Here is a 144,179-nt window from a genome sequence, read left to right as displayed (position 1 = left end):
TACTTGAAAAGGAAAAAAACCAAAAAACCAAACTTTCCTTGAAAGTTGTTCTGCATTTGAATGTAGAACAATTAACAATGCATGACTATGATTTATCAGCCTTTCACATGCACAGATTCCTTGGGCAATTCTGAGGAAAAATTAGATGACCTTTGAAATAAGAGGCAAGTACAATATTTTGGATGGAACTTAGAGCTCACAAGTTTCACCAGTCCCGATATATACACAGTAAGTGTGATTAAACAGACAGCTTACCTTGAACTAGATTTCAGTTCTTCTTCTTCTTGATGTTCCACAATGCCATGCAGTTCTGGTGACACAAAGACTTCTTTATTAACGTTGCTCACCCAGCTGTTCTTTGCTTTGTTTGGTTTGTTCTGACTCACTTCAGCTAAAACATGAAACAAGAATATTGTTGTCTCCCATGTGTTCATACAGGATTTCTTAAGCAGCAATTCAGTCCTACAGCTATTTCAAAAGTCCACTATACTTGAATTGTGTATAGAAGCTGATCTGGTGACTTCTGAAGAATATTTTTTTTTTAATGCTGCTAGAATGTCACATACTGCTCAGAATACTTCACTCTCTTACTCCGGGTACATCTGCTTTAGATCTTAAAGTGATCCTAAATGGAGAAGTTTTCTACAACCCTGGTAAAGGCTGATCCTGTAGTTCTTGCAGCTAGATAAACATTGAAAATTCAACCTTGGTGTCCTGAGGAAACAAAAATAATTAAACCATAGGAAACAGAAAATATGTTGAAGTTCAGTTACTCAAGTCAATTATTCCCTTCCTACAGCAGTAAACTGGAAGTTGGTCATAGCTCTCACTTAAGCAGGTGGCTAATCCCTCATGCATAGAATTGCCACATGAAGTTAAGAAGGTAAGTATAAAAAAACCCCAAACAAACAAGAAGCCCCACCTAATTTAGCAAATGCAAATACATTTGCATTTCTTTCTGGGGTGGGACAGAATCCTATTGTGATAATCCCTTTCAGAGTCAAAACATTATTTTACATTATTTCCTCTACTGCTTTTATGCACTTCTCCAACAGGTTAGAAACGAAGAATTTCTTAGCATGCAAAAATAAGCAAGATTTTTATTCTCATTTTTGCTATCCATAACTGCAAGCAAAAATACCTTAACATCTCATGAGCCACTGAACCCAAGCAATTGCACGTAGTTCCGAATGTGTCAGTATGCCCCTTTGTTCAAGTAATAAGATTGGGAGTTGTTAACCTCCCTTTAAGATAACACGGCTCTAAGTACTTTCCTTTAAGCTATAAGTTACTGAAAAATTTAGGTAGAATTTTACAGCTGATTTTCATAACCTTCAAGTCTAAAACCAGCCAAAACCACAAATGCTCCCCACTAACCACCTATGAATTTCTGCATTCTGTTCTGTTTCAGGCCTTTTCTTGTTAACTTAAAAACCCCAAACCCATCACGCGCAGTAACCTCCAACTGACTAAAATGCCGTTACCCAAACTCATCTCTGGGAATATAGGAATTGAGAAGATGCAACATTGCAGGATTAGACACAGGAAAACAAGGTAAAGTTGTAGTTACAAAACCTATAGAAAGTAGCCAGCTGTAATCCATACACAGTATCGAGAGAAATACCATACTTGCTTCACTAGCACACAGCAAAATCCCTTAACAGAATTTAAAAAAAAAAAGTTACAAATACCAGTACAATCCGGTGAGAATAATAAGAGTCTTGCCCTTTTAAGTCAAAAGGGTTTAGTAGAACTAGAGGAGGTTAAGAGGGGATAGGGGTCAATTTCTCTAAGAAAAAATTCACTTTCTGTACAAAGAATGACAAAATAGATCAGGACTCCTCAGATTAGAAAGTCAGATGCTGAGACATTTATAACAGAAGTCTATAAAATCCTGTATACTATATTATATATGTTTTTGTGAATATACGTCAACTGTTTACTTTCTCTCTCGGCGATAACGTTAATGGTGATCAGTTCAAAACCAGAAAAGGAAATGGTCACTTCTTCTGTGGAAAACCTTCATTTTAAAATGCTGAGAGAGAGGACATGGTGAATATTAAAGAGGCATGGCTTTAAAGAACTCCTTAAACAAATTAATGGGGGAAAAACTAATCCAGAAACACCTCCTCTATTTCAAAAAAAGTCTGAGGTGCAATTGGCTGCAGGCTGGTCCTGGCCTTTAGAGCCTAAACATGCTTTAGGCCTTTAGAGCCTAAACATGCTGCCAGGCTCTCCCAGAGGCAGGGTGACAGCTTTTGGTCTGGTCCAGTAGAGCAGCTCTTATGTTCTATTCTTCTGTTTTGTTTCTCTCCAAACAAAAAAACGTTTTTACTTCTGATGTTAAACACAGTGCATTATCTTCCCACATTCTATTTTTTTTAAATAGGAGTTTCAGCATATAACATCTATTATCAAGTGAGCACCAAGCTTGTCAACGTTACTTAGTGTACACACAATATACTACGACCCTACCTGTACTGCTAAATTAATGTCTGCAACTGTTATCTGGCACATGAACACAGCTGGCTTTAACAAACATTTCTAACAGATCATTTGAGGGCACCCACCATGATGTGGGCAATGGTGGGTGCATTCGAAGGTAATGCGGACACAGGATGCCAGTTCTAGCTGCCAGAGCTCCCGGCACCTATATTTCAGAAGTTACAACCACTAGCTCTAGCTCACGGTGCCTACCATTTCAAATCAATTTGAAGCACCTTTCGTGTCCTTAAAAATAAAAACATAAATTAAGCCTCAGAGGTCTCAAACTAAGCACCCAAAATCTTGGAAATCCATACTGAAGAGCAATTTCCTCAATCTCTTGATTCTTTGCACATGCCAGGGTAGCTCACAGGGCCTCAAAAACGGGCATGAGAATGCAGTCCAGGAGTGCAAAGGGCTTTTATTCCTACACATAAACACAAGCCAGTCCCTCCTGTTAGTCATCCCACAGAATTCTCTCTTTAATACACAGCACTGGAAAGCTTACACTCTAAACTACATGGAAATCTCCCTTTTGCATCATTTTCTGCTTGCAGAGATAGCAGTATTTCTTCTTGTATTTCACAGACAATACTGTCTGATGTTAGCTAAGTAAGAGCCGGCCTTTCCAAAATAAAATATAAACCAAATGCTTACCAAGAGTGGCAGGCTTCCGGCGCATGGAAGCTCTAATAATATCTGCTCCATGTATCTTATCTCTGTGCCTCTTTGACTTTGCTTCATAAAACCATTGCCCACTCATATTCTTTAGCTGAACATCATCTTTGACTTTTTCTGGTAAATGCCTGGGGAGAGAAAAAAAAAATAAATTGAGCAGATGAGATACATACAATCTACTTACCTGTTTGAACAGAATAAAAGACAGATTTTTGGGTTCTTTTGGGGGGGAATTGCATTGTTTGTTTTTTTTTAACCCTGTCTCACCATGTTATTTCCATCTTCCAACCTGTTACTCTCCTTATTTAATTATGAAGGACAACAATGCGCTGGAGAGTGAAGATCCTCAGCCCTGTTACCCTCAGAGCATCAGTTGAAATAACTCTTAAAATAAAAATACTTTGCTATGATAAACTCTTAAACTCTCAAGCAGAGACAGCCCTGGAGAAGTCCCCAGTAACAGCAGATCTTGACTTCTTGCCTCCAAAGGTCAGTTTTCCGAGGTTAAAATTGAGATAAGGTAGCAGGGCAGTATAAGGAATCTGTGCCAGAATTAAGTTTCTGTCTATTTTGGAGCTCAAAAGATGCCTTTTCAGGCTGTTCCTACGGCACACTACATTCACATGTATCTATTACACACACACTCCAAAAGTGCACTGGAAAGATGGTGATGTTTTTTCCATAGGTTACACAAAAATCCTTACACGAATAAAAGTTACAAAGGAAGGCAGCATCAAACGGAAGAAACAACAAAATAAGTTTGTGCAGTTTTTTAATCTACACGTATGCATCACAGGATCTGCAGCCATTTTAAATACTATGAAGCAATTTTTTAATAATTTCATTTCAGGCTTCAGGGTCACCCTGCTTTTATGAAGCATACTTTAACAGAATAAGGAGTTGCTGTGTGCAATTTGAAAGGTTGCTTTCTTTCCTCGTTAGGCATATAACACATTAGGCATATGCTTATACATAGCCTGGAGACTAACCTGCAGACCAGGAAAGTTACTACATAGATTTAGAGAGTACTTAATCAAAAAGCTCAAGTCAGGTTTCATCTGCCTCCTCTGTTTATGTCCTTTCCTTCAGCAAACAAGGTAATAACAGAGCCCAAGGGAGGAATCAAAACAAATCAAGTTACTCAGACACTTTAAGGCTAAATGCAATCCACGTTGCTGGGGGATGGAGCTATCTTCCACAGACAGATCCTTCCAATCATAGAATGGCTTGGGGTGGAAGGAACCTTTAAAGGTCATCTGCTTCAACCCCAAGGCGGTTCATGCCAGTTTTATATTGCCCATGAGTTTAGCAGAAGGAACTTCTAGTGCAATCAAGTAGCTATGATGACAGACCTTTTACTATAGGTTGCAGATTTGACTGTCAAGTACAGACAATTGTTTGCAGAGGAGAAAGGACACTGAGCCAGTCCCAACCACCACACTAAGATAGGCCATTCTCACCTATCACTCACCTTCTCCTTCATCCTTGTACGACCAGAAATGAAAAGGCTTATTTGAAGGCATCAGCTATATTAGAACTTGAATACTGAAACTCTTTTTTGAAAGTACTGTCAACAGTCAGTCCCTCCTAGGTGTGTAAACAGCTCCTCTGTCCCGAATCAGCCACACACTGAGCCTGCCGGGAGTCGAGGTCACCATTAGCATTTGTAATGCCAAGATTCAACAGTCCATAGCATTACTGGGCCATTTAAAATTTGGCTATCCCTCTTCCTTATAACTGTGCTCTTAGAGAAAAGAGCCAAAATACACCTTCTCATGTGCTGCAAGTCTTCCAAGTTGGAGCATGAACACAGCAGTAGCTTCCCTCTGTCCTCAAGCAAATATATTACTCAGGTATGAGCCAATTCCTCATTGCTCAGCCAGTTTATGAACACAGACAGCAAGAATAGTGGAAACATGGCACGCAAGAACTTTTTACACAGATGATTGCCTCTCCCTTTCACCTTCTTTCCCATGTATTATTTGCCTTCTCAGAACAGATGCTCCTTAGGGCTAGGGACTGGCTTTTAATCTGTTTGTACAGCCTGCAGGGCAGAAGAGCTCCGACCCCAGCTAGTGCTTCAGGGCAGCGTGACAACACATGGCAAGGGAGGTTCTCTAGCGGGAAGGTACTGAGTCACAGCACAAGTATTCAGCGCTCTCACCCTGTTTGATTCAACCCTTTTACCCCAGACACTGCTCACTCCATTCGCCTTTGTATTCAACCACTGAAACTATGGCGTGGTAGACCTTTACCTCTCAGCTGTGTCAGCCTACTTACCTGCTTGTTAGACTCAGATCTGCGACCGAGCAACAAAACATGAGCAGGACAGAGACAGAAGCATGGATTTTTCATAGCTCTAGACTCTTATTAAATGTCACCCGTGGCCAACACATCCATCATTTTGGCTGAAAGTGAACGTCAGGTACCTGCTTGCTGCCTATGGAAGTTATTATACCTTAACTCCACCAGCTTAACAGGCCTTCTAGATTTTGGGAGATAACTATGCTCGCTAAACTAAGGTATAAACACACCCTCAACTTCCCCAGTACTTCCTTCACAAGTGACCCATGTGGCTGACAGGGCTTGTATGGTAAGAAGCGACAGAAGCTCACAGCAGCTGACTTACAAACTAATTCTTTTGCCTTCTCTTCTCACCTTGATAGCACTTGACCTTCGTTAGCTTGGCTTACTCTCTTCAAGAGAAGTATTTAGCCTCTCAGTCCCATTTTTTGAGGAACTAAAAGCCTATTCCCAGGGACTCCCCAGCCACAAATAAAGCAGCAGATTTCCATTATCAGAGCAACAATTGGTTCTATGCCTTGGTAGGGAAAAAGGCTGTTAAGAAGTCTACGTTCACCAACACATCATAGACTGGTTGCAAAAACAGCTGCTGAGGTTGCAAATGGGAATTTTTACAACGCTACTTGAATTGTCAAGGCCTTAGCAGTAACATCAAACTGCTTGCACCGTGTGGGCCTGTTTGACTGCTAGGCATTAGACTTAGATTGCGCCTTACCTTAAAAGGTACTGTGGGGAAATCAGACTACAGCCATGGTTTTCCAGCGCTACGTACATCTCCCAGCACACCACAACAGGATCAGAGGCCAAGAGTTGATTCTACAGCAGCTCCCCAGTCAACAAAAAGCCTAAGTTGTCATTACGTTATTTTCCTCTTGCTGACCAAAGAACTAGTAGGCATCCAGAATAAGATTCAGATTGCAGGCTCAGTTGCCAAGTTTGCAATTAGGAGAGAATGCAATAACAGCTTTACATACGATGTGAGCACGTATTCTGCAGTCCCTCAGTGGTCTGTTAAAATGCCAGTTAGCCTAAGTTGCAGTTTTCAGAGTGAAACAGCCTGAAGTTATAATAAAGATGGTGCCTGTTTCTTCTATAAAAGCATTACACTCACGAAAATGAAGGTACGTCGTTAAAAGGAATTCACTTTAAAGTCCTATTTTAACAAGCCAACTTTACTTAAACTGATTTTTCCTCCATGCCTAGGTGAAACATTTTTGATGGCAAGATGACAAATTTCTCATCCCACTAGGGCATTAAGTAAAACCAGAATTACATGAACTGGGCATACAAAACAACTGTCTAGCACTCTGCAGGCAAACAGAAAATCTACACATGTATTAATTGGGTTGTTTCTCCCCACCTCCGGAACATCTGATAGTGGGCTAAATCACATGTAAGGCAGGAAATCTGCTCTGATATAATCAGTCCCTGTCAACCTTCCTATCAGCAAATCCAGAATGGTTTATCTTAAGCTTTGTAGGCTACTGTAATAGCTCATTGCATGTTAGGGTGAAGTGATAATGACTTCTGTTTCTTTTTTTGCAACAACAGTGTCTACATCCCTGTATCTAAAACTGTTGAGCTACACTTCCTCAGTGTCCCTTAATTCCCTCCCCTGTACCCCCCTTATCTAGACTTCAAATTACAAACCACCACAGGATTTGCAAGATGCGACAACTGACATCTTAATAACTTCTTTTATTGCCTTATTCCTCAATCGACAGCTTAAACTGAGCTCTTCAGACAGGAGAGTGCGTGTGGTGCCAGCACATTCTGGGCCTTCTTGTGACAAACTAAGAAGCATTTAAATCAGGGTCTATTTTGGCTCAAAGAGAATGATTCATTAGTGTCTCACACCCCTTATTTCTGAACATATGAAAAAAAGCATCCCAGGGACTGGTGGCAAAATAAAGGTTTTTTAAAGCCTGATACCACTACCTTACCTAGAAATTTGCAGATGCAAATGAAATACCAAATGAGTGGAGAAGGTGGAAGGAGAGAGAGACTTTTGTGGAATTTATCCTCAATTCTATTTGCTGCAAGCAGAACAACAAACTGCAAGCCAACAAAAAGAAGACAAAAGGATTTAGGTTCCATGTCACCTACCAAACACAGACAAGAAACTTTTTGTAGTATCACTCATAAAAGAACAGGAGTAAAAGGATACCAGACCAGGCATTATAAGTGTCAGACTTGCCAATTAGATTATTTTTTTTTTCTTCTTTGAGAGTGGGAAACAGCCATAAAAGGTTTACAAGGCAAAAAGAGTAACTGTTTAAACATTCCATGTTGCATGAGCATGTCTCGTTAGTCTGCACATATCTAGATAAGGTGTAGGAAAAAAAAATTCTGTTCTGGCATTTGTTAGAGAACTATACCCGAAACATTTATAATGGGCAGTCCTGAGTTGGGAATATGGATTATTCCTTTTGCATGGTAGCTGTACATATATGGTTTAAGCAATAAAGCGATATAATTTTAAACGAGTTGAGGGCTATACTAGGAAGATTAAACCAAACCAAAGGGTTTATGCAACCTTTCCCCATCCTTGTCATCATGATACCTCATCAGCAACACCTCTTTAATTCTTGCCTTTGGGGTCTCTTTGGATAGCAAGGTCTTCAGTAGGTAGAAGTAGATGGAGACATGAGAAAAAGGCAGTCTAGTTCCGTTTGTGGTCCTGCACGTTCTTGCATTTTATGCCTATTCAGAAGTCTGGGCATGTTAGGTCTATTAACAATATCCTGATGAATTAATCTTGGCTAGCATCTTGCCTTCGGATCCTTGGAGAACTAACTAGGCTGTAGTCAGCACAAGTCTTGATGACTAACAAGACAAACTGACATTTATTCTGAAGTCAGAAGGGAAGACTGACACATCCAGGCCTGGAGCGTTGGAATGAGAGACTTACATGCTTGTAGGTGGGAGACAAGTCAATTGATTTTAGAGAGGAAGAAGCAAAAGCAGGCAGCTCTGTTGCCCATTGAAGTATGGTCTCCACCAGAATCTGGAACCAAAACTATGATCCCAACTTCTGTGCTGAGCAAGCGTCTGTGAAACACACTGACCAGATTAACCCTGCTATACATCATTTCTTTCCTAGAAGATGGACACTTGTGGGGCATCAGACTGGCATGTTGTCCCCGTATTTCATTTAAATCATATATTACATTCTGAACTGAAAACACAGTCCTTTGTTTTTACATGCTTTTCAACTACGTCGCCCGCAGTTAGCACTCAGACTTATTCTCCTATTAGTAGTTGCACTGTCAAGTTTGAAGTAAGCTTCATTTCATAAGTAAAATGTTATAAATCGTGTAATTAGATACTCCCTAGGCAGACACACAGAATATGTAAATTTGTTTAGGCATTTCTTACTATATGGAAGCTTAACTTTATTCCATTTAGAAAATCCGTAGCAATACTGTTGCGGTTACACGGTACAGGCAGTAGGAGTCTTTCGAGGTCTGTCAGCTTCCACTTGTCTCATTTCTACAACAGCTTTCCACAGCCTAGTTTGTCTGCTTGTTTTAAAGGATTTGCATAGAGGCTTCCCAACAGCCTCACCTCCCTCTTTATACACAACCCATGTAAGCCTGCCATGGAAAAAAACAAGCAACCAACCCACCCTTCATAAGGAAGGAAGAGCTATCCTGTGACAATACACCTTTGGTATTAGAGCCAGCCTGGAGAGCAAGAGGAGAGGCTGCTAGAAAGTATGTGAATTTGCTCACAGGTTTTGCTCAACACAGTGTTCCCAGTACTTTATAGGCTTTAAAAGTAGGCGTATAAAGCATAAAGACAGCCCTGATCAAGTGACAACTTACAGGACACATGCAAGCAACTAAGTGAGCAGAAGAGCCTGCCTCATAGCTTTCTTCACACTACCAGCAAGGGCATCTCCAAGAAATTGACGCTGTGCTAAAGAATAGGTTGGACTTCAGGATTTCAGGAGAGCTACACATCAAGACTAATCTACTCTGACGACAAAGGCTTCAGTTTGGCACTCAATACAGCACAGTCTAGGCACAAACATGTAATAGAGACATCTTACCAAGATAGTTTTTGTACTGTAGGGAAAACGATACTTATTGAGCACTCAATTTAGAGATTAAAAAGCCTTACTATTATCTCCTTTTTCCCTTAAGCACACTCTTCTACAATACAAAATAAGCTCTATCCACCCTGCTTCACTAGCTGTTCCAAACAAGCATCATCCAGTCAAATAATCCATCTGCTAGAACAAGTTAGCCATTGACACTGGGAAGAAAAGGTATCAGCCCAGTATAGTCCAATGCCATGTTTGTTACCAAGACCAGTAAGTAGGGTCTCTTCCTTAAACCCATTTGTCTCACCCAATTAAGATGAAAACAGTCCTACTTTTCTTACCAGCTCTTCACAAGGTAGTTCACTGTTACTTTGGTCTGACGAACCTGGCAGAAAAGCCCTCTGGAGGATATATCCCCCCTTATTTTTCTCCTCTTTGCAGTGACAAATGGAGACTCAGGCGAAAAAGGAGTTTGCTCAGAACAGGTTTTTAGGTTTGGGTTTTTTTTTGTTTGTTTGTTTGTTTTGGTTTTTTTTTTTTGAGATCTTTGTGTTTTTTAAAATATATCTCTGGAGAACAACAACCAACCACGTCATGAAACCCACAGCCTTTCTTATGTCAGTTGGCTTTGTTAAAAAGGATAAATAATGGCATGCACAGTTTGCTAGAGAATAAAATTTCTCTATTTCCTGAACAGTCACTGTATTTGGAAAGTCACATTTGGTGCTAAGCAATGTCCACAATGGGGAGTTAATCCAGAAGACATGAGCTTATCCTTTTCCACCCAGACAGATGCATCTCACAGCCCAAAGATGAATGTTCTCATCTGCATGTATTTAGGTACTTACACACCTGAGAAATCAGCAACTGAGAGTGACACTTGATAATTTGATTTTTGACAAATGTCTGAGAAATCCTGCCCTATTAACACATTAAACCAAGCAAAAAAAAATAAAAATTTAAACTGCTAAAGCTAGAAAAGAAAAAAAATATAGACCAAGTTTCATTTATTTGAAAAAAGGTTGTTGCTGAATTGACATGCTGGGTCCCCTCTGTCTTTGGCAATGGAAAATGCCTCTCAACTGCTTTCATTTCATGCAACTACTACACGAAGCCAAGCAAAGGAAGGAAGGAAAGTAGGGGCAGCAGGCAAGTCTAATCTTATCCTCAAGCTCCTTTGGGGAAGTACTCCAGGTCATTCAGTGTGATGGAGCTCCTTCTCCTTCAGCTGAGCTGCCCAGCTAGAAAGCAATCAGTCAACAAAGGGCACAAGCAAAGAGCTTACAGGACATCCCTGATTTGGCTGAAGGCAATCTCCAAGCACACGCTGTCACAAATACACTTTGACCATCCGCACATTATACTTATTAACAAGTAAGCCCATTAAAAGTTAATTAGAAGTCCCTGGTATGACCAGGTATATGATTTCAGAACTAGTTATAGAAATAGCATGAGTTTCAATTAATAACAATTAATTCCTTTTTCTCCTATATGTCTGAACAGCGTGTGAAAGCAGATTCTCTGTTTGACAAGAGCAGATACTAGGATCTCTCCGTTTGAATTTTCAACAAAGGAGTTCAAGCCACCCAATTCTTAGTGTCTTACAACAAATCAACGTACTGAGATTTTTTTGTCACTAAGGGTAGAGTTATTTTGAGTTTAAAAAGCTTTGCTCACATTGTAAGCAAGCTCCTTGTTGACACAAATGTATGACCTAAAAATTCAAGAATAAAATAGGCCACAAAGCAAGTTTGAGTTTTTTTTAACGTGTTTTTAAAATCAGCACAAAGAGAACTGTGAGCTTTATTTTCTTATTAGTAATGCTTGCTTATTACTAGACTAATTTCAATCTACCAAGGCTTAAGGATAACATCATTACCCTGAGAAGAACCTGAGAATTTTGTTACTAGAGGGGATGCTCTGCAAGATCTTAACACATCCTTAGCTCTATACTTAGGGAAAGTTATTGTTATTTGTGGCACCCCTGACCCAGAGCCCAAGCAAGCTTTTAAAAAACTTCAGCGTGGTTCAGAAGGGATGATGACCAGCCTAAGAGACCTCAACTAGATACACAAAGTGCCATTCCATTTACTGGTCAGGACAGAATTTAGAGCACATACAAACATACTGTGCTCTTGCCTTTCCTGTAAGCCACACCTCTTCCACAGGTTATTTTTCCATTCTTTTACAGATGCCCAAACTTTTATTATGAAATAGTGGAAATGATAATATATTAAGGCGTTTATAAGAAAAAGGGGTGGAGACCAAGTAAAACGAATATTTTTATGGAGACTTAGCTTTAGGAAGAGTCCCTAGGTATTGTATGGCAATGAGAAAGGGTGATACTTCAAAATTATGAAGTTATAATTGGTGCCTAGTTACCAAACTATGCAGACACTACCAAGCTGCCACAATCATCTGAGTGGATACTGAGGACACATTTTGAAAATTTCTAGAACATTTGGAAGAAATACCCTGGAGGCAGAGTAGGAAAAATTAGTAATTCTTTTCAGAAATGAGAAGGTTAGCTTTAACAGCAACTCTAAGACAGCATCTCTGAACTCTTCTATCTTCAATCAGCCCTTTAAATTTGAACTGGCACCCACATTCAAAACCACCTCCACCAAGAACCTTGCCTCTGTTAAGTGCACCCTCAAAACTGTTACATCTAACAGAAAAGTATTTTATGAAGATTTTAAGAATGTATTCTGGTGACGGTCATTGAATGTCATTTTTACACTACAGTGGTAAGTCCGGTTCCCCCAATGCCAATATTCAACTCGCCCCAATCCCTGAAACATATCTCATCCTAAGAAACAGAAAACAACACAAAAAGCACCTTCCTTCTGAGAGTTTACAACATAAGGAAAACTGCCTTGAAAAGTGACCAAAGAGATATGCGTTAAAGCTGACCAGAATAAAAAAAGCCATTTACACTAGGGTTTCAGCAGCCACATACTCCCACTGAACACGATGAGAAAGGTGAAGTGTATGTAGCACCCAGCAGCGTCAGACCCCTGCAGCTTTCTCTTTTTTTGCAATGCCGCACCAATGTATGTATTAAAGGGGTTTGGCACACAGCAGTCACCACCCACCACACAAACAACTCCGCATCAGAACTTCCCTATCACTAACCTCCTTCAGTTTACCCAACGAGCAAACAGTCCCCAGCACAGCCCACAAGAGCATTGCCAGGAGGTTCTGCTGGGAAGGGCCGAGAGCCACAGCAGGGAACCTCGGCACAAAGGCGACCACAACAGCTTTCTGCCTCAGACACGCTGGTGCCGGGGGCCAGCCACTGCACCACACAAGAGTCCCCCAACCACAATGCAGAACTGCAGATACATTTCTGTTCCATGTTACTGTCTCCAGAAAGGGCCCGAAACTGTGTTAATTCTGAACTACACAACTGTAAAAAGGGTTAAGGGCTATGCTGAAGCTACTGCCAGTAAATTCTATTATGTGCTTAGCCCACTCATTTGTTCAATACCTGAAACCCAGTCGGAGCAGGGTATATCAGAGATTCCTGGACAGGAATAAAGCCAACAACAACAACATAAGTCAGCAATATGATGAAAAACGGCTTCTAGTCTTGACAAGCTGTCACTCGGCTCTTCCGTTTTATACCATTTTTTTCCCCTCCTCAGCAACACTGCCATTCAAGGGCTGGCAGCAGCTTCTGGGGTAACGAAGCAGAGAAAGGCATCTTCTTGCCCTAGGAATAAAAAAGGATGCAATGTCTTTTGATTTCCTTGCATTACACCCTCTTGTCATCTGATATTTATTCATCGCCTTTTTGCCCATGAGAAGAAAATGTCAATATCCCCTTTCCTTTGGGACAGGCCTCAGCAGAGGTCAAAGAAGAAGCAGGCGTGCTGTTCCCAAAACCATGCCATTCCTAAAATTATCAGCCTGATTGAGACCAACACAAGAGGAGCTACAGGACAAGGCAAAAACTTATTACAGCACTCAAGCCAAGAAATAAAGCATACTGCCTGCTTTAGCCAGTCTAATCCGCACAGTTTTACTACAAATAAGCAATATTCGAAGCTGTTAGCAGAGAAGGGACTCCATCAGGTGATCTGTAAAATTCCACTAGGAAGTTGCTCAAAGAGGATTTTGTCATGTTACCAGTTTGTCCACGCTCCAGGAACACGGCCCTGGTTATTAGAACACCCTTCAAACCTCAGAATTTCTACTAGAGGAAAAAATATCACATTAAGAGACTTCCATTATATACACATACAAACAACACTGTCATGCTCTGATGTTTGTACGATGACATTTGATCCCAGCTCTTGGAATCTTCCAGATGTGGAAGGCTGTAGAATTCAAACTAAAATATTGCATCTCCTTGGCTGGAGATATAATTCAGATTGTGTTTTAATATATAAAAAGCAAGCTCCATGTGCCACATGGATGCAGAAAAATCAGTTTCAGATGTAAGCGTCCAGCTTCTGAGAAGTTATAATATTCCGAAACCAGAAGAGACATTATATTGTAGAAACAAACATGCTGATTACAGGCTGCTACAACCTGCAGTCCCTTGCATTTTCCACCACACCCTCTTGAACTTGAATTACAAATGGCAAAAGTGAGGTTATACAGACAAAAATACTTGTTGACAGCCCTTTCAGACCACAACTGAGAATGGCTTTTTTGATTTTCTGTTCCAGGAAGGGTTCCTTTCCCCAGATACTGTATTCAAACTCACATCTACGATTACTTTCTCTGAGCACTTTCAGACCTGGTAGGGTATGCCTACACAGAGGGCATTTGTCAAAAACATATTTCTCAGCAGAAGAGAAGCATCACAAGTGCATCACGATTGGAATAATTTTAAAATGTTTAAACAGGAAATACATGTCTTCATGAGGAACATCAAAATAAGAAAGAATCCTAAAGAAGATTACTGAACCAATGAGAGAAAATCCTGCCTCAGAGACTCGTACACATTTATTTGTGTTACAGCACTTTGACCTTTCAGCATTTGAGGATCTTTTTTTCATTATTCAGACACTTGTCATTTTGTGTACCTGTAATGGATACTTTCCTTCACACTGAAAAAAAAAAAAAAAAAGCCTGAGTATTAAAATCCTCGTTCTTGAGCAGGTAGCTATCTGCATTAGCTGAAACCGCTATTCATCTTCTATTTGTACCTGTGTAGATGGCTTTCTCAAAGCCAAGTCATCTGGGCAATGCTGCTTTCCATGCATACATCTCTATTCATGGCAGTTACCCTAATAGTAGCTCTAGGAAAGCCTCACAGCACATAAAACACTCCAGAGAAACAACACACTGCTCTGTCTGCGATACCACAAGGAAAACAGGGAGCAATTTTCTGTTTTAGTCAGAGATTGCAAGGACTTCTTTTGGCAATGAAGCATAGTGTCGGCACCTCCTCTGGACTGCAGCTCCAGCGCTCTACATATTTGAGGTATAACTTCATCACTCGGGGATATTGCTGGCTGCATCCATACTAACTTTTCTGTGTGCTCGGGGAAGTAGTGACTTTTTTGAAACAAATCCCCCCCCTTATTATGCATTAGTTCAGTTTGCAGAGGTTTTGATACTTGCAAATTAAATCCTTTTCTGAGGAAACCAAGCCAGATGCATGTCAAGTCAGACATGTACCAAGCGTGCTTGGCCCTCAGGGAATTGTAAGGTCCACATCAACAGTTAGTCTTTTGGCCAGTAATGAATCATTTGTGTGGTAGAGGCATTTTATCCACAGACTATACTAAATTTAGTCCAGAGTAAAAATCTCCAAACTACATATATCATGGAATATGGGGCCCCCAGCAACAACTGTTTTTATCTATTCCTATGCTCTGAATAACTCAGAATATGAACTGTGTAGGTCTTCCCAAGACAAGCCGGGGTGATAGATTCGTTACCTGACTCTCTCTTCTTCAGCTCTTTTAAGCTCTGCATCCCGTTGCAGCACCTTCATTATTGCCTCTTGTTCCTCCTCTGTTAGGAAGCTTAGGTCAATCATCTTGTTGTGTGTGTAGGGGCTGGTAAAGTGTCCAGGAAGATCTTAAATCCTGCTGAGGATAGTCTTGTAGTCTGCTTTAAAGGTATGGAAGAAAAGTCTTTTTCAGCAGGCACTGAGAAAGGTGGACCAGGCCACAGTCAATGGTTTAAAGAGCCCCAAATGTTGCTTTCTTGCAGTAGAGTATACGCATGCTTCTCTAGATGAGAGATTTTTGGGAAAGTGTTGCATTCCTGCTTGCCATCGTAATGATGTCTTCTCAGCTTGTCCTCTCAGCTCTGCTTCCTGAAGTAACAGTTCATTGACCTAGCATATCCAGTGTTTAAGAACAAACAAAACATCCCCTAAAAAAGAGACAAGGAAGAACAAGCTGTAATATTGGGGATCAGGGAAGTAGATTATGTATGCATTTTTAATTAAGAGAAACAAGTTTTTCAGTGTGATTAAACTACTTTGTGAAGTTCAAATGGTCACTTCAAGTCAAACCTGTTTTACAGGTCTCTTGAACAAGGTGGCCATGAAAATATATTCCTTTCCTATATGACAACTCACACCCTGAAACACAGAATCAAGTGTCACTCAAACGATACATTTTAAAATAAGTGCATTTTAAGTTGTCCTATAAGTCAACAGAACAATTTGGCGGGGGGCAGGGGGGGGAGAGTGGGACACAGACAGGACCAAGAAGACTTACCACATTCCTTTAAAGTAAAAAAAAAAAAAAAAAAAAACCACAACGAAAAACTCACAAACAAAAAAAATCCCAAGAAACAAAGTACATAATCACAAGTATGGACATTATATTCAAGAGAACACAAGAAGTCTGCATCAATGGCTGTCACATACAGATAGACAAGATTCAGGGATCTCTGAAGAAAAATTCGCTGCTGCTTGCAGCCCTGATTCACAGCAGAGCAGTGGACAGAGTGAGGCAGCCCATCACACACCCATGGTGTTCACCGTCTGCCAGTGCAGACTTGCATTACATCCACAAACTCAGTTCACAAAGGCTAGAAGTTGGGTTTTATTTATTTAAAGAAAGATTGCCTGAACTCCAGGGACAGAAGACTTAAAGGAAAATAAAATGAAAAAACAAAACAAAACCAACTTGGGCTAAACTCACAAGCTCACCACGCTGATTTACTTATCATTAGTGCATTTCTAGGACACCATCTTTGGCAAGTCACCAACCAACCAGAGCAAAAGAATCATCCCATGAGGCCAAGCCATTGAACTTTTGGACCCTATTCCACTCCTACCAAACAGTGTGCCTTGCTCTCCATGCCTGTCTTCCCACTACAAGTCTTCAAAGGCTCCTTTCCCCTTCCAGGAGATCAGAAAGGCAGCAGTCATCACAAGCCCTGGAGGAAAACCCTTGAGGAAGTTCTCAGAAAGCTGCAAAATGCAACATGTTGCAGCAGTGAGATGGGAGGAGGCTGGGAATGTGTCAGAGGAATTTGTGTGCTCTAGTTCAAGACTTGGGGATCGTGTTCTCAAATTGGTACAACGCCTCTTTCTGTAGGATTTTGTCTTCTATTGGTAACAAAAATGGGTATCACTCATAAAAGCTTCTCATTTGCTACTCAGAGCTAAAAGCAATAGGCTTAAGAGTTTATGTCCTCAGAATCCCCCCAAACGGGAATCCTATAACAAACTTCTGACCAGGATACTCTTTCCCTGCAAAACACACAACACTCCTCACTGAAGGGTCAGGTACTACGTTTTCGAAGTCTAGTTCCTTTACGGTGCTGGATGGATTCAGAACTGCTATTTCGTTCTGACTCGTTACCTTGAGATCAAGAGGCAGCGAACCGTTACAGTCATTTCCCTTTCCTCTGTACCAACCCCTGCTTTGGGAAGGAAAGTCAGGGTATCTACGGTCACCATAGGCTGTAATGAAGTTTAGCTTACAAGATATAAACGTAACTTTTACTCACAACATTTTACCATTAAGAGTGTATGATTATGCCAGGAATATGATCCCATGGAGGCCCAGAACATAAGGCATTAGTGCAAAATCATTCCTACATAACCATCTTGCATATGTGGAACTAGAAGTCATGCAGTAACATGAACCTCACTGCTTTATCCAAACCAAACTGCATCTATAATTTCAAATACTGTTTTGCCTCTTTTATAGGCCATGGTTCCAGATCTCTAAATAAGCAGAGGACTACTAACTCAGAAAGCAATCCCAACTGTCCGAGGCAAAAATCTCTTCAAAAAAAACTCAGAGCAATAAAAGAGGAGGCAGGGGCAGAAGTCAGATGCATCTAGAGTCGAGTCTCTTAGTGCCTCAGGGTAGCAGCACCATGGATTTAATGAAGCCAAAGAAATAAAGAGCTTGAATTTAACGTAAGCCCCAGAAGCATCCCTAGTGACAAACCTGCCGAGAGACGGAAGAGAAGCAGATGTAGTTTTTGACTGTGTCTCTGTATTCGGCAGCTACCATCACAATCCTTTAGGTACGTGTGTGTCTGCCTTCGGGCCTTGCAGTCTGACACTACCTGACATCAGCAGACAGGATGCTGATATCGTATTGATCTAATGAGCACTACAATCATGCAGCGAGTCATTGCACTTGCTCCCCTGGCCACAGAGTTTAACCAGGAGATTAAAACAAGATATTGACATCGGCACTACTCAAAGGGAAACTTCATCTCTAAAGATAACAACATTTCTTACAGATGTGGAAGGCAGCTGCAGGCAGGTTAATGATTATCCCCCCCAACAACCCCAATGCCAAACAACCTTCTGCATATGGTTATGTTTGGCTGCCGGATTTATCTTCTCCATGATTCTCATTGTGCTTTTATTCCATAAGGTTGATATAACGGCATCTCAAACAACCTGCCATCTGTAACTTTATTTATATTTAGCAAATGACAGTTTTATAATTAGGCAGAAGTAAGAAGTACTTACTATGGGGCTACCAACAAACATAACAATCCTAAAATTGTTGAGGACCTATAACAGTACTCCTTCAGCTTATGAACAGGTGTGGGTATCTGTTTTGACTACCATGTGGAACTTCTCGTGCCATTTGATAGAGCAGTCAGCATCCGCAGCGCTAATCAAACGCCCTGGGTGCTGACCGAACGGCACGTGCACAGAAGCTGATCTTGCAACCACAAAACCTGAACAGTTGTGAACTGAAATTGTCAAGGATTTTTCTTGCAAATTGAGCAAGTTTCTTGCCTCAGATCAATCAAGTCTGTAAGAAAGCTGTTGCGGGAATTATATCTTACCATGTCCTTGTCTTTACATTTAAGGAAAGCTGAGGGAAGAAGTATTATATTGTTATTAGATTAATTTAAAAATCTAAAAGAAATAATTGGACAGCATTTACAAAACAAGCTGCAGGGTTCATTGGTATCTCACAGTATTCAAATTAACAAAGGCAGTGGAAGCAGAACTTCAGTCCTCCCCAACTGAACAACCCTTTGCAAGGGCTGAACATCCACACAGACTGTGGGAGCCCACAGCAAGCTGGAACTGCTACTAAACTTCCCAGACACCATCATCCTGTAGAGCTGTTTCTCCAACTAAGTTTGCACTCTCACTTTTTTTTCCAATCAGGTGCAAGATACCAGCTACCCTGGCAGGCTCTTAACCATTCTTTTTTCCTGAAAGATATCATGGTTCCACAGTTCACAAAGCTGTGTTTTGCTAAGTTTAACATAGTTACTATTTCTGGCTTAACTGGAGCACGTTCTCCTCCCAGCTCTTCCTATAGGAATTATGATCCACTTGCACTCACCCTGTATTCAGATTTACATGGCATCATATTAGCTGGTTTTCCTCCCACCCTAGGTTATGATAAAAAGCATCCCCAGTCCCGAGCAGCGCAGCTGAGACCCAGTAGGTTCCTCTGCAAAGCCAAAACCGTAACGCTTCAGCTAAGGCATATCTGAGTACCTGAAAAACTGGCCCCTGATCTCTCCAGATAAGTAGTTGAAAAAACTAGCAATAATCAGCTGGACTTCCTCCCCCTGCCCCTCCCTTTAATGTGTATCATCCATACAGCTCAAATTGTATCGCATTTCACTATGATAACAAATCTTTAGTCACTGGAACCATGCCAATCACAAACTGAGACCAGAGCAGTTTTTAGTCTCTGCATAAACAAGAAGAAAACCTCCTTCTGTGCGTGGTGTCCTTGTCCAACCTCACAAGGCCCGCTCACACAAGTTACTGCAAGGCTGGCTTTCTGCAAGAGATTGTTAGCACTGATTACAAACACAGAAGTTACAAGCTGCTGGCTTAGAGTAGAAAACACCTGTTATAAAACCTAAGGCTAATTAAAAAATAAAGAAGTGTGAAAAAAAAATTTTAAAAATAATCAAACCCTTTCTCGAAGTCATCCACTACCACCACCCCAAGTTCAATTCTTCTGATTTATTTTTTGACTATTCTTTTTTTCTTAAAATGCCCTGTATGTGCCAAAAAAGAACCGAGAGGTCTCAACAGTTTGGTGCCACTGCAAGTTCAATCCAAAGATCCATGTCAGACTGATTAAATCATGGAAATTGATAGAAATACCACGTTGACTGATTTTTGGAGAAAGGTTGTCATATGCTGTAGACTACCATTTGCGAGTCTTGGGATATTTAGCATTATTTTTGTTTCTTAAACTTTAAATTCAAGTGAAATCACACAAAGATCTCCCCTTTCATAAGAAATTTCTAATCCCTGTAATAAACACGAATCTGAAATGATGTTTTATCTAACTCATGCATGAAAGCTTCTATGTTTTGGCAATAAAAGAAACAGAAAGAAGACACAAGATGTAGTTTCTCCTCTCCACTCCTAAGCTACTTACAGCTGCCAAGTGCTTTAGGCCAGGCACCCATCCAATAATTTTATCTTATAAAATTTCTCAATACCTTCTCAGGCAGTTATACACCTCAATTCCTTTAAGTAAAGCTGTACATTTTTCTAGAACACAAGACAACCTTGTCCACAAACTTGTTTGCCCTACAGAGAGTTGTTCCCCCCACACACTGCTGCTTTCTCGGGAGTACAGAAGTCTTAATTCAAATACTGCATTCCAAACATTATGAGATATCACATTAAGAGGTACCACAATCATAGCTTAGATTTTAAAGTTTTTACTCAGTGTATATATATGGGATGTAATGAGAGAGAGGTAGGGAAGAGGTTGGAGCACTTTACCATGACTGACAGTAAGTTCATCATCAGGATCAGAAAACAAACAGCAGAGCCCTGGAGTCAGCTGTTCCATCCAATCAACAAGATTTCCTTCTGCACGCAGAAACCTTATAATATCCTAAATTTACATTGCAAAATTACTTTTCAAGTGCTTCTTGTACAGTAGACCTAAGCTGCTAGACCTTTCCTCCAGAGAATCTGTCTTCCAGCCAATGCCTGCTAACAAGAGGAAGAAGGTGACAGCCAATCCTACGTTTTTGGCTGCTTTCACACCCCAACTCGTGCCAGCTCCTGCAATTGAACCATTACCTGCAGGCCCGGCTGATCAGCAACTCTCATCTGTATACATCTTCATCCCATCAAGCATTCAGTTACAAGTAACCTATTGGCTCTTAAAAACTAGAGGGTTTGGGTTTATGCATTTGAAAGCTACACATTTTCCTAACTTCATTTCTTCACTGCTACAACCTCTCAGCGCTAGCAACAGGGATGAGTTGGAAGTACAGACATAAGGCAACAGGAAGCTGAGGAAGACAGATAAATAAAATTGTGTAATGTAACAATTTGGATCTGCAGAGAAACTCATTCTCAGAAAAGATGTAACTAAGTTTGTCCTACACCCATGCTTAGGAAATAAACCTTTATTTTGAAGCAAGGAAGCCAAGAAGAACATTAGGAGCACCAAGAGCTTTGCAGAATTGTCCCCTGTGACCCTGGAAGGTCACATTAGGCAGTAACGGTACCTCTGACTATGCTACAGCTTTGGAGAAAAAAAATAAAAAAATAAGAAAATCACATTGTCCTGAGCAAATTTGATTCTCCGCTGACATTTATGTGTTACAGTCACACATAACCCAACACTGTCCTAGGCTTAGAGAATTTATTTTTTTCCTGTAAATATATGAGGCAAATCTCATGAACGGAGAACAGCCAATTAACCTAAATACCAGCGTTGGAACAAGCACAAGTAGTTTAAGATAGTCATGAACATATTTGTGCAGAAGATCAGAGGATTACAGATTTCACTCTGAGTAGTGAAGAAAGAAAAGCTATTAACTTTCAAGAGGGACTTAAGTCATCATTCAAGAGAGTTTTAAACATGGTTGCCTGCAATGGTAAGGACCTGAACGTAAAACAAACACCAGAAGGCCTGTTGTCATTCTAATTCTTGAAGGGACAGGAGGGAAGAGATCATCCAGTAAGATATGTGTATCTGTAGCCAATCCAGCTGCTCTTTCAAGAGGTGTTATCAGAGCATTTTCAAAATGATAACAGCTAAATCTACCCAGCATATCATATTTCCAACAGTGCCAGAGATTAACTTGGAGAACAGCATTTGCCAACATGTATGTTTAATCAGTGGGAGGTAGCAAAGTTCTTATCCAGCTAGTTGTGGAGGGTTTTGGTGGAACAAGGCTCTTTGCAGAAGTGGGGAATATGTATATAAGGCAACACTGAAGCTGCTCTTACGAACACAGCAATGCTTTATTTCATTCCAGTAATAAACCCACGTCTTCCCCTGTGCAATATTCATTACAATATAGTTAAGGGAAAGACATCTTCTTATCTGCAATTATAGGACCAGACAACTGCTCAAAACAGCCACAATGGGGAAAAAATTAAAAATATGATACACAACAAGCCTTGCTCACACCTTAGCCTTCCTCAATAGTACCAAAATGATCGCTGTTGTTTTTAACCTGCAAAATGGCTGCAATCTTAAAATACTCTCACTGAATGATCTTCAGCCAACTGGAAAAGGAAGAAATGCAGCTGGAGTAACGCAAGCACTTGAGAAAAATTCCACTTTTCTCCAGTAACATCTGCTTTGCTGGTCCACATGGCTCTGCCTGTGATATAATTTTACTCATTTGGTAAGAATCAAGACCCTCATCACTTTGAAGATTATACAGGCAATTGTTTTGTTTTACACAAAACTTACTCTGGACGAGAGAGCAAAATGTTAAAACAGAAAGAAGAAGATAAAAGTTAACAACTAAAAATTGGAAGAGAAAAGAATAATTTGCTTTGGTTGTGGCCTAATCCCTCTAATCACATATGGCAGCTTGCCATCTGTTTCATGGGCTTGGCTGTTGGCAGCAGTGCCTAAGAGTGTCAATCTCTATACCTATTATGGCATACAATCATTTGGCCGGTGGTTTCAGGAGGATGTGGTCTCTGGAATAAGAGGTTCATAAATTAAAGAGAAGCCTCAGAGAAACACACCTAAATTTTTCTTTTCCCTGTGACCACTGCATGTCAGACTAACTATAGATTCCACGCCATTTATTTTACACTACTCAAACTGAATTTTGAAGTAGCTTCAAAATTACAGAGATTCCAGCAAGTTAACATCAATAACATCATTAATAATAATATCATCATTATAAATTCTGAGGTTCTTCAAATCTAGTTGTATTTTCTTGCACATCATTCCATTGGCACTTTGTTGTGGTTTAATCCCAGTAGGCACATTGTTTGAATTAATAATAGTCCACTTGCAAGGAATTCATTCTTCCAGTTCTTTTCATCAAGAGTTACACCACAAAGAATATTTTCTCAGGATCAGGGACTTGAAATATAATAATGAAGGCGGCTCAATCCTCTAGACCCCTGAAGGCAGAGCACTGTCTATTGTGTAACAATTATTCTCATCTCCCTTTACAGAGGGACTAGGCTCCCTCCAAAAGCAGAAGTGTGGAGGGCTCACAAGACCCAATCTCTCATCGTCACTTTCTCATTCTTCATGTCAGCATTCGCATTAGACGCGCACAGGGTCAAGCTTAAGAGAGTGGTTTTAGGTCTTGTTTTAAAAGAGATTTAAGTAAAACCCTAAAATGTTTAAGAGAGACTTGCAGCAAACCAATTACTTGATGGGAATTTATCTCCTGACTACACATACGCTTGTCTGGCACAGCTCTGCATTTAGTGGCTAGCTCTTTCTGAATGTTTTCCCAACTCACAAGATAGATTCAAATCCTAGGAAGGAATTTCCACAAGAAACAGCTAAAAGATTGTCCGTCCCCCCCAACCTAAAACTCAGAATGCAAGTAATTGATTAATTCCTTAAAAAGCCAGTTAAGATGCCAATGTCTTCCTTTCATTTTACAGGAAAGGTGTGCTCATCCTCTTCCATCCCACCCACTTGCCATCTTAAATGTACAGATTCAGTACTGAAGATAAAAGTAAGAAGGGGCCAAAAGCACCTGCATTCCCTTCTCACAAACTTTTATTGTAGAATGGAAAACACACCTGCTCTTCCTTTCGCCCCCAGTGTCCCACAGAGAGCATTTGCATATAGCCAGGAGCTGCTGAATCCCCATGAATTACTCTCCTTTTCTTTTCTTCCCTTGCCCCATTCTTCCAAAAAATATACCTATTCTAGCCTGAGACTTGGCATTCACTGCATTAGGCCAACAAGCATTGTTTCTTGATGGAAGTCAAACTAAAATACTCGTTGTGTACTAGGAAGTCCTTGGGAAAAAATAAATAAGTAAACAAACAAACCAGAAAGGCAAAACAAAGCAAGAAAAAAAGAAAAACATGAAGACGAAAAGGCTGAAGTAGCAGAATTCCCCCATACAGACTGTGCTTGGAATATACTTCTCCCTGATTCATCTTAGGCTTTTATTCACTTAGATGCTTGTAGATATGAGAAATCTGAAAGGAACTTTCACAAATATATCAGAAAAAGGAATCTCTGTCCAGTTTCTAATTTTTCCTGTGCTACTCCAAAAAGGCAACTAACCCTATATTCCCCTCCTCTTTCATTAAAAAAAAAATCCCAGATTCCATGAGCAGTTATAGCTCTCAGTAAATTGTAACTAGTGATTTACTTTACTTTTTCTTCCTAGGCAGGTATTCACAAAGTCTTCACTGGACTTTTAGGATGTTTTCTACATTAATTCCCTTGACATGGATGGTCAAAGAGTAGTGCTGTGGAATTGATTAAAAAAAAAACAACAAACCTGTTGTTAAACATACTGGGTTTGGTTTAAGCAAATTTTATCCTTAAGCAAATCAAAGTTACAATGTTCCCAATGTAGAGGTGTTGACAAGTTTATATATTGCAGACTTCAGGGGAACTATCCTACCTCTACCCTGCTTCCTTGCTCTCCCACTATTTAGCAAGTACTTGGGTACTTTTTAGTTAGGACTGTGTCCTGGAAATTGTACCACTCAAGAATGGAAGTGTGCAAAACAGCGCGACTCATTAACAAGTATTTCCTATCAGTGGCTACTGGGAAGTGACACACTTCCTGCACCTTGGTTAGATAATCTTTTCTGTACGAAAGCAAAGCACACTAAGCCGCCGTTTACACAGCGGAGTGCTGACTCTTTGCTAGTGCAAGCTTTCTAACAAGAGGACTTTACTAAAGGCCTAGCAGTGTTGATGCAAAGAAATTCATGTTACAAACAGCAATATTGGTATATATACAAATAACAAATGGATTTGCATTCAAATACTTACTTAGACTACTGCTCACTCTGTTAAGCTATCATTAAGACATTTTGTAGAGCGGTTTCAGTCTTGGACACCAGTTGGAAGACTCTCACTTGACAGTTTCTGAAGAAACTTTGGAAAAGGTTCGTTTCAAAGCCTGTCCACACGACTTCTCTTGTAATTTTTATCCCATCATTATGGGAATCCGTTAGTCAGTATCTGTTGCATCGCTGTGAGTTTAAGAGACCCCACTCTCACTCCTCATTTGAGTCAAGATGATGAGCTAATTGAGCAAGGACAGCCACCATCACTGACAGACTGATTTTCCTCCACTACATTTGTAAAACTAGGAACCCATGGATTAACAGGCTGCCCTCTTTTATGCATCATTTTGGTCTGCTCTAAAGCATTGTCACAGCCAACTGCTCACTACACTGGTGGTGGCACTTTTACTCTACAGGAGGGTGCACAATACAGCTTTGTGGTACAGGTTGAGCCAAATCGGGAGGGCAACATTTTACGTCATCTTTGCCCCACTGATCTCAGCTTCACCAGAGCCACTTTGCCTGTAGCCCAACGTAAAACCGAGGTCACGCAGAACATTGCAAAAGGCACTCCATCATTCTCAGACATGATTAACTGTGTAAGCAAGTAGCTGTGGGAAACAAAATCATTCCTTACTCACCTAAATCACTCTCATTTGTCACTGCAGTCCCCCTGCTTTTCAGCCACCAACCTTGTTACTGTAACTACAGCTCTGTTTCACTGGTTACTTAGGTGCACAAAGACCAGTGAACAAAACAAGCCCTTTGCCTGTCCTTTCTCACAAGATGACTGACTAACCACTGACCTCAGACATTCACTAGTGCAAGTTTTTAAGGTTAAAATTACCCACCTAATAATTGATGTAATCTGAAGGCTACTAAGAAAGCTTGTGTCAATTAATCCAGTCCTTGGTACGATAACTGAGGCACACACCTATCTGAAAACAGGGCCTTAACATAGAATCCAATTACCAACAAAAATTAGGTGCCAGAGAAAAAAGAATGTTCTTTATGCAGTCATAGAAACAATAAGCAAGATAAGGAGGGAGGTGGGAAAAAAAGCACTTTGGAGAAGTTTCCAGGTAAATTAAAAATCAAAATGGTTTAAAAAAAGCTAGCCTGCAGACTGAACAGTCAGAACCAGGTTTCATCTCAGCCACCAAAATTAATTTAATCTTTGCAATGAAGTTTTTATTTTGGAGTTATTGTTGTTTTTTAATAGATAAATTTAAAAAAAGAGCTTACTATAGCTCCCTATTAAGGAGAAAATCACTCATTTTCCTATGCATAATGATGTTTTAATGGATAGCCCCCTAATATGAATATTCCATCTGACAACAGGTTCATTCTGGCTAAGTTGAAACCAGCCAGCAGCAACGTCAGCCCTCCTCAATGGCGATATTAAAATGCAAGAATAACAGGAAGTCTATCAGCCATGAAAACTTCACTCACAAGATTGTTTGCACTGCTGGGCTGGGCTATATCACGCAAAACACAGTCTTTCCCCCGACCGGTACCAGTTTCACTGAATACTTATGGCCAAATCCAAACAGAGCACCCGGGGACCAAAAAGCAAGGTGCGCTGTGATGCAAGGAGCCTGAAAGGGCACGGTGAGAGCTAAACCCAGTTACTGCACTTGAGAAGTGAGGAGCAGGCAACAGTTTCTGTAGCAGCCTCCCGTTGCACTGGATGAGGTGTGGTGTGTGAAATCACACTGCATGGATGGGATTTGCCCTGTAAATGCTGCCAAATAGCAGAGGGATAGGAAAGAGGGAGAAGATTGCAATTGAAATTGTTTCTCAGACACAGGTAGCAAAATCAGGAGTTTAGCGTTTGCGAGGCTGGAGTTTGGAGTGTAATGCCTGTCCCTGAACAGGTATTTGGTTTTGCAGGAGTGGCTCATTCTTTAAGGGCATAGCTATGCAAGGTGTTAGCTCTCTCTTGCCCAATGGCACATACCCAGGAGGTGGCCAAAACCAGAGCCCCCAAAACCACTTAACCCAAAAGGATTCAGACTCACATCCCCTTGTTTACCAAAAATATATGACAGTCTCTTAAGGTTTCACTTAGGTCGCTTTTAACCATTCCTAGGGCTGCACTACCAAGGATTACACCACCCATCTCAGGGAACGACTATTAGTTTGCAGTGATGTCACAGCCTTGCAGGCAGAAACAACACCACAGGTCTACTTTCTCTCAGTCAGGCCACCACATTGCAAATCAAACTCTCTCTCCTGACTTTCCTCCTCACCCAGCCAGCCCTGCATTCCTGGCTACACAGCAGCCCAGTTCTACTAGGGCAGAGGGAACAGGAGAGTAACCTGAGGGTATTAATTTTTAATCCAAGTCTCTTAATCTCCAGACAAGTATTCTAATCACTATGAAACAAGACAAATTTAATGACATTTCCACTAATACAAATTATCCCAGGCTTGAGAAACAGAACAAACAAAACCAACCCACAACTGAGAGTTACATACTTGTGTCAATACCCAGGTGGAAAACAGGCAACCTGCAAATTAAGCACGGTCAGAAAAAAAGATCGTAACTGTTTTGGGTAGGCAGGACCAGAACAGAAGGTCAAGGGCTCACTACTTCTGGTTTTTGTTAGATTTCTGCCTGGGACTTAAACACATACCTTTTGCTTACGGTGCCTGAAGTGCAATTACACAGGATTTTTGGACCTCACCCTTAATTTTTCACAACTGATGATCTATTTTTAATGCTATTTTTTAATCACATAAGCCATTTAAATTCAGTAGAGAAGAAAAGCACATGGGTAGGTTTTAACATCTTTAGAGCTGATGGTCTAAAAGCATTTCTAACCCAGGAGTTCTTGAATACGCTGATCTGCTTCTGAAGCTCTAGTTACATGGCTGAGATTACACAGTCCATCCAGAAGTAAATCACTGTCAATTTATCAGTCAGTCAGAAACAGACTAATAGTAACACTGGGCAGGCAATTTCATGTGGAATTTACCAATGTTCAGCTTGATCCTTCTGTAGAACAAAAGCATCTGGCAATGAGTCTAGAATATTGCTGTGACAGTTACTCTGCAAATAAGCATCTCCTTTGTTCTTACTTTGATTTTTATTTATACACACACACCCCTATTCTATACATAGAAACAGAGACAGAAATGCAGGATCTCGACTAGGAGAGAGAAAGAAAAGAAAAATTTACTTTTAAAAGATTTATACTTCTGAGGAAAAGTATAGCAAGATGGAAGAAGAAAAATTGTTGTTTGTTAATTTGGTGTATTCGCACAGGATACTGAGCGGGATTCAGGTCAAAAATGTCTTACATTATCATCTAGATAAGGAGCTATAAAATAAGAAGAGGGGAGAAGTATTCTTTTCCTCTTCACACATTATCTCTCTTCCCATTGCCACTCTCAATGCAATAAACAGAGTCAAGTTACACATAGCGAGGAAACCTTATACCATGAAGTAAAAATCTAGCACAGCCAGTTGCTGTACCCAGGTGAATTGGAATGACTTCCTACCACAAGAACAAAGCATGAATAAGTCTGCTAAAATCAGATGTCACTTGCGTTATGCCCATATAAGCTACAGAACTGGAGACTGCTAATACAGCAAAGGCAACATCACTGGTTTGACATACCATAAAGCATGAGCGTTCTGGCACTAGAATCACAGAATCATTTAGGTTGGAAAAGACCTTTAAGATCATCAAGTCCAATTGTTAACCTAACACTGCCAAGTCCACCACTAAACCATGTTCCTAACCACCACATCTAGAACAAACTAAGGAGCCTCCTTAAATAAGCTGACTTTAAATGCATCAGGTGATAGACTTTGAGCACCAGGAGGCTACCTATTGCTTTCAGCAGTTACCTGTTAGTCACCCATCCCGGATGAAGAGCACTCGCTGTGCAGAAAAACAAATTGTTTACAATGGTGCAAAAGAAGTCACTATTGAATGAAGACTGACTTCCATAGGCCAGAACCATCACTTTTAATGAAAGAAAAATAAAGTCAAACATTTTTCCTACTGAGAGACTATGAATTACTTTTAAGTTTCCCTGCAAATAATGTTTTCTTAGAAGGTTTTTGTTTGAAGTCTGCACTATTCACCACTGGGAAAGCCAATTCCTCTCTGTCATAAGCACAAGAAACACAGTGTAAAAAAAAGTGATTCCTTCAACTTCACCCCACCGTTTAGCTTCCTGGTTAAGCTTTTTTTTCTAGATACAACAGTTAAAATCTCACCTTCTGCACAAGCATCAAAGGTTTTCTCCAATTACTAAATTGGAGCATTACTTCCACCTGGCAATCTGGCAAGTGTCTCCTGCAGAACAATGCGAGTTTACTCCAGAGAATCTATCTGTCCATGGTCTCTACCCAGTGTTTCAGAGAAAAGACAAATTCACCTTTCTGGCATTAATTTTTGGGGTCAATGAAGTGTTGTTTACTCTGGCCTTTGTCAGCATTGGTAAAACAAGAATATGGATATCTATTTCACTGAATTTTAAAAGCCTGACAGTGAAACTGATAATAAATTATTCTGGGGTGCAAGAGATGCTGTGGAAGGAAATGTCTTTAACAAGGGACAGGTCCAATGACAGCTTCAGAAAATTCAAGAATGCGCTTTGCAGCCAAAGCAGAGGCCTGCTGCACCCACAAGGTAGATGCTAAGTAAGCAAAATGCTTATTATTTCCTTGCCTTACACCCAGACACAAGCATACTAAAATATGGTAATTGGTAAGAGTGAATAAGCATTTTCTAACATAATATTACTAGTAGTATTTTATTTACATACTTACACACAGCTATGTTGTTAGACATAAGTGCAAATGGACAGAGACTTGCAGTATACTTGCCCAAACAGTGCACAGGAAAACATGTGCAAATCATAACAAACTGCAAATAATAAAAAATTGTAAGGTAAGTGCAAAGAATGTGTAGTGGGCAGGAAAGATGTCAGACGAAACCACAATAAACCCACAGAACAAAGAGAAGATATTTAGTTTGAAGGATTATTCTGGTTCCATCAGGCATAAGAAAGATGCCTACCAAAACTAGGGTAGAGTCTTACTCCCCAAAATAATGTGAACTATGTCAAAGGCGGATGAAGTTACCCTGTTTTCTTCCAGGGAGGCAACAAGGTGCATAAAACACTACCAATAAGCAAAGAAAGATGGTAATTTATGAAAATCACAAAGTGCTTACTTTGATTGCAACTTGTCTTGCTAAAGAGCTCTCAAGCACTTCTACCTTGACGACTGAGACCATCAAGAACTATAGCCATGAGCACTAAATACAGGGCACCAACTCCATGGCATTGTAGAGTTCCAGGTTCACTACCAGTTATGGATGTGATCATTAAGAACTGTAAGGAAAATGTAGTAATAATGACTGATGGCAACTGAGAACGAATGACTGGAAATCTGTATTGTTGATGTATATTAGTTTAGTGAAGTGGTTCGATTCGTCAGTCTTTTAAATACTCCATCACAGAAATCTCCAATTGTCTGATATATGTAAACACACAAATGTTTTGTTGCAACACTTTGATTGCTTCTTCTATCCAGGAAAATTAAGTTTCTTGTCAGATCATCATGTCAAGCATGTTTTAAGTCCCCTCCCCTTACACTTTTGGGAAAGTTCAGAAATACTTGTCTTGCCACTTGACAATCTGTCCCCAGATTCAAGTGACCTTTATCCTGCAATGGAAATCTTATAAGCACCTAGAAAAGACAAAACCAGGCACGTTAGACTCCACTTCTGCAAGTCACTCCAGAGACAGCGTGGAAGATGCAATTATTTTAGTGTTTTGAAATGAAAACGTTTGCTATTTACATAAAGGTCATTAACATCTCTCAACTGAGAACTAAGCGCCCTCTTTAAATAAAGAGAGCCCTTTTATTAAAGCAGGCTTCTGCAGGAGTTCGGTGCAGGTAGGTTTGTACAGTTACTCAGCTCTCACCACCAGACAGGAGCTCCCTTGAGCAGAAGGGGGGTGTCTCAGGGCCCGGCCCCCCTCGCAGGGGGGAGGCCGCAGTTCTCCACACCGGCTCCAGAGAGGGGTTCTGAGGGAAAAATCGCCGAGAAGCGGCTCTTCCCTCCGCCTTAATAACAGGGGCTGGGCAGGGGAGACACCTGTGAGATCTCCCTCGTCCTGAGGCGAGCGGGCCCCGCGGGCTGACGGCAGCCGGAGCACTCGGGTACGGAGCAGCTGCGTGGAGCCAGGGCTCCTCAGCTGCCAATAGGCTCATCCTCGCGCTGCTCCAGCACTGCGGGCTGGTTCATACCCTTGTTTTTAAAATCTTTTTTTAATCACTCCTTTAGCAAGACAACCCCACGCCCCTCCCCCGCGAAGCTCCTCAGGGCAGACTCACCCTCCCCGCCGGACCCCGCCGCCCTTTCCACGGCTCCCCCAGCCCCTCTCTCCGGACAGAAACCGCCCCACTTACCTCGTCCCGGACGGCAGCCGCTGCTCCCCGCTTGTCTGAGGGGAAGGGAGGTGGCGAGGAGAGGCAGCCCCGGCCCGCCGCCGCCGGAGCCAATGGCGGCGCAGCCTCCCTCAGACCTGGGCGGCTCCCGGGCCCGCCCGCCGCCGCCGCCGCCGCCGCCGCCCCCGCTCCGGCCCCGCTGCCGTTTGTGTCACCTGTGGCACCGAGAGGGCGTCCCGGGGGGGCGGGGGGACCGGCGGGAGCCTTCGGGGGCGAGTTTGAGCGGGCACTCCTGAGGCAGAAGCTCCCGGAGGCGGGCTGGCTCCACAGCGGAAAGTGGGTCTTTCACGTAAAGTCCAGGCAGGGGATATCAGCCTGACTTGACTGTCTTGAGGTAAAATGATCAGTATTTCACTTCAGCTGGTGATAGGCAGCCGCCTTGAGGTAAAATGATCAGTATTTCCCTTTATCTGCTGACAGGTAACCTAAGAGGCGTGACCACACGCCCCTGTTTGCAGTAAAGATACAGGCAGTGATAACAGAGGTTTTAGTCATCTATTTGTCCAGGAAGCCGCTGTAAGTGCTTTTTTTGTTTAATTAGTGCCACAAAACACACATGCCACCATTTCATAAGGATGTTTTAGCAGGCGGCAGCCAAGGCACCAAGGTGATTTCTGAAGCCTGAGTCAGCGAGGTGACAGCACCGACCCCCTGTCATGGAGAGCTGGGGCGGTGGTATTTTCCCATTTCACATGTTCTTCCCACAGTGCTTTCTTGATATTTTAATTCTGTTTTGGGGCAGATGGAGGATTTCAGTCTCCGGAGTGCCCAGGAGTGGGGCCTGCCCATGAGGCGATCGCTCCACTCCCATTTGCAGGAGCCCGGTTTTAAATGACTTCCCCATTGTCTTCCCAGCCTGAGTCCATTCGTTCCCCAAATCCTCCATCATCAGCACTGGCTTCCTGCGAACCGTAAATCCTTGTGCTTCATCTTCTACTCTATCTTGGATATGGTGAAACAATTTAATACTTTCTAGAAAAAATGTTGTATACATGGCATTGGTATAAAGGTTTAGTAAACTACGTGTCTTTTCAATTTCATGTATTTTATACGTGTCTCTTCTTTCCCGATGGCAAAATGAGGGACTAGAGCATGCTTTATGCAGTATCCAGTAAAATTCTGGCTTAAGGAGCCTTTAATGAGTCTTCCATTCAGTTCACAAGGATCAAAGTGAATTAGAGACCTTGTGAAAGCTTAAAACTTGGTTTCTGCCTGCAATAATTTTCATTCAAGCATCTCTCATCCACATATGCTGTTTATTCATCCTAATACGGCATACTAAACTGTACTTGTTCAAACCCACACTGACCTCCAGTGCAGACAAGAAACATGGCTTGGTATGTTAATTAGCGGTGGGGGCCGTTTTTACACGCTTGGTACATGGAACATATTTTTCTATTGTGTTAAATATCTCTTTTTTTCCCCTCTCACAGCAATCCCAAAGAGAAGGAAGGGTAAAACTGAACTTTTTTAGCCTAGACAGGCTGTATCTGCTGGCAGTTGTAGGTACGTCTGGCCTCTGCTGGATGGAGCCGGAACTGATGGGTCTGGTGCACCCATTGCCCAAACCGCTTACCCTTTTCATCAAGGATTTTGGACCCAGGTTTAGGGAAGAGCAGCTCCTTGCTGCTAGGAAGCTCCAGGGGGCAGAGACCTCCAGCATCGTGCCAAGTGACAGCTGCAAAACTGTGTGTGGGGTGTGTGCTGTGTCTGTTAATATATATATATACGTGTTCTCTCCTACTCACATTTAGTTTAGTGATTTGTTCTTGAAATGGATTCAGATGAAATCTGTGGGATTATGTATGCAGGGGCTGTCCCAGCTCAATCCAGTTGCCAGTTCATAGCCTGAGTATTTACAATACTGAAAATACCTGAACGGCATGCGTGGCAAGGACCCTCAGACTGATTCCTCAGGAACTCCAGATGGGAAGAGTCTGCAACCAGTATACAGCCTGTGCCCAGAGTTGCACAGTGGTATTCCTTTCAGATTCAGAAGGCGGATCACCTTTTGAACTTCACCCCCTCATTCAGCATGCCTTTCTCTCTAGCCGTTATCCAAAGCAGAAAGCCAGCCATCTCATCATCTCCCTGCCTGGCTACTCCCAAGCCCAGCACAGGAGCTATCAACCCGTCAAAGGTCCCTCTTCACACACAGGAAAGAGCACAAGAGCAGGTGAGGGAGCCCCAGTAACCCCTTCAGAGACATGGTCCTTCCCAGGGGAGCCTCAGTACCTTACAGGCTGCGGGATCACTGCCTGTGGGGGTGAGACACACTGTGGGATGCAAGGGAAGAGGGCTGTCAATTGCACAAGGCCTACTATGAGATATTCAGGGGACAAGCCAAAGGCTGGGAAAAAGGAAGGATAAAGGTATTTTGGAAAGGAACAAGCATGGGAAAACAGAGGGATGGGGGATAAAAGGGGCCAGTTATATGTAATCAGGGCTGGTCAGTGTGCTTGTGTGCCCGTGCCCTGCACCTGCTGAGCATCATCTGTCCTGTCTTCTATTAAACCTCATTTCTACTTTTTTTTTGGGGGGGGCGGGGAAGGGAGGTGAGTGGTGATTCATTCTGCATGAATGTGTGTGTATGGCGGCACTACTTCTGAACTTTTGATGGGTCGTGTCATGGGACGGGCAAACCCTCTGCAATCTTACCGAAAGAAGGCATTTCTTGATGTCTTTAAAAAGTAAGTCTTCAAAAATCTTTTAAAAATAATTTAAAAATTCTTTTAAAATGTAACAAGAAAATGTATACCAAAGGTGTAAACTGCGAAAGGAAACTGTGGGTAATTTAGCTGTGTATGGTGCTCTCTGTGGGAAGAAAGAGAATGGCTTGATAATAATGATCATGAAATAAAGAACAAACGTGCACGAATAGGGCCTGATCCTTTTCTTGCTCTTTTGCTCTGAGACAAAACAAACCTAAGTTCTGTTGCCACTGAGCAGGGCATCTTTAAATTCGAGCTATTATGCAGCATTGCTTGAGGTTGCTCTCAAATGCCCAGTTGAGGAAAAGACATGAAGCTCTAATTTGCTGTTTGATGATTTCTAGGAGGGGAGAAGGAGTCTATGAATAACTGCAGTTTTCCCCAAGGACTGATCAAGACAGTTTCTGCTTTGCAATTGAAGAGAGATGCTGTCTTACGTTTAATTAGATCGTCTTTTGTCGTTAAACTAGCTGCTCTCTGATCCTTTCCACATCCACTTTTAGTCTCTAACAGTTGTCCTGTACATGCACATATTTGTAAAAAGGTGAATTTGCCATTTTAAACCTGATCAGAACACGGAGCCAAAACAAGTTCCATGTACTAGCGACATATAAAAAGTGGTTCTGGCACTTCTCATGGAAATTTCTAATCTCGCCGTGGCTTTACCCTCTCTTATCAGATTTCCAAAGTTAAAAAAAAAAGAAGAAAAAAGAAGTTTAAAGAAACATGAGAACTTCTCTTCCAGTTGTCAAGTCAGTGGGACGGTTAAGTGGGAAAGTCAGCATTAGCGATGGAGTCAGAATAGGAACCAGGTCTCTGGAGTGGACTTTGCTATAAGACTTTTCTTTCAGCAGCACCTTCCGCAGCCCATCTTAGAAGGTCACTGGGAAGGAAACCACATTCTCTGCCTTGCCTCTTTTTGGCACAATGTGTGTTTCCTGGCTTTCTTTCTGGCAGCGTGCAAGGCTGAGAATTCTGGAAATACCCCAAAACAGTGAAGGCTTCTTCTCCAGTCTTAGAAGGTGTTCATAAAAGGTTTCATTTAATTTCTCTAGTTACCTAAATAAGCAACCACTCAAATGTCCCATACTGCCCCTGCCCTTCCATCAATATTGATATTTATTGAATACAGCAGGACTTGCCAGTTCAAAACCACAGAATCACAGAATGGCCAGGGTTGGAAGGGCCCTCTGGAGATCATCTAGTCCCACCCCCTGCCAGAGCAGGGTCACCCAGAGCAGGTTGCACAGGAACGCGTCCCAGTGGGTTTGGAATGTCTCCAGAGACGGAGACTCCACCACCTCTCTGGGCAGCCTGTTCCAGTGCTCTGCCACCCTCAAAGTAAAGAAGTTCCTCCTCATGTTTAGGTGGAACTTCCTATGCTCAAGTTTGTGCCCGTTATCTCTTGTCCTGTCCCCGGGCACCACTGAAAAGAGCCTGGCCCCATCCTCCTGACACCCACCCTTGAAGTATTTATAAGTGTTGATAAGATCCTCCCTCAGTCGTCTTTTTTCCAGACTGAAGAGACCCAAATCCTTCAGCCTTTCTTCATAAGAGAGATGTTCCAATCCCCTAATCATCTTTGTAGCCCTTTGCTGCACCCTTTCCAGCAGTTCCCTGTCCCTCTTGAACCGGGGAGCCCAGAACTGGACACATACTCCAGATGCGGCCTCACCAGGGCAGAGTAGAGGGGGAAGATGACCTCCCTCGACCTGCTGGCCGAGCAGGTCCAGCAAAACCAGCCCTAGCAATACTCTGCTGCCTTACATCCTTTCTTGTGATGGGCATTTTGTCGGTGGAATACAGGACTTGTAGAGTTATGTCCTCTGTTTCTGCCTTGCTCCCAGGTCCCATATCTTTCAGAGCCTTTCCCAGGTCCTACATCTGCCTCCTCAGACTCTCGCTGGGCTTTCTGCATGGCTCAGGAGAAGGTCTTCCTGGTCCATCCTTCCTTCAGTATAGCCAGAGCTGTTTGTTTCTTCACCAGGAGCAGTCCTTCACCTCCACCCCATCTCACGCTTCACAGAGGAGCAGGACTCCCAATGCTTATGCAGTATTCAAACATCTCTTGGGGATTTTGCAATAGAAGGAACAGGGATTCCCCTTCCCTCCTCAGATCTTCCCCGGCCTTTTTCTGGGCAAACGCCCACTGAGGGTTAGGCAAAATAAAAACCAGAGTTAGAACTCCCAGAAGCGGCCCAAGGCTGCACCTCCAGACAAGGTCTTGCCAAGACACCCTGGGTCCCAAAGAAGCACCCCGGGGTTCTGTTCAATCGGCAATACTTCTTCTGTGCTGATTGCACTGGCTCTGGGATAACACAGCCATCCAACTTTTTGTGGCCTGGCTGCCATTTCCTTGCCTGTGTGGTCTTCCTATTCCTCACTTTCCTGTGGGAGCTGCTCTTTGATGACTTCTTCCTTGCTCTGAAGGTTTTGCAGATCTGCCCAGTTGTCCCTCGGGACCTGAGCTGATGCCTGCTGCACAGCAGGATGCTTGTCTTCCCGCAGTCAGTGGAGGGCTGAAAGGACACAGGAAGACGCATCAATGACTGTGAAATCCCAGGTCAGAACAGTCATGCCTTCCCTGGCTTCCCGAGCAGAGCAACACCTGAGAAAGCTTGAAAACCTTCCCTGGGATCAGCCTTATACCCAGGCTGAGGTTTGGGACAGGGCATCAGAGAAAAGAGGCAGCGCAGGACAGCAGAAGGTGGTAACATCTTTCCCCGGCCAAGGAGACAACGTAAAGGAGGAGGGGCAGTTTTAATCTACATCATATCCTCAGAAGACTCATACCCTGTCCTGTCAGACAGGACATCTGGCCATACGCATGCCCCCAGTACTCCTTGTGAAGAAGGAGGCCCATCAAAGCCACCACAGCCCTGATTATGGCCTGACTGAGCTGAAGTTTGCTCCAACTGAACTTTGCTGAACGCAGCATCCCCCAGACACAAGCTGCCTTTTCCCAAAGAGAAGGATTTCCCTTCTTCCTCTGGAGAAAAAGGGCTTGCTTGAGAGGAGAGGGAATATATATCCTCTTTTTGTACCTACAACCCTTCTGACTGAAAGGCCACTGGGATTCAGCTGGTTTTTAGCAGGAGTTCTCCATGCCCAGTTCATGAGAGAGGTGGCATTTCCATCCTCTTTAGCAGCACCAACCTTCCAGCTCCAGGCATTTTCGTAGATGAGCTGCTTCTTCCCAAAGCAATTCTGACATGCCATCGTCACACAGAAGGGCAGGTGAGCTCCAGCATCACAGCTAATGCTGAAGGTCCAACAGAAGCAGCAACTCTCACCACTTTTTCACAGTCCAGCTGCTTTATGACCACATTTCTGACCACGTAGCAGAACAAAGGGTAAATCTTGCCACAGAACTCGGCTTCCCCCATTGGAGGGAAGGAGTATTTTTCCCAGTCTTGGAAGCTGAGATTTACACTTTCTGACTACCTTTCCAGAACTGCATCAAAAGAAGAGGGGGAAAGGTCCCTATGTAAAGTGTGTGCCAGTGAGAGTATCTTGAATTATCATTTTATGGAGCAGATCTTCCTGAACCCATGTTCAAGCTTGTTAACAGAGGGTCAAAGAAGAGCTGAAAGCACTGCCTGATCCTGGCAAACACTGTTAACAGGCAAAATAGGGACTCAAACTTATCATAATATTTTCTTTTTCTGGATGTAAGACAAGACTTTCTAAAAGATGTATTGTCTGCCCACGCCAATAGAAAAAGGCAAAGGATTCCCACAGCCAAGTTTAAGCACTGTTACTTTTTGGCTTAGCGAGATTTAAATATGTCCACGTTAAAGATCTTGTGCTACAAAGTACGAAGGTCAAGACTGTGTTTATCTTTGCCAGCTGATTTTAGACACTGTTCTTTCTTTTTCCCTGCCTTCTGTTCAATGCTTGGCTTTTGTGACAGCTGTCTGCCGTGTCCTGAAAGCATCATTCAACCCATAATATAGGAGAAGGAAAATAAAAGTCACTAATTTTTTTATTATTTGTTTTTGGTTGGTTGGTTGGTTGGTTTTGCTTTCTCATCTAAACAGTTATGTGGGGCCACTGAATGGACATAAACAGCATCTTCCTACTGTCTTCAGTAGAGATGCATTGCAAATAGTGATCTCTGCCTGTAGGACTAAAAGTGTTTTGTCCTTGCTTTAATGAACATGCCTTAATTACAGAGACTGCTGTACTACGTCAAACAGGACATGTCGTAGGATAACATAAGCTCCCACAGGGCTGGCCAAAACCTCTCAACAAAGCAGGTAAATGCGAATTTCACCCAAGAAGGAGAACAAAGGTATTTATTATAGGGAGTCACAATTTATTTCTGTGGTAGACTGTGGCTCCCAGGATTACATGGCTCAGGCACTGATGTCCTATGAAGGAGGATGACATACAGAGCCCATCCAAAACCAGTGGAGGTCCACTGGCCAACAAGAGAGAAGCAGAAGCGTCCAGACTTTCTTTCCATCTTCTTATGCCCTGTCCCCACTGCTGGGGCATGGCTTTTTGCACGACACTGGTCTATGGGGCAGAGGGGGCTGCAGGCAGTTGTGTACGGTTCCCTGTTACAAGGGTGGAGGACCTTGCTCCCTCTCAGTTCCTTGGATGGCTTAGGGAGCTTGTTCCCGAGAAAGCAGCTCTGCAGCCATGGTTGACCCATCTCACATTCGGTGTAGAACTGCAGCTACCACTGCGGGGCTTGGCAGTGCTCTTTTTCTTGAAGATATCTGCAATTTTACTGCACACTCTTAAGCCTGCCGCTATGGGTATCTATTTGGGTGAAACTCTGGCAGGTCCGTGACCTTTGCCACACAGAAATCCTTCTCAGGACTTAAATTACTCTGTGCTGGTATTAATGTTTGGTTTTTTCATTTCATAGAATCGTAGAATGGTTCAAATTGGAAGGGACCTTAAAGATCATCTAGTTCCAACTTCCCCACCATGGGCAGGGACACCTCCCACCAGACCAGGCTGCTCCAACCCCCTTCCAACCTGGCCTTGAACCCCTCCAGGGATGGGGCAGCCACAGCTTCTATGGGCAACCTGTTCCAGTGCCTCACCACCCTCACAGCAAAGAATTTCTTCCTGATACCTAATCTAAATCTATCCTCTTCCAGTTTGAAGCCATTGCCCCTTGTTCTATCACAACAGGCCCTGCTAAAAGGTTTGTCCCCATCTTTCTTATAGGCCCCATACTGGAAAGCTGCTATCATCGGGTCTCCCTGGAGCCTTCTCTTCTCCAGGCTGAACACCCCCAACTCTCTCAGCCTGTCCTCACAGCAGAGGGGCTCCAGCCCTCTGAGCATCTTCATGGCCTCCTCTGGACCTGCTCCAACAGGTCCATGTCCTTCTTGTGCTGAGGACTCCAGAGCTGGCCACGGTACTCCAGGTGGGGTCTCACCAGAGCAGAGCAGAGGGGCAGAATCACCTCCACACTTCTTTTGATGCGGCCCAGGATGCGGTTGGCTTTTTGGGCTGCGAGTGCACGTTGCCGGCTCACGTTGAGCTTCTCATCCACCTGTACCACCGAGTCCTTCTCTGCTGGCTGTTTCCTGACCCCGCACCCCACACGTCCCCCCACCGAACAACCCGCACCTCACACGCTGCGGGGCGCTGAGGGCCGGCCGGGCGCTTTCCGCGGGCTTTTCCCCCGGCGGTAGCTCCCGCCCACTGCCGCCAGGGGGCGCCGCCGGCCCGCGGAACGCGCCGAGGGGCGTGGTCTCCCGTTGCCTTGGTGACCGGCGGCGTTGGGCACCGCGGCGGGGCGGGCGGCAGGCCCTGACTGACCGTTACCGGCAGCGGCGGGGCCTGCGGAAAGGGCCGGGGAGGCTGACCGGCGCGGGAACAGTGTGCGGGTGCAGCCAGGAGGCGGGTGGTGACCGCGTGCCGGGGCGTTGTGGTGACCGTTTGCGCCTTGGGGGTGCAGGTGGTGAGGACCATGAGGGAGACGCGTGTGTGGGTGGTGGCAGGGTGAGGGGAGGTACCTCAAAGCTTGGCGGTATACGGAATTCTTTGGTGCTCAGAGGTAGGGGGGACAGCATGGGGGGGCTTAGGCACAGAGTGACAGTACCAATGGGGTCTGGTGGCTGCGGACAGGGAGGCTCTGGACACCGTTGAGGGGTGGCCCAGCTTCCTCCACTGAGATCCCTGGTGATGAAGCCGGTAGCGGGGAATACGATCAAGGGATATGCTGGAAGGGTTAGGGCGGAGGGCGGAGGGAATTGTTAGCCTGCCTTGGAGATTGGGAAGGGGTTACAGTGCGTCTGCGGAATGCTGAGGTAATTATTGATGGGGACTGAGGAAGCGGAGGGTACTGGTAGTGCAGGTGCTTGAGATACAGAGGTAATAGTGTGGGTGCAAGTGCTGGTGTGGGTGGCAGTGATGGTAGTGACTGAGCTCACGAGTGGTGAGCTGCCGTACAGGCATTCCCTGCCACGAGTGTCTGCAAAGTCCCAGTACTTGAGTTGCAGTGTACGGGATCTGCCTGCTTCTTCTAAGGATACAATGGCAGTATATTTATGGATTGAGAAAGTTCTGGTAGCGATAATGGGAGTCCATCAAGAGTTACGCCTCATGATTTATTTGTTTGGGAGAAGAAATAAATTTTGCCCTCCGCAAATGTTTTCCTGCTGGTTTGAAATCTGCAGTCAATTCTCAGTCCCCCAAAATATGTTTCCTTCTCTCTCATGTGTGTGTGTTTTCTATAGTTTGCCAAATCCAGAAAATCTGTTATGGTATGTTTTTTTACCTCGTACAGCTTGGAGGCTTTCTTGTTCCTCCCTGCACAGGAAGAATTTCATAAATATAGTTTGTATCCAGTTTTAACCAAGGGATTTGATTTTCCATTTAGTGGAAGGGACAGAGATCATTTAAAAAAAAAAAAAAAGTTACGGATTGCTGCAGTGATCTTCCATTTCCAAGGAAAATTAGTAAAATAAATCCTCAAATGAAAGTGGGATCAATACCACCCTCAATTAATTCTGCACTGAAGAAGGATGACAAATTATTTTGTATACTTAAAAAATGTACCCTATGCTTGTGCATTTGGGCTGGGAATTTCAAAGGGGTCTAGGGGAGCTAAGTACCTAAATTCCTGTCTCAGTGACATTTTTTCTTAATTCACTTTGTCTTTTTTTAAAATCTCAGTCTTAGATCAGTCATGTTTTTAGGATTTTTAAAAGTTCAATGTGAAATGTTGTATTCAATAAATTTAAGCTTAACTTGAATTGGTATCTGCAAAGGTTGTGTGTGAACATTAAGGACTTAATATGGCTTCAGACTCGAGTGGATGCTCAGGTACAAAAGGATTTTTTTTGGATGGTAAATGTCAGTAAGGGTTACTGAAGTCATGTGGTGATACTGTGACACAGGCGTGAATTGTGGAGTTCTGCAGTAGAAATATTTCACTAACGTGTAGCAACCCTTAGAATTTTGATCTGGGACACTTTGGAAGTTCAAGACATTGCTGGTGGGAGTCAGAATTTTCCAGGTTTCTGTGAATGAAATTAGCTCTATCAGTGACATAAATAATCAGGTGGTGCAAAGATGGTAATTGACAGTTCTAGACAATTGACTCTGTGAATGTGACCTTTTCTTCAGCAGCAGAACAGACAAAATCTGCACAAGCAGGTTTCCAGCAGAGTGGGAGCAAAATTCTTCTGGATAAAACATTATGAGAAAGATATTCCCAGGTGTAAACAGCTGCATGGGGACATAGACTCCAAGGTATGTTTACCCTTTCTTTCACTTAACTTGTACAGCTGCCACACAGTGAGCATTCCTTTTACGTGCCTTTTTGCAATATATAGCACACACTGTCTGCCCTCAGCACCCTCACTTGTTTCATCAGCAGGCATCAAACTACTCATTTAGGATAGAAAGTTATTTTGTATACAGAAAGCTGACATTGCCTTGCTTCAGGGGATGGTGAGTGCAGTGAGAGGGCATGCATCAGCATATGGATTGGAGTGTATCTGTCGATAGTTGGTTTAACTTCATTCCCTTGATTTTACATAGTATTTGGCAGGCTTGCTATGTGGCCTTCCACTGTTTTTTTCTGTTTCCTTGTGCTCATTTTAACAGAAAAAGTATCCAGCCTGCTGTATTTAGTCACAGAACAAGTTGGTACTGATTATAGCTATTAGAGTGATAATTGTGAGAATTCAGAACTTGAATGCAGAACTTAAATTCAGAAGAGCAATTTATCATGAAAACAAGTTACATACAATGTTTCTACTCATTCAGTAATAAAACCTCCTATGTCATATGAAGTGATCCGGTTTTGGCATTTGATTACGTGACCGCTGAAAGTGAGGAATCTTCATAAGTGCCCTTTTCTTGTGACTTTTTTTATTTTATATAATATATGCTACCAGTTCCGTTACAGAACAATTCATTGTCAGTTGAATTCTGAGGTTGGTAGTCGTGACAACACGCCCAGGGAATACTGCTGACATGCGTATCCCTTCAGAGAGTGGTTTTGTTCCAGCTCTGACAATGAAAACTGGTATTAGAGTTGCAGTGAAAGGCAAATATTCATAGTGCTAGGAGAACAGAAGGAGAGGGAGAGAGATGCATATTAACGAGTAGACTTGATAAAACAAGCCTGATAAAGAAACAGAGACAAAGGACTGGAAAAGGAACAACTGCTTGTTTGATTTGCAAGAATGTAAAACACAGCCCACAACAAGGGATGCAATAAGGAACTAGTGATAGAGGCCACTGTTCACGAACATATCTTTACTCAGGACAATACTTCAGGATGTCCCAAAACCATGGGCCTGAGTGCTACCCTGGGCAGGATTATTGTTGTCAACAAAACATCTTGTTTTGTTTGTTTTGGAACTGTTAAGAACTTGCCACAAGTGACAAAAGCTGGTGAACATATGGGATTTTCTAAGTCAGTCATTTCTAAGTTTTTTTCTTCTTTCCTGCTTGCCCTTTCTTCCCTTCAGATCTAACTTCTAGCACAAGTACAACGAAAAAGCATGGAAGAGAAGAAGAAAGAGGAGAAACCAGAAGAGCAACTTACTGAACCTGAATCAGCTTTCCCAGAAGCCTTACTAGAATTTCAGTAGGTTTAGTGTATTTAACTTTTCACTTGTATGGAATATGTGAATTGGTAAAGCAGACAACAAAGACGACTTATCCAAGTCAGAGCCTGAGCTGATTGACTGGCGGTTGTGTCCTGTTCTTTTGTGTTCTTGTTTTGGGCTTTCAAGGCTATTTTAGAAATACACACTTCTTAAACTGTACCATAAGAAAGCATTTAAGTGGGTCAGAAATAATTTTAGGCCATTAGGTTACAACTTGGGAAAAAGAGTTTTATTAAAAACAAACACTTTCCCCCCCATTTTTGTCCATTAGTAGCAAGTTTTTGATCAGCATACTCTGAAGTTGCAAAAATCACATTTGACTGTGTTTTAGGATTCCTTGGTGTTCACAGAGGTATGTAGTCACTAGCCAGAACCTCAAGACCTACTTTGGTGCAGCTGAGAGCAGAGCACAAAGGAAACTGCTTTATTTTGAAAATAGTGGAGGGGTAACTTAAAGGTCTCTTAAAACCAAACAAAGAAAAATGAAAGCTAAGAGGGGAATGTCAGAAGTAGTTACAAAATAGTCCAATTTATTTGATCTCCAGTCTCTTGAGTAGATGATTGAAAGGATTAAAATTAAGCTCTGTGACTTTTATCAAAGAGATGGGAAATGAAAGGGAAAACCTCAACAGCATCCAATATTCAACAATCATGAGCATTTAGGGAGTATGGAGTACTGCCTTGATGTAGAAATGAAAAGCAGGGTAAGCAAAGCAAAGAGCACTACATATAGTTCTAGTGACATCTATAGGATGTTTACAGGGTTTTTGTGGGATTTTCTACTTCATTTTACAGAGCGCAAGTTTCCATAGGGAAACAGACCAGATTTAGCTGTATCATAACACAAATAAATACCACCCAAAAATTAACAAGCCAACCCATCTATTTTGCTAAGAAATAAGCAAACTGTATCACAAGGCTGAGAAAAAAACCCCACCGCTTTCTGATAAAATTACTGTTATGTATATTCGAATATCCAAGTGAATGGCTTATTTGTCTGAAGAGTCTTCCACTGAAACGTGTGCTGTACCGACACAGGATATTTATTTTCTACAGCACCAATAGGGGAAAAAGGGAAGATAAGTATTTTTCTTTCTCTCTTTATCTTTCTCCATCTCCATCTCTCTTTCCGTCTTGCTCTCTTTCCCTCTGTCTCTTCACCTCTGAAATCTATAACTTCTCTGTACCACTTTATTGAACAAAGCAGCATAATCATACCAGTGGATATCTTTCACATTCCACTTCAGGATTTATCAAGTGTGTAGTATTTATTTAACTTCTTTTCCTTCTTTTTCTTCTGTACATTGAAGAATGGTTGCTGTTCATAGTGAGGGGGTTTTTGCATTTTCAGAATAGTTTTCTGTTTCAGGATTGGTTAGAAACAACTGCCCCATGAATGGCTCGCCCTAGTAACATCCTATAGATGACTGACTGTCATGGTAGTGGAGAGGAGTGTTGTTTCTAGATGATGAAATCATCTAGATGAAACCTAGTATACAGAGTTGAGAAACATGGCGTTGAAGGAGTCATCAATTTAACTGGTTTGTAGCTCTTTGAATCTGACAAATACCATAGAAAAATAATCTAAATGGAAAATTTCCAATATGTAGCAGACAAAATGGCAAATTCTACTCATAAATTTTGACATCAACAAAGTCATGGATGTGGACAGCCACTTCATGGAAAACCTTAAATTAGCAGAAATTAAGATCAGCATCGGTATTCAAAATACAGAAATACTTTAAAATGGCAGGTAATTTAGGAGGTCACAGTATATGGCCAAACTGTCATCTCTGTCTAATAAGTGAGATATTTTTGCTGTAGGCATCACCACCATACCCCTATATCTCTGTTCTAAGCTGCCTAACTAATATCCTTGTACTTAAAGGAAAACCTGAGGAATACCTTGGACCGCACTGATACTAGAGGATGCAAGTCTAGTAGCCTGCAATTTGCATGACTCAGTGACCTAAACTTAACCAGGAAAAAGTGTTCTTCTTTTAAAACAACTTAATACAATAGGGAGGGGCAAAAAAAAACCCCAAAACAAAAAACCCAAGGAGCAATAGCTCTTGAAACAGTAAAAGATCTTGTGATAATTGTGGTACTTTCCTCTATTGTGCTGTATGGTGAATGAATTCCGGGAAGAGAGAGAAAGACTACAGAGAATTTTGCAAATAGACACCACTTGCAACCCAGCGTTTCACGTTCTAGAAGAGAGAGCACCAGAAAAAAAATGCTTATTTTAGAGCTGTGGCAAAAGGATGACAAGTAGTCTATGAAAATTGTGAAAGCAGTGAGCTAGATTTTTGGCAAATACGTATAAACATACCTAGAGGAAACTACTCAGGCTGCAGGCCTTATTCCCTTAGCGTTTCTTAAAAGCTAACGAGTTCTTGGTGTACAAATGCAGTTTATGAAGCTCATCAAACCAAATTTTCAGAAGAATTGAATTCCATTTATTTCTCCAGTTTGGGATTCATCTGACCTGTGTCTGAGAGAGTTGCCTAGGCTTCCTCTGTAGTGAGTGGTGAGTTATAAATATTTTTGGAGCACAAATAATCTTGTTCTAAAAGAGACCTGTACAATAGGTCAGCTGAACCACATCCAGAAAGAATAAACCAGCTTAATCCTCTCTAGTGGTTACAAAGCAACAGTCTAATCAGGGAGTCTGTTTCTCAGCAGGAGTACGAGGTCCATTCTAATATGAAGGCCCAGACGTATTCGGGAAATCATTTCTTCATGTGTAGTAAGCAGACAGTGGTATCTACTCAAACGAGTCAATATGATACAAAAATAAGCATTTCAGTAGTATTTACATCTAATCTAGGTGTTAAATAACATACATCTAATATTAAATAACATTTCTCTCTCTTCTGTTTTTGTAAGAATTTCTCTTTCTTCACTCTTTGTTTACAGAATTGAGACAAAAGAAGCAGCAATTGTTCAGGCTTTGCTTGGTCTGAAACAAGTGGAAAAAAAGAACAAAGAACACCATGAGAGAGTAAGTGACCATGCATCCTTCTCCCAAAACATTTTATATGTGGTATTTTAACTGGCAGATTCAATTTTATTCTTTTAATCCTAATACTACATTTACTATGACTAGTCATCGCAGTGAATTTCTTACACTCGATGAAACTAGAGTTAGTGAGTCACTTTATTTGCTTAAAAGTTAAAGTGTTATCTGAATTAAGTGTGACATTAAGCATAAACGTCCTAAATATAACCATGCAAAAAAGGAGCTGCAGGAGTAGAACATGCAGAATTGGACACAGCGCTAGGTAAAAGTGAGTTCAGTGAAGGTGTTTTCCAGCCCACATGAGATCCTCAGTAACCGCCTAAGCATTTAATCTTACTCTGCAGCAAACATAGGACAGCGAGCCCACCTTTCGGTAGGTAACTTTACTGCAGTACATTCAGATGTGCCTTTTTAAACAATCCTGCAAATATTCCTCACGGAAGTCAAGAATATACTTTCAGCGCACAGAAGAATAAACTGTATTAACTTCAGTTTTGCCAGTAGCATTAGCAGCTCTAACCAAGTATTGAGGTTTGCTGACCTTCGATTCACTTCTGAGACAGTGGAATTGCACAGGTACCTATGAGAGTTTATTCTTGCAAACTTAGTTCCTGTGAACAAAGAAAAAAGAGCATCACACCATTGTCTAGGTGCCATTTTTAGCACTGCTTGATGAAGAGTCGCTTTCTTGTGGATGAAGAGTTGTGTTGAGTGATTTTTAGAAACAAGGTTATGTAGCTACTGATCACACCTGCGTGACACTTTAAAGAACAGTGTATAAAGAACCGTATGTAAAGAACCGTAATATGGTTCTGGTGACTGAGAGCAGTGAACTTTGAAAACGTATCTATAAACAGTTACCTAATGAAATTAATTCAAATAGCTCAAAAATCCTTAAACTGGATGATGGGATTAAACAAGTTGCAGCCTGCTCTTCCTATAGCAGTGAAACATGGAAGCAAACAATGTCTCGCTGTCCTTCCGATGCCCGATACTTGCCCTGCTTTTGTAAGTATCCATCTGCTTAGCTTTCATTGGTGTTCCTTTCATCCTTGGAGCCTGGATTGTGTTTCATTTGTGGCCTTAATTATCAGTGGAAGTGGCATTTGGCTCTTCTCTCTGCAGACTTACGGTTAGTCTCTTATGGTTATTCCCCCAATTTGCTGCTAGTTCATGTCTCTCAAGGACTCCTTCATATTTTAGGCTGTTCAAGGTACTTCAGGGCCTATTTTAACTGCTATTTGTTCAGTTTAGCCATGTTTTGGCAGTTCTTTGGGCTCCCTTCTTTGTTTGCTGTTTAATATTTCTAAGTGGTTTAGACGTAATAGTTTTAGAAGTGGGGAATGTTTCAGAGTCTCTCTACCGCGTAGTTACTGTTACAGTTTGGCTGGTATGGTTATTTGCTCCTTTATGGTATCCTTTGGGAGCAAATGTAAATGATCAGCAATTTCAAATAATTTGAGTATCACTTGAGAGGGTCAGGGCAAGGGGATATAATCGCGGTTGTGGAATCAGTAGGTACAACTAATTCCACCTCTGACAAGACTCTTTACTGTGGTTACATGGAAGTGACCTGATTGTCTGCTATTTCTTTGTGAAGGTGGTAAATTGTCATGAAGAATGTTGAAGTAAATAACACCTACAAATAAATGTTGCTATCAAATTGACCAACAAGGAAATCCCCAGGCAACAGAGGACTATTCATGTGCTGCACCAAGTACTGCAGTCATTTGTCTCTCATTTACTTGTAATGGTCTTGAAGTTACTGAGAAACCTCTGAGACTTGCAAACTCTTCTGCTCTATCCTTTTCAAATATGAAGAATAGCTGTTTAGCTGTTTTTGCAGTGCATCCTGGCACTAGGTCAGATTTTACTTTACTTCATTACCTAAGTTTGCAACTTTGAAAACTAATTTGAAAGCGTTTCAATACGTGCCTTTTCTTCTGTTGTTCTTTCATAGAATGACCTTCTGAAGGAACAAAAGCAGGCACACATCAGGCATACATTAAGACAAATCGAAGAACAGGAGAAAAGACGAGACGAAAAGGAGGTTGTAACTAGGGATGATGTGGAAGAGTCACTGAAAGGAGTATGGCAGTATGTTAAGGACAAAGAACAACTTCTGAAAGGTGTGTTGTGATTCACAGAAGTGCGGTTTGCAGCTTACACAGTTGGGATTGAGTAATGTTTCTGCATTTTAAATAGAGATTACACTTCTTTTTGTTCCATAAAAAGCATAAAGCTTTTCTTCCCCAAAATTAAGCTCCCCAAGCCTAGTATGAGGTTGCGGAAGGCTTATAAGTAAGCCTGTTAATTAAGTTGAGTTAAAATTCAATGGAAGTGAGTCTTTTATAGAAACTGACCCCATATATTAGACTCTGTTTTGTTCCTTTCAAGTGATGTGTGTTACTGTGCAAGTACAGAGGCTTCGTATTTTCCATTAAGTTGAACTTCATGAAAGCCCCATGCACTGCCTCCACTGGAAGATTAAAAGAAAAAATCATTGATGGCAGCAAAAGTGACCAGTTTTGATTGTTGAAAGTTCTGGCTGCCATCCCTGAGATTCTCCATGGGAGACAAATGTGTCTTTGGTTACAACATTTCAGTAAGAACTGTTGTCTCTTCTTGGCAGAATAAGATCAAGCTGTTTTCAGCAGTGATGGTGGCCCTTGACACTATGTGAGGCCATCATGTTGTAATGTATTGTAGTGTAGAAGAATCACCCTTCTTTCTCCAATCCCAGTGAAAGAGCCTTCCTTAAAGAATTTGATGAAGTCATAAGAATTATAAACTATCAGGTCAAGATATTGGTAATGAACTTGTTCTTACTTTGATAGATCTGCACTCCCAGACTGAAGAAATTGAACAAAGATTTTCAGTAAAGCAGGCTGAGAGGGATTATTGGTTGGAGTACAAAAATGTGGGAAGTAAAATACAGGCCAACAAGATTATGAATCTGGAAAAAGACATCAAGGAAGTCAACGATGACCTTCACAGGGCTACAGGTCAGTTTACAGCTAGTGTAATGCAAGTCTTACAAGTTCTTTCTTTATTACTTCTGGCAATTAATTAAATTATAAATATAGTTCGATTTCATAGAATCATAGAATCATAGAATCATTTAGGTTGGAAAAGACCCCTGGGATCATCGAGTCCAACCATCAACTCCACTCTACAAAGTTCTCCCCTGCACCATATCCCCAACACCACATCTAAATGAGTCTTAAACACATCCCGGGATGGTGACTCCACCACCTCCCTGGGCAGCCTATTCCAGTGTCTGACCACTCTTCTTGTGAAGAATTTTTTCCTCATGTCCAGCCTAAACCTCCCCTGCTGCACCTTGAAGCCATTCCCTCTTGTTCTATTGCTAATTACCTGGGAGAAGAGACCAGCACCAACCTCTCTACAATGGCCTTTCAAGTAGTTGTAGAGAGTGATGAGGTCCCCCCTCAGCCTCCTCTTCCTCAAACTAAACAGTCCCAGCTCCTTCAATCGTTCCTCATAAGATTTATTCTCCAGGCCCTTCACCAGCTTCATTGCCCTCCTCTGCACTCGCTCCAGCACCTCGATATCTCTCTCGTATTTAGATGCCCAAAACTGAACACAATACCCAAAACTGGACACAACACTCACCAGTGCTGAGCACAGGGGGACAATCACCTCCCTCCTTCTGCTGATCACACTATTTCTAACACAAGCCAGGATGTATTGGCCCTCTTGGCCACCTGGGCACACTGCTGGCTCATGTTCAGCCGCTTGTCAATTAGAACCCCCAGGTCCTTTTCTGCCAGGCAGCTCTCCAGCCACACTTCCCCAAGCCTGTAGCGATGCGTGGGGTTGTTTTGGCCCAAGTGCAGGACCCGGCACTTGGCCTTGTTGAAGCTCATACCGTTAGCATTGGCCCATCGGTCCAATCTAGCCAAGTCTCTCTGTAGAGCCTCCCTATCCTCACGTAGATCAACACTCCCGCTTAGCTTCGTGTCATCTGCAAACTTGCTGATGATACACTCTATGTCCTTATCAGGGTCATCAATAAAGATGTTGAACAGAAATGGTCCCAACACCGAGCCCTGAGGGACACCACTTGTGACCGGCCGCCAGCTGGATTTAACTCCATTGACCACCACTCTTTGGGACCGCCCATCCAGCCACGGCTTGATCCAGCAGATCGTATGCTCATCCAGGCCATGAGCCGCCAGTTTTTCCATGAGAATTCTATGGGGGACAGTGTCAAATGCTTTTCGAAAGTCTAGGTAGACAATGTCCACAGCCTTTCCCTCGTCCAATAACCGGGTCATCTTGTCATAGAAGGAGATCAGGTTCGTCAGGCAGGACCTGCCTTTCCTAAACCCATGCTGACTAGGCCTGATCCCCTGCTTGTCCATTATATGACTTGTAATGGCACTCAAGATGATCTGCTCCATAACATTTCAAGTTATAGTAACTTATATCAACTTTTCCAAGACAGTGCCCCTAAACTAGGCTGCATAATCCTATAAAATGGAAGAACTCACTCTGTCTCTGAAAGTCCCTTTATTAAAGACATTGATAAAGCTACAGGAATTATGAACGCTTAAAGAAAGTGATAAGCTTGCCTTCTGACTGTTTTCTTGTAAAATACAGGCAACCCATTTCTTAAAAATGTTATTAAGGACAGCAGTTTTCTAAAAATAAGTCTACATGTATTTAGGTCACCTACATACAGGCCTCCCTTAGCAGTCACACTTGAAAATGTTGACTCTGCTCTTGTTGCTTCTCATCATGCTACAAGCGCTTCGTATGTTGAAAACTCCTTTGACAGGAAAGTAGTATGAGCTCATTCTTGCAACAGAGTCTCTTGAGTTGAGCAGCCTGGTTTAAATGCAGGGCTAGAGGGAGCTGTTTAGCCGGTGGTCTGAACTTTGCCCCCTAATTGCACAGGCTCATGTATGAGGCCCTTCAAAATTGCCAGTACAGACATATACAAATACTGGGAACTCTTTCAATACTGACACAACAGTGGAATTAATTTGTGAGCTTATGTGTTCTGGTGCTGTGTGCTTTACAACGATTTCTTTACTCCTGCGTTATTTTAAAACCATTTAAATGTTTTACTGTTGCATAACCCAGGCTTCTAATGGGAGAAGGATGTCCTGGTTTTCTTCCTTTATGTCCCTCTCAGTATGCACGACCACAGCCAAGCAGCTGGTAGTAACAGGCAGTGACACTGTCTAAGGGTCTCTCTATCCTCTGTGCCAACCATTACCAGGCATCAGCTACTGTGGATGAGAGCCAGCTAGCTATCTTTTTGTCTCTTGAAACATATTTTATCACGATTAAGATCTGCACTGTGTTTTATACATTGCCAGATTGTTTGTCAGATATCCGTCTCTTTATTCAGGAGAGGTCGATATTTTTCATTACGCATTTTCCATGTTCTTAATCAATTTATAACTTTGCTATACAGCTGATGAAATATGAAATGCAAAAGGAGAATGGGCTTTTATATAGAATGCCTGAATGAGCCAGTAGGAACATTCAGTCTGACCTCCTGCATGACACAGGGTACAGAGCCAAAAATTTGTGGTCGAACGGAAGTGTATTTATAGAAAGACTGTTATAGAGGTACATATAGCAGTTGCCTAGTTAACATACTGCAAAATGCTGCTGCCAGTACTGGATGCTAGGGTACTATTTTACTCAACTTCCTAAAATCGAACTTATAAAGCGGCTGGGAAGTACAGTCTTCTAGCCTACCAAAAAAAAACCCCAAACCACAAAAAAAACCCCAACTAACCAAACCTAACAAGCTTCTGGAGTGATGTGGCGGCAAACTGGGCTTGTTCACTCCTCAAATGTGTAACTGGCTTGGGGAATAAGCATAGTTGAAGAGGTTTCTGTCTCTGTAGGTACCACTGAAGGGTTTGATGCTGGCACAGGTCACTGGTCTGGAGATGAAATTTTAAACAAAATTGCTGGAAGGTAGAGGAAGCAGAAGAGCGCCATACACTAATGTGAGGTCTGGGGAAACAGTGTTGCAGTGAGAGAGTTAGGGAAAATAGCCTCCTTAGAAACAGGAAGTATGTCTGAACAGTTCCTCCTTTTCTTCATTCTCCCAGTACCACTCAGGTTGTTTAGCTGTCTGAAAGAATGAAAAGATGAATTAATTATAGCATGTAAATACTTCCATTTCATTCTGCCAAGTCTAGATGGTGGATTGACGAAGGCAGGACAGCTTCCACAGCGTTAAATTAAGAGCTAACGCACCATTCATATTTGACTGCCTTTGACTCCACAGTGGGTCTGTGACCAGATACTCATTTACAGCCAGATCAGCAATAGGCTGTCTGCAAGACAAGTGCAGAGCTAGGCTGAATTTCAAGCCTCTGGAACAAGTATGAAGTGCCATCCTTAAAAGAAAATTACTACAATCTCATTCATTCCTTCAAAAGCAGAAAATACCAGGCAGCAGTGGGCTGTTCAGAATAGCACAAAACCAGTTGAAGGGAAGGATGAAATAATTAAATAGTAAGTGACTAGAACTTGAAGCCAAACAAATACAGTTAGGTGTAAGATGCACTTTCTAAATAATGACCACAAATAACAATGAAAGCAAATCATTGAAGTAATTGCCACATTCTCCATTTTGTCCTGTTGTCAAATTAGAACCCCCTGGAAGGCTTAGATAAGTCAGAAAATTTATTAGGCTTTGTGTAATTACTGTCAAAAAAACCCACAACATGTGCATAAGATGATCCAGTATGCTCCTATGCCTAAAAAATAAATTTTCTAAACAAATCTCTTGCATGAGTCCAGGAGCTCTGCTATTGATAGAGACAACATTTAGTGTTAAGATGGCAATATTTTAGCAGAGAATTGCTCAGTTTATTAGGCGCTGTAGTTGCCAACAGAAATGTGTAAGCCACTTCAGATTTCTAGTTTTCTAGTTAACACTACTGTCTTTTGGGTTTAGGAAGACAATTTCTATGGACGAGGATGTTTGAATCCTTTTCTGTGGAGCATCTATGCATGTGATGCTGGCTGATAAGTTCCAGTTTAGGAACAACATTCCAGTCATCTATTTGTTGTCAGGAGAAAGAAATGGATGTCAGATAACGATTTCTAATTTTCTTTTTTGTTTTGAAGAATATTATAGAAATGCCTTAAAAGAAACAAAAGAAGAAAATGACAGACTGGTTGAGATGCACATGAACTTACTTAAGGAACAAGCCTCAGAGGTATTCATTACTTCTACCTTTTTTAAAAGTGCTAATGACATTACAGTTAGGATTCATGTACTATGCAGTATTAATTATTTTAATTCGATTTCAGACTTGGAAATTTTCTGATAAATTGAGAGTAAAATAAACTGTAAATCTTCTTACTGAACATGGCAATTGTTATTGTTATACAGACATGTACTTTTTTTTACATCAGACTAACAATGGGTAGGTGTGAGGGTGTTTTACAAACACGGTATGGGAAACTGGGGCACCATGCGCTGATAGGTTTTGTTAAAGAACCTGTCACTTTTGCTGAGACCTTGATTTTGATGTTTGTGTAGACTTCAAAAAACAATAACACACTCAAAGATTGTCTGCATGGAAATATACCTCAATTTGAAAAAAAAAATATGTGGTTTTGTACTTGTAAAGTACAACATTTAAATAATGCCAAAGTAGTGCAGTCTACAGCAAAATTTAGACTTAGTGATATACCAATTTTTTTTGTCATCTCTGCCAGCTCTGATTTGCAAACATGATTTAGAACGTGTTTATGGTGACAACTTTTTGCACTCACAAAATGCAAAGCATGCTTCAGTACAACACCCTGGCTAGGCTCATTAGGTATTTAAATTCCCTGACTTCAGTGCTGTGATTTTCAGTCACGTGAGAACACAATCCAAAGGACTGCATTTATGGTGATCTACAGGGGCATCTTCCCTCCCAGTTGTTCCTTTTTCCTCTTACTGACATCAATAATTAAATTATAGCCTTGGCTCATTAGCATAGCCCTCTACATGTTCAAGTCACTTGTCAGTACTTGATGAGTACTGCCTCATTTGTGATTCTGCTTGGGATTTTTAATAGCTAAAGGTTCGATTTCCTGAAAACAGGAAGATTCGAGCAGTAGTGGGAACATAGCAGAACTTGTTAGGCAAAAAGAAAATGTCCTATTTTAATATGGGACATTATAAAATATTGGGAAATTGCTTGACATATAAACTGCGCTAGGCAGGATGATAGAGTAGAAGCAGCTGGCCTTGTGGACTAAATCCCCTTGTAATCCCTGAGGGGATGCTACAGTCTGTTGTGTGGATGTTTCTTAATTATTTCCTGCTAAACAGCAGAAGGTTCTTCTTTAAAGTGTGCAGCTCTGTCAAATTCCTGCTTTCAGACGAGATGATCTGAAATTGTGTTTTCTCAGGATGCTCTAAGATACTTGGACAAAAACAGTTGCAGAGCAATCGAAGAGAACGAATGGCTAAAAGAACAGGTAAGAGGATCACTTGTGTACAGTTTATCATGGCAGTTCAGGTTTGAAATACGGTGGCCCAGAGTCATAACTGTTTCCAGTGACGGGCCTCTGAAGACTTTCCTAGGAAGAGGAGAGCAATTGTCCTGTAATTAATCTGTAATCCTGAGCAGCAAACAATGTATGTGGTGGATAAAGGTAAAGGGTAAACAGCCGCTTTCACAAATGAAAGACCCTTTTTCCTGCCCAAGCAGTTATATGAAAGACCACAACATTCCATACGATTAAGTATTCATATCTGTGACGATCGGGATACTAAATAGTGTAAAGGCACAACCATCTAAGTATCTGAAGAGCACAGTTCTGAATTGCATTAAAGTTCTAGTGCTGCCATATTGAAAGAAAATGAATGTGAATGTTGGAAACATTTTTGGAGAGAGGGCTTGAGACAGCTTTAAATGGGAGATAATAAAGAAACCCTGGAGATTAGTACACTGAAGAGAGGTCGTATGTATGTAGTTGTAACTGATTACTTGATAGCTTCTATACTGTCCTTTAATGGAAATTTAGAGCTATATATTAAGTAGTCGTAACTTTTCTCGTCGAGAAAAAGGTTTTCTAACCCAATTTAGGAAACTGATTTTTTCATGATGAAAGTTTGATTGTGTTTGTTCCAATCAATACAGATTCTTTGTTGTGATCCAATCTAAGGAAGAGATTGGAGGGAGGAAATACCCTTCCCCACCTTTCAACCTCACAGTTTAGAATTGAGCAAAACTTTTTGGAAATTAAGAAATGAATTTACTATTTTTCAGTGCCACACCAACAAACCTGGCAGAGTTTTCTCCCTTTTACCTAGTAGCTTAAGACCCTTGCCAGTACGCAGGGATAAGGCTTTCCTTCTTCCCCTTAATGAGCTCTGAGCCTACATCTTTAACTTTCCAGGGAAGGTGTCCAAACCAGGGGTTCTGATGCAATGAGGTGGGGGTCAACAGCAGAGAGTTAATGTTTTAATCTGTATAAACACACATGCAGGGAGTATGAATTCCCTTCCCATCTCCCCGTCTCACTGCACACGTAAAATTTTACACGCGTCAGGCAGTGTCAACAGGGGAGATCCATTTTGGAGTAGCCTTACATCCTGACAGGCCCTCTCCTGACAGTTGAGGGATGTGGGTTTCTTTCTTCTCAACTAGAAGTTTCCTGTGTTATGAATTAATGCTTTGAATTATTGTGGAAAACAAAACTATTATCACTAACTTCTCCAGTCCTCTGAATTCACCCATTCATTTTCTGTGCTTTTCTTATACAGATTTAATACTTTCTTTCAGGCTAATGTTTATATGTAGCTGTCAGACTCTTCCAGTATTTTCTTCTGGGGAGATAAACCAAACATTCTAGTTTTGTCCCGGTTCAAAATTTATCATTTTTTCAGTTTGGCCGCTGAACCAAAAAATGACTTACCAAAACAGCCCTAAACTAGTTACCCCCAAATTTGAACAGATTTAGAGACTTCAGTCACATTTTTCCATGATTACTGTGTCACACCAAGATGGTGCAAAGCTGCATCACCTCCTCGTGCCAAGCCGCATCCTGTTACTGGTTGATGTCCTGTCATTTGCACCTTTTTTAATCCCTGGGAGAAATGGGAACTAGTTTTTAACGGCAAATTTGGATGATTATAGCTGGGTTAATTTGGCTTTAGTGAGAACAGATGCATTCAGATCCCTAGGTACTGTTTTTAAATATGTGCATATGGCTAAGATTTCGGGGAAGGTATCTGTCCCATAGTACATTCTGCTTCCCAGTGAAGGGGTAAGAACTTGCCTGTACTTTAGGAAAAGTGAGAGGAATTGTGGGAACTGAGTAACTGGTATACTTTGGTTAACATAACTTCATGTCAGTATGGGGCGATTATCAGTCCAAAAGAAAGTAGAATCCCGGGTTTAGCCAATGTCGTGGCTAAATTGGACTGAAAGCTTCACTAATTCTGGGCAAGAAGGTTTTGCGTATAGGCAGCAATTAGAAAAGCAACACTTGCTGAGCAAGAGCCTGAATAACTCTACAAAGACCGTTTTTCTCTCTCAAAGCTCTGATGTGAAGGCAAAAAAAAGAAAAATCACAGCTTCTGTCTGCCAGATGTGTTTGGCTACATGAGACGGTTCTGCTATCAGGGTTGCAGAGCCCAAAGGTGTGGCTGCGATTGCCAGAGTTGTGCCAGTAAAGGGTCCTAAAAAAGGTGTGAAAGAACCAGCGAGGCCCTTCCCTTCGCCTGAAAATGTGTCACTATATTTCTCCCCCAAATACATAGTCTTGCTGATATAGCCGCAATCTTTCTAGGTATGTGCTATTAAGAGAGTTACTATGAAGCTTTCCAAAATGGGTATAGTCTTTCTGAGATGATCTTTTTTTTTTTTTTTTTTTTTTTAAATTGTCAAAAGATTAAGGTGTACCAAAAGGAAGTAAGTGATTTGAAAGCCTCTATTCAGCTCCTGGAAGAAGAAAATATCAGTATAGTGGAAGAACTGATTGATAGCAGACTTCAGAATCTGAGAATACCCAGGTAAAATGATACCTTTGCAGACTCAAAAGTGATTAATTTGTTTTAAAAGGTAATGCCGCCTGTTTGGGCTTTACCACAAAAAAGCCAAGGTAGTTTCCTAATGGAGGGGAGGCAGAATTTGACTGAGGATGTGTGGGACTTGTGGCTCTGAAGCATGACAGTGACATTGTAACCTCCCAAATACCAAAATTCAGGGAAGCAACTGGGTTCTTTAATTATCTATTTATAACCTAGCAACACTTACTTTCGTTCAGTGGGTTTACCATTGGAGCTTGGAAATAGTTTCTTTCTGTTGTAACTGTCTCAGACCCAGCTGCTCAGACCAAGTGCTGACTAACAGGGTTTTTTCTTTACCGTTGGCACAATGTTTGAGGATGTGAAGATTAATATACCAATATATGGGGTTTTGCAATCTCAAGTGAAACAGATGACCTGGTACCGAGTAAGGAAGAGGCCTTGGGATGGGTCTGTCTGTAGAGGTGTCTGTTGTATTAGTTTCTTTGATATTGAAATTCTTTAACTTGTTCCCTAGAGAAAGATAAATTTAGCTGCAAAATGTCAACGCTAATGATATCAAAAGCACAATGTAACAATGAGAATGATCCATCTTCATTTTCCAGTCCCAGCCCAGTGATTTCAGCTATATTGCATAAAAAAAGTTCCAAGTCTTAAGAAGTGACCATTTTTCTCTCCTCTCCAAACTTTGGCCTGCTTTTAAGTGGGAGCTGCCAGCTGTGGTTTGGATCTTGGACTGACTGGAGACTATAACATTTGTTTTCTTTTAGTCTCATGGACATAGTTGAACTTAGGCACTAAGAATAAAAAAGAGCAGCGTATTAGGCACTAAGCTACCTGGCTGCCTCCATTGCATTTTTAAACCATTGCGCTATTCTGCATTTGTGGTTAAGAAGCAAATGGCTTTCAGAAAGGGTGCGTGCACCCCTCACCCCCAGAGATTGCACAGAGAGATTCAGAGAGAAAGTTCAGACCTCTAAGATGAATTTCACTTTATTTTTTTAATTTTGTAGGAATGCGTTTCTTACCCAGGCAGCTGGCTTGAAAGATGAGTTTCCTAAGGATGAAATGAAAGAAGTAGAGTATAGAGAGGATGCAGGTAATGCGCGTGCCAGCAGCTTATAACAACTGATAAGTTACGGAACATTTACATACTTTTTATTTCTGAAGTTTTTTATCAAACTCCCTGTTTTACATGGCGAACACTTAATTGCAGCCACCACAGCAATGGTAGACTGTAGTTTGTGTTAAGAAGACAAAACCACAACCTAACTGTAATACAGTTTTAAAACTGAAATTGGTGTTTAGAATGTTGGATGTAATCACTCATATAGAGCTAGCCTGGAACGTGGTTAATAGGATCAGCTATCTTTTATGAAGATATGATTCATATATTTAATCAGTTATTTACTGATCCATACCAATATAACTTCATTATTATCTTGTCCCTGAGTGGACACTCTTGAACTCCACACTGGCTTTCACTTGAAGTGTACATGCACTTCACAGTCGTTCAGCTCATAGAGATACACTAGAGTTAAATGATAAATGAATCCCTGGCAAGAGCAGATGAAGCTACATGGAGCTCAGCCTGAACTGAAAATCTTGGTAAGCGGTACTGAATTTTGGGCCTGAATCTCCATCTATTCTTGTAGGTGTGCCCAGGAAAAGGGTATACCCTTAGGGAAGAAGGACCTGGGAGTGTGCTTCTCTGTGCAGGGTGGTTTCTATGGAGTCCTTAGAATCACATGTTTTACTTTAGATCTTTGTCTGAGTAGGAGAAAGAGGGGGGAAAAAAGGACAAAACTAAACCAAAGAGGTAAGTTGCAAAAATTGAAGCCATACAGTTATGGATACATGAACAAGTCTTGAAGTTCTGATCGGTTCCAGCCACAGGTGGGCCTTTCTGGAGCCATCAGGCACCAACAAACACATTGACTAAAACTTCTGAATTAGATCTATGTTTACTTTGAACAGCTCAGCACTATTACCTTTGCTAGACCTTTAGGACAGTTACTGGGAGGAGCAGGTTTTGCTCCCGTAAGCTGGGGTCACATCACTGTCCCAGGCAAACATATAACTTGGCAGTCCACGTCCAGAATTTTCTGTCATCCTGAGAATTAGTAACTGCAAATGTGAGCTCTTCAGGGGAGTTATAAGCAGACGAGCTGTGTTTCAGGAATTTGTATATATATGTACATACAGGGATACATACATGGATATAGAAAAAGGTTGTACTTGTTTTTGCTGCCTTTCCTATTTTTTTAACTATTCAGGGCTACATGGGATTTAAGTTGAACTGATAAAAGCTCATTTTTTCCCCTGCCCCATCCCACAGACCCACTACTAAATTCCAATCAACTTCAGTCCCTGATCTTGATCAGAAATTGTGAACAGAAATAAAATCAGTGAGCAAAATCAACATTTGGCTTGGATTGACAATTAAAAATCCTACCAAGCTGTTCTTTACATCACACCGTCGAAGCCACGTTAAAGTTTGCAGGCAACGCTCATACCAAGTACTAATTCTGATCTTCATAAAGCTTCACAATTACATACACATCATTGTTCTTCTCTTTAAAAAGCAAAGACAGATGGAGATGAAAGCCTCAGAAGAGCCCCAGTCCCCTGTCAGAAAAAAGAAGCCTTTCCAAAGATTCAGTCTAAAACAGAGAAGGAGAAGCCTCAAGACAGTGATGAGGAGCTGTGGGCAAAGTCATTTTCTCCAACTGTTGATAGCTTGTACGAAGATGAAGAAGATTTCCAGGTATGAGTTAAAGTAATCGGGTCTTTCACTGACGCAAACATCTTTCGGCACGGAGCATGAGCTTCTGCCAGGAGCGTTTTCTTCCCGGTGGTGTTACGGCAGAAAAAGCTCCAATGTCTTTTACCTTAATAGTGTACAATTCAGATGCTTAATCGTAGGCATCTGGTGCTATTTGAGGTGGTTAGGACACTCCCTGTCCTTCAGAGGCTGGCCAAAAGGCCATAGGTTCTGTGTCATACAGGTCAGCCTCACGTGGATGTTTCGGATGCCTTAGGGCATTTCTGCGAGCACGAGGCACCTTGTTTTGGCAACTGAATGGCGTCCTAGGAATCAGCACGTGTGGGTTTCAGGATGAAATTCCCCCTAGAAAGAATTCTGAATGTCACCTAGTGACAGCTTTCTGTGGTACTGCACAGACTTGTGTGCTTGGATGCTGGTCCTTTGGAATTTATGTTGCATAGTAGCATTAAGGGACCAACAAGTAATTTATTCCTTCAACAGCAAGCCTAGATGAAGGTGTTCCTAGGTGAAAAATACAGGAGTTCAGAAAATAAGAAGCTACAGGTTATATGGAAATAGACTTTGTGTGGTTCTCAAAAGAGGTGGTGGCACCTGCTTCAGGGGATCCTCGATCCTAGATTGCAAAAAGGTGTTTCCTGGGTGCTTTTGATACTACACTTGAGTTACAAAAACTTAAATACATGTCTAAATAAACTAATTACTCTCAGAAAATACATTAATCTACATCATCGATATCTACTGCAAATTAAAGATGATGATATAGTTGTGGTGCAGACTGCAGGGTTTGCTGGGTAAAGATACTGCTGTTTCTTTACTCTTGAATATTCTATTCAAATATATTCAATAATGAGTTTAAAAAAAAAAACCCCAACAACAAAACCCAACATCTCTTTTTCTAGAAATTTGGCATTAGCTTGATTAATACCCTGCAACTTGTGTTCCAGAGAAATCACCCTGTTGCCTTGATCAGAGGCTAACTTAAGGAGAGGCTCTGACCTGGAGAGTCATTACACAGAACATTTAACAAAAAAAAAATATCTGTCCAGGCATTTGTTTCCTTGCAGTTGTTGCCTTGGGAGAGGAACACTAGCTTTACTTCTTTCTTCCTGCTGCTAGCACTGCAGAGGGACAACGTCCCACTGAGGGACATGGGTGCTGCTGACATTCTCGTGCTTTATAGCAACGAAGCTGTAAGCGCAAACAGCGACGTTGCACTGGCAACTATTATAAAAGCGTTTAGTAAATAGAGGTGATTCAAGAGCCTGCATGTAGGGATCCTTTTCCCCCTCTCCCTGGCCCTGGCTGTACGGCCCTGCTCCTGCCCTTAGGGAACCCGTAGCGCGCATCAGCCTTTTCTGTAGCTGATGTACTCACTATCCCAGCAGAAAAGCTTGCCATTTTGTATCCTTCTGAACTAGTTTTTTGTTGGGTTAGTCAACCGAATTGACCCAGAGGTTTGGAGGAGACCAGAGCCAGCACAGACGTGGTGGAAGCACATGGCTGGACTTGGACCTCTCTCTTTTGGCAGTAGTGAGCTGTTGGATTAGTTTAATTCTTCTCACAGAACTGAACTTGGGAGCAGAATTTGGTTTGCAGAGAAAATGTTGTTGGTGAAAACGCACAGGAAAAGAAGAGGGCAGCAGGGCTGCAGCCTCCGAAGATGAGCTGGCTTGTACACCAGGCCCATTAACACTCACCTTACCAAACACAGCCACCCCAGGGCACCATCTCTACAGTTGCTTTTAAAAGGAAAGTTGTTGGGGTTTTTTTTCTGAAGAACGGATGCTTTTCGATGTAATTGCAGAATAATATTCTTTCTTCTTAAGGAATACTTAAAACTGGGTCCTCTGGAGACAAAGCTGATGTGTGTGGTTGGAAGAGCCATGCCTATTCATGAAGAGCCAGCAGAAATGCCGAGCGGGACCCGCGCAGAAGATGGCATTAGCGGTAAATCAGAGAGTCACATCACAGCTCAGATGGTCAAGGCCTTAACTAAAGCAAAGCTTGGTTAAAAATAGGCAGGCTGTGCCGTTAACAGAGAGATGTAACGTTCTTGATTCATTAAATATTTGCTCTGTTCTTCAAGAAGCGTGTGCCCCTGGGCTTTGTGGAAACTATTTTTGAGTGCCTGGATCGTGATTTACACACAGACGTTTAATCTGTGTGCAGATGGCTAATTGAAAGGTCGCTTTCCTCGCCACTGTGAGAACACTTACGCGCTTTGGGGGCTTCTCAGTCCACGTAGCTGCACATATATCTAATAAAGGGTCTGAGTTAATATTTAGTTTTTGTGGCCCCCACTTGCAGTCTCTCAAATGTGGAATTCCCTCTTGATCAGACATGGAATGGGTAAACGCAGCCTGCCATAAAACGTAGACCTGTTAAAAAATACTCAATACCCTGCTAAAGTAGAATCTAATTTATCCAAGCAGAATTCAGCTATTGCTAGAAATTGGAGGTCTGAATCCATTTCATCTGTCTCCATAACCCCCTACTTTCATATATTGAAATAACAAGAAATTAATTTAAAAAAAATTAAAAACCAGAGCATAAACGTTCATCAAAGACCTATATATATATATATTAATTTATTTAGAATTGGCCAAATTTGTTGTGTGACCCTGTACCTTTGCTTTGTGGCTAGTTTCTATGATCATATATCTCAGTGCATTGAGTCGAGGGGGGGTTCCGCTCTCATTGCACGCCCCGCACACCCTCCCAGGGGCGCACAACGCAGTTACCTCCCGCGGGCACACGAAGGCTTCTGACCGATGCATTTCCTACTTAGAAACTTGTGAAAGCATTCAATAATCTGATTTAAACCCTTGACAGGTGAATTGGCTGTTTGGAATAAAACTTTATAAAAAAACTTTAAATATTTTAAACAGCTTGTATCTATGCAGTGTCTCAGCTTATCCCGTACTTCAGTGCAAACATTTCGCTTTTCAAGCGGGGCTCAAATATTCCTGCCCAGCAGATATTTCCTTGAGTTGCAGAGCAAACAGTTGAAACTGGGAGGCGTCCCTGCGGTAAAAGACTGAGGTGAGGCCCAGCACTCGAGTGTCGAGAGGACGGGGGTCCGCACTGGCGAGCTGGCCATGTTCTCAGCAAACAGAAGCTTCCCGTCGGCTGCGCCGGCTTTCTTGGGGCGAAGGGCAAGCCCCATGAAATGGCTCACTCGAAAGAGAGATTAGTTCTGCTGGGTGATTAGTTTAGCTTTTTGGTTAGTCGCAGAATTAGAATATGGCTTATGCCAAACAGCTTTTCAGTTAAAGAAAGGCCTCTCCTCCTTCCCACCGCTCCCCAGGGGACATTTACATTTCCTAGGGATGTAAACGTAGGGCCCACCTCCAGGCTTCCTTTTGCGCGTGCCCGTAACGCACACCGGCGGGTGTAGGGCCTGTGGCAGCACAACATAAACCCGCACCTCGGGAAAAAAGAAACTTTGCCTCTTCAAATCACTGTTCTGCCTTTTACCATAAATGCCCATGTGGGTGAGAGGGAGTTAAAAAGAAATCTGAACCCTGCTAATTAGGGCAGGAGCCACAGGCAGCCTCCACTCGCCAGAAGCAACGGCCTGTAGCAAAACATATTTAGTGAAGTGTCCCAAATCCCCTCGATTTCTACAGGCTTAGCGTTAAGGCCAGCGTGAGGCTTTTATATGGAGAAAGCTGGGTCTTTGGCAAGCGAGGCATCTGGATTTGATAATTCTGTTACTGGCAAAAATCTCTCAGAAATGAGCAACGTGTTGTAAAGCAGAGGGCTGATCAGTCCGCTTTCTGGCAGCACGGCCAATGCGTCCAACTCCTACTCAATGGCAGCTGGGGCTCACTGCTCCCGTTAGGACACAACCTACAGGAGTCACCCCTAAATTCCCAGCGTTATGAAATGCCTTTTCTTACTGTGTTTCTGCTGTGCGAGAGGACTACAGGACACCAGGTAGGCTACAAGATGCAGGAAAGCGTCCGTGTACGCTAGATCCATAATCCAACAATAACCCGAGCAAAACCCCGGCTGAGCTGGAGTTATGTATTTAACTGGCACACAACACCCGAAACTTGCAATTTCAACAGGAAAAAAAACCACCAAAAAACCCTCACACGTGTTCCCTGGAAATTCAGAGAGATACGAGCATCACCCGTTGCATGTGAGTGTGCGGTAATAAAAGCCGTTTTACTAGAACTGAAGTGCGTGCGCTGGGACTGAGAACGATCGATCCATCAAATGCCTAAAAAAAGGGGGGTGGGGGTGGGGTGGGCTGGTAGCCTGGACCCCCGGGAGGGGTGAAAGCAGCTGCTTACCTCAGCACGCTGCTGGGTTGAAGCCTCTCTGAGCAATTTCCCTCCGGAGCCAAGCAACGGGCTTCTATTGCTTTGCAGTCTGTCCGCGCGGGTGCGATCTCTCCCCCGCCTGCGCTGCGGGGGACGCAGGTTACTTCACTTTGGGGCTGGTTTTTGAGAGGTTTGCAGCCTCCGACGCGGGCTGGATACCAAGGCGGTCTTCCCACAGGTTCAGACCTGTGTGTTTGGGGCAATGAGGGTAGGAGACTTGCTCTGCCGCGTTTGTTCCTGTTTGGCTGCTTTCTGGGAGAAGTTCTTACGCGCTCTGCTTCCGTGGGCTAAAAGGAGTTTGCCTGAATAAGGTCAAGGCCGAAGCTAATGGACCGAAAAGTTACACTATAGTGACAAGCAAGGAACAGAGCATCTAATGGTATCAACGTCTTAAGCCACTGATGTTTCGCAGCTGGATGTTCCTCTGAAAAAGACTTTCCCTTGGATTTGGAGCCCACCGCAGAAGTAAGGCTGTTCCTCTGTAATGCCGCACTTCAGAGCTCGTGTTGTGCAGACTACCGCAAACACTGTGTTGTTTTAGGACGTGACATGGTAACAAGCTGCCAACAACTGTTCCCCCGTTTGCGGCCCATCGACCATCTCCACCGAGCCGTGGAAAACTGGGATTGGACATGGTGCTGGATCTTCTCCTCACTTTTAGTCATTCAAGTGCAGCGAGAGGCTAAAAATTGTATCAAATAGTGCTTTTATAGAGAAACGACACTCGGGCGATGGCTGTAGCTGGTATGGGGGGGTTCAGCAGTGACCACTGGGAACAACGTGGAGATCTGTGCCATGAAAATCAACCCCAGACCTCGGCTCTCCTCGTACACCGCAGCTGCCGGATATCCAGCGCAACACGCTTGCGTCCAGCACCTTTTCAGCGCCATTATCGGCTCACAGAACACAACTTTTAAGGAAGCTGGCTGGTTGTTCCAAGGCTTTTTGGATCTCCGCCTCAGGAAATTTCATCAGCAGAGAAGCAAGAAAAGAAATAAGAAACACGTTTCACTCAGCTCATGGACTGATCCGTTATCTTGGGGCAAGTCATCTCCCACGAGTGAAACGGATACAGGTATTTACTCAGCCTTCACATACAAAAGGGTGCCAAGTGGGTGGCAGCTTGAAGGTGACACCTTCAGAGGAACCTTTTTGGGGTTCTCTCCTCCTCGCTCATTCTCCTGCTCTGGTCAGCCAGGTCCCTTCGTTCTCCGCTCCGAACACGGAAAACACCAGAAACTCACAGATTTTTCTTGTCGGACAAATTCAGCAAAAGATGTCACGACTGTTTCCGCTCTCTCCACAGCAGCGTGGGCGCTGCAGAGGTCACCGGGCCAAGGAGAAAGCTCTTATTTACTTTACATATGCTTCCATTAACGTGGATTTTTCTTCTGTATTCAGCACATTTCTTCACTACCCGTACATCGCCCTGTCAATCCCCCGTTCCCGTCAGCATTTCCTATCTCTCCCAGTGTTTTTGGCACATAGTCCTCATTTTTCTGCCACGATCTTTTATCTCAATTATGTCACGGCTTTCAAGTTGCAATTCATTTATATCACTGCAACATTTATACCAGGCTCTGAAAAGAGCCACTTTTTCTCGAAGGAAAGACGCGAGGTTTCACCTTGGCCCTTCTGCTTGCTGAAAGGCTGTTTGGCAGCTGCGCGAGTCTGTGACTTCTTCCAGTAGCTGCTTGAACGGACCATCTGATGCCACGTAAAAATGGTTTTTAAACATTTCCTGAGGTACTGTCAATTTACTGCACAGAAGAGCTCAGTCCGTGACTTTGAAACAAAAAAACATAAGCAGCAAAAGAATTTAGATTTGTCTTGAGATGAAGAGTCTACATTTGGGCTTTTAGAAAACACCTGAGGTCAGCAGCTGCTCAGGTTCTCGTTCAGGCAAGAGTAATTGCCTCAAGAGGTAAATCCAGTTGGTTTAATTATATAAATCTCTGATTTAAAAAAAAAAAATTAAAACGTGATGATTCTGACACACTGGTTTCCTTCACAAAGCTCTAAAAGGAACCGCATCCCTTGAACAAAGCCCTGTATCCTCCAGTGCTTGCCGGGAGCAGGCAGCTCTCCTCCGCAGTTTGCTCTTTGACCTCAATTTTGAGGAGAACCAGGTTTTCACGACCCCCCCGTTATTAAAAATGGCCTGTAATTCAAAAGAAACACGCCTATGAGCTGTGCTTTTTAGATTAAGCTGCAACTGAACGTTATTCCGGCAATACTGAAAGCAAACATCCTTATTAGGAACCAAGCGAACGGGGAAAATAATCCTCAAGAAAATTGTCGAGCCAGTTTGTCTCTGAAGAGCAAACCAGAGCAAGGTTTATTAGCAAGGCCTCCAGCGAGAAAGCTGAACCCGCGCAGCGGCCGTGGCGAAGAACACAGAGCAGCTACGAGCGAGCGGCAGAGGACGAGAGATGAATTCATCATCCCTGCAGAAGAGGTGAGCGTATTTGTTTGGGGATTTTTGGCACCCGCCTGATTTGCGGCCCCAAGGCCCCAGCCCCACCAACAGGGTGCCAGGGATCACAAATACCTAAGTGGGCGGATCCGTCCTCAGTCAGCAGCCCCCAACCAGAGACTGAAACCACCGGGCAGCACCTCAGCCCTAAGAAGATGACAAGGTTGGCGTCTGTTTTGATCCTCACCCAGCACACTGGGAGGAGGAAGGTCTGCCTTCACCTTTCACGCAAGCTCTGCGCTGCCTTTCAGAAGAGTTGGTACCCTGGTAGTCACCCATTCAGCTGACAGGACACGTCCACCTTTTTTCCAGCTGAACCCTGATCCGGACAATTCACATTTCTGATACTCTGAGTGCAAGCAAAAACTACAAAGAAGTTGTTCTCCGGCGGTACAGACCCACACCCACACCCTCGCTCGGAGGAGGGGAAAGACTTCAGTGTATGGGAACCGAGTAAAGCGTGGATGAAACTCCCCCCATCCATCTGGGCACGTGCATTATATGCTCGAGAAGTAACAGTTTCCCATTTTTTTTAATTCACGTTTTTAGAACAAAATTGTAAATCTCCCTGTCCGTACTGATCATTCCATGATGTGCACCCTTCCAGCCAAGCCCGGGGTCACTGAGCAGAGGGAAGTTCCATTTCTATCCCAGCTCCCGGCGACCGAAACGGGCACCAAAGGCAGCCGACGGTCTGCGCGGGCTCTTCGCAGCTCCGCCAGCATTAATTACCTTCTGCTGGAAGACGAGGGAAGGTACCTGAATAATCACTTGGGCGTATTTATACTTCTTGCTCAGTTACAAACGGCACAAGTTTATTATTATGATGATGCCAGGAATATTCTGAAAAACTAGAAGATGGTGAAATACCGTCCTAAGTAGGGAATCCAGCTCAGAACGAGACGACTCGTCATAGGGGGACCAAGGCCGCCTCCTGCAGCACCACCGGGAAGGTGTTGTCCGGGTCCCGTCATCCACAGATTCCCGGAGCGGCCCTTCCTCTAATACAATATGCACGTATGAAATACATTTGGTATTTTATTAAGTAAACAAAGCAATTATCAGTGCACATTTTAAGCAGCAAAAAGAAAAGAAGCACCTCAGACTTTCATACCGTAACAAAAGTTCCGTGGAAGCTGCATTTTATTTGAAAATCCACCCATTTTTGCTAACGTACATTTTAATATTTTAAACAAAAATAGAATCTGCAGAGACAATGCAGCAAGTATGCTTAATTCATGGACAGAATTGCTTTCATGTCATTGACTATTCCTTCCGAAGGCCCCACTCCACCCAAAAGTTATGATGTATTTACACAAAGCACCGATCAACAGTGCAACTTTAATTCCTCGTTAACTAAATACCCACTAGACACATGTAAGGAAGCTGCTTCCCCTTTTTTTTTTTTTACTTTTAAAAGGTACGTGATCATAAACATGGCACTAGCCGAATGAAAAGGCTTCCCCCCCAACGCACGACACCTCAGTTTATATATATATATTTTTTTTTAATTTTTTTTTTTTTTTTTTTACAGAAAAGAAGGAAAGTCTTAAAGTGAAAGCAATTCCTCACATTCATTTTGGAAAGGCCTTATAATGTCAAATGTAAAAATAATGACATGCCAAGCACAAAGCAATAAAGTTCCTTCCCGATGCACTAATGCTGAACGCAAAGTGTAGTGCTGCTTCTAGTCAGTTCACTGTTCCCTTGCAGAGCCCCAGGCACAGAATTGACTCTAAGGATTAATGCGTTTTACAGCTCTTCCCTAATTCCCACAGACACCGAGAATTCATGAGATTCAGACCTTTAAAATATTTAGTGCTCTGTATGTCAGCTGAAAAGCATTCTGAATCAGATTCATTCTTTGCGGATAAAAATCAGACATACTGTATACATCCATACTCATTTTCATAAGGAGGTTTTGTTTCTTTGATACAATATTAATGTTAAATTGATAATCATAAATAAATACAAACAATAATACATAAGGAATGTCTACTGCAAACTGAATATATAATTTTTAAAAAAAGTTAATTTCCATTACTGCTGTGCCTACGTTTGTGAGGACTGAAGAAAAGGTAACTGCAGAATTAAAGTTAGGATTTGACCCCCCCCCGCCCAAAGTCTTGTTTTGAGTTACGGTAAAGGACACGTCTCCGTTCCAGACACCAATCTCAATCTCCAGATTAAAGGCTTCTCTTCGTGTGTTACCGACTATGGATATTAGAAGCTGGAAGTATCGACGTGTTAGTCACCAGGACAAAAAAAAAAAAAAAAAAAATAGATCTTAGTCTTAATTCATGGCAATTCTTGGCTTTGTATTGTATATCGATGGTTTCTTATGGAGTCGTCCCAGGTTCCTTCCTTGGTCTTCATCATTTCACTGCATCATTTAATGGAAGAGGAGAGTGGGAGAGACTGAAGTTCATTTTTCTCCGGAGGCTGGGGCTGGGGGGGAGGGGATGTTACTGATGAGCACATCTTTCTGGAGACGTTCCTTTCTCTTCTGTCTAACACAGTTACATAAATTGAATCTGGAAAGATTAAAAACCCCCGTGTTAACATCCGTCAGAAGCAGGACTTCAATATAAACCTGTTTTCTTTGAAAATTTCCATTCTTCAAACGCCCAAGCTACCCCAAGATCTGAAATTTCCAACAGAAATAAAAGTTTCATGAAATCCGGGCCAGAAAACAACCAAAAGGATTGTTTTTCCAGCCATACCGGCCTTTGGAACGACTCTCTGCGTTCAGATGGGCTGCCCAACAATGAAAAAAAGCGCCCCCCCCCCCCCCCCCCCATTTATCCATGCAACGCTGTCACCAGCGGCTGCGTCGCACCCATCAACGACCTCGTGAAGAGAACTCCAGGTCACTCTTCAGGCTGAACCAGAGAACGCGCACAAGGAAAAGCAGGTGCTGTGTGCAATAAAGCCTACTCTTTCTTTGTACTACACTCTTGAACTTTTTTCATGTTTTCACTCATTTTAGTATTTAATTTCCACCCGCCTCTGACTGATAAAAGAAGACCAGAACTCCAGGGCACTCCCGTACCAAGATTTAACCCTCGCACGCATGAAACCGAGCGCTGCCTTCTGCACGAAGCGAACTCTTTGGTCAAGGACCGTGGGGGAGCGCAGGAGCAGACGCCAGCAGCAGTCAGGGGTTTGCCGATAGCCACGAACCCTAAACGTTTGCCTGATGAAGGGGTAAAAACCAGGCAGCACCAGTTCCTTCTCCCCAGCTGCAAAGCACCGCGTGTCGTGGCTCTTGCAGTTCAGGAAGGAACTGGAAAACTTCTCTTTCCAAAGGAGTGAAGCCAAATGACTTGACCGGGCCTTTAAACTGCCGCAGTTACGTACAGCGAGCTGCCACGTCGCTTCCACAATGCTTCCAACTCAACATGACTTGTTTTATTTTCTTCAGAAGCAGTTCTAGTCACGCCAATAAAACTCCAAGCAGAACTTTGCTTTGGTTTTCTATCACCAAAACCAGCGTCTCCCCAGAATAACGGACAATACCTAAGTTGTTCTACAAGAAATCCTGGAGAGAGAGCTCTGCAAAGGGATCCTTTCCTGAGGCTCTGTGAGGACTCTGACTGGAAGGGCTGGATGCTGCAGACAGCTAGTAGGAAAGACGACAGAGAAAGGGAAAGAAAAAGAAAAAAAGGTCTCAGAATGACAGAATATGAAAGCTGAACGTGTAATGAAAGGACAAGGGGAGGTTAAGAGGCAAACTTGGCAGAAATCAACTACTAAAACAAGGTGTTTGGTCACATGGGAAACAGAAAGCCTCTTCAATGGGCGGTGTAATGCAGAAACAAGCTGGACGTGACCCTCCAGAAAGGAAACTTCCACTGGAATTTGCCAAATAAGCAGACACCCTCAGCACTTTCACAGTGGTTTTCTTCAAAAGAAGATACAAAACGTTAAGCCTGACGCTCGTGGGGAGCAGGCTGGCGCCCTCCCCGCTTTACTGGCAGCACTGCGTAGCGGCAGGGGGAGACGAGGCCGGGGCCTGGCCAGGGCACGGCAGCTTTCCGGGGGCCTTCCCCAGAAGAAACAGCTCTCAGCATCTCTTCCTCTCAAAATGGGATGCGCATAAAAAGAAGCTGGAGAGCAGACATCGGCTAACTGCCAGTTTGGAGCCCAGGAGGACAACACGGGATGTGTTCTGGGGGCAGGAAAAAAAAAAATAAATAGATGAGAGTTTGTCAACCGCTGCGGTTTTAGGGGAGAACTGAAGACTCAGACCGATCGTCTATACTATCTGTCCTAACAAAAGTCACATCCTATAGCCCTGGATTTAAAGCACCACGCTATAAATTCAGCCATATAAAGCACATAATTTACAAGTAGGTAATACCGGCATTCCAGCTGCTGCTGCTGGAAAGGACCAATACTCTGCAGGCTGCAGCTGCAGGAGTATCTCCTATTTGTCAAGTTATTTTATTTTTTTTTTAAGCCCTTTTCCTTCTCGATTAGTGCTTTCCCATTTATAAACGGGGCTTTACTAAATGCTATTTGCCCTCCTCCCTCGCAGAGCTCGCATGCTTTTGCTGTTACAAACCAACCAGACGACTCTCTCCCATCGCTTTAGCAGTTTCCTCACACCGGAGTCGCTGAGCACCAGCGCGCACTTGCACTTCATACCCACTGCGAAAAACATTGCATGAAGCCGTATTTCCTTTGGAAATCCGGAACGCCTGCCAACCTCTGCATGACAGGGAACATCCTCCTGGGAACCACGTGCAGAAGTGCCCGGAGTCTAAATATTGCCATTGCAAATTCAAATTTTTCATTTTAACATCTCTCTCAGAAACCAAGCGTGGAGAAGGAGTTTCCTTCGAGATGAGCACTCTCTACCTGGGCTGGAATCTTCCCCTCCCTCCCGAAACCCCACCCCCCGTGGGGCACTGGGATCCAACCCCCATGGACAGATTATGGAAGAGTCATGAGACAGAATGGGAAGTGCTGGAGAAGCGGTTTCAGGATGTCAGAAGTTCCCATTTTAGACTGAGTTCTTCCCTATGGACAGCCGTAGCTCACATGCCGCCCCCACATCCCCCCACACACACCCCCTCTCCAGGATTTGAGCCAGACTAAGGAGAAAGCCCAACAGAGTCATCGCTCCAGCGGGGCCTCTCTGCTGCGACGTGACTGCAGGAGACGTTCTCTTCTTCGCGGTCAGATGGCTTGGAGGCACACGTTAAAAGCCCCGTTAAATCGAGCTGGCAAACCTCCAATTGATATCAAGTCCAAAGTAATGTCCCAGTTTGAAAGCAGTGTGGAAGACTGGTAGGTTTAGAGCGCTCTCATTTGTGTAACATCGGCACGTAACCAAAACCAGGGGACGTTTCCAGGAAGCCTGTTCAGGTTAAATACTGAGGGGAAAAAAAACTTGATAGTGCTACTTCCTAAGTGCCCCAGCCAAATGCAGACAAGACACAGTACCTTACAATAAATACACATTTTTAATGACATTCCTCTAATTGTTCAAAAGAAGGCCCCCCAAAAATTTGGGGAAAGTATAGTTAGACAGTTTCCTACATTGCATCTATCCAGAATATCGCTTATAAATGTATCTGAAAAGCAGAACCTACCGCAGCAGTTTCTAAGGAGAAGTATTTAGAGCCATGGCTTTCCCTAGCGCTAACACCCCTCGAGCTGCGGATTTAGTCTCTCCTCACCGCCCAGCGCTTGCGCGATCTGAAATGTAACGTTCTGCGCCGGATCGGACCCAAAGCCTTGTCTCACCTCCACCAGCCGTCACTCCGCGCTGCTTCCAGCAAAGACAAAACCTCTCCGAAGTCACAGTAACACAGAAGAACCCATCCACAAGTGAGCGTTGTGCCGATTCCCACCGTTACCTAGACGCTGGTTTCCCATTAAGCAAGTCTGTCAGGCCGTTTTAGCGTGTATTTTGAGATTCGCGGGCCAAAAGGAGCACCTGTCAAGTCTGCTTTCTGGCACGAGTCTGTCCTGAACTTCATAGCCCGTTCTTCCCCAGTTCCAAACAAAAACAACCCCAAACAAACCAAAGCAACACGAAAAACCCCAAACCGAATAAAGACCCCACAAAACCAGCAACTTATTTGCATATTTACCTATTCTTCCTCATCACCAGCCAGTCACTTCTACTTGTCCGTACAATTCAGTGCCGTTAACAACAGCAGTGTTACAATTCACACGGATGCTGGCAGTAGGCACAGTAATTCCTTTATTTTATTTTAAATCTTGAAATTTCCGCTACCCAGCAGCTTCCCCTCCTAAGGGTATGTCCTTTTGGGGTTAATCACACCGCAACTGGTAACACTTAGAGGCACAGCAGTGATCGGGCAGTACTGCACCCTTTTATATGAGCCAGCACGGCCGTGGGTTTGGTGCGGTGAACACTGGAGCGCTGCTGCCGTGCTGTACGGCACCCAGGTCTTACCACGGGCAGTTACATTCCGGTTACCTGTCTGTCGTTCCAGTCCCGCCTGTCTGAAGTATTCCTTTGCTGTGCTGCGTCCCTCCTCTCTGCCAGCTAAAAGTCCATCACCCGACTCCAACCGTTCTCGCTGCTCTGGCTAGCACGATGTAATATTTTGCAGTGAGAAAAGCCCACGATTTTATCACGATGAAAACTACTATTTTCTCTTTCTCAAGCAGGGGAAATAGCAACCCTAACGCAAGATAATGGATTTCAAAGAAAAAAAAGGTATACACCAGTTTCTTTTAAAACTAACTATAATTTCTGCACCTTTCAAAGAAGCAACTCTTCTAGTCTCATTCTCAATTGTTTCAAATTATTCTGCCCTTAAAAAAAACCGAACTACCCTTGCTTTTGCTAGCACCAATTAGAAATACAGTTGCAAACAGAACACTGGAAAGAGGCAAAATAGGTATGTTTAGAGGTAGGAAGAGTCTATTTAAGACAAATCCTTAAGAGTATCAGGTTAGGAACTCCAGTTTAAATTCTAAAGAAACCGGACAACCTTGAGATACCCATTTTACCAGCGCGTGTACAAAGCAGGGGGAGCTCCCAACACACTATGACTCAGCAATACAATTTTTTGGCAACAACTTCTTATCTGTCATTATGCTTTTAGGTACCTTCACGTTTCTTTCCTGCAGACAGAAACCAAGATCTATGAGCAGACTAGAGGTCAGTGATATGATCTGCTGCTTTAAACGTAAATATGAAAAACAATTTTGGTTTTTGGCAGCGATGACAGCACGGACAAACCCTGTGTTAGAGTTATGGCGCTCAGTGATCCTTGTGGGATGCAGACAGTTTGAACCGTGTGCCTTTCAGATAGCCATTAGTCACTGAGATTTGTCTACTTACACCAAGAACACACATTTTTATTTCTTTATTTTCCTATTTCTAGCACAACAGGAGTATTTACTAAACCTAACCAGACAAATCTGCTCTCCGAAGAACCTCACGACTAAACGTACAGGAAGTTTAGTGCAATAACGTCGTAATTCCCCTCCGCGGCTATAGGTTAGTAAATGCCATCTCCACTGTGCCTGGGGAGGCAGCTCTCGCCCGCAGCCTTTGTTCCATTAAAGTTGCATTACTGATGTCAGACTTCTGAAAACCCAACGCCTGCAAACACCACAGACTGTGTCTCGGGGAAATCCTTCCTGGTCACACAGCAACTGCTGATTCAACGGGTGTGTTTTCTGTCAAACTAATTCTCACGGGAGCCAAACATGTTGTCAGATAAGCACAATAAACACAGCTCTACACACCTGACTTGTGACTAATCCCTCTTTCTCCTGTTCTGACAGCGGCTGGGATTCGACCCAGACCAAGCCCTGCAGCGCAAGCGAAGCAGAAAGGCTCACCCAGCTATTCAGACCCACCTACCTGTTTATAACTGACTTAGACAGGTATTCATTTATTTACTTTTTTTAAAGTGACATTGGCAACTGCAGAAAACCTCTTATCCTTGAGGATCCTTTAACTAGTTCTCTATTTAAGAAGTCTTGCAAAGACATTTTTTTCCCCTTGAAACAGTATAAAACCCGCGTGAAAGACACTAAATCACTTGTCTGAAGTGACAGTCAATATGCAAAGCAACTCTCAGGAGTCCAAGAAAAGTCAGTTGAAAACTGCATTTCTAGCTAAAGAAGTCTAACAGAGGCCCTTCCAGATAATGCCTTTAAAAAAAATTTAAAATATCAATTTTAGTGAAGAAAATGGACATAGTGCCCTCTGGCAGCACACAGCAAAGGTGTGCTCTGATAAAGGAGCAGATTCAGGCACTGGAACAATTTTGGAGGTTCTTTTCCTTTCCAACCCACTGCTGAATTCTTTTCCCTCCACACTCTAGTCCCAAAAATCACACTGACACCAGCATACGCTTAAGTGAGGTTAGACACGCATGTCTTTAAGCAGTCACCCATAGAGACAGAGCTCTGTATAATAAGATCAAAAAACAGTCCCAAGACATTCCATTTTTCTAACAGAGACGCGACGTACAGTGTGAACTCTGCCACAGCAACATCTGACTGGTCATTAAAACCACACTGTTAATACCGGAGGTCCAATCTGCCAGCCAAATGTGGCTCTGCCTCTGACTACAGGTCACGAACGCAACAAGGACTTAATGATCCCAATATTTTCTGAAAACAGTATGAAGGTGTTCAAGGTTGTCCATCCTCCCTCACCATTTTTTTTTCATGTTTCTCTACTGCAAAAATTTATTGTCAGATGTACGGATATACGTATTTATAGCTGTTGAGTGTCTTTGCTCTGCTGTACTTACTGCCTTCTGCAAAAACGTGGAGGGATACAGAGCTTTAGAGAAGACGACGGTTAAAACGAGCTGAACGTGCCGCGTGCCTCCCAGGGAGAGCGGTCAGCACTGATGACCCCCTGCGCGGCTGAAGCTTCACCGGGTTTGATACCGTGCTCTTTTCGAACCCCTCTGTAATTCAAATCTCTCTGTGAGCGGAGACTTCAAAGGCTCCACGCACCCTGTCTGTCCCCTGCGAAATGCTGTCACATGTGCATACAGCTTACACTTAATAATTATAGAGAAACTGACCCAGCTGTAGTTTGTTCCCAGCACTGGTTATTCTGAATGCACTCACCTGTGCTCCCGGTACAGGGCCAAAAGGGTTTGGTGGTCTCATGACTGGCTGACTGTATATTAGAGTTGGCTGTGTCATTACTGGTATGCCTCCCATCTGCGATGGCTAAAAAAAATAAAATATAAATATCCAGACAACATCAAATCACACATAGCAGTAATACAGTGCGAGTATTTAAAGAAAGGAAAATGGTAAATGGGCGAAAAGTCTTGGTAATCTTTGATACCTGCAATCACCTGAGAGCTTTCTACATGACTCTGCAAATAAAGGTTGCTGGAAAGGAATGTTAGAGCCTTTTCAAAAATACTCTCAACAACTGAGCCTATTTAATCTCTTGCTGCAAAGATCAGAAACACTCAAATAAACTTGTTTTAGCACAAGCATGTGTGCTGGCTCCTCTTGCTCCCAAGAGGGAGGTCTGACAGCGCTCCCCTCCCTGCCGCCGAACACAGATACCAACGCAGAGCTGACAGGGTGCAAGAAAAATCAAAACCTGAGAACTCTACGTACAATTAATGTTAAGTAACGATGCAGTCCAAGTCTACAGTGTTACTGACACTCTGGCTGAGCCAAATTAAGAGTTTAACATATATTCATGGTCTTAAAAGTGAGGTTTTATTTATTGGAGGTAGACGCCCAGCCCCGGCGCTGCTGTTGGCACTGCCCTCGGGCTTGCGCTGACACGCAGCAGCGGTCCCACTGCACCCAGCCCCGTTCTGAGCAGCTTTTCCTGCGCTAGTCCTGGTTCTCTTCCTAGCAAGCCAAGCAGCTGTTTGGGCAGTCACATGGTGAACCTGTTCAAGAAACCCTCATGAAAACACCCTACAAAAAAAGTACGTTACAAATAACTGCTGGCACAATGAAGCCAAAGGAAGCAGCAGGCAGGGAATAGCTCAGGTACTAAGGACATTGCCTGTCCCCGAGGGAAAAGCCTGCCGCTAGACTGACACTTCAAAATGACCACGCTCACAACTGCGGTACCTACTACTGCTCTTAGGAAAACTTAAAACACAAGGGTTGTAAAATGGGTCAATATTTTGGAGGTTCCCAGCACCAAATGTCCCGAGAAAGGCTGAATGAGCCAGGCCAGTTTTCAGCCTCCTGGTGATTCTGAAACGGCCCATCTCACCCAGCTGCTCAGGCGTCGCACGCTTCTCAACAAGCAACAGCAACTCAGGGCAACAGAGCTGTGGCTCCTTGTAATTCCAGTTTCCATTTCACATTGGCATTTAAACCCCATGATGAAAGCCACTTTACAAAACACGCAAGATTACTTTCTATACACTAAATAAGTTACCTTCCCCAGCTGCTGAATCAAAATAACTAAGAAAATGCATCCAGTACCGTCAGTGCAAAGCCGCGTAGATCCAGTTTGAACCAATGCCAACGGTAGTTTAACCACGACGACTTTGCACAGAACATGCTACAGGAGGTCACGGGTGGGTAACGGGGAAGATGATTCTCTCCCAAAAGACCCTCAAGAACACAGCGGGCCACTCTGCAGTTCGTGTACTGAGCATATACAAGTTATAAACCATTAATCTAATTTGATTTCCCTCCAGTCCCTAAAGGGGCTACAGGAAGGATGGGGAGGGACTCTGGATCAGGGGGTGTAATGATAGGACACAGGGTAACGGCCTCAAACTGCAAGAGGGGAGATTTAGATTGGATATCAGGAAGAAATTCTTTCCTGTGAGGGTGGTGAGACACTGGAACAGGTTGCCCAGAGAAGCTGGGGCTGCCCCATCCCTGGAGGGGTTCAGGAGCAGGTTGGACGGGGCTTGGAGCAGCCTGGGCTGGTGGGAGGTGTCCCTGCCCAGGGCAGGGGGTGGCACTGGATGATCTTTAAGGTCCCTTCCAACCTGAACCATTCTGTGATTATATGATGAAACATGTAGCTTATTTTTATTATACTAATCTACGAGCCATTAAACAGAGTAATTGTTCTAAGGAAGTTCTCTCTCCTTTTATTCACCCAGTAAAGCTGTGCTACATAAACCCCATACTAATAACGAAGAGTTAAGGCACATCATTTCAGAAATACTTGAAATTTGAGATAAGAACAAGAGTTTGAACAATTTTTCAGAGCAACAAGCAGCAAGGTCAGGTTGATGTCAAAAGCCCTCGGGTACCGGTGTGTCACTAAGAGATTCAACTCTCGATGACACCACAGCACACAGCGGTGTCACAAACTTGCAGGTTTGCAGCATCCATCATTGTAGATACCTTTTGCTGAAGTTGGGAGCAAGTATTTAAGGAAGGTTTCCCTTCACCCATAAAACATTCCTGTTGTGAATGTCGCTGTCTACACCCACACAATACACTTATTTCTATGGTACGCTTCTTTCTACACCAATCAAGCCCACCAAGAACAGACACTGTCTTTATTTTAAAAGGTTTATAAAAAACTAAGCGAGGTAAGAAAGGTCAGATTTAACTTCAGACAAAACCCACTGAAGTAGTTCAGAAAACCAGGAGTCAGTGAATTGGTGAAGAATAAATGAACAGGAGCTGAAACTCAGTCTCCGGTAAAATAGTTCAGAAAAATGACCACTACCAAACTATAAGCAATGAAACGATATACTGCATCTGCCTTCTCTGAGCTGCAGGATTCCACTTACCATGCCGTAGCCCATCATGCCCGTCGGCGTTGTGGCGGGATATGCCATTACAGGTGGCGCCTGGTGTGAAAAACAGGGGTGAGCTGAGAGGAGACGAGGTCAGCTGCGCACGGGTAAGACACCACTTGCTAAGGGTCAACTGCAGCACTTAGCTCATTATGGATATAGCAAAGAATAAACAGGATTTGCAGCCTTGTTTAAGAGCGCATCCAAATGATTTCAGATGGAATATAACACCTCAGCTAAGGTTTCTAGGCAAATCTATAATTATGGATTTGCTTTTAACCTGTTGGGATTCTGGCTGACTAAACGCAACTGCGGTTCCCATTCTCTCAGCATCCTGCTCAAAGAACACAGCAGGAGACACAGAGAAGTTTGAGAGAAAATATTAAGGAAGCAGAAGCATTTTTTTTAAACCCATGAAATATATACTTATATTTCAAAATCAGAAGTAACGGTACACAAGGAGTCTTAAGAGAGAATGTTAAGGACTGGAGACCAAATTCCCATTGGTTCTGCTGACATTATAGGAGTTCTCTTTAGCCAGAGTGTGCACCCGATGGGGATTCTCCTACCGTGCTTCGATATAAATTTGGCTCCATTCCCCCTCCCTCAGCCACTTAGTGCAGCAAATTTGAACAGGTTAAAAGTCCTCTTTGTACTTTACAGATAGGTTTCTACTACCCTTAACCTAAGTTAACTTTTAGGAAGTTACAGTCAACAGACAAAGCCTGGGGTGAAGCTATGTTTTGTAAACAACTTGGCAACATGTAAGTAAAAAACCAGCTGATAACTTAGAAAGAAAAATATAGTAAAGACAGGTCTTCATATCCTAACCATATTCTTTGTTCTACAGTTTCATTGTCCGCTTTCTAAATTGGTATTAACCCTTACAAGGATAAAGAACGTTGGATTTCTTCCCGACTCTAAATTGCTGCTTATAAATATTCCGATAGCTTGCTGTCTATGCACTCCACCTCCCACCAGTCTCTCCTTCAAGAAAAAAACAGTCTATTTTCCGTGCTATTGCTGTGGGGATTACTATTCATGACAAGACAAAGACCACATGCATTTCTCGATACACAGAAATTACTGCCACAGAAAAGAGGGAAATGACAAAATATTAATTATATTGGTTTAATTAAAGCAGATCAATTGTAATATCAAGAATAGGACATGAACAAAGCTGCTTCTGAATTCAGTTCTAAGGTATCAGCTGCCTTTTCATAGACAGCAGCCAGCATCACTGGCATTTCAGTTGCCATCAGAACAGGTTTCCCTAATCGAGAATTAGCTGGACTGTGTACTGTCCGTATATGTCACACAGCTGGCAAAGCTAGCCTGAAAATTACTTTTTTGTTTGTTTTGCTTGTGTATCCACACCTACACACACAAACGCATGCTGACTGAATTAATTTTTGAGTGCTCAAGTATGGACCTACCATCCTTTAGTTACAGAGTTACCCTGCAATAAAACCAGAATGCAGGGAAAGACCAATATCACCGTTGCCTTAAAGGGAAAAAAAAAAAAAATTTCCTTTGAAATGAAAGGCTGCATTCCTCAAGACAGCAAGCACAGGTTATTGCTTGCCCTTTGTAAACTGTCAGCATGGATTTTCTTTTTTTCATGAGTATTAATGACATATTGGTCTCTCCCCACTAAGAAAATAAAAAAAATAAAAAAAATAATAATCAAGATCTATCATAAACGTGGATAAAGTGCCAAGTGTGACAGAAGCCCGTGAGGTTTCATGCAGTTATTCAAACACAGACATTTTTATCTTCATTCAAAATTCACCAAGTGCATTAGAGGCAGCACAGACACACACCCCAGCTCTCCGGCAGCAAATGGTTCAGTTTAAAGCAAGGAAAAATAATCTCGGTATTTCCCCATGCCATCATTCGAGTCAAGAGCCTGCAGACCACCTATGAAGTTCGTGTATGCTAGGAAAAGCTCAATTTTTGGCACACCAAAGATTTTTGGGTTTGGTTTTTTTTTTTTTTGGAAATGAGAAATGTGTAAATAGCAAGAAGGTTATGAGATTCTGCAACAGCAGTGGTTAATATCAGCATGCCAGTCGATTGCAAAAAGGCTGTGGGTTGTTTCACTTACGTATTGTGGAAAATGCATGCCATTCTGTATTTCCCAGGGAGAACAATTACATAATGCAATAACACTGGATTAGAAGCAAATACTTACACAACGGAATATACACAGATAGCATTTTAGTTCACAAATACATTAAATGTTTACCCCAACACATTCTTGTAATTCAAGTCATTTACTGAGACAACATACACCTGCGACACTGTCATCGTTATAAGGTTTGTAATTGTTTTGCATAGTCCATTTATTTGGTATATGCCTTTTTTCCAAAGACGAGAAAGCCTTATTTTCAAAAGCATATTTATTTAGCAAGCAGCAGCAACTCCACAATAAATAGACCAGCAGAGGAAAACGGAATTTTTTTCCCCCCCATGGATTATTTCCATTTCAAGATTTTTACGTTAATAGAACAGTTTCACAGGAAGAGCAGTGTCTCAACGGCATCTCTAAATAATAAAAGCTCTTAAATGTAATGACTTATCACAAGAAGATGTAAATACAAGACATGAGTTATTAAACAGATTCGAGCACACAAATAAACTCCAACCACCAGTCAATAAAGCAGGTGAGTAGTTACGGTTTCTTTAACATCTACCCCCCCCTCCCCAGGTAGGGCCCACAGACATTTCTCCCTACGTAAGCGCTGTGAGTCGGAACCGGACCCAGCAGGGAAGAGGCGGTGGATCCAGGGAGAGAAGCTCTCTCTTTCCAGATCCCCACCGCTCTACTACCGCGCTGTGGATCCAGCCTCCCCCGGCCAGTTACAGTCAGATGCGATTAATCCTCGGGGGCTGTTTGCTACTTGTTCTGCCCACGTACAGTTCTGCGGGTCATCGGTGAAAGGGTGAGTAGGATTCACAGGCAAAAGCATTCTGTTAGCAGTGTGAAAACTACTCAGACACTCTTGACCTCTTTGGGCTTTTTTTTTTTTTTTGGCTTGTAATGAAGAACCCTCACTCTACACACTACCCACACATCCTTGCCAATGCCACCTGCTACAATAGACACTATGAAGTTGATCACCAAAACTGACATGCGTTAAAAACAACTGCATGCCATCGGGGCAAGAAAGCAGTAGTTACCGACGTAAAGAAAGCTATAAGCCCCCATCACAGACACCTCTACAAGGAATCAAGAGGATAAATCTCTCGGCCCCCGGAGCGGGCTGAGTGGAAGTGTTACACATACCTGACGTAGCACTGCACCTGAAGAACATACTTTTTCACACTTCTTACTTTTCTAGGTTGTAAAGTGCCCCCAACCTGCCCTGCAATTCCCCGTTTTACATCAGTTGAGTAAGAACACGAAGGCTGCTGTCTTGCCATGAGAAAGGCTGGTCGAACGCTCCTGAAGTTTATGCTAAACCTGCACATGTCACGTCACCAACTATTTACTAGAACCCCTCAGCTGAGAAAAACAAATCCAAGCAGCAGACATCTCAACCTGACCACTTCTTCAATTTTCTACCACCCTTTTACTGCAGCTATCCATCACTTTCAGATGCCTCCGTTATACATCAGCCTGCGCATCTAAGTTGCGGGGAACTCGCTATTTTAAAAAGAGTATTTGCTTACCAACGTTGGAGCGTTCCACGCGGTTGTAGGTGCAATCTTGGGTTGCCAGTTGGAACCACCTGTTAGTTTCTTTTCACCTGGCTGAGTCCAGTTTACATCACTTCAAATAAATTTTTTTAAGAATCGTTAGAAAACATTGAATTTTCTTACAAAACTCACTGAGTTAAGCAATAGTTCCTCTTGGAAACGTGACTTCTTTTGTTAGTGAAGCAGCTCATTTAGCAAAGATGATAAAAGGTCTCACAATGGCTTGTTCTGGCCAGGAAAAGTAGCATAAGATGTTCAACATGTGCCACCTCAGCGTTATTTAACCTCAGTCAAGTTCACCCGTAAAGTTAGTCCAGCTGACTTTCCTTGGGGCAAGATAGTTTAGTTAGGAGCAACTTAAAAGTTTAAGATTATTTAAAAGCAAACTGAAGTCTTTTACAGTTATGCAAAGTTATGTACAGTTATGCTCCTGCGAGGAGCAGGGAGTTGGATTCGATGATCTTATGGGTCCCTTCCAACTCAAGATATTCTATGAGCTGCGTGCTACATTTCTGAATAATTTTGGAATTAGTATAGATGGCCCCGATAAACCTGGAATTTGCTCATCACATTCTCAGCTTTGCTGCTAGAGCAGATGTTCACCCTGCTTCAAAATTCACCTCTCCAAAGGTCAACCACACGTCAGAGGTCGTAGTTCACAATCTTTAGTACAGCTCTGCGCACCCTCAGCTCACACAAAGCATTTAAGGTGTGCTGAGATTACCTACAGTCACCTTCCAACAGCTCTCAACAACTCACTACACCTTGTATGAAAAAAACAAAGTACAATCCCAAACATGCTCTGAAGGTTAATATTATGTTGTTACGCACAGGTTTGAACCTGTACTTTCATAAAATTTTACTATCAAGAAAATCAAGAGGCTCAACTTTTGATTAAGCGTACTCACTTTTTAGTGGTTCCATTCCCAATGCCCAAATCTGTCACAAAGTAGAAAAAGACAGTACTGAAATTCTATTCATTTAAAAGGATTAAATAAGTATTTTTATGGTAGTGGTTCAATACTTACTGCCTACAAGATTGGCTAAAGACGAATCCAGATCATCTGACACTAATTTGTTAGGCGGTACTTTGGCAACTGGAAGACTCTGGTTTTGAGAGGCCACTGTTGGTTTTAGGAGACCACCTAGTTCATCAAAGCCTTGGAACGATAAACAGAAAGAGTGATTAGAATCACAGGCCTCCCACAGACGTCGTGGCATTCAGTCACACAGACAGCAAGTTCAACTCAATGGCTAGAATACAAAATACAACCTAGTGGTGCTACGCTAGACAAGAAGGAGAAAGCTTATTATGCCTCTAGATAAAGGAGACATTTGCTCGAGAAAGGAGATTTCACTTTACTAGTTTAATCTACATGACATCAATTTTACATAGAATGGATTCACAGTGACTGCAACGCAATCAAAATGTAAAACAAAATAAAGAATAAATATCTAAAGTATTTCAATCTTATAAAAAAGTGTATGTATTTCCTTTTAGCGGATCACTGGTTGGCCCCAAAAGAATCCAGTATCAAGAGTCCAATGTCAAAAGACCAGAAAGTATTTACTTTCCAGATGCAAAAATGAACAGAAAGAGTCCTAACTATGGCTACAATCCAAATTAACTGTCTATGTTTTGATAATTTATTATTTTCTGAAATAACCTTAACATCAAAAAGAGTAACGTGTAGGCAAAGGGCCAAAAATGCGTTGCACAGATATATAAAGTTAAGATGCGGCTTTAACTCTACCTCTTCTGACCACGCTCTGCAAATACCAACTTCATTTCACCTGACAGCACGTAAAACCAGAGGCTGCTCACTGTCTGAAGGTTTAACGAACAGAATACTTAAGTGAAGGAAATCAATGTAAACACTTCATCAGAGCCCGCACAGAAATAGCGTGTAAGGAAAAATTTATTTGATTATCAAAGAAAAACTGGATGAGGAATGCTGCTAGTGGCCTTTTAAAGTCAGCCTGCTTTCCTTCAGCTGGAACACCGTCACAGCAGTATCAGTAAATACAGATTAAGAGATTTATACCTCGAGAATAACAAAGAGTTGCAGGACATACGTCATCTATCTCAGTAAGTGCCTTACCACCAGAATCTAGGACAACATTAGAAGATTTGTTTCCAAACACAGACTCAAAGTCAACGTTAAGGCCAGCTGATGGCTGCGGCTGAGCAACAGGAGATGGAGTGAACCCTGCGGGGAAAAAGAAATTGAATGTTTTTACACCGCATTTCCCATGAATCCACCTTCTTTATGCAAGACAAGCCAAATGAATAAGTAGATTGTTCAAGTACTGCAGAAAGACTAGCAATACCTCAAGAGTCCAGATTACACCCTGACACCAACAAGCATTTGAGAGAAAGAGCTGGAAGCAGTTTATTTGAAGCTTAGGTGAAGTTACTCCTCCAAAGAAAGGTTTTGTCTCAAAAACTGGGCAGACCGGCCATAAAAGACACTCCTCTGCCCCTCAACTGCTAAATCTCTGGATACTCAGATACAGTTCCTGTAACTGCTCTCCTTTTATTAAATAATTACAACCAATTTAATGAGGAAGCAATCACTGCGCTTCCCCAGGCAAAGAAGGTGTTTCAGGATTACCTGCCTGAAGGCTATTCCCACCACGGTTTACATTATGAGCAGCTCCTATACAACTGGAGCAAGATCCATATTGTCCTAAGATGACTAGTAATGCCTCTGATGATAAAAAATGATTAGTAGTAAGAGCGTCTAATGTTTACTTTATTATTTTTGTTGCGGGAGACCATGTTTTGCAGTTAAGTTTCTAGTAATTATGGCAAGATACAGGGAGTTAAAGCCAAGTTTTAATTCCCATTCCTGTCCGGACTTAACTCCATTTGTCTCCTCCTATCTGTCTGTAAAGCAGATGTAATCTGCTTGTGACCGTTCTCCAATAAAAAATTATTGCAGTATAAAGCATTGTGTAAAATTTTAGGCAGTACTAAGTTGACGGTTCAGTAATATGGAAGTGAATATCGATTTGTTTCTAAAATAATACTTTTGAATGTTATATCTAATCATGCTGACAGGCCTATGCATACACGCGTGCATGGCATGTACAGCATCTTGATATTCAGGCAATTACAGAAGTAATTACTCCTTTATATGAAAAGCACCCCAAAAAAATGCAGTGCCACCTTGAGAACTAGCTCTTCTGGTTTCTAACATAAATTTTGATGCTACGGAGAAATAAAAGAGAAGGATCACAAATACTTCATCAGTAAAAGCATCGCAGTGAGCAGAAATAACCAAGAATACTTCTTGGATTTCATTTAGCTTGCTGTGACAGCACCTTATTTCTATCAATGTTTACCTGAAACAAGTCACATTTCACCTAGAAAATGAATAACTGTAGGATGCTATCCTTGAACATAAACTTATCAGAAAAAAACGCATTTGGATTACCTGTTCCTTCCTATTTGCCTTAAAGGACTATACAACTCATAACTCAAAAGCATCCATCTTTAAGAATTTAAACAAGGTACTTTTCATTACAAAGAAATCAAAGGAAACAGCATAGAGCAAGACATAGGAAGCAATAATGTGGGGAACGATAGGGAGTAACTAAACAACGAAACAAAATGAGTATCTTTATGACAATTATACCATCAAGTTGTAACAAGCCATTTCAGAGACTCTGCACTGCGGATAGGAATTCCTGTGATGGGATGTCCTGCAACTCTTAAAACTGTGCCTGTACCAACAGAAAAACTTGACTTAAAATAGCTCATCTTTTGCTTTAGAAAACAGCCTTAATGAAACAAGCTGAGTTTCCTGCTCTCCCATTTTAGGAAGTTTCAAGCTTTATGCAGCTAACGAGATGAGACGAGCCAGAAGACAAAACAATAAGTAGGGACTCCTTTGGGTCAGCCTCTGGAAAAGATTAAATCCTACTCCTGCTATCAGCCACCAGCCCAAGGCATTGTGTCTCACACCAACGTTCTGAAAGGTGCAAAGGTCACTTCTAATGGAGCTCCTTCAAGAGAATAAAGCAACAAGACTTGACAGAAACTAATCATCCTGCTTTTGGATACGGAGTCATACATAGTCCTTAACCTTTTGTTAAATGGCTCTAGCTAATTTCTATTCGAAGACGCTAAGCCAAAATGTGGCTTTATGGTGATTTTAAGAACTAACTCTTTCACAAACCATTTATTGAAAGGATTCCTAAGCCTTGCGCAGGAATAACACTCCCCGTTCAATCTGGTTCAGACAGATTATCCTCTGCCAGTCCCCAGCCTGTCTAGCAAGCGCCAGGACGGGATTCCAGAACCAGTATGGCGTTACCAGACAGACATTACAGCTGCACAGATGATTAGCCAGTGATTTAATGCAGGGGATACCTCTTTCTCATGTTCTGTTGCAAAGCTTTGTACTAGTTTAGTGCACTGTTTAAGAGTAATGTATCAACAAAAATGCCTTAAGCAGCAAGAACATCCCAATCCCTTTATCTTAAAAGCAATGAGGTAGAGTAAGATGAGAAGATACTTAGAACATGCAAGTCTTTTGTGTGGTATGTTGCAACATGTAAACTACAAGAGATCCTGAAATGGAGAGATACTCATTTCATGTTTAGACTAAATAAACCTTAGTTTAGCACAAACTGAAAAAAAATATACACCATTTGTGACAACACACCTAGCACAAGCACATGAATAAAAGTTGGAGCTGCTATAATAATGCGCTTCTGTAGCCAATAACACACCTAGTGGTTCCAGGCACACAACACATTCAGATTTCCGTGTTTGTGGTGCAGCTGCATCCCGTTACCTACCTCCGAATAGACCAGCTACAGAAGAAGGCTCATTGCGGAAATGAGAAGCATTAGGGTAAGCTTGAGGACCACAAAAAGAATCTGATCAGGCATATCACACAAGAGAGAAAGCCAGGAAAGGAGAAGAGGGAGAGTTACAGAAAGAGAACCAAGATATACTGTTTATCTGCTATTCAAAAATTTAACTTCAGGTCACTCTATAAATCCACATATACTCTAATAACACAAAACCAATGGAATGAAATCAATACACATCAGACATACAGTAAGAAACAAGTTTACATTATCTCTAACACAAAAGGGGAAAGCATGGTTTCAAACTTACAGCTACACTAGGAAGAATATTAAATTTTTTTCAAGCAAATGCCTTGTTTTACACTCTTAGAAGAAACGAGCATAAAAGCTTCAAGGCATTTTTCTTATACCTGAAGTATAAGGATACAGCCCAATAGTGGATTCATATTTGATTGCCACAAAGGGATTTAGTTCAGTAAACGGATTGTAATGATCTAAAGAACCAGAAAGAGTTATTTTAAATCCACGTTCACATTACCGTAGCACCGGGTTTGTACTACAACTAGAACTGCATTTACATTTCGCATATCAATCTGTCGGGAGGTCACGCTTTGGTTTGAGCTATATCTTTAGAGAATGAGACACTGGAAGGGGATGCAACGCATCAATGCCATCCGCCTCCAGCGCCTTCAGGGCCGTCGCGTGATGATGTTACAGAAACTGGCGACTGCCGCAAAACCCCACCAGGCTCCTTGTTCACAGCCCCGCGCTGCCGTAGCTTTTTGTATGACTGCAGAAGAAATTATACAGAAGAAAGGTATCCGATTGAGTAACACCATAAAAAAATGCTGTATTTCAAGTGATCGTTCTCCATTCACATGCAGCCATACAAGTTTTATTGGAAGTGTTGGAAAGACGGATTGGAAGCATCAGACAGGTTATTGTGCAGCTGAAAGGGGTTGTCTATTGCTGCCTCAGCCAGCTCATCCTCCCTGGGAACTGCAGAGAGAAGTTCACAGCGAGAGTTCTTGCCCTTGAAGATCTCGCTGGCTTTCCCTCCCCACTAACCAAAGACAAACTGGGAAACCAGTTAAGCCAAGATTACATGGAGGGACGGGGCTTGGAGCAGCCTGGTCGAGTGGGAGGTGTCCCTGCCCAGGGCAGGGGGGTTGGAACTGGATGATCTTTAAGGTCCCTTCCAACCCGAACCATTCTGTGATTCTATGACAAAGTGCAGGTGGTATGAATATCTTTAAAGAAACCCCTTTGTTTTATCTCTGTTAACAATTATCAGAGATATCAAATCTCTCTTTGTTCTAAGAGTCTGGATTAATTTGTTATCGATTCTAGTGGGGTTCAACCTGCAAAAAGAACGGCCTATTATCTTTAAACCCAGCCTTGCTTAAGAACAGAACTGACACATAATTAATTGATTTTTAGTCTATGAAAGCGAACTTAATTCTTCATATTGAAAAGTAATCAAATTACTGCATAGCTGTGCCAACAGAAATGTTAGAAGGATTTCCAATATGACAGTCATGCTGAATCATCTCCAAAGTAAGATTTCAACAGTTTTGATAAGGTGAGTCGTTAGTTAGTTGCCTGGGAGGTAAACAGTTTGAGCAGACCGTGCACCAGTGAGTGCATGGCTTTACCAGTTTTGTTAATGCCAACACGACTGGGGGAAAACGCCCACTACCAAAAAAATTAGATTAAGCTCCTATGTTTAAAAAGAACATTTCAACCTGAGGAACAAAAAAGTAGCATTTTCTTTTCATTCTCAGGCATACATAGTATTTGACCTTAAAATTCCTAAGCATAAGAGACTTGGTGTAAAACCGCGCTCAAACAACTGCTCTAACTATAACTAAGTTCCTTTACAACAGGTAGAATCCCAACTAGGTAGCCAAGAGAGAACCTTAACACCATTTTCACGGTACCATTGCTAAATCAAACTCTAACATAGCACAAAATGAGCCCCAAATGACCAGCTTTTAGTTTCTGAAAGGCCCCAACAAATATATTTTAGAAACTGAAATAATGTTAAAATGTTTAGGAAATAGGAAATTAGTTTAAAATGGTACTTTACCAACAAACATTTCATGTGTGGGTGTCCTACTGGTGAAAGTAGATACATCAGAAGACACAGACAGATGAGCAGCATCGTTAGTTTTTGTAAGGAAAGGATTTAGGTTTGGAATGGCATCATCAACACTATCAACAGTAGCAGAAAAAGGATCTGTTCAGTTCCAGAGAGCAAGAGAAAGAAGAAAAGGGAGATGGATTTAGTTACATGCTGCTTCCTAGGCATAGGAGAGTAAGAGTTCAGAAGAGTCCCAGGAGTACAGTTTTCTCCTGCTATCTAGGGATGACCTAGCTAATTGTTTAATTTCCAAATTGTCCAGAATTATGCGTTCTCTGCTCAAGAAAAATACTACAGACACAAGCTACACATTTACTTTTTTTTTTTTTGAATTAATACCATCTTGGTAGAGTGTGCTTCTTCCATAGTGTGTTTTATACTGAAAGTTAGTATGTTATTCCTCTTTAACCACAATCACTTTTTGCTTCGCTCAGTCGTGTCCTGACACTTTCAACAAATCCTCGGGGGCAGAGGGTGCCTCTCAGCGTAACAAACCCCAGGTGCCCACAAGGATTCGACGCAGAACCATCTGGAAGGTAGCTTTAAAATCCCGGACAAACAAAACCAACAGAGCTGTACTGTTCCTTCTTCTTCAAACTCTTGTTTATGGATATTTTTATTTTTTTTCTTACCAGGCATCGTGAAATTTCCAAGAGCCACGAATACACCAAGGTAGCGCAGAGGATAAAAGCACTTTCCGTACTACCTGGGGCATGAGGAGCAACAAGCTGGTCGTGGATACGCCATTAGCTGCAAGCAAGCAAAAACCTGCTCTGCTTTGAGGGTCAACAGCCAGTGAGCAGCGACGAGGAAAACGTTCCTTATTAAAAAAACCTGTCAGACCCTACTGGTGAATGAAGGAAACCTGGATCTATGTGAGTCACTTCCCAAGGCGTATAGGAGAGTTTTGAGGTTTCCTGAGGATGGATCCAACTGCCAAGCTAAAATACTCCTGCACTCCAGAATGCAACAGATAAACAGGAGGGGAAAGGCAGCTACGATACTTGTTGACAGAAGGAGCTGTGGTTTAGCTGCCTGGCTTCAAAGCACACGAATCCCTGATGGAAAACTCAAGAACTCGCTAGTGAGATCAGCACGAGTCCCATCTAGCCCGATGAGATTTATCGCAGCGCCTAGAGCCGCAACTTACTCTTCACAGCAAACCCACTACAGAGAAATGTCTGAATAACAATTATGAGAGAGATTTCGCGAGTACTTCTTGAGTAGGTCAGTTTCTGGCCTTTTTTTTTTTTTTAAAACTTGGTTAGATTACAGATTTATCTACAGCTCTTGTAAATACCACCATGATGTGTGCAGCAGCTTCAAACTGTAAGTTATTTCCTCTCCCCGAATCTGACCTCCCAGTTCTTAGCTATAAATCCCACACAGCATGGTAACATGCAGATTTCAATCATATGCAAGGACTGAAGAAAATGAAACTTTAAAACCATAACTGCGTTATTCTTTGCAGGCTTAATAAACCCTTTGATTTCTGGCAAGCTCAAGGTATCTTATTCAGTAAGACCCGACTTCTCTCCCAAATTGCTTGGCTAAGTTGCAAGAACGAGTGAAGTACCTTAAAAAGCCTTTTTCTAAATCTTTCCGCCAGCAAAATGGCAGTGTCAAACACTGAATAAAGGACAGACAGAATAAGCTAATGTAGTATTTGTAATATGTTAACAGCAACACAAAGCTTTGTATTGTCTCATGTATGTTTCAGACAATATTATTACCACCTAATGCACTTGCGGACATGCCAATCAGCCACTCCAAACCGAGTCCTTGCTTTCAGGTACTGCTTAAAAAACTGTTGTCTGCATCGAACGCTTTCCTAGAAGCTGCAGAACAAACACATCTGACAAGAGAACAGGTCAGGTCATCCTTTAATCAGCTCCTGCGTGCTTTTGCTGCTGCTGCTTCACATTCTTCTGATTCTATTGGTTCTGCTTGTAATTGGAAAGAAATCCAGGTAAGTGAAACTGATTATTTCCACACTGATCCATTTGCCTTGCTTCTGAAGTTTAGGTACAAACTGATAGCTGGCAAATACACCAAACACAGCCGAACAGCCTCCGAACAATCCCAACGAACAGGTCAGGTGAAACAATATGAAAGAAGCTAAGAAGGACAAGAAGTTTTTAAACCATATTTGTTTGAAACTGCTGTCCACTGGAATGTACACATGCGCTCAGCAGGAAAATTACTACCTAATACTTCCCGTTTCCAAACCCCAAGGTTGTATATGGAATTTTATGTGTTTTGACTAGTAAGACAATGCAACGCAATTTATATTAGCACGATTTTCTCAGAAATGCAATCTGTTCCCAGACCCTTCGCTCGTCTGCCTCATTCTAATTCTAGCCAGCGCGTTCGACCCCGTCCGAGTCTCAAAACGTGCCAAATGCTAGTGACAAAGGTAACTAAAAATTAATTAGGTTTGGGTAATTTATATCCTCGCATATTCAGATTTTCAGAATTGCTGTCTCTCCTGACAGCAACACCTACACGTTTCTAAAGCCCAGTTTCATTCCTGAATCCACATGGCATCTGTTTGTGTCAATGGAATCACTCTGCACCTTCAGGCTATCATTAGGCATTAATGATTCAGGTGCATTTAAGAGTAATTTGAATTTTGCAAACTTCTACCTTTAAGTTATCCAACTAGAAGTATTTTACCTGAGAGAACAGTGACGATGGTTTTTCAGTGGCACCTCTTACAGTTAGAAAAAGTTAACTGAAAACATGCAATTACAGAACCCATTGGGAGTTTTTAACCTTGTTAGCTTTAACATTTTTGGAAGTGCAAGACAAAAGGCAGCAACCCAAACAATAGTTTGCAATAAGTTATCCTTTTATTACATACTTAACAGTTGCTGCATAATATTTTTAACAGCAACTGATTTTAGTCCATTGCAACTTGTAGCTGGTTCAATTCTCTCCTCAAAGCCACCATATACACCAAATACAAGCCTCGGCACGTCAGAGAATGACCTAAGGGAGGGACGCTGCGCAGTGGTTAGAGCACAGGACTGCAAATAGATCAGGTTCCATTCTTGGCTCTGCCACTGCCTTGCCGTATGACTTCGGACAAGTCAGTTAATTGCTCACATTTCCCCATTGTAAAATGTGGAAAGCACTTCTTACCTACCTCGCCTACGGGAGGTGAGTGTTCATGGCTGTAAAGCTGAAGAGTTGTTGGTTTTTTTTTGGATAAAAAGTAACACAAAAAATGGTGATCCCAGAATTTTAGCCTACACTTTTAGCAGACAATCCAAAATCTTCACAGTTAATTAAATCTTAGAAGTATTTAGAAATCTGCCAACAGTAAGGAGATGTATCAATGACTATCACTGAAGGCTCTTACCAGGAGTAACACAACATTGAACAAGCACAAACAGACTTTCAGGCTCAATTCTCAGATTAATAAAGAATGCTAGATTGTGACGTGACCTTCAAGAGGAAGATAGTTTCCCCTTCTATCTCTCACCTGTGACTCAAATAGGGCAAGCTCAAACAGAAGATATTTTCTGGAAAGCAAACTAGATGAGCCAAAACATTTTTCTCCATTTCTAAACTCTGAGCCTATTAAACATTGAAATGTGTATGCATGACTCAATCCTCATGCTCCTCACTGCATCTTTCGCAAAAGATGCTCTGCTCAGCAAAACTCCAGGACCAATGAACTACTTTTATTCGGTTTTGAAGCTACCACATATAATAGTATTGCCTCTGTCACTCAAAACTGTGTGTTATTTCCCTACAAACAAACGTGAGAAGGTACATGAAACACAAAGCACACAGCAAAAAGTAAAAAGGGAAGTAGAATACATACACTGCTTGTAATAAAGACATGTTAGATAATTGGAAAGATGTTTAGGAAAAGCGACAGCTCATAAAAAGAAACAGTCAAGTAAAATTTCAGAACAGGGTTACTCCGATGCCTACAAAACTTTCTGAAGCAGTAAGTCCCAAGTTTTCACATCATAAATGAAAGCGTTTTTGCAAGCATCCAATTTATAAGAAAAATATTCTGGAAATAGTCACATAGTTCAGGAGTTTACTATTTTATTAAGTGTCATTTATGTAGAAAAGTAAAAAGAAACCTTTTTATAAGAGACTTTTAATCCTCCACCAATATAACCACGGGTGCAAGCAGGCAATGCGTTACCTGTATCAGCAATACTCTAGAACACTGCAAAGCAGCATAAAGAAAAAAGGCTTTCAGTAAATGACTAAACACTCTAACACTCACGCTGATCTTGAATCCCAACATTCACAAATGTCTAGAACGCTCTCGCTTGCCTCCTGGGTTTAAGGACTTGCCAGTATCAATAAGGTAACCTAACGTCTCATTCAGTCCCTCCTAGCAACTGGGCAGAATGATAGTTTGGATGTTCTGAAGTAAATTTCAGAGGGAAGAATTCCTTCTAAAGTTTCCCTCTTCCCTTAACAAGATCTAACCACAGCTTTTTTTTCTAATTTGCCTTTGTAGTTAAGCGAAATACAGCAGAGAATTTGTAAAGAGGTGCCTTTTTTTGTTTCCAATAACTAACTCTGGATTTTCTTGCTTTCTGTACATATTCGTCACAACTGCCTCCTTTCAGGCCTCATCCAAGTTCTGCCCTATTATCACCTGCAATTTTGATTTAATTTTAGTCAAAATTTAAAAAGCATATTTAAATTCTATATGCAAGTCCCCGTGTACGCAACATGGGCTGTCTGGCAGACACCTTCACAGAACTGACTTCTCACAGCTAACTCTGCAGCTCGCTACGTGACTCAATGGCAGCAGCTGAGGTTGACAGAGCTCGTCAACAATTGAAGTAACTTTATCAAAATATCCAAATTCTTTGTTATCACCACATTATTTTAATCCATACCCAGATTTGACTTTTTCTGCTCCCTTTGTCCACTTGTAGCTTGTTCTTGCAAAATCTCTGTTTTTGTGGAATAAAACAAACCCACAGAGTATGGAAACATGTACAGGATCACCACCACAGCAATGAGAACTTTAATCCGATTCAGAATTCTTACCTCCCCAGGTACTTCCTACTTGTGGAGGAGCTGATATAGGATGTACAGACGGATGGAAAGTTGGCTGCAAATCAAGCAGATCGTTTGGCAGCTTTGAAGTGCTAGAAGACAAATTAATACAACCGTTTGAACTACATCACGGTTCTCAACACAAGGCAAACGTCAGCGACTGTCAGCAGTAAGGAAAGCTTTGTTACAAAGCGGTTGTTACAACATGTACAGAACTAAGCCCAAAATCAGAAAGTCTGGTGAACTTCACATTTTCGGTTTTGTAGAGAAGTGTTAATTTAGCACCATGAGTTCTATGTTACGCCAAGGGACTTTTGTCAGAGCTGTCTAAGGCAGAACGACACCCAGCCTTCTCATCTTCCTCCCAGTCCAACACCAGGGCTACAGCACCTTACGTTCTGCAATCTTCAGCAGCTTTGGAAATAACCTCATGAAAGCCCTACGGTATGACAAAAGCAGACTGACAGAACGAGTTCTAATGGGCTGCATCACCAAAACGTTACATCTAAATTCCACAGCTTTATCTTTCCACTATCAACCACTGCCGAGAAACTGGCTAACACCTGTGAGCTCCTGAAGAACTCTGGGGAAAGCAAAATACAAGCAGCTTTGGAACACCTTGTCGCGCATCAGCCATGTGAATGAAAACTCATTCAAATGCACATTTTAGACTATCCAAAACCAAATTGAGACCTAAGAACATCGCATGGAAATGAAGAGTGAAGTCTTGAACACAACCGATGCAATGATTTCAAACAGGAACAGTAAAATTCATCCTCCTGCACAGTTCATTTCACACTTTAAATTACTCCTGGGGAAAAGAAAAAAAGGAGTACTGGTGTTCACCCAGAACTTTTTAGCACACAAAATAAACCAAAAATTGCACGTACAGCTGCTACTATGAATAGCAGCTAAGTCACTGTGGCATCCAAGCACCTTCCAAAATGAGACTGGCACACGAGTTTAAAGGCTAGTAGCCACATCCTAGCTCCTTGTGTATTCTCTTGCTGACCCAATCACTTGCATCATTTAGTTTTTATTATTTCAACTCTGACTGAAGTCCCATTCTGCCACTACCACTCCTATGAAAAAGCAGCGTGGTCTGGCACAGCCCTGTACTGTGAGCAGCAGAACCAAGATCGTTTTCAAGGTAAATTTCAAGTTAGTGATAGGGATTAATCAGACGTTGCATCTAATAGCAAACAACTGAACTTATGACCCAACATACCCCCTTCATGGCACCACCTGCTGTAAAATCTGTTCTTTGCTCATCGCAGTCATGCTGCCAACAACTGAATTTAAACATGAAGACAAAATAGCATTTGGGGTTGGTTTTTGTTTGTTGTTTGTTTTTTTTTAAAGAGGAAAACGCTCTTGCCTTCTCTGTGTAGCATTTCTGGCTGTTTGAAGCAGCTTTATCAGATGTTTCTATGTTTCAGACCCCTTAAGCAGCAAGCTCAGATAGATATTCAGAGTTACTAGTTCAAAGGATCTGCCCATTTCAAATATTCTGGCCTCTAAAAAGTAATTTTTGAAAAAATAAATATCCTTTTTCAAGGAACTCTTTTGGTTACTAACACTAACAGATTCTCTAGCTCCTTATACGCGATTCAGCTATTTTCCACGTATCAGCCATCAAGTGATTTCCTACAATAGCTTGCTAATAGGGAAAGAAGGCCGTCAAAGTGCTGACTGCTTTTAAAGAACAGCAGAAAACTAAAGGAGACAAGTAGATTCTTATGTGAGCTCTAACAGAACAACTAAGCAATCCTTCAGGTTTAGGATCACACCCAAAGCAAAAATACGCCTTTAAAGAGCTATTTCCTGCTGTACTGACAAAAGCACTGTACCTTCTGCTACTGCTTGATTTGACAGGTATTTTACAGACTGAAGATCACGCACTTACTCATACCGACAGTTCCTGCTAGTCAAAAATAGGGATTAGTGTGCAGTGACTACTCGTGCACTATCTTTGCAAGTCCCTGCAGACAGAGATACAACTCCAGACTCCGAAACCTGCCCCTCTTCTTTCAAACCCTGCTTCGGGCTTTCCTTTTTCTGAAAAATCTACCGAGAACGGTTGTTACCACTCAACTTTTAAAGATCTAGAAATGCAACATTTAATTCGGTATTATCTTTATGACCTCACAAACTGAATTTTTATTTGATTTTCCCCAAATTAACTGTAAGGTTCTTTGGAGGCAAAGCACGCGTGTTTTATAGTTCCAACCGCCTGGCTCACCGACTAAGAACGGCAGTCGATTCTGATCGGAAACTATTCTGCAGACGGATGATGAAAACACACTTTTTATGTTATTTATGGCAATAGGTTACTTTTTTCCCCCCTCAATGTTACCCAAAACGTCATTTCTTATCACACCATTAACATACTCTACACCCAACCAACCTTGCGCAGCAGAAGTTCAGAGGAAACCCTAGCTGCAGCGCATCTGACGGTGAAGCAATACCATTAAACGTACCTGTTTGAAGAGCTAGGGGTAGAAAAAATATCAATGGCTGGTGTCGTCATTATGCTTCCTGCTGCAGTCGACACAGGAGAAGCTGCAGTTGTTAAAGAGGTATGAGGTTTCTTTGCAAGTTCTTTTAGACGTTGTTCCTGTTAGGAAAGCGAGCTGGCATAAGAAATCCAGAAACAACATTCATGTGTATGACTTTGGAGAGAAGTAAAGCAGAACTTAACGAATTCTTTTTATTTATTCCACACACTAGTGTCAGCTACTTATAGTTACAAGAATCAGTGGCACCACAAATCCTTCAGACACTATTTTAACAAGCCATCCACAAGTTGTATGGCATGTGTACGTAAGAGTCTACTTCCAACGCTTTGCCAACAGCACATGCGCAGTATTAATAACTGTTTTTTCCCTTTGCTTCATTAAGACTCCTAATAAACGATCAACAGGAACGTAGGAAAAGCATTTTCGATTAAAAATTCCACATGCCTACCTTTAAAGCTTTTAAGCGAGCCTGTTCTTCCTCTAGCGCAGCTTGCTTTTCCCTTTCATCAACTTTTGTGAGGGACAGGCCAGTGCTTGCAAGGGAAGAGACTGCATTGGAAAGGGTGGTAGCCCTAAAGTAATTGGACAGGAGAAAAAGCTGGCTGTTAATAGGTGACACGTCATAGGAAGATCTAAAGAACTCTTTACTTGTATCCACCCAGTCTTGTGAACTCTTTATAATGTTGTTATATCTCACACTGTGCAATACAGAGGGATAAAGATACACTGTACGAACTGCAAAATGAAAATTCCTACACATCATGTTATCTACTCTTATACACTGGATTTTCCCCCTTAAATGCTTTCCCTCCACATTCATATTTGAAGCCTTTCCTCTTTTCCATTTGCTTAAGATGGCATTATTTCTAGATACATGTGAATCTCCAATAATCTGGGCTCCAATTCAAATTGTTGCTAATTTAACAGGTTTAGATAAGAAACTATCAATGCAACTAGTATATCCCAGAGGAAAAGTTTACAATTTATCACCACGTTTAAGAGTGTGCAAAAAATTTAAAACAAATACTTTAAAAAAAACTGAAGTAACTTTACAAAAGAAAGCAAATATTCTAAGTAGCAGCTAATAAAATGGTGCTAAATCCTAAGATTGTCACTACCGTAAAAAAAGAACATATAAAATATGACTGCCTTATGTTTTGAAAATGCAACCGAGAAATGGAATTCAATTTTGCAATATTAAGCTCTTTTTTTTTTAAATTTAAACAATTAAGTTAGTTGCCTAGAGGGCTTCTCTGGATTGCCCTTTGTGTTTAGCAAGCACTTAAAATCAGCAACTGTCTTTCACCATATACAGTAGAGCTTTAATCCCCAATTACTTTAAAAATTCATTCTTAATTTAAGGAGTTCTGGAAGCATTTTCTTGCTTTTGACAAAAAAAGGGATTACAGTTGAGATGTAAGAGTCTAAGAACATTAATGTTGCATACCTTATAGAAGTCTAATTATTAACAGAAAATGAACACTTGCAGGCAGTAAGTGAAAAAACCCTTAGTTTCTCTTCAGAAGTTCAAGATCAGATGTTAAAAGCATAACTACTACATGAGGGATGCTACAGCAAGTGCCTGCAGCTCCTTAGAGTCCCGTTCTGTTGACCTGGAAGAAGCTGTCTTAAATACTCAGCAAACAATAGGATAACTTGTGATTCTACCAATGCTAATATAATAGAGTTTTGTCTTGAACATAACCGTCACAAACCTTAATTCATAATGAAATGGAAAATAATGGATTTAACATTCGATTCAACAATTGTGTCAAAGGACAAGGCCATAAGCACCTGCTTGCAGCTGTGGAATCTTTAATTTTCTTCCCTTCTAGAGAAGCTAAATGTTGTTCCAAAGCATCAAGAAGGCTACTCGGTGCCTATAAAAAGAGATTGAAGAATCTAAGGTGAAGCAAATCAGTGGTTAAAAGACTTTCAGAGAACGCAACTGCAGGGCAACTGGTACAACAGCTCAGAATATTTATACCACATCTTGGCATCCTGTACCTATTTAATTACTTAAAATATCAGGTGATGTACATTACCCTGTCGTAATGACTCACCAGTAAGTACTGAAATATGTCAAGAGATGTTAAAATTAACAGCTAGAGAACAGCAAGCAGACAGTCGGAAGCAGTCAGTATTTCAAGAGACACTAAGAAGGCGGCTTTACCTAAAGTCATTTCTATGCGCACGCTCTGCAAGCCTTCACAATGATTTACACGGGCATACAGCTAAAAGCAAGCCTGCTAAAAACTGCTGCTTCATAATATCATTTAGAAGTTTCGTTAGGTGAACTCACAGATACAAACTGTGTCTTCAAGCATGACAGAAATCAGGTTGTCTTAAAACTCAATTACAGTACGACAGAAACGATCTGTAAACAATCTATAAAATCTGTAAAAGCCAGACTCTGACAGAGGTTGGATTTAATCACAAAACTTGGTGACAATATACGCAAGAAAGCATAAGCGTGTGCCATAATGCCAAGTTTTCCTGATTATGCAAGCCCAAAACCAGACATGTACTGGCAAACACATAATAGGTTTATCTACCTGTGAGAGATCTGGTATGTCTCCTCTGTCAATTCCAACTTGCTGTAAGAAAGCAAACGAGCTTTAGAACCTGTTTGCATTTGTTCAAGGCAGAGATGCTCAAAAAGCAAACAACTTTAAGATGAATTCACATAAAGAGCACAAACCTGTCCATATACATTTAAATCTCCACAATGTCAACTCTATAATGGTCGGTTATAATAAATTCTGCTGTTAAATGTATACACGTTTGAAGTGGGCACATTAGAGGTATTTTAACAGATACAGCATTAGAAATAAAACAGAGTAAGAATCAAGTGTTTCAGAATTTTAAGGCTGGAAAAGTTTGCCTATCCCACAATTTACGTGGCAAATTCTCAGACCTACTGATATCGAGCATATATTTGCTAAAACAAAGCACCTTCATAATTCTGTAAAGAAGCTTTTTTCTAAAATGCAGATCAAACTTAAGATGCTCTGCAGCAGGATACACACTGTCGCAACAGAAAGATTCATTCTCTCAACCTGAGCTGATAGTGCCATCAACTGAAGAGGGCTGAAGGCAGTACCTCTGACAGAGAGATTCTGTCAGGACAGACAGTGAGCCAGGCTTTATTGCTTAATTTTTTGGTAAGAGTTCTGAATAACGAAGGAAAGCAAAACAAGAACAGGAGCACATCTCAACTGAGGAATTCCATAATTCTAGGACATCAATTCAGCAATGCTTCAGAAACAAGAATGCAACAGATTAAATACATTTAAGAAAGCACACCAACAAAACATTTTGCAAGGTAACTGCTTTTTCCTCTACAAACACACCTATAGCCAAGACATCTTTAAAAAAAATAATTACATGTTCACCTACTTGTCTCAGTTTCTTGTTTGTGAAGCTGTTATTTAATTTAAATAAAATATGGCAGAATTGTGGATTTCAAACTAGAATACGGCTAGAATCATAGAAAGCAGCAGATCACCGTGAAGTTCCTTTCTTTGTTTTAAGCAAGGCTCATCTTCAAAGCTCACAATTATTATGGAACCAAAAAAATTTTAAACGGCATATTTACACACCCTCCTTAAGTAAAAGATAAGCCAATAAATATTTTGTAGTCAGGTTTTTCAATGCAGTCCTCAAAGGAACTAATCACCAGGGTAGAGACTGACAAGATGACCCTTGAACCGCAATTAGGCTGGAAGGAAGAACTATCTGCTTTACAAGAAAATAGGCATTTTATAAGTTGTTTCAAATAAAGGGCAAAGTTTGGCTGACTAAAGTTTACCTCTGCAACTTTAAGGAACTCCGAGATCCGCGTCATTCTAGTGAGGAACTTCTTGTATATATCAAGGCCTTCTTTGCACTGGTTCTTTTTCATATCGAAGTATTTTTCTATCAAGAGTAAGAATATTTGCACTAAATGAGAAGTCAAGCATTCTGCAAAGGATACGCGAAGTAAAAGTGTCTAGAACAAGACAAACAGAAAACGCCCGCAGATCTGTTTTATTACATGAAGTGCAGAAGTTACTAAGCCTAACTTGGAGCAAATGACAAAAACTCGATCTGAACGCGAGCTAATAGTCACCAGCATGCAATTACACCTTACCTTGCAGGTACTAGATCTCATAAAAGCATAAGCACCCTGAAGAGGACAATCAGGTTTGAGAATAGGTCACCCAAAGAAATGTAAATCCATGCTTTTGGGGGAAAAAAGAGTGATTTTACAATCTGGCAGTCAAACAGCTACTCTATTCCAGTGGCCACAAACCAGATTTTGATATTCTCTGCCAGACTGATGCCTCTTGTTACAGCGTGGTCTACAATGAGGTGCAACCGATTGCAAGACACTGGTGCTGGAAGCAACAGCGTGTCAACTCCCTTCTTGAAATAACTTTCAGGCCCTGTGTTTCTGTACTAAGCTGCACTCAAAACATGAGCGAAAGCAACCGTATGCTTGTTCTTCTGGATGAGGTAAAAGAAGTAGACGCTTCAGTCTGGAAGCCTGACTGTCCTTCACTGACTAATTCAGCATTCTGCTTTCCATTTTGCAAGCACTGGGTAATAACAGCAGTCAGATAGCTTGACCTGATCGCAGAATACAACTAAATCAGGCATATGAACAGACCCTTCTTGACTTATTTTCTAGATTTAGGCTCTGCTGCATCTCCAGCGTGTGCAAGTGAAAGGGCTTGAAGCCTGAGTTTATAATTCCCCTTAAAAAAGCCAACCAATCATTAAATCATCAGAATGGCCAGGGTTGGAAGGGACCTCTGGAGATCAGCTAGTCCAACCCTCTGCCAGAGCAGGGTCACCCAGAGCAGGTGGCACAGGAACGCGTCCCAGCGGGTTTGGGATGTCTCCAGAGACAGAGACTCCACCACCTCTCTGGGCAGCCTGTGCCAGGGCTCTGCCACCCTCACAGCAAAGAAGTTCCTCCTCGTGTTTAGGTGGAACTTCCTATGCTCAAGTTTGTGCCCGTTACCTCTTGTCCTGTCCCCGGGCACCACTGAAGAGAGCCTGGCCCCATCCTCCTGACACCCACCCTTGAAGTATTTATAAGTGTTGGTAAGATCCTCCCTCAGTCGTCTTTTTTCCAGACTGAAAAACTTAAAAAGAAACAAAACCTGGTCTTGTTTCTTAAATATGAAACATCAATATCATGATTTGGGTTTGCCATGCAGTTCAATGAGACAAAAACACAGAAAAAATCCCAACAAAAAACAACCCCAGAACAAAGTGCGAGAACAAAATCAAGTGAAAAAAAATCTTGCATTGGCTTTGTGTTCAGAAGTTTACCCGTATCTGTATTTAATGCAATAGAAAACGCAGCTGGACAGAAAAAACCTTGGAAATAAATCTGTCTTGGAAATAACAGTAATAATTTAATGCTTTACAGTATGACTATTTTAATTTCTCAGAAAAGAGCACCTCTTTGTTGTATGTATGTAAGCAGTTGTATTTACCCAAGAGGTTAATAATCCCTTCGTTATATGCAGCAAACAGTCTAATGGCATCTTTGAAGAGGAGCATGAAGGCAGCATTAATTACACCATTTGTAAGTTCATTGCTATTGACCTAGGAAGAGCAGAAATAAGTTAATTTAACTGAATTGATCCCTTATTGAAAAACTTCTAGTTGAACTCCGGGTACTCTATCCCAAGGCACGCTTTCCCATCATCTCACTGGCTACTAGTGGAAAGTGGCAGCACAGCAAATCAACACAGATCTCTCAGCACGGAATTAAATCAAATCATTTTGGCAGACATTTTTTGTTAACTGATGTCAATGTTAACAAACGTAACTAAAAGACAGAGGGCAGAAATAACCACTTAAATGAACAAATAATTCTTAGATAAGGTAGACAATAAACAACACTAACTTAGCACAAAGCATTCTCCCCAGTGAGCACCTTCTTTCTTTTATCTGGTTTCTTAGGACTGTATCAATGACCAAAATGATTTGTACTCTAAGCTGTGAGGATAACATGGACACAAGAGGATGAACATGGAACTAAGTTTAAGATCTTGCCCTATTTTACAAGTCTGGGCAGGTTTGTACAAAGTCAATAGCACTTTAGACGGGTACATGCTGCTACACTTACATTGAAGTCAAGAAGTGCATCCATCTGATTTTGTATAATTGGTACAGTTTTTAGGAGTTTTTCTGTGCTCATTGTTCTCATCACTCCATCAGCCCTGTTGTGCAAAACAAAAGAAAATCCTTCACCTGAATTTTGAAGGCAATTTTTAGTGAGAAACAGAACATAGAAAAGTAAAAGAGGTCATCAGAAAACATTTCAGTCATGGCCATTCAAAGCAGGCATTTCCATGTTTAGGAATGCTCTCTAGCCAATACAACTGTAATAACTGCAATGCACAAAAGCAACAACTTTTATACGGCCAAAAGATGACTCCAAGATCAATTTTTATTCAGAGGAAGTGAAACTGATAGTGCTCAGAGACACAGCAGAGCTACAACGCATCAGGTCATCAAAAGAAAAATGCTCTGAAGGTTATTTCTGAAGCAAAATTGTTTACTGTTTTGTGTCAGATTGCGTGATTTTCTTTTCAACTAAAAGCAGTAAGAAAGAATAAACAAGTGTGGCAATACATTTTTCAAGCTTTTTCAGACGGATTATAGAGGCTACATGACACTTTCTTTTAATGGCTGACTACCAACATTTGGTTATTATTTGTTCAGATTAAAGGGACAAATTATTCAAGAAAAGCAACAACTGAGGAAGAGATTAAGTCACCTGAGCAACAAGAAACAACTGCTTTCTGTGTGATAAATCAGGCAGCCTTACAGTCCCTCAGCGCACACAGCAAACCAAACGTTTCCTGCAAGGGCAAATCTCTCAGTGCATCTGCAGAGAGAAGGCTGTGGCTGTTCTCCAGGCTGGAAACCCACGGGGAACACGCTGCTCCCAGCTTTCTACTCCTGCTCTGGACTCCCTCCTTACAGCAACTGCACCAAACCTAACGTGGCAGGGCACGGCTCCCAGCCCCTGAGAAAAACCGAGGGGTGGAAAAGGGAGATTGCTGCCACCCAGAACAGTTATTCCTGCTGGCTCACGGATGCTGTGGGCTAAAGAATTCCCCTCGTTTGGCCTAAAACACCTGATTACAAAGCAACTGTGTGACACCCTAGTGTATCTGCAGCCACCTGACCGTGCACGTACCCTGTAGGTGGAAAAGGCTGAGTGCTTTCTGTTCTTGGGACTCCAGCCATCTCTAAAGGCAGAAACAGTGACAGGAGCCCCAAAGCTCCCCTTTTACATCACCACCACATTTGAAAACAAAGTTGGCTGTACAGTATTAGCAAAGAGGCATAAGGGATCTGGACAGTCTTCTCAGGCCAACTGAGATGGCTTTTTAACACTAATGCAAGACATCGTTAGGCAGCCCATTACTGCAGTTAACTCATTCATCGGTTTCAGGTTGAGATTTTTATGGGTTCGTTAACAATTAACTTTTAAGCATCAAGGTAAATTATCCTGTGTATGGATGGTAAAGGATGCCCAAATGTAAAACTAAAATTATGTTTTTAAACTTTAAAAACCACTGCATACAGAGGAAGTGAACAAAGATGGAAAGACTTTCAACCATGACCTGTACATCCTCTCCCACCTTCCCAATAGAGGGGATCTCCAGATTAATTCCATCATTAACTATAACGTGCAATTTACCCAATGACTGGTGCTCTGCTCTGTGTTATTTTACATGTAAACAGGTACCTAATCTCAAACAACCAATCTCTCTCAAAGGAGTTCACTTTCCAGGAAAAATTTTAATTCCTGTAGACAAACTCAGAACAGCACCTACTACGATGTTCCATTACAAGTATGAACTGCACTACCTTTATGAAGGTAGTAAGCTTCATCAGACATTTTGGGACATGAACAGAGAAACACCAGGGAGGACTGCAAGGTGTTTCACGAAACACCTGTCACTTAAACATTCCAGAGCTAGAAACACAAGCAAATTGTATAGTCCCATATACTACATGCAAGACAAAGGAACTTTGTGATGTATCATGGAAGATTTGTCCAAACTTCTACTTTTTTTGATATTTACTTTGGTGTTTCATTTCTTTAAACATTAACAGTTTAATACAAAGAAGCAAAATTACAACAACCGAAGCAAAACGATTTTGCAATATACGTTAACTGTTGAGCCTTTGCGCGTCGCAGGAGATACTCAACTGAGAAAAGCAGACACTGCTGTCTGTAGAAAGCTGGAGCCAACATTGGTATTTTCCACTTGAATTACAGGACATAAGACAAAACCTCAAGATAAGCAAAACAAAAATACAGTCCTTACCCTCTTTTTACTTTTGTGAAGTCAAAAGCCACTTGTCTATAGGAAACCGCCTTTTCATTCAGATATCTACTATACCGTCTGATAAACGTTGACATGTCATAGCCTAAAAAACAAGTTTCAGAAGCTTATTACTTACCTAGTCAGTTAAAGAACAAGAACCTTACTCTAAATAAAGTGCAAGATACTAACACAAGACAGCTTCAGTATATTTTTGCCTGATTTTGTATAGTTAATCTGTGTTATGAAGAACTACGTACGTCATTGCATTCACCATGTAAATCAAACAGGCAACACCAAATATCTAGAAGACCTAAATTACACAGAAGTTTACATTTCACTTCCTAAGGGAATTACTTCCACAAGCAAACCAAAGTATTTTTATGCAATTTCTCTCATATTACTATTACTACCAAAAAAATTACACGGAGCATTCTTGAAGATGTTTGCATCAACTCTACAACACACACTCTAATTTACAACTGAATAGGAAAAAAGAAAAAAAAAGCGTTGAAGGAAACATTAAGACACAACAGAAATTTTTTTATGTTAAATCAGTGATGACAGGAAATATTTTGACAACTGTCAGTCTAAGGATACAGGCCAAGAAAAAGATCTGTCTGTAATCAATACTGAGACCATGGAAGTTAAGACTCAATAAAATGAGGCAATTTGGTAGACCCTTGGTTATCACTGAGAAGGTTTCTGTGCCCAGGCAACCACTCTGTGTGCCTGTTTTAGTACCCTTGTGGCACAAATTAGAAGCAGCTATATAAAAATTAATGCAGAAAGTAAGAAACCACCTCAGGAGGAAAAAAAAGACAACAGTGACATGTATGATCAGAACTGCACTCCCAACTGGAGCATAACAGTTGGGAAGGGTATTTCAGTTGAAAAGTCTGAACCAGAGAGAAATTTATTTTCCCATAGGATTAGTGTCAAGGATGGATGGAACGGTCTTCAGACAATTTCCCAAAAAGTTAATTTAATTTTTTATTTTTAGACACAGTTCTTGTCTCACTGACATGATATATCCGATGTATATATGATGCATTGTTTTGAAGTTTAATGTAGTTGTCAAAATATACCTCTCCAAATGGAGAAATCTTTTCAGAAATACGAGGAATACTAAAGTCAGGTCTGCTTAGCTAAGAAAGTTAGAAGCATTTCTAAGTAAGCCTGTCCTAAAAGATGCCACAAATTCCTCCAGCTTCTGCCACGCCACAACAGCATTTTAAACTAAGAAACGCGGTCTAGGGTAAAACAGACAGAAAAATTCCTTCTTAAATTACACTGTCCATTAGAGTTACCAAGTTGTATTTAATGTCCCCCAGCACACTACTAACTTTTAATGAAAAAAACCCCTTACCTTGCAATCCACTTTTGTCTAGGAAATTGCTCAAATTAAACAACGTGTTTCTGGACGCCAGATACTGGATAAAACGCTAAATGAAAGGGAAAAATTGAATGCTTTTACTATATTACCAATAAGCTGGAAGTGAGGTAACAGTACTAGAAACCCTCCAACTTATGCAATTCAGCTTTTATTCTTTAAGATCGATTTCAAATCCGGAAACTATTACAAAAACTCAGATAAATTTTCAAAACTCAGATAAATTTTCAAATGAAGCTATTTGGTTTTTATGTAAGAATCTGTGAACAAATCAGCCATGCAGATATTACACGATGGCCTCTGACTGAAAGACTTTGTTTCTTTTAAAACTATGGAACTGGAAACTTCTGAAAAAATCCCCCCAAATACGTTCTCATTTTACACACTCACAATTGTTTCACCAACTTCAATTTTATAACACTTGATTTCACTTTACCAATTAGCCAAGGCATCTTTGCTCAGCATATAATTGTAATGGTACTTAGCTTAAATATGAAAATAAGGTGATATAAAGGTTAGTTTGCTCATAAATCACACGTTAAATAAACACAAGAGTCCATATAAAACACTATCACGCTCAGTGCATTTCACTAGTTACACCAGAATTCCATATTATGTTTCACAAAATGAATTATACTATTTTCACCTTGTAAAGACACATTTCAGACCACTGGCATCACACCTTAATTTAGTAGGAAAAATAATTGAGCCGTTGTATCGAGAGCTGCTACAAAAATAAACCAACCATTCGCTTGCAATAACATTTTGACAGAGGAACAAATAGTTCTGATTAGCGTAACGTACTACTGAATTATTTTCATTAGCATAAATACACAGGTTACACAGTAAAAGAATGGAGAAGAGTAAAGGCACCCAGTACTTAGCTATAAATTGATTAAGCAAAAGCTGCAGGACTAAACACTTTTCAGGGGGTTTTTTGCAATGGGATTTACAGATTCTCTATAAATTTTGAGACATTTTCATGAGCACTTGATTCCCATGCTCACTGTTCAAGAAGTATTTCTAGCTGTGAAAAGTTTCGTCTTGAACAGCAATCTTACCCTCGTCACTTCTGTAACGCATTTGGCAAGTAAAATTTGCTGGGCAGTTTTATTCTTAAAATGGAAAGTATTTCAGACAGTGGTCCCATGAAATACCTTTAATTCCTACGAAGTGTATTGGTATCGGTTTAAAACGCGTACAACTGAGAAAGCGCAAGCACAGCAAAAGTGTATAGACCTTATTTTGGAAAGCGTCAGTTATCCCAGTGACAATGCTTAAAGTCAACATGAGAAGTTTGCCCTCTTGTGGCTTACTTCGCTTCAAGGAATAGATTTTCACGCAGACCAGAAATACTCTGCAGGTAACCCGCAAGAGAAACCAGTGTACATATATTAAAAAAAACCAAACAAACACAAAAAAACCCAAGAACACAACTACAAACAGCCACCACACAAAAAAAAACTCCCCACAACTTAACCCCCTGCCTCAACCCAGACACTCAGCCAGAGGAAGCAGTTACACAACTCTGAATGCAACCCGAAATGAAAAATTTTGGTCCTCTCTACAAAATTATACTTGCAATTTTCTGAAGCTATCCCTCTTAATTCCAAAATTCATATAGCTTACATTACACTGACTGCGGTAATAAGGAATGTTTACAATCGCTTTCTAAGAAAGCCTTGGAAGTATAGTTTTGGGGTTTTAAATGCCGAAAGTTCAAGCTGCTGCTATGCTTGGTTTAGTATTTCCAAAAATAAGGCCCCACAGGAATTCAAGTTGTGGAACAAAACAAGCTTATTCCTTTTTGTGTAAATTGAGGTTTTGTTTGTTTAATTGTTCTACAGTGTTCGGTGTTACGTAGATGCTCACACTCAGAGCCAGCTCACGGGAGTATACTTGTCTTAAAAGATTAGGGAGTGATGGGGGAAACCAGTTCAGAATCGAGTTACGTGGCAGAAGAGACCACGTGGATTAGCTTGAGCATGAACCTAAAACTGCTTCCACTTTCAGCCTTCAGAATCCCATTCAAGATAATTTCTGTTGGTGTTGTTTGGTTGATTTTTTTATTGTTAGAATAACACCACAAGAAAGAGGTACCTGCAGCATTCAGGACAGTTACTTCTGATTCTAGAATTACAAACTTTAAAGTAGAAACAAACTAAGTAGAAAAACACATAAAGAGTTCTGTGTTCACGCAGAGTTAGACACAAAAAAGTACAAATAAAGATTTTGTTACAAAGATAATTAGTGGAAGCATTTAGCTGACACTTAGGGGAATGAAGTGCTATAACTGTTCTCAGACATATCATTTTTTGTATTACCTCGTTTCCATACACCATTAGATGATGGGTTGTGATGAGAGATTTGAAGACCACTACCCAGCTACTGTTGGTCGTTCTTTCAAACAAACTGTCCGCCAGCTGTGGGATGTTCACATTCATCTCATTTGTGCACTGGATTAAATCTGCAATACAGAAATTTTTGTTGTTGTTATTATGAGTTCCAACAAGGAAGATCAACAACATAAAAAAAAACCATCAGTACACTCATTTTACATAGCAGTATTTTCTATGAAAAATATTTTTCAAGTAAAATAATTACTTTCTTGAAAAGAACCATGGCACGGGTCTACCAGAACCCCGTAACACAAACTCCACTCTGCTCACTGCCAAGATTCCAGGTCCTCAATTGCTTTTGCAGTAGCCTTAGAAGATCCTGGAATAGAAGTACCATAATGACTTACACTATCTCTGACTAACTCAACCCAGCTTTCAAACATCTAAAGCATTAAATAGCAAAATAATTCTTACATCATGCTACCATTTCATGAAGTTTTACTGGAAGATTATGACTAGAATTAACTGTAACCTCAGATTTCTGGCCTCTTAATAGACCAGTAAGCCCTTCTAGACATTGGTTCAATGTGAGTAATAAAAGATTCAAATACTGCTTAGTCTTGATACAAGGCAATCAACACCTCCAAAGGGGCAGAGGAAATGTTAAGTGAAAAAATGAGCCTCTAGCTACAACGCCAGAAGTTGACAGATTAATTTAGTTAAAACAAAGTGGGCTGATAACTGAAAAGATGGTTAGGAGCACAGCAAAACCCGAGGTTGGCTAGCTAACTCAACACTATCCAATTCTTGTTCCACCTGGACTTCTAGTAGACAAGATCTAGAGATTCTTCAAACAGCTGTTTAAAAAGCTACCTTGTCCATCTTTCTTCCAGATTTGCTACCGTCACAACTGTATAACCACGAGGAGCCATGCTTGACTTAAGATCATGATGCTACAGTGACAAATACAACAGGAGCAACTATATGAGCCTCCAAATGTGATATAACACAGCTTGCTAGCATTTGATATGAAGCTTAAGTTAATGCAACATAGTACTGATGACACTTTACTACCACTACCACCCTGAAAATAAAACAGTAGTTTTCAGTCAAACTGCCAGCCCTGCCGAAAGCCGTAGCTCCGTAAGGACCAAGACTCAGGTAAGCCCTATGTCTGCCTGTCTACGGGCGACTAAGGCTAACTGGAAACGTCCGATTAATCTGAAGGCAAACGTTTAACCTTTGAAAACAGTTTTATATCCTGCTATGAACAACCATTCATCACAAAGGACTCCTGAAAGACAGGACCCTCCTTCAGCCAGAGAAGCAGGTAAACAGAGCTACCACAAACTCAGAACCAGAATGGTCAGAACAGAAAAAGCTGCTATTTATAAGTTTAAGTATTAAAGGAAGCAAGCAGGAAATGATTTCCACATTCAAAACGTAATGAGATGGAGAGATTAGCCATTCCTTTATCTACAAGTAAAACTGTGATGACTACAGGCAGTCATGACCTCGTTTTTAAGTCATGGTTATCCATTATTGGAGGATGATTTGGGGCTGTTAAGACAATGGTAGGATATTACTCAGCAAGAGACGTGCTCTGAACTGGATCATTAAAACCAAGCCCTGCAGCTTCTTGATCTTCAGGTCTTCCCACCTAAGCAATAACACTAGCAGTTTTGTGCGAGGCTATCTGGCAGGAGCACACATTAAATACAAAGGTATATGCATCACTGGATGTCAGGTCGTCCGTTTTGGCATAAGATGTGCAAGTGCTATTAGCACGTGAGAAATTCGATTCTTAAATGCAACATTTGCCAACTAGTCAAGAGTAACAAAGAAATAAGTGCCACTTGAAAACCCACTATCTAAAAATGACTAAAAAAGTTATATCCACTCTAGATGGTATTTTGTGCTGGAAGAAATGTTTTCTGAAACGCCATTGGACTTTCAAATCATGTTTTGGTATCTGTTGCAGTGTGTAAAAGAAAACAGGCTCTGTAACCCAGCAGAAAATCATCCCTCACAGAACTGATGAGTGGTTATGTGAAAAGCATATGAATGAAGTTGGGGGACGGGGGAGAGAGGGCAGGCACATCAGGAAGGAGAACCAGTAGCCAACTGGGAGAGAACATAAGCAAGAACAGAAGTACGCAGGGCAGTCTAGCCTTGAAGGGGAGGAAGCAAACTGGCAAATGCAAACAAGGGAAAGCGTCACTGCAATACCACAGTTACTACAGACTGCGTTGAGCAAAACATGAAGTTTCTTTCTCTACCAAATGCAGGTTGAACACCACAGATGCTTAATAATCTGGTATGTCCCGATAGCCCAAAGTGCATCATACACATTTCAGAAAAGCTACATCTGTCTAAAAGCTTCTTTGAAAGTATTCGCATGAGCAATGCTAATTTAAGTAAAAAAATATTTGTACAGTTAAACCCAAACGAGTTCAGCAATTTTTGTGCTAACCATAGCGTAAGCAGCATAGTACTGACACAGCAGAAGAGAAGACAGCACCCTGCATCCCACACGGCCTGTTCGAGACGACTGTCACACACCGTCGTCTTACTTATTTATCCTATTCCCACAGACACCCTTCATTAAGGGAGAGGAACAAATATATAATTATTTTCACATCCTACACCTTACACAACTCGTCTCCCACCCACCTATGAAAATACTAGCTATATATTTTGAAACGTGCCCAAAGCAACATATCTCAAGACTGCTAGTTACGGGGTGTGGTATGAGCAATACAGCAGGCAGGTATATAACCAAAGGGCAAGGCACTAAGGGGAGTAGCTTTAACCTTAGAAAAGAACAAAAAAAGATATAAACAAACAAAAATATCAAGCAAACTAAAAAGGATAACCCTTGGTGAAACCGTGATGGCTGCTTCATCTTTGAACTTCTTGCCATAGGAGAGCAGGAGAAGGACTGAATACCTAACCCCGCCGATACTACAGAAAGGGAAGTCACTCTCTCTGCTGACCTTCTGCATTAATGCCCACACCACCTCTCCTGGGGGGTACAAACCACCTTCCCAACTCTAAAAGCTGCTGCAGCTTCCATAGCATAAGACACACAGCATAAAGATATCAAATAATAAATGTTGATCATTGTTTCAAAGAAGGCAGCAATTAGGAACGAGAATTTTAAGTTAAGCTGGCAGCTGGCTGGGAGAGTTGTATGAGGGAAGCTCAGAGAGGAATGAATGCAGAGATACATCCACGGATGTAGCTGGAGACATCCCAGAGAAAGGCCACCAGGATGGCCAGGGCTTAGAGCACGTGATGCACAAGAAGCAGTTGGGTTTATTCCATCTGCAGAACAGAAGGGTAAAGGCAGGGAAGGGGAATATAAACACTGTCTTCACAGTCAGATGATTCTTAGAAGTTCACAGCAAAAGGACGAGAGGCAGCAGACGTGCTGCAACAAGGGAAATTCTTATCAGATGAAGAAATTAAAAAAAAATTCACAATGAAAGTGGTCAGGCACCAGAGCCCGTAAGCAACAAGATCTTTTAAAGTTTGACATGGTTTAAGCAGGAGGTAGATTAGAGGACTTTCCGAGGTCCCTTCCAACCTAAAGTAATCTACAATTTTATGTTCTGCCTATGGAAAGAGAATGAGAAAACGGAGACAGATGAAACCAGAGAATTGACTTACAAAGCAAGTTAAAGTCAAAACAGTAGTCCAACAGGAGTACCTTTCTAAAGATTTCAAAACCTTAGACCTATTTGAGTGATCGATAAGACTTATGTTTTGAAGAACTCTATTTACCTACCTACGCTAAACCATACACCGAATTTCAGCAGAGATGTCAAAACTAGATTTTCCTAGAAAACAGTTCTTGTTTATTTTTAAGTAGAAGAAACTACACCATATTTTTGTCATAACAGTTAAAATTTTTACCGCTAAATGACCTTCACTTAACTCAGGTCTGTCAGGGTTTGTGGCTTTTTTCCAAAGCAAAGGGTTTGCAAGGAAATATAACAAAGGTCTGGCCTACAGATATTTCAGTAACATTGAAGATTTGCGATTGCACCTGTACAAAGGCATTCTGTTGCCTAATCCTGCTGAAGTTAACCACTATGAAATGTGCAATAAAATACCGTGTAGTACTCTGGCTCAGAAAAATAATATATTTGCACTCCCAACCAAGATATGTACAGTCTTTACAACTGCTCAGGCTTCATTACAGGAAAGAACCAAATGATTTGTTGCTTTACAGAACTGATAGTTATTAGGTGAGAGAAGTATAAAGGCAAGCAATGCAGCAAGGCTGAAGATTCATAACCAAGAAACAAGAAGCAATCACGTACACAAACCAGCTACTACAAGGCTAAGATGCTGATTTGAAGTACAGCTTCTACTCCACGCTAGGCGTGTCGATGGGGATTAGCCAACCCATGGTACATGATCATACGATTCTTGAGCCACGGCACACAGGAGGCAGCCAGGCCAGACAGTAACACGCCAAAGGCATCTGCCACGAGTCATCCTAGAGAACGCGTGGGCTTTCAACAGGTGCCCATGACCCAACTCCTTGAGCAGAACCTCATTCTGCACTAAGCAGCCTCCTAAGACAAAGCTACGAAAAAGCAGTTTACCTCCCCACAAAAAGAACCATGAGAACACATTTTTATTAATTTCTTTCCAGAATCTCACCCATATTAATTTGCAGTAAGAGTATAAAAATTTGGCTTGAAAATAGGGTTTGCTAACTCAGACTCTATCGTTTGCAGTAAATTGAATAGTAAACTGAACATAATCCAGAATGATGTATTTCATGTACTGATTACTTCCAATGGTTTAGCTATATCTCTCACTTTGAGCAACGTTTCTATTCATAAATATCAACCTGAAAATATTTACAAGAACCAGATCTTTCAAGGCCAGAAATTGTGCCTCACATCTGTAGTTACTCCAAAATAGGTCAAGCAACTGTGACAGATTCCCATCTTGCTAACTGTTGCTTTTTCATCTATTATACCAAAGATGCTATCTATAAGTGAACGCATAATTGGTTATCGTCTCCCACATGCTAACAGGTGGTTTTGTTTGTTTTTTATAATGCAAGAGACAGCGTCCATCCAGTAAGCAAGTAACTGAAATACTGATCATTCAACATTAGTAGGCACACATAGTGTGAAGAGTTAAACACACTATATTCTTCACTAAAAAAAACATCAAAATCGTAAAGCTTGAAAGTGCTGAACTGCTTTGCCCAGGAAGTCACCTGCCCATTTGCGACATCTCATCGAATCTGGGTTCATGTTTGCAAAAACTAAAACACATAAGGTGATTCTGGTGGAAGATACAGCAGCTGAGCTTGCCCAGGACAAATTGCTGCAAAATAAGGGGTTTTTTTTTAAACACTTAAGTGGAAATTACTTGGGAACAGAAATTATTCTAGACAACATACTGCCTTCCTAAGTTGGGAAGCTAGAGTAGAATGAGCGACCCATGGAACAGCAGCTCCAAGTGACAGTTGCAATGAAGGAGCTCGTTGCCCCAGTGTTGATGAAAACAGTGAAGCAAAAAAAAAAAAAAAAAAAAAAAAGGTAATACATAGTTCTTCCAGACTGGCTAAATTTGGTCTAAAACAGGATCAAAAAAAAATCTTTAGAGTAAGAGCACTTTGCTCTTTGCTCACACATGTATGTGGATATTGCAGTTTTACGAAGTTGACTGGAAAATGACGAGGAAGCAAATACTACAATCCTGGGAAGCAGCTCATATACAATATTTAGACCAACTACAACAAGAAAGTAAAATAAGTCACAGGTCCTGCCAGAAACTCAAGAAGTTTGCGTTGTAAGGATTATCCCAATTTTTTTTTTTTTTAAAGAGATATTAAAAAAAAAAAAAGAGCTCCAAAAGAGCTCCAAAAGACAAGCAGATCAGTTTAAAGGACCCACTTTTCACACTGAAGCTATCCAATGCACAAGAGGCTTTGCTTGGATGGCATCTTTCCTCTTGCTCTCTGCTAGAGATACTACTGTTACAAAAACTTAGCGTCCCCCAAAACAGCTTCCGACACGAGTCAGGTCTAGATTTGACATCCACCCATGGTCCCAGAAATTGGTGTCGCAAATGCAGCACTGCACCTTAATGCAAAATTCAATATGGAAATGGCTATCTGAACAACAAAAGGGGCAAAATTTGCCTTAATGTATATCTTAACTTCAGAAACTAACACGAGAAGTCCAAGGCACGACTAAAGACAGGCATGCATACCTTCACCACGTTAAATTTTTTATTTCTCCCAAGCCAACATAAAATCAACATACAAAAGAGACTATGGTTGATTAATCAAGTAAACTACAAGTTAACAGCCTGAGCTGATATATTCAGAATAGGGACATACTTAGCTCCAGGTTCAACAGGAGCCTCCAATTTATTCTGCAATCTTCCACAAAAACACATTTACACAGCAATGCCCAATAACAAGTCTGATATATTACTATTTATTTATTTAAGATTATTAAAGTACCACCCTATTAAATTAAGCAAATAGCTAATTCCTTCGTACCATTACCTTTGGGTAGATGTGCACGTTGCGTATCACTGCCTACTACAAGGTATGGTCAAAGCTTAAAGCCCATTCTAAATAAACTGCGCACTTTTCAAATAGTACATGCTGGTTTATTTCAGATAAACTCAATGCCCAGACAAGAAAAATACTATGATAAAAGATATATAGATACATATAAAAATAAAAGTCACACACAAATTAAAATTTTCTTGAAGAATTCTTAATACTCTATTCTTGCAGAATAGTCAGAATCTAAATACTCTAAAACTACCAAGTTCGGCATGCCAGGAGGAGCAAAGTTACCCAATAAACTCTATGAAGTTGTCAGGAAGCTCTTATTTGTCTTAAGACTTCATCTTTTCTTAACAGGATGAAAGCCAAAAACTATCATGAGACTTTAAATACATATTGATGGATCCAAACTATAAGTATACATCTGATCAAGTTTACCTAATTGATAAATTTATAACAGAAGCCAAAACACACAGCAAAGCCATTTCTTTTTTAAATATAAAAGGAAATACAAAAAACTTTTCTTGAATGAGTTGAGTAATTATTCTCATGAAATTACATCCACACAGCAGAATTCAATAGAACACAACCCATTTAGCATATGGATTAGCTTTCAAACTGAAGAGGTAACGTGCTAGTGACTGTCACTCCACTTGCACGAGGAACACTTGCGGCTGATCACTAATGGTGGAATACGGGACAGTGTCTACACTTAAGACAATTCTACTCAAGAGCGTGCGTTTGCGGATGAGCAATTTCCCTTTCACCGAAGGCCACACAAAATGACTTTAATAAAGTGCTTGAGCTAAAGATTTAAAAGGCTATTTATACAGGATTATTTTTTTCCTCCTCTAGGGGAGCAGTTTCTTTACAAGATATAACATTCAAAGCTGAAACACTTTCATTTTATCACACTTTTGAAAATCACATACAGTGGGGAACATTTTGGTGTCTCCGCTTAAGAGATACAGGTATCCGCTCTGCTAAGACTCAAGTACAACTCCCTTCTCTAGCTGTCTACATTTCCATTCATATCATAACTCCCAAATTATACCACTTACCAACTATGTTAGGGTCTCAATTTTCTTATGTTAATACTTCTTGCTCTACACAAATATTTGATCACTGGAGTAGAGCAGTAAGCGTGAAGTGTTCCCTCAATTTGGTCAGCAATTTAACTGAAATTCAAATGCTGAATATAAACATTTGTTACACAGTTCCAGAGGTAAGGTATTACCCAGGGGTGGATGAGAACATCAGAGACACGGCTGTTTCCCACATAATGACATGCAGCGTAGCAGCAGCTAACGCCGGCAGCTTTCGTTAAGGATTAGGTGACAAATTTCAAAGATCAGAAGTCAGCAAATTCAAGCCAAACTTGTTAACGATCCCAAGTGATGGGGTTTATACCGATAGGAAGTTTGCCACCAGACAAAAAATTCCCTCTTTCGATTTTGTGTTAGGAATAGTTACAGCAGGCACTAGTGGTAGTGTAAAGTTTAATTTACTATTTCTAAAGATATTTTATGGGTTCGGGATGAACTTCTCCCCACTGCCCCAGCACAGCTAACATGATCTATGTACCCATGTTGATTTTAAATAGTCCCATCACAGGTTCTGGCAAGGCACGCACGTGGGCCACGTCTTTCCTTTCCTGTAGCAGAGGAAAACTGTTATGCAATAGGTCAAATAGGTGTTATTGACAAAAAAAACCCCAACCAACCAAACAGCCACTCTGGTTAAGGTAACAGAACATTTGACAGTGAATCCCGAATGATGCAGAAACTGAATTTAGGCACACATTCCAGCAGCTGCAAAGTTTTCCATGGTCAGTTTTTATTCTGTCATTTGCTGAACTAAAAATTTCATTGTGGCCTGGGCGGTTCGCATGAAGTTTAACATGAAAGATTAGAACTACCTAATCTCTCTATCATAGATTTTTTTTTCTAGTTGCACTGTTTTCTTCAAATGTCCGTAACAGATCATCTTCCTACCCTGAACAGAAGGCAAGTCAAGACAGCCCCTTGTTTTCATGTGTCCAATATAAAGTACAAGGAAAAGAGCTTTTCAACTTGCTGCTGCTGACAAATATTTTGGATTACAGTGCGGGGGGGGTTTCCCCACACTCACCTTGACAAACTGATTATGAAGACAAGAGATCTTAAGTGCTTGTTATTCTAGTTTGATCCAGTTTCAATAAAATATTTAGAAAAAAAAGACCCAAAACTTGAAATTACTTCACAAATACATACCAGTTTTATTTGAAAAGTTTATGAACTGTAGCAAAAGCCCTTGAAAACATTTATAGAACATTTAACATGTACTCTTCTTCAATATTTAAACACTGGAGGATCTGGCTGTGCCTTGAAAAAATTTCTGACACTTATAAAGACCACAAGAAAAAAGAAATACTAGAATAAGAACAAAATACAGAGGTTGTCTGTAAAATCTATTATTAAAATCTGCTTCTACAGATTAACAGTTCTGATGACTGTGAACCCTGACACATTCAAATCTGATTATACATATTCCAACTGACGTTCTAAACCCAGATAACTTAGTGCATACACTAAGTTAAATTTCTAAATAATTTCCCACCTCTTCCATAGGCGTCTTACTTAGGTGTCCTTATTTAAATATGGAAAATAGGATTAGAAAGTTCCTGGATGTAAATAAATAAATTTTCACTAGAGAACCAAACAACCTGTCTAAAACCAATAATCAAAAGTAGTTCTGAACATGAATTCAAGCACGCAAAATCGACTTCCTTCCTCAGAGATACATTTGGTAACTGCAAACGAAGCCTGTGCCAAAACAAAGAAACCCCAAATGGCACAGTTAAGTGATCAAGCTAGAAAAAGAAAGTGATGTTACATTTCTGTCTGAGCCAACAAATGACATTTAATCTGACGAAAGAATATCTTAACCAGCATGTATCTGAAAACTGAGTGATACTTCAGTGTTTTCACAAGTACCAGAAAATACCTCCATTTGCAGTTTAAAACAAAATATGCCATAAGCAATATTTGTCCTAAATTTAGTTTTGTTTCTCTTCTGAATAAACCCATTTGTACCCAACTGCTTTCCTAGGAGGAGCTTCTATACTGGACTTCCCAATGGCTTCACCTAAGTGGCCTCGAGGAGGGGACAAGGAAACCTGGACCACACGCTTCTTATACTGAACAATAAGAATTCCAATTGAAAATTCTTCCTCTGCATATAACTTTATTCTAAGAGCTAGATACACTGATTCAGGAACTAATTTATGGAAGAGTTAAAGAAATCTGAGAAGACGCACTCTGTTCAGGGTTTTCCATGTTTAAAAAGGAATGTGATTTGATCTTATTTATATTAGATGAGCAGGATAAAAGAGGCAGATTTAATATGATGTAGAATAACTTGTTGTACAGCCAACAATTTATATTTTTGTTTCATCAAGTTGCATCTTGTCTTTTTCTTCCAATTCAAATAAGACTATCATGTTCTTGTTCTTACCTAAAACTGCAATTTCTAATTGCAGCTCTTACAAACTACTTTAAATCTCTATCGGTAACCCTGTGAACTCAGCATTATTGCCTCGGGTATCGCTAACCGTCTAGGTTTACTGTTAACGACTAACCTTTACTTCTTATGGTTGAGAACTGTAAAAAATTATTAAGATACTTCCTGTGAGAAATAAGAGTAAAAACGGGTTCAGCTGGACAACTGCTTCAATGAAGACTTCTCTGAGTAACATTAGGATTGTCTACCAAAACTCATCAGCAAACAAAGCATCAACAAATGAAACAATAGAAAGCGATAAAAATACGGGGCAGCACAACCCAAAACCCAATAAGTAAAATAACCTGACAAAATGACAAACCAGATTTTTTTTTTAATTTTTTATTTATTTTTCATCTTACTTCCCACATACAGGTAGGTGCCAAATTACCATTTTGACCCACCATTCATAATGATTATTCAAAGTTCTCCACAGTTACAAATACTGGGGAAATGACAAGTCCGGCTAAGCTACCTTTACAGACTCAATTTTTCAAGACATAGTAGAATGTTGCTTCCCAAATCCTTTCTTATCTTTAAGCTTGCTGAGTACCCTCATCCTACTTTAAAGGTTAACATTAAAATACTGCTAAATTTTGCCTCAACAGCTGCAGCCACAAATTGTAAATACAATACTCTAATTTCAGCTACGTTTTGTCTCACTAATCCAGAAACAGTTACAGGCACAATTACACAAGCGTAAGCGTACCATGACGGCACATAAACAAGTTAGAGAAGTTTAGAAACTGAATATACCAACACCACAATCCTTCCTCTTATCTGCTCATTTAATCAGATACATTTCTCCTTGGAAAAAATGACAATTTAAAACTGTTTCGTTCATCCTGCAAACATCATCACGTTATGCTTCCAGACAAGAGAAGTTGTGGTATTCTGTTAAACTCAATTTGAGAAAATAACCTGAATTGCCGGATCATCGTAGTAGAATAAACAAGTTATACGTACTTAGGATCACATAGTTATAAAATAATTTATGATGTCCAGAAGCTCTGGAGGTCATCTCCTCTAATCCCACATCTGAAACAGGTCCATTTAGACCCACTAGGTTTGCTAAATTCCACTCAGCTCCTGCAGAGTCTTGACTACACTTATAGGTTGTTGGAGCCTGGATCCCTCTGAGGAATGAGCTCTCAAAGACACCTGGCTGTGGAACTGGTATCAGTGACAACTAGTTTTGTTCAGTTTTATGGCTGCTCTTCTCCCTTTTTATATAAGGTAAAGGCTATCAAGCACACAACTGAACAGGCTTGGAGCTAACAGATCTGGCTGATGTGGCTACTGCTACAAGCTAACTCATGCCTTCAATCCCCCCATGTTTCTATTCTTCAAGTTGAATACAAACCATAGCTTAATTCATCTAGAACTTGATGCAAGTTTAACACATCACATGAGTTAGTTTTTCAGACCAACACAAATTCATAAGAACAGGTCAGGATGGTTATACGTACAATTAGACTAGGAGAACCATCAATGGGAAAACAAGAGTGTGCCTTAAATTACACTTTCCTTGTGAGTCCCTCAACTATTACCCTTTATATTATTTCAAACACCAGCTATTTTATCTTCAGAGCCCCTCATAACTTAGGTTCAGCCTATCTCAACCACTATCCAATCACAGAAATCAATAAAGTTTAGAACGGACCTCAGTTAACATGTAACTCCCCTGCTTCACCTTCGACGTAACTACCCATAGGATATGTTTTCATGACAGCTGACACAAAACAGGGTGGTCCCATTCCTATCTCTACCTTCTAACAGCCACATACTTCCATTGCTTATGTTATGCCAGCACTGGTGTACTTCTCTCCAAATCATATTAATTTCTCAGAAAAGAAAAACACATCCTAATTTGAGTGGTGGTGGGAAGATGGGGGACGACACACAGGGGGACACAACCCTGCATAGTTTTTTCGATAGTCCTGCAAGATAAAAACGGCTCACAGAAGACCAAAAATGGCAAAAGCCACTACAGAAGAGGAGATGACAACATGCAAAAGTAAGAAGAGGGAAAAGGAAAGCAGACAGGTCATTCCATTTCAGCAACAATGCGCGATTATACGCCACTGTCTAACTACAGTCATCCGCTGTTCTCCAAAGATGTCTGCTGTGGCCTTCACTGGTTACTCCACATCTCCATAATTCCAAGTTTCCTTAGACCTATCTTATATCCCAGAAGCCTGATGTTCTGGTGCAGATTAAAAAAAGGAACTACTTATCCTCCTCAGTGGAGACAGAATATCCGCCCTCTGCATAAAAGCCATCAGCACAATGGAAAAACATTATTCTCTATCTACTTTCTTAATAAAATACCTATTTTTCTTTCAATGTTTCCTAATTTTCCAGTCTTCTTTCTTCAGCTGGTCTCCTCTGGGTTCTCTACAGTTTTACTAATTTTATTTTTTTTTTTTTAAATATAGTACACCAAGCTGGATACTGAAGCTCTCCACCACCAAATATAATGGAAACAACTTTCTGTCTCATAATACATTCTTCTACAGACATAAAAGAAGGATGTCCATTTTTCCTGCAGCCTCACATTAGTGGTTTACAACGAAAATGAAACGACCCAAAGCCTCTTGTAGTACTCCTGCACTTTCAGATAATCCTTTATACTCAACTTTGACACCTTCCTTACCCATTTAGAACTTTGCACTTGAGAGCATTCACGGAGTACTACTCCAATTTATCAGCATAACTTTGCCTTCTAATCTTGGTCTGAAGAGCAGCTGCAAACATTCCCACTACCATACTACTCTCTGTTAACACGTGGTGTATTCCAACATATCGGCTAGTAATAAAAAGCATCATCAGAACCAGATACGGACATATTCTCCACTTTAAATAACCTCCAATTGGATGGCAAAGTGATGTAGGCAGCCTGTATTGAAGCAGATCTCCCATGCGCTACTTGGTTTAAGAGTCATGCAGGAAAAAATATGCCCAAACACATGCTTGTTACCTGCACCCATCAAGATCAGTTGTTGTTAACAGGAGAGAACTCTCTTTGTTAAAAACATTAATCAATATAAAAGCATCTAAAAGATATTAGTTATCTTTCTAAAGATTAATTTTCCAGGTCCTCTCTTCTCCCTACAATTCCTTTTAGTCTGCTGTTGTTCAGTATTCATATTTTCTTAGAGACAGACACCAAAATTTTACAAGATTATTTAAGCTAGAATCAGAAATTTCGTTTCAGAAGATGTTTACCAGGTCCTTACAATTTGAACTCAACTAACATAAATAAACGTTCCTCAGCATAGCCTTCTGGAGGAAGAAAAAAACAAGAAAAAAGCATTTAACTGTACTAAATACCTGGTCACAATTTTCTCTCTTGTGAAGCTTAAAGAAAAACGCCTGTTAATGTTTAAGCCATCTCAGCATCATTTTCTCTGCTTTTAGACAGGTATGTTGTCAAGTTAATTATTATGAAATTAACTTCTTATGAAAATAATTAATGGATATCTGGAGTAGATGCAGCATACCAGCAAAAAATTCTTTAGATGAATAACCATCAGTAATTCCACGTCCTTCTGCAAAAGAACTGTTCTGACATAATGAACTACGTCCCCACAAGGGATTTTTGCTGGTATTGTTTGGTTTTTTTTTTTCATCACAGCTCTCTTAGTATGCCATTTTAAAGAGTGAGTTATAAGCTCTTTTTCAGCACAAAAATACACACGTTTTTATTACAAATCCAACACTCAGAGACAGCTTTAAGCACACATATACAGTAGTGTCGTTTATATACGGTGTAGTCATGCTAAATGAACGCAAGCTAAAAAGTCCGAAGACGAGGAGTCCACAGCTATACTGGGAACAAAATGCGAACAGCAATTCCCAACTCACGTTCATACCAGCAGAGGTTTCTGTCAGCTCAGCCTAAAGCAAATAATCCATGGCTCGCTAGAACTGTCTTGGCGGAGGATGTGAAAGCCTGACTTTGAATCCTTTCATACTTCAAAGTGATAATATTGCTCTCCTTCTACATACCATGGTAGCAGTCTGAAAGACCTCAAAAATCCAGTCTCCCACATGCAACACTTATTTAACCGAAACACGTATACAAAGTTTAACAAATTTAAAGTAGGGAGAGGCCTATCAGCATAAGTGATCCAGATCAAAAATAAAAATAAAAAAATAATTCTACCAGACACTGTTGTCAAACTTTTCCTGCACACCATTTATACGTTGTCTGTAATTTTCAAGAAGTTTGTGGACTTTCAATTGCCTGTATTTCATATAAAGAAGAGATGGATGTATAAGATTGCTTACACAGGTAAGATTTTTCTCCCCCTCTAATTTAAGTAACACTTCTCGTGACAGCTTTTCAGATATTCAAGCGTTTTTCTTCTGCTAAAGCATTATTCTTGCAAAGTTCCAAGTTTTATCAATATTGCATTACTCTTAGAAACTTTAAGTTCTTCCTCTAAACAAGACAAAACAGCACCCCAAGACTGAGAAATATGCAAGATACGCTAAAACTACTGAAGACTTTTGCTCTATATTCGATTCCTACAGTACCTTTTAAAAGCATTTTATCATGAAATCTAATCCAAAATAAGTACTAGCTCCCACACATACACTAGCACATTATTCCCACTGAAAAATACCTGTAAACTTAGAGCCTTGATCCTATCTTTACAAACATGCTTAGTAATGAGCCTATGAATCACATTCTAAAGGTGATTCTTGATTACAAGATGAAAAATGCCTGTATCGGCCAACTAACATGACAATTCTTGCATAAGCAGTACGTTCAATCTCAGTATTTAAGAGGGAGGAGAAACAAATATTCTTTTTCACGGATCACGTGCTAGTTTCAATGCATTCATGAATAAAATTATGAATACTTGTTTGTTCAGCATTAAGTCAGTATTTTCAGAGCACATAACTGCAAACACTTGAGGATGCATCCACTTTTTTAGGTTCTGATGAGCTAGAAAGCAGGTACATACCTTAAGGGTTCTGTATGAGCAGTGCTGTTGGAGAATACATTAGGACAGGTGGCCAGGCAGGCTTTGCTTTTGAATGGCAGCCATTTGATTCAATATTGAAATAAATATTTAAGTTTAGTATATTAGAGTATAATATTAAATTACTATATTAAATATTATAATAAATATTTAAGTATCCAATATAATAGTTACAGTGTGGATAGTCATACACAGTGGATGGATGGAAGCACCATGAATTGCATTAGGTGGAACATTTTTATTTTGATGAAGACTAATTACTTTGAAAATTGTGCAGCTTTAACACTACTTTTATGTCCTACTGCAAACAGGAAGCTATTTCAAGCAAACTGTCTCCATACGTGCAAGTTTATCCTACGATTTTACCTTAAGATACATGAAGAAGGCACATTACATGGTTTACAGATAGTTGAGAGAGAGATCAGTACATGCTGCTAAAGATATTAACCCTCAGGTCTCTTCATCACCAAGTACACATTGAATACATTATCATGTTGTTCTCTATATCGTTCTCCCTGACAAGAATAGTGCCCAAGCCATCTGCCTTCACATACTCTAAATTTTTGGCTATAGTATGCACTTATAGCCCTTTTCTTCTGCTCCAAAGGAATTTATTCCGTAAGTATTCCATAGCTATTACACCTCCATACAATAAAAAAGCTGGGCTAATGGAAGAGCGTTAAAAACAAGACTTGTGAAACACACGGATGAGCTGCTGTTGTACTGCCAATAGTAACAAGCCCTTGCAGACTGCTCTCAAATATCTCCTAGACTTACACAAAGTACTAACCATGTGCCTTTACCTGGCAGCTTCCTAGCAGCACTGCAGCAACACGATCATAGCCCAGCCTACTGAAACGGAGAAGCCATTTTTGTTAACAGCAGACACTGCAGAACAAAAAGTCCTCAATAAGTACAACTCTATAGTTGTTTTGCAGCAAGACAACTTTTTTTTTCAAGAAGGTGGGCCTTTAACGTAACTGGGATTTACCTCAGTGTTTAACCTTCTTCAATCCTTCCTGATCTCAATTTGTGGGAGTAAGTCCCACAGTTGTTCATGCCACCATCTGTGATCAAGTTCAATGTTCTCTCTTTAGAATTTCCAGTCCCAGAGCTCACCTGGCCCATATGGGATTCAGATCAAACCTGCTAAAAAGCATACCCTAAGGCAGCCAAAGTAGCCCGGCCACCTTCCAACATCTGTGACTTCCTTAATCCTGCATTACAGAAAAACAGAGAACACACACCTGACTTCATGCACAGCACATTTTGTCAGTAAACATCTCTAGCACAGTTTCTAAATCTAAATATATGTGTCTTCTAAATACACAAAGTATTCACAAAAGTGTAATTTAAGTGTTTTAGATATTTAACTTCCACATCACTTTATTCTAAAAGATGCATTGGAGAGTAATTTTGCAGTAGTGGTGTACATTCCATAGCGTAGTGAAACCAAAACCGTCACTGAGCGTTAACGCCAGCCTGACCTCCTGCCACAGCTCACTGAACAGATTTTCAAGCCAAAAATTTCTCCTGATCTTTGGTATTTTAGAACTATTCACACACACGTGTAGTTCGCGTTCTTCCCCTTTGAATGGCAGTGCTGCATCTTTAATTAGACAGTTTAGTAGACAAAGATAAAACAACCAAACCCATCTGATCTGAGTTTTTCCTACTGCAATACTTGTCTCATTTCACTAGCTCAAAAGTCTTACTCACTCTAGCAAAGTTGTTTGGGATACATGGCATTCCCTCCCATTTTAAAAAAGACTTTGGAAATTAGATTTCCTTCTAAATAGGATCTATTTCAGAGCACGAATAGCACGTTTCACCTGAATGCCTTTGGGAGCTGTCAGGCAACATGTATTTGAGTTAAAGGAGTTATGCCTCTGTATTTGCCTACCTCCATCAGCGCTGAAACTGCAGATAAAGATGTGTATATCCCCCTCCGCAGAACAAAGCTTTTTGGTCAGACTATGACCTTCTCTAATCAAAGGTTTTCCAGTTTCTGGAAAGCACTCATGCCAAAACACGTCTTCTACTATGCAGCCTCCCAGACTGCGTAATGCCTGCAGCACACCAAGCGTACTGGTGTCCTCAGCAAACCAGAAATTATACAGCACAATTAGTTCAATGTAATTAAAGCTGTGCATTGTAAAAAGATTTAAACACATGGCAAGACATATTTCTTGGCAGATACTATCCCCTACAGTTTCACCTACAGTATAGGGTTATCCAGTTAATTACTGGCAAAAAAAAAAAACCAACAACCCTGACATATCATTTTGTGGAAATATGCCTTCTTTGGTCAAAAGTTCATGCTAGTTTGTTGTGCAAAATAAGCTGTATTGTCAAGAGGTTCTTGATAATACATTTAACTGCTTTTCATGTACTTGCACAGACTAGCAAAACTGAGAGTTTAACCTGATAAAGGGAAAAATCTGGGAAACTTCTGTACCTAGCACCAAAGAAGTTTAAGCCATATCCTAAAATGGTATGATTATGAAATCATGTTCTTCCAACATCATAAAGATGCAAAAATGACTTAAAGTAATTTAGGTTCATTTTAATATAGGAATATCAAAAGCTCAGTACATAAAATTACCGAAAGTGGTGCACTTTCTGGTATATAAGAAACAGAAGTCACGTTGATTCAGATTTTTTTTTTATATTAATAGTACTTATTGCAAGACTGTGCTATATGTTTTTCCTGATAAATAGCACAATGCTGACCTATTGGAGCAGAATTCCTCAGACAGCGAGAATCCGGGCTGAAGCCTACTATGAATAAACTTTACACACATCGTGCTACAATCCAGTTATGCAGCATTTCCTATTTTGTATGGAAAATCTGTATATCTTACTTTTCTGTTGATCTCTCAGGAAATACCTATAGCAGTGCCCTGTCAGATGATCACTCGCTGCTTTAGCTGACTAAACGGAGCTTAACAGTTCTTAATGAAAACTGAAGCTCTGACTTAAGAGCTTATAAACCATGACATAAGTAGCACCCTAACAAAAGTGGAAAAAGGGGAAAAGTAGGAAAAATAAGGCAAAGTCAAAAAAATCACACTGCTAATAAGCCACAAAACAAAACACAGATTTCATGAGGGAGTTTTGCTGAGGAATACATTTTTTTACTGTAATTTCTATAAAAGAAGCTGGTCAACCCCAAACCAGTAACCCTCAAGATTTTACCATAAGAGCTCTCTCTCCACCGACAGTGCAGGGGCAATAAAAACACTTACCCGAAGCTTGCTACAAAGCTTTCCTTACCAAATCTCAGTTAACAGACCAAGGAGGAAAGCAATTTAAATTATTTGCCTATTATATCCTATGATGCTTTTCCTTAAAGGAAAAAAAAATATCCTGACAGATGATTTGAATGTGCAAAGCAGGAAATCCTCAAACTTCAAATACTTATCATTCAATTAAAATCAAACACTAACCTTCTCCTACAAAGCGACTGGCAGAAAAATCACACAAGACAGCACGGGTTTACACAGTTGGGTACTTGGGCTAATATCTCAGAGATCAAACAGGCTAAGTTTTGTACTCCCCGATGTTATACAAAACAGTCTGAATACACAGTTTTGCAGAAAGTGTCTGAGATTTTTCTGTCTCTATGCTGAAAAACTGAAAGAAAAAATCGGCTTCGTAACAAGCATGGGGACTGAGATGACAGTATAAAGTCTGAAATTAATTCTAGACATGAAATTGTGAAATTGTGTTGCTTTCCCTCTATTCCTTGCTCCTTCCCCTAGATCTCACAAGTGATTTCTTCATGTGAAAGGCCACCTACATACCAGCCATCTCTATATGACTTCTGTCTACTCCTCAGTGGGACTAATCTTCACTTTTCCCAGCAGAATAGGAGAAAGAAGCGGAACAAAAAGCATGAAGCTGCTGCTTCCATGCTAACATATCTGGTGACGTGCAACATTCTAGTAGTTTTGGTTGAAAGTGTCACTACTTTCTAAATTATAATTTTTAAAGCAACTAAAATTCAAGGTACCTGGATCCAGAGTACTTCTTTCAGCCATTTTAATGCAAGCACCATCAATTCCATACCATCTGTTTCACATTTTGCACTTAAAGCAGGTGAACTCCTTAAAGGATGTTTGCCACTGACAGCCACTTTCATACCTTTTCTTTCGGCCAATACACGAACTGTTAGCAAACTGGACAAAACAAAGCACCAGAGCTTAAAGAAAGAAAAAAAAGTTACCTTTCCCCCATCAAAACACAGGTATCTTCACAAAACTGTTTCAACTGACACTCATGTACCGTAAGCGTGCAGCTCTCCCGTGAAGGGAGGCAGCTGAAGTAAAGGAACAGCTAAAATCCTCCATGCTATTAATAAAAATGTTGGAAATGCCTGCCTAATTTAGCTTTTACTTCCTTCTTCAATCTAGACTAACATCTCCCATGAGATATTTGGAGCTCCCTGAGCAAACAAAACTCATCCTGGCTCATCCAAGTAACGCTTCAATGCCCATTTGACCAGCACCCTTTTATAAGGGCACAACAGCTGAAGGATCAAAACCATCCTTTACGGCCCACATCGAAGCTGCTCAGAGCGAAAGTTTTAAAATATACCACGATACAGGTAGGGTGAAGCAGAAATGGTTTTCATTGAACATGGAGAGAGAAGAGGAAGACGTATTGTCCAGCATCGTACATAAAGCTTTACTGATTTTCAGTAGATAAAGCCAAGCATCTTACAAAGGGGAACCCACCCTCCTACAACGATGCTGTTATGTCATTTTCATAAACCCAGATCAGCTCTTTCCTTCACCCCCCAATTTTAAGGATCGTTCGTGGGCACATTCTTAGTGACTGTGTGGTTACTGAGTTTCACAAAGTTTTAGAGAAAATACAGAGTTTCAAACCCCTAAGTTTGAAACTAGATGAGTAAGGGAAGTTGAACACAGAAAGAACTCTGTATCCCACAGCTTTCAGACAGGAATTTCTCTATTTACCATGGACAAAGACACATCCCTATCACAAACAGCCTCTAAGATAAACTAAAGCCAAGAGCAGAAGTAAATATAATCTGCTTTTGGTTCTCAGTGAAAGAAAGATGAGTTCAGCCAGATTCTATCTTTAAAATGGAATTGTTCCGTAAAGAAAAGCTCTAACAATGCTTTTGCACTGTGATTTCATTTGCTTCAAAGTAAGACTTGTTCACTGGTTAAAAAGTCAGAGAGCTAAAAAGAATACGGAGCTGCAGTAAAACTAGGTGTTATAACTTCTCGTGTCAGCCCCGCTACATACCAAGAGGCTGACCACATTCCTGTCTACAAAGGCTCCTCATTAACAGTTTAAAATAAGGACGGAAGTATCTCCTCTGCTGCACTGTAGTTTACTTACAGATAATTAAATCTGAAGAAAGTCTCCTCGTAAAATAACTGTGTGTAAACAAAAAGCAAAACCCAACAAAACAGAATATCAGCCCCTGGAAACGTAAGGGCTTCAAATTCATAACAATGCAATTCCATACATCAGAGGTTGAACTCACTGTGCTGTTCCTTGGTATCTGAGAACTAACGCAAAAGCTTCTCTGGATTTCCATCCATTCACATGCCAAATTCGGCACTGAAACAAACTGCACATATATTAGTAATGCAAAGTAATCTGCTAGGAAGTTTACTTAATTTATGGTTTAGCTTTAATTGCATTTGGTAGGCTTAATGATGCTACTGTTGTGGCAAAGCATTCCAACTGAGCAGGTCAGGAAGAAAGTCTGAGCTAGCTCGCTATTAACTATCAAAAACTTAAAAACAAAAGTCTGGGTCCAGACCATCATCTTCCCCCAAAGCACAACATAGTGTGCTAGTCCCTGTGTTTCCAACAGTTTACACCTCGGAGTTGTGCATCCTGAGTTTTTCCATCAGACAGCTAATCAAATACAGCAACTTACTACGCATTTCATATCCTTATTATAAATAACTACAGCCCAGGAACGCAGAAGCATTCCTACTTGGTTTCCGTTGACTTTTCTTTCATTCCTGTGATTAAAATCCACTTCACGTATGTTTCTGATACTTAAATTTTATTCTGCAATGCTGTACTGTGACACTCATGACTGAAATGCAAGCACTCCAGGGAGACATAGCTCCTATTAAATTTATCACAGGTTATTAATCTATTACAGAAAATTTTATTAAAAGGATAATACAACTAAATTTGGTAATTTGAATAAAACCCAGCTAATTAGAGCATGTCTACATCAATGAAAGCAGAGTGACATGGACTGTCACCATGCGAATTAATTCAAAATTAAAATCTACCGAAGGGTTACAGTATATTTCTAAATAGTGAACAAACTCAGTTTGTCAAGAGGAAAAAAGGACACAGGGACATTGTCCAGAAAGGCCTTTTTTCCTGTTTAACTGCAACTACGATTTGAACAGTACTAGCTGTAGCTCATGATGAATAAAAAGTAATTGCAAGTAAAATACCTGAACTTCGCCCTTAAAACTTACAAACCGACAGAATCAATTATGTAAATATTAAACTGAATTACTCCTTGTAAGACAGAAAAAAGGATAAAGGCATTTCATAAAATAGACTCTATGAAGCGGGCTTCACATCAACACAGAAAAGAACTGCTTCTGCAGCTGTATGTAGGTGCTATATACATAATGAAGTAAATATTCCAGACTGATTTTTAAATGAAAGTTATTTTTATTCTCTTCATAACAGTGTATTTGCTGAATTATGAGCACCAATGGTTTCTGGCAAATAGAAAAAGAGACAGACAATTAAATCCAATCAAATTGCATCACCATTCTCAGCATGGCGGCCTAACCATCACAACAGTTTAAACAACTTTTAACATTTCACATCAAAAATTAGGTCAGGTCAAGAATATACAGAGTTGCAGATCAGAAAAATTCATAAAGTTTGAAATAGGCTGCAATAATGGCTGCAACTATGATGGCAATACTGGGGGGTAAGGAAGGGGAAGGGGATAAATCAAATTCAAGTGTGACCTGATTTCCAATTAAATATCGACCCATTTGTCAGCAAGAGCAGAGATACCAGCCAAATAAATCAAGTGCAACTGTAAACAAATGTAGGTAAAATGCTGATGTGATTTCTGAACATATGCGGAGAAAGGGGGGGCGGGGGGGGAAGAGGGACGCACCGCTACATAACAAAACTAAACCCAAAACAAAAAGCACACACCTGCAAAAAGCAAGAGGCAGGTACAGAAACATCACAATATCACATTACAGCTCATTACCCACCCCAGAGGAATCCAAACATCGCCAACAGCAAAGCAAGTTACAAGCAGCCCAGAAGAATGCCAAAGAACACGAAGACACCCACTTCTACCTTTTGATAGCCAAGACACCCAACCTTCTGATCTGGCAGACAGAGCAACAAATCACAGAGCTGCTCTCAGTGGATTTACTGCCAGATTAAAGGCATAGAGAAATCTAAAAAAATAATAAAAAAATATTTAAAACATGTTTACTTCTGTTTGTAACCTGAGTTTAGTTTAGAATTCTGAATTCTGGGTCTTGAAATCCAGTTTACTACTGTACCTTTAGAAACTCAGGCCACGCAGCTGAATGCCAGTGGCTTGGTTTTGGTTTGTTGGTGTGTTTTTTTGTTTATTTTTGAACAGAACTAATTGAGGAACGATATGAATTTCATTATCACCTTTTTCAATAGGATTTTTAAAAAAATCAGTTTTTACAAGCTATTAAAGTGGAACTTTTTTTAGACACTAAATATTTGACTAGGAAACAGTGCTATTAAGGACTCAAATTAATACAATTTAAAGCACAAATTATAAGTATTAACACCTGATGAAGGTTATAAACAATAGAGATACTTTGTTGATGTCATAGTACACGCCTGGCAACTGAGCTCCATGCTACTGCAAGTACCACGTTTAGAGTAAATATGTGAAATACCAGAGTAATTTCAACCCGTGCAAACTTGTCATTTCCTACATAAGCAAAAGAATCAGTGCTGCGAGACAGGCACCGCTGCTTGAGCGTACAGATGTTGTGACTGAAGAACTGCTTGCTTGGGAGGAAGCAATAAAGAACATTAAGTGAAGATTTCAAGAGTGCCTTCTGAGGAGAAAGGGAAAAAGAAGGGGTTGATGTGGAGAGCTCTTCCTCAGTAAATTAACATAGGTCTGAAGGAAATTATATGGGAGAGCTCAGAATGACTATAACAGACACCTTTTGTATTTTTTATTTTACAGACCCTGTATAGGTCATGACATGAATTAAAATGAAGCCACAGGATTCCCCTTTATGCCACCACTGGTCACTTCAGTAAATTTTCTTATGCTTCATGCTAGGAATTGGCACTCCCAAGTTTGGTGTACACTCTCTGCTTCAAGATAAAACTTATAAAATCCTAATTTACTCATGCTTAATATTGCAACTGATCCAGATAAGCATTACTTTAATAAAGCTCCTTTAGCAAAATAGCACAGGAGATGTTTAGTCACAATAAGAAAATCCAGTGTATTTGTGAAGTCTTTATGAAATGCTTAACTTCATTAAGTTATTTTCACACAGTTAAATACAGCTTAGTTCCGTAATTTCTCAAATCTCAATACCCGATTTGTCACATATTACTCATAACTTGGATTCGCCATTAGTAGACTTGAGTACCACAAGATTGCACTGAATTTACTAACATTATTTTAAGGTTTAGAAACGACTGGCTAATTAATAAAGTTCTGATGTAAAGCTAGGAGTGAAATACAAACCCACAAATTTTTGTATCAACATCAGCTTCTTTCCTTTCCACTTGGTTGCAGCTTTTTGGCCAGTTATTTCTTCTTTGCTTCTAATCTGGTGCAGATGTAATCAGTAAAAAAATCTCTCCTACCTAAGCCTTTGCAAGATAACATTCAGCTCCAAGTTACAACTACTTCTAGCATTAACCACTGAGATTTCCTGCTGGTTGAAGCCTTAAGCTCACATAGCGATGTACAAAAAAAAACCCCAGTTTGACACAAAGCAAAATTTTCATTGCTGCAGCAGTTGAGTTTGCTAAAATACTCAGAAGTAAGAACACATACTTGAGATTATTCCTTTAAACTTGTATTATCAACTATTTAGAACTGTTTAGTAACTTTCCCACTACAGGACTTCAAGATTTCATAAATAAGTCATTTACAATACTTACCTGATTTCTTCTAACATGCTTGAGGAACAGCTTCTGCACGGTTTACAGAAAATACATGTGTGCATACCCAACCAGTAGTAGACAGGTGAGCTACTTTTAAAGAATCGATGTTTGAGAATTAGTGAGTGAAAAGATTTTAAAGATACTGAGAAACTTAAGAAGGCTGTTAAACAAAAATAAGCTTTCAAATACAAAAGGTGTCTCTGCTTCAAAAAAGGTCCTGCATTTTCCATGGAGAAGATGATGTCAGTAACATTTTATAAGTGAACTTTCCCAGCATTCTACCGTCATCAGTAGTTTACTGATCATGTACTTCACATAAGGCAGGATACACAAAGCAAAAAAGGGAAGCTTTAAATTCCATGTTGGATAAGTCATCTCTTTTGTATTATTATGCAAACTAGTGTTACTTTGTGAGCCAAGTCACTAGGAACAGCTTAAAACTTTCACATCTACAGATCAAAAACCGATGTTAAGATTAGGAACTAAAGACCGAAATAGATCATTAGGTCACAGGCTGAACTGCAAAAGAATGCCTCTTCCAAGCATCACTTTTAGAAGACACAAGAGATGACCACACCATTTAAAAAAAAAAAAAAAAAAAAAATCACCATTAGAGCCATAGCCCAAAGTTACACGACACCTGAATAACCACAGCTGATGGGAAACAATGGCAGCATGAAGATTCATAGTAAGCTGATTGCATGTGTCCTACAGCTTCTCCTCCTTAGATCCTGCCTCTTACTTCATCCGAAGTAGAATACTGCTTCAGGCTAAGTAAAATAAAACAACAGCTGCAGAACTAAATGGCGATTCTTTCTGCAAATGAGCAGCTGTGGTAGAAAATTGGCCCTCTAGCAGTTTAGAGGAGTACGATAGTTCTCGTACTCTACTAAAAGGCACAACCAAATATTCCAAAGGAATTCTAGTAAAAGGTTAGGAAAAGTTGGCTAAGGAAGAAGTGATAAAGGAATCACGGAAGAACTCAGAGAGAAAAATGAATACTTCAAAAGAAAGTTGTAATAATGCAATTATCTGTATTTAAAATAATTACAGTTAGGCAGAACAGTTCTAAGCAAAAAATAACAAAGGACTGCCTCCAGAAACTGAAGTCAACAATAAAATAGGAAGCAAAGCCATGAGAAACTTCAGGTAATCCTGCCAAAACCAGAAAGAAAATATGGATTTGGTGAAGTACTACAGTACCATAAAAGGAACGCAGATCGTCTACTGGAGAACACAGTAGTATCCACAGACAGCAGGAGTTAACTCGCCACATCGCCGAAATAACCCAGTTACGCTTTAGTATGTAAAGGCAGGTGCTCACCTAAGGGGCTGTTTTTTCCCAGCTTTACTACAAGTTTTGTGAGATACAGGGAAAAGCAATGATCCTTGTCCCTCAGTTCTACAATATACCCTCTGCGTACCATCTCATTTGGAAACAGAAGCTGTCCCTAGCACAGATAGAGAGCAAGTCTTTAGCTGGACTTTCTTTTGTACTAGTGGCCTCTAGACAAAACCAAAACAGCTGACACTAGGGACTTGGGAAATAAGTTCCAAACAGGCTCAATTAAGTTTACTTTCACTTACATAGCTTCTCACAAACATCTACGCAACACAATGCAGGGTGCTGGTTTACTGTCTTCCTTAAAAATACAGATTTTTCTTCACAATAAGAAGTCAAGGAAGTTACACTACACTCTGGCATAACTAGAGAGAGATTTCCTGTTACGAATGGATAATTACAGCATTGCTACTTCCTTCCAAGCCATCCATCCACATTCTCCTTTAAAGAGCGCTACTCCATTAGCTACAAGCTATACCATTCTCATTCAAGAGCCCAACCCTAAACGTGTTTCACATCAGAGCTGTTTTAACCACACTCCACACCACACACCGGTACACAAACGTTTTTATGCTACTGAGATATCACTGCTACAGCAGTTTCACTGAACTGACCTAGTGAAACCTACTTGGCATTAACTATGTATCTTCTGGTTTTCTTAATATGAATTATCCACCATGCATATATATGCAAGCACACACACTTCCCCCCCCATTAGAGTCCCATGAAAAAAGAGTGAATCCTGGCAACAAGTTTTCCAGCAACATTTACATTCAAACTACCTAAAACACTTGTTCTTAGCATCACCATAAAGCACTGAACAGAGCAACCAAAAACTAAAAAAGAAAGTGCTGCGTAAATCACAGCAGACAAGTTAAACCCACAAACCAGTTTTGAGCTATCACTGTGCAGAGAGGTGTGAAAACTAGGACAGAGTCCTAGTGAAACTAGGTTTTCTGTAAAAGAAGTTTCATGAACTATTCTTGGAGGGTTTCAAGGCTATTAAACCTGTCTGATGACTGTAAAAGAAGTAATCCATCATTACAAAAGCAGCACCTACCTTACAAAACAGGGAATCCTCCATCCCAGCTATAAAAGTGGACCTCCAAAACAGGAGAAAAAAAACATATCCTGAGTGCAAGTATATGACCGTAAAATGATTGTTGCTACCTATCGTAGGCCAAGTCCACTTGTAAATCAGAATTCTAATTATTTCTCCCTCAAAACAAAGAAGCAACTAAGCTTTGTAATGGGAGAGAAAGAACATTCTTTGGAGTAGATTAGATTTTTATCATTATGGGCTAAGAATGCCTTTTTTTGTTTTTTTAACATTCTTTGATTATTAAGGTAATGGTCACTGAGGGAAATACATAGGGAATATACAACCCTAGGGTGGGGAGCACTTCAGTTTTGGAACTCCATAGACAGCAAGATAAATAAGGGTAGGAGTAATCATGCACACAGCTACCTATGTTGGATTTTACCCATTTGTATTAGTTAATGTGAGGGTGAGCTACTTAAGTGTGTTCATGATGGCTCAAGCTTAATTAAAAAAAGAATTTCAGAAACAGGACAATCAAAGATTTTGACACCTGTACAAGCAATACAAATACCAGATTAACAAGAATATATGTCATGGTCACAGAAAATGCTACAAAACCAAGACTTTATCCCAGGACAGTATTAGAAAACTCAGCTTATCAATTCATCCAGGACACAACCTTTAACAAAGTAATTTTTAACTGTCATAATTGCAATAAACACTAATTAGAAAAATATTTAAGAAGCATGCCACCTACGAAGACTGGTATCTTAATTGTCATTCACAGTGAGATGTCAGTTCATAGGACTTATCTAGTAGTTAAACTGTCTGTTGTAAAAGGAAGACGTGCAAGTAATTCAGAGGTGGGGCTTGAGTCACAGTTTGTGCAAAAAGTCTTCACTTTTAAACATACAACCATAAACGGCATGAAAAAAGAAAATTTTCAAAATACAAAACTGTGTGTCATTTCCTGATCTCAGGAACAGAGACTCCCAACAAACTTATTACAGCATACAAAGCTTATCTACTCATGATCTATTTTAAACACTAAAAAAAAAAAAGTGACTAGTAGTAAAACTAACAAAAAATAAGATTGCTTGGCTCTGATACAAAAATACTCTGAGAAAGAGGCAGGAACTGGAACCTAGAGTAGACAAGGGAAATTCAGAAATGAGCTTCTCCTGCAGCAACTACCAGATAGCTTTCTAAGGAAGTTCAAGCACCCTTCTACAGCAGCATCCTATAGGTCTCAGTTAGGATGTCCCCTATACACAGTTCAGAACACCGCCCTTTATGCACACGTCAGTCTGAAGAGCAGTTGTCTGATCAGTTTGACGTTCCTTTCTGATGTTCTTTTTCATAAAACTTATACCATGAAATAATTTGGCTGCTAAATGCCCTATTACTGTAACTGTACTTTTCGCACTATTCCAAGCTAAACCTGACAAAGTTTTTTTTCCAGAAAGCCTCCCTTCTGTTGTGTGAAATCCAGTAACACCACGACTTCATACAGAAGCCATATGTCAAGGTGTTTTCTCTACCTGTGACTAAGTTATTTAAAGCCCAAAGATTTCCTCAGCCTTCTGACGCCCTGGGCTGACCAAAAATAACAAAGCCACTCAGTTACTACTCAGCCTTCAGGCAAGAAATGAAATGGAAGAGGGAATACCAGAAGGAAACTAAGGCAGCTGTGCAGGGGCTACCCTAAAAAAATTGATCGCATCCCTCTCAGGTACTCACAGAACAAGAATTCCTTACACCTTTTAAGTCAGACTTATTTTGGCAGAAAGAAGAAATAACCAAAATACAATTAATCCTAGTACTGTTATCTAGTATATAGAGCAACTCAGAAGGCACAAATTCCAGACACATGAAGACCCAACCTTCTCCTCACAGATGTGGGTGGGGGGAAAGGAGAAAGCACACATACACAAGGCACAGCCACTCATCTCTCTCCAGTATCTTTTGTTACTTATTGGGGGAAGGAGGGCAGGGGGGAGAAGCATCCTTAAGAGGCCTAAAATAAATAGATGCAAGATAATCAGGTATTCAAGCCAAGAACATCGTCAGTCCTGTGACCTTACAGCTTAGTGGAAGACACACTAGTATGAACTTCAGTGCTCATCATTCTCTTCAGAATCACCTGGATGGAACAGAGTTGATAGGAAACCTTTTAAGCCTTCCCATCTTGGATCTATTTTTAATAGAAGGTGAAAAACGGCCAGTCCTATATGGGATGTTAAGCTCAGGTACTGAAGGTATAAAGAAGTCCTCTTAAGCCCATCTTCCCAAGCGAAGGAGAAAGACTAGGAAGGATAAGACTAGGAAACACATCCTTACTGACAGAGATTAGTTCCTCAGGCTCTCACTCACATCTTCTTCAACACAGAAGGGTTACAAGAATGATAAAGAAACAATATTTTTTTTGTCTAGTAGACTACCTGGGAAAGAATTAAGATAACCAATCTGCTATTTGTTCTTAAAACTCCTGCACCTCCTCTACAGAACAGGCGAGTGCTGCCGTAGCAAAACACAAATGAGATCAATTAGTAAGGAAATTACAGCCCACTCCTCTGCTTGGCCTCTGTGGTTCCCTCTCTTCAAGGAAGGGGTACGAGGACAGTCCTGTCCTTCAGGAGCTCACATTGTCCAGGGCCCTGTGCACAGGGAAGAGCTAGTAAGGCCCCTTCTGGAGAGCAGATACGCTGAACAGCCTCTCCCGAGCTCTCCATCGCCACGTCCCCGATCCTACACCCCCCCACCCCCCACGCCATGAGACCGTCCTATGCTGAAACACACAGAGCTCCTCCGCCTGAGGAGGCTCCACGTCCCCGCGAGGCCGGTGGGAAAGGCGGCAGCCCTACAGCGGGAACTCCGCTCCACAGGACCCCGGGACAGGCCGGGCGATCCCCCCCGCGCTGCGCAGCCCGGCGGGACGGCGCGGAGAAAGCCCCTCGAGCGCCATCCCTCCTCCCCCGGTACTCACAGTCCAGGTGCTTCTTCTTGGGCCCCATGACCTCGTGGGTGGTGGCCTTGCAGACGGTCTTCGAGACCGCCGAGCCGGTCACGCTGTGCTGCGCCGCCGTGATGCGGTCGGTGAGGCTTTGGCCGGACATGGCGGGTTTGCTGGCGGCGCTGGCAGCGAGAGCGGCTCCGCTCCCTCCTCAGGGGCCGGGGACGGGAGGACTAGCCGGGGGATGGAGCTGTACCGACTCCTCACCCCGCCGTGCCGCAGGCGGCCCCCGCTCCGCCCTCAGGGACGGACCTGTCACCCGAGCAGGGACCCCTCCTCCTCCCACCCCCCTCCCCCAGCCGCCGTCCCCTCCCCCTGCGCGCCTTCCGCTCGGCCGGGGACAGGGGGGACACACACTGGGCGCCGCAGGAAAATGGCGCCCGGCAGAGCTCCTCCTCGGATCTTTCCGGGGCCGCCCGCATCACGTGATCCCACACACCCGGCGCCCCGCCCACGTGACACCGGCCCGCCGCGAGGCTCCTCGGTGCAACAAAGCGGGGCGGGGGGACACGAAGGGAGAATGTCACGTGGGGCCGCGCGCGCCCCTGCGCGGGCGCGGCTGCTGCGGGGCGACCGTTGGGGCGGGGGGCGGTGGCGGCTCCGTCCCCTCAGCGCTGAGCGCGGAGACGGGGCGACAGGGACAGCGACAGCCCGCCAAAGCCAGGCCGTGCCTGAGGGGGGGCGGCATCCCCTCCCCTTCTCGGGTGGGTGGGAGCGATGGTGGGCCGCTGCTGGGGTTAAGCGCTGTGTAAAAATCGGGTGGAGCGACTGGCGCGTCTCCGGCCCTGAAGGAAGTTTTGGGTTTTTTTTTTTTGTTTGGGTTTTTTTTTTTTCTTCTCAGCTTGGAAAGTTTTGTGGAAACTCCTTCAAGTGTCACCTCAGACAATGGAAGTGTAAAGGGAAAATCTGCTCGCAAGCAGTGAGGAGTTTGGAGCTGTGCGGCTGCTGCCATGGTGCTTCTCCTCAGAGTCATAGAATGGTTTAGGTTTGTAGGGACCTTAAAGATTATCTACTTCTAACCCCCCTGCCATGGGCAGGGACACCTCCCACTAGAACAGGAACTATTTTTATTTGAAAGCTTGCCAAAAATTTCTCGAATGCACATTACAACAAGCATTAAAAAAAAAAAAATAATGGTTGTTTTGAGGTCTTTCATGATCAGCCTCCTGCTGTTCTGCTACTCAGCTAATGCTTCTCAGGGGTCTTGGGCTTAGTCAGTGGCTTTGTCCTTGGCTTGCTGGGATTTTGTACAAAGTTACTTAATGTTTCTGTTCATAAAAGTTAGCTAACTGTTCCTTAAGGTGCCTTCTGTAAGCCTGGTACTTATATGACCCAGACGCAGTGGCAGACAATGAGGAACAGTGACTGGAGTTGTTACCTCCTCCTGTGCATTGCCAAAGCGCAGGCATTGCAGATAGTCCCAGCTATCTGCAACTTTCATTACTTACAACAGGGCTCTTTTCCTCCTTCCTCAACACACAGCAGCGAATAATACAGTGAAACCACAGGATTCCAACAGACAAATGTTCTTCCTCTCCCAGAAGTGCCTCCTGATGAGTTGTCTTGGAACTGTCCCTCATCCATGAAGGCACTGAAATATTTATTAGGCAACTTAAACAGAAGCAGTATACAAATGATACTCAGCTCTGTCTGCTTGACAGGATATATAAGTAGGATTATCTGTTTATAACGCATAAGGAAAATCGGTGTCAGAGGAAGGGCATGTGGTGAAAGCTGAACCCAAATAATGCCATTGCTGTGTGTGTGGAAGGAGCGCTTGCACATGTAGAACTTGCTTCCTTCATAATGCCAGGCTCTTTGAAGATACTGTCGTGTTTGTATTTCTTGGCTCCTTCTGAACTGCTTCTGGAGTCCCAAATATCCATGCCGGGGAAATAAATCACTGACATACACAGCAGCGGACTCTGAGATAAGACAGCTTTAGCATAAACCCTCGCACCACGAAAACACTGAGACTGCTATAGGCTATTGATATGACAACATGTATCACTGTGAATACATCGTATTTTTGTATTGTTTCCAAATTATACTGTAAATCAGAGATATAAATAATTTTGATGCTGCTGGTATTTTTTTATGTGGTCTTCAGCTAGGACCAGGATTTCAACACCCCTCTTCGAGTAGCTATTTGGAGAAGTTCCATGGATTTGGCCAAAGTAATTTAGGCTCCATCAGTTCTTCTCTGATTACGCCTGTCGCTTTCTCCAGGAACACTGAAACTACCCAAACAGAGGAAGCTTGCAACTCTAGGAGTTACTGAGACCAGATTTGGACAAAATATCTCATTCCTAAGGGGACGAAAAGTGACCTCAGTCTTAAAGGTCCAAAACCAAAAATAAATTTAGCCTTTTTACAGCTCTTCATACGCACAGAAACCTCATAGTTTTACCCACTCAGTTAAAAATTCTGCTCGTTATTTTTGTTCATAAGCAGAAATGGGAGAGAGAATTGATGGGAGAACTTATTTTTGTAATTGTTTGTTGCTTTTTAATTGCTTGGGAGCCACTTGACACCATTACAGTGAGGAGCTTGAAGCACTGTGATAGATAATATCTGAGCACCTCCCAAAGATTTGGAAATTGAAATCAAAATATTATCTCTTTTCCTTTCCAACCTGAAGAAAACAAGTTTGATTAGTTTACAACTCATTTGGTTTTGTTTGTGTGCCTGGGTGTGCTTGAGAATGAAAGGAGAAAGGAGTATGTATCTGAAGGGAAACTAATGCAAAGATAGGAGTCCTATATTTAGCGAAGTGGCAAATCTAAACAACATTCTTTTCTCTTGTGAAAAGTTCTTCCAGAGTCTGGATCCAGCTCCTGCGAAAATGTTCTATCTTGCATTCACAAGCTCCCCAAAGTGTCAGTGTTTCACTGGCATCCAGCTATCCTGGAAGGACAGACAAGCTGACAGGGCTCTTTCTCCCCATGTGTATTGTATATGTATTGTATAGTGCTGAAACCCTTGCCTCAGCCTGACCCCTGTAATTTATTATGTATATCACTTTCTTGCAACAGTGTCATTTCTACTCTGTGTGGTGCCTGCCGCGCTGCAATGCCTGCAATCTGACTGGGTGCTTTGGTGTTCACAGTGCTGCTGGCATCCGCGCCTTCCTCTGCCCTTCATACTATTGCAAAGGATAAGGAAAGCCGTGGGTTGGGGGACGCTCTTAATTGGATGTAGCTTCAGATTTAGAACAGGTGTTTTGGCTGAATTTCAGGTCTATTGGAAAACAGCTCTTCTGGGGCACAAAACTGGTGAGGCGCAAAGCCGAGCACAGGCGAATAAACTGTAGCAGGCTCATTACCAAGGATTTGCTGGCGTATCTGGAAAAAGCAACAAAAAACCCCAGCAACCATAATCTGGGAAGTGAAGGAGGCTGATGAAGAAAAGTTGCAGAGAGACAAAAAATATGAAATAAGGCTGGGCCGATGGCACGCTGAAGGGAATGGTAAGAGGAACAGCGATGGGGCAAGGAGACAAGGGGGAGGAAAGGCAGAGGCAGCGAAGCCGCCTGAATAAGGTTGGGAAACACTTTCAGTGTTGTATAAATGATTTGGAAACATGCTACAATCCAGATGTTTCCCGTGACCCATTTCAGGGATCACCATAGTTTCATTTGCTGTTAAGGGTTATAGTATTTTCCCCAGCTTTTAAGGAAAGGTGGATTTGATGTCAGCCCCAGGAATTTAGCACCTGTTTGAGTTAGAGACGTAAGATATAGAAAAGAATAGACTGTAGGAAACAGAAAACACCAGCTCTCAGGCTTCTGGAATGTAGTTAGCTATGACTTTTCCCCTGTCCATGGCCTCTTAGGACTACATATATGGTTCATTTCTCATGTACCTCTGGCAACGTGGAGCTCCAGAGCAGCTGCACGGCTATAACCAGGCCACGCACTGACTGTATACAGCAATCTAAGGTTATTGATGGACTTCTGCGTAGCCTAATTTTGCCCAGCCTAGTAGAACTCTGCCCATTTAATAATTTCAAAACCATTTTCAAAATGGTTTGGCAAAGATTTACCCAATGTTGCTTTTCTATGAAAGACATTTAGTCATACTCCAGCTTGACTATAATAAGAATTCAATATAATTTGCATCACCATAGCAACTTCATCAAAGAATTTTATGGACAATAATTAATTTGATCTTGTAACACCTCTAAGAAGATAAAGATAAAGAAGCAGATCAGGCAGGTAGCAGAAGTATGCAAAGATGGCAGATTCCATGTCGGGGGAGGAGGAGGCATGACCAGGACTGCTGGAGTATCACAAAAAAGCCACAACACGCAATGGAGTTGGGATGCTTTTTTCATTGATACCTCTTTCCACCACTCCAGATGTGCTTTTTTACACCTCCAACAGTCCTCTTGCCCACACGTAATATGATGACACACCAGATTTTACTTTTGCTTCTCTCGTATCCAATCTGTATGAAATGATGTTTCTGATCCTTCAAATTTTAGGTACTCAGCTCCTTCCTCTCCTAATGATAGTTATTCCATGCTCAGTTCATTCCTGCTCCAAATCCATCACCCTCTTCCATCTAAATACCCACCTTGAGCCTACCCAGAATGGTGCTGCTGAAATCACCTATTGCTCTGCATTCCTCTCACAGCACCTGCTTTTCTTCTAGCTCCTTGCTGTCCTCGTATCTAGTCCAGATCTTGTCCTTGCAGACAAAGCCAACTTCCTCAAGTCCATGTTGAAGCAGGCATCTCTTCTTGAATGTTCTTCCCTCTTTCTGGAAATGGTGACAAGTTTGATGTTTCTTTTGTTCCTCTCACATTTCCTCTTTTGTGCCTCTATGTAAGAACAATATCCACCATCCTTCCTCATACGTAGTGTTCTGAGCTCTGCAGCTTGTGTCACCTTCTCATGCAGCTCCTGTAGCTCTTGTCCCTTGCCGTTCTGTTCCCCAAAAGGAAGCTGACTTTGTCAAGGAAGAAAGCAGCTGCCCGAGAGCTAATGTAACACTGACATGAGAAAAGCAGGTGGGAAGGGAGAAAAGAGAGTCAGTACCGTTTCACAGGAGGGGAGCAATCAGAACTAATTTTACTGCCTTCACTTAGGAGCAGGATATCTGGGTAGGAGCTCCCATGCCATAGGGAAGATCTAAGTAGAGGTGGAAAACAAATATGGTGCTTCTGAATTCTGTTGTGTGTTATAACACCTTTCTCTCCTTACCTTGACATGAAACTTGCACATTGCAAAACTAATCATGTCATTAATGCTGTAAGCAAATGCCTTCAAACCCAGGATTGCTACCTGGCAGACAAATGCGCGTAACAAATGCCTTTCCGTACGTGAGAGAGAAAGGAAACAAGCTCCCCTACATTTTGTTCACACTTACCGGTGGATGTGTCAAACGCTGA

At 41.3% G+C, this 144,179-nt stretch overlaps 3 protein-coding genes across 24 annotated transcripts in view; 1 reads left to right on the top strand and 2 right to left on the bottom strand.

The window, feature by feature from the left end:
• The window catches only part of SYTL2 (synaptotagmin like 2), a 59,658-nt gene extending 27,910 nt beyond the window's left edge, over nt 1-31,748 (bottom strand). For 7 of the 8 annotated variants that reach the window (XR_012585209.1, XR_012585210.1, XM_074572407.1 and 4 more), the window contains exons 1-4: nt 31,609-31,748; nt 15,412-15,853; nt 3,142-3,290; nt 256-391 (exon numbers count right to left, since the gene is read on the bottom strand). Coding sequence is in view for 6 of the 8 variants with exons in the window: in XM_074572407.1 (XP_074428508.1) it covers nt 256-391; nt 3,142-3,290; nt 15,412-15,512 (386 nt within the window). In the remaining 2 variants the exon portion in view is untranslated. Of the gene's footprint in view, nt 1-255; nt 392-3,141; nt 3,291-15,411; nt 16,819-31,608 lie in introns of those variants that run through there. The other variant, XM_074572408.1, reaches the window with a different exon arrangement.
• Nucleotides 31,749-40,083: 8,335 nt separating this feature from the next.
• Nucleotides 40,084-62,805, top strand: CCDC83 (coiled-coil domain containing 83). 3 transcript variants are annotated; one of them, XM_074572403.1, is made up of 12 exons: nt 40,084-40,287; nt 41,958-42,083; nt 43,313-43,431; nt 46,373-46,457; nt 48,436-48,604; nt 49,313-49,480; nt 53,604-53,695; nt 54,885-54,953; nt 57,374-57,495; nt 58,524-58,609; nt 60,096-60,277; nt 62,125-62,805. In XM_074572403.1, the coding sequence occupies exons 3-12, from the start codon at nt 43,346-43,348 to the stop codon at nt 62,308-62,310; spliced, it is 1,245 nt and encodes a 414-aa protein (XP_074428504.1). In that variant the 5' UTR covers nt 40,084-40,287; nt 41,958-42,083; nt 43,313-43,345; the 3' UTR covers nt 62,311-62,805. The 3 variants fall into 3 exon arrangements, with proteins under 3 accessions (XP_074428504.1, XP_074428505.1, XP_074428507.1); XM_074572404.1 differs by having other exon boundaries at nt 40,092-40,287; nt 41,961-42,083; XM_074572406.1 differs by lacking the exon at nt 40,084-40,287 and adding an exon at nt 40,624-40,636.
• A 5,829-nt stretch (nt 62,806-68,634) lies between these two features.
• Nucleotides 68,635-139,199, bottom strand: PICALM (phosphatidylinositol binding clathrin assembly protein). Of its 13 annotated transcripts, XM_074572402.1 has the most exons (24): nt 138,759-139,078; nt 109,113-109,255; nt 106,765-106,840; nt 105,399-105,501; nt 103,178-103,271; nt 102,540-102,651; nt 100,862-100,968; nt 99,606-99,647; nt 98,845-98,930; nt 97,499-97,622; nt 97,012-97,148; nt 94,523-94,623; nt 89,435-89,584; nt 87,756-87,839; nt 87,331-87,411; nt 84,624-84,731; nt 83,550-83,681; nt 83,430-83,460; nt 82,495-82,594; nt 80,927-80,950; nt 78,814-78,873; nt 76,193-76,297; nt 70,625-70,727; nt 68,636-69,639 (listed from the first exon to the last, which is right to left on the bottom strand). In XM_074572402.1, the coding sequence occupies exons 1-23, from the start codon at nt 138,886-138,888 to the stop codon at nt 70,635-70,637; spliced, it is 2,223 nt and encodes a 740-aa protein (XP_074428503.1). In that variant the 5' UTR covers nt 138,889-139,078; the 3' UTR covers nt 68,636-69,639; nt 70,625-70,634. The 13 variants fall into 13 exon arrangements, 12 of the variants coding, with proteins under 12 accessions (XP_074428495.1, XP_074428499.1, XP_074428496.1 ...); XM_074572391.1 differs by lacking the exon at nt 87,756-87,839; XM_074572392.1 differs by lacking the exon at nt 87,756-87,839 and having other exon boundaries at nt 87,331-87,390.
• Nucleotides 139,200-144,179: the final 4,980 nt, after the last annotated feature.

The sequence above is a fragment of the Larus michahellis genome, chromosome 1, assembly GCF_964199755.1.
Source record: "Larus michahellis chromosome 1, bLarMic1.1, whole genome shotgun sequence".
NCBI classification, from domain to species: Eukaryota; Metazoa; Chordata; class Aves; order Charadriiformes; family Laridae; genus Larus; species Larus michahellis.
Note: the sequence above shows the minus strand (reverse complement) of the source record. Positions and strands in the feature narration are given on the sequence as shown.

What these genes read in the sequence shown, in the direction of transcription:
- CCDC83 (XM_074572403.1), top strand. Translation starts at nt 43,346, where the DNA reads ATGGAAGAGAAGAAGAAAGAGGAGAAACCAGAAGAGCAACTTACTGAA. An exon ending in ACGAATGGCTAAAAGAACAG is followed by an intron (nt 54,954 to 57,373) that starts GTAAGAGGATCA and finishes AATTGTCAAAAG; the next exon opens with ATTAAGGTGTACCAAAAGGA. An exon ending in CAGAATCTGAGAATACCCAG is followed by an intron (nt 57,496 to 58,523) that starts GTAAAATGATAC and finishes TTAATTTTGTAG; the next exon opens with GAATGCGTTTCTTACCCAGG.
- PICALM (XM_074572402.1), bottom strand. Translation starts at nt 138,888, where the DNA reads ATGTCCGGCCAAAGCCTCACCGACCGCATCACGGCGGCGCAGCACAGC. An exon ending in GCTGTATCCTTATACTTCAG is followed by an intron (nt 87,412 to 87,755) that starts GTATAAGAAAAA and finishes ATGCCTGATCAG; the next exon opens with ATTCTTTTTGTGGTCCTCAA. An exon ending in CGTGGAACGCTCCAACGTTG is followed by an intron (nt 80,951 to 82,494) that starts GTAAGCAAATAC and finishes TGGGAAATACAG; the next exon opens with AATGGCATGCATTTTCCACA.